The following is a 144,179-nucleotide window of genomic DNA, read 5'->3' as shown; positions in this document are numbered from 1 at the left end:
TGGATATATAGAGAGATCCCATTGACACCAAACGTTTGACTTGAGGAGAATAGGAGAATGGTCAGTAAAAGCTGGGAGCCATTTCATAAAGGACTTTAGGTAATTTCATGCTAAAGAGTTTGCATTGACAATTTGTGATAGTTTTCAGAGAAAAAGAAAATCAACAACACTTTGCCACAGCACAAACTTGGCACAGACAAGTGATGTTTCTGCTGTTGGCTTGTGTTCCAGATGCAAGGCTTGCTCCTCAAACTTAGTGATCCTCAGGAACATAGTATTTTGTGCATTGAAGAGACTGATTGTGAATCAAATTATTCGTCAGGTTTGGAAGGATTTATTGAGGAATCCTGAAGGAAAAATCTCCTGTCACCAAAGCAAGATTTAAAACACTTAAGTGCACATAAGTCAATCAGAAATTATAGTAATTGGACTTAAACCTGCTTCCCTTTCTGCATACTGTAAATAAAAGAAGACAGTTTAAACAAAGGGGCAAAATGTAAATACAAGAGTGAGATCAAAGCAAATATGGAATTTAATTCTGCACAGAGAAAAACAAAAATCCAAGATATGCCATCAACACTTTGTAATGCATTTTATAGCACTAAAAACTGGCAGCCTAAAATATGATTTTTTCAGCATGTCTACACAGAGTTTGCAAAACAATTTACAATTCACTCTTTTTTGTTGTTTCCCAATTATCTTATATTTAATGAAGTCATTTACTATTTCTTCACTGAAATATACACAATGACTGTCATATTTGCATACAAATAGATGACTTCCATTCCTGAACTTTTCTTTATCACTTAAACCACCCATAGTCATGATGTTTATGTGTTATTTTCTTTAGTAATAATGTAATTCTTTTTGAAAGCCAATGAACAAAATAAAATGAATGGACATTTTTAGGTGTGGAGAGACTGGTGAGATAAGATTGCTTATAGAATCACTAAACCTTATCAATTTATTCTAATAAAGAATAACTTGAAGTTAGGTCTTCAAGTAAATAGGCTAAGAATAAAGATTTTTTGAATAAGGAAGTAACGATGATGACAAATTTTAAGGCAATACTGGGGCTAAGAGAGAAATGCAAAATAGAGAAATGGATTCAGAAAACAAATTGGGTAAGGACAGGACACTAACACAAACATTACTGATCTGTCATTTTTAATCAAGACAGTGACGAATGTGTAGAATTAGTATTTGCCAAATCACCTCCTAGATAATACCTGGCCAACTATTCCTAAATAGAAATTTCTCTTTCAATCACAAGTCCATACATGAATAGTGTGCATTCTCAATGCAAGTAGTCTTGCCTCCAGTGGGGTGAAAAGTGGGGCAAACTGTCTTACTTGTTTTATGGATAAAACACAGATATACATGCAGCACCTAAACAGCTATACAGCTTATCTATGGTATTTAAATTTCATAGAGAGAATAATGAAGTAAAAAATGTCTAAAGGGTTCTGTGTATGTCTGTTGTAGAGGGTCATGAAAAAGGAGGTTGACGAATATTGTTTTATACCATACTTTTCTAAGTCTTGTGTAGCGATCCTCTAGAGTTCAAGCTCCTTGAGCTACAGATTTTTAAACATTTCACTGCTGTACCCTCAGCACTTAGAACCATACTTGACACATAGTTGGTATTTATCAAATATTTATCAAATAAATTACTCTTCTTACTTTACAGCAGAGACATCCAGGGTGATGGTAGCTGTACCCAGATTGCTTTTAAGCAGTGTCCATTGCTTTTATGATCGAAAAGGAACAATCTAACACTTGGTCCTGTCCCTGGCTACGTGTCCAGTTCCATCTATGACCAACACCTCCTTTAGGTGGCTTTAGTCCCCCTCCCCACACCGGCCCCTCACCTGGCATTTTTTATATTCTCTGTCCTCCCTCCTTCAACAAGGCCTTTGTCTATAATGCTCTTTCTACTCTAAACCTCCCCACTTGTTGCCTAATCAACTCCAACTCATCCTTCATTCACACCACTGACAGACTCAAAGGTTTTCGTAGCTCCCATTATTTCTTTTTCACAGCATTTAACACTGGGCCAAGGTAGCATGTCCTTGTGTAACATATCAATCATGCCTATTTTCCCACTAAACTGTAAGCTCCATCATGTCTGTTTGAGCTCATTATTTTATCCTCTGCACATAGCACTTTCTCTAGTACGATGCTCAATAAATACTTCCAAATAACAAAACATTATTAATTCTTCGGCAAATCCCAGAATTAAACAGATGCGAGTGTTTCAGGTATGTGATCAGGATAAAACAAGAACCATACTACCTTCAGTTAATATAGGAAGCAGGTATTTTCTACCAGTTAGTCCCTGATGAGCCACTTGGAAATGAGAATGAATGAATCAATGGGTAATAATTGAGAAGTTACCTTTTGCCCAGCACTGTACTAGAACCTATATTTAATCAGCTTCTTAGTGTCTGTAGATGTTAGGCATACATACTGGAATCTGACTGTTTGGCATTTGCTAGAGCATGGAGTTCAGCTTGAGAGAAGGCTGTCTGAGGGCTGAACTCTCTGATAAGGGGTTTCCATTATCCAGAAAAATCAGATGGGAAGGGTTAAAGCAGAACACACTCTTTGCTGAGCACTTTGTGATTGAAACACTGACAAGCACTTCACATGCATTCTTATTTAATCCTCATTAAGTCTATGAGATCAGTATTATTTATTGCTGTCACCATTTTAAAGATGAAGAACCTTTGGTTCTTACTGGTGCTGTGACCTAGTTATCCTCTCATGGAGCAAGGATGGTTTCTTTTAGGTAATGCCCATAGCAAAAAATAAATAAATAAAACAAAATAAAAAAAACAATATGGCATTATTATGCTTCTTTAGAGAACAAATGAGAGACAGTAAACAAAACTTCTAGAGCAAGGATTGGCAAACTGTTTCTGTAAAGGGCCAGATAGTAAATATTTAAGGCTTGATGGGCCACATGTTATCTGTTGCAACTACTCAACTCTGCCATTGCAGCTCAAAAGCAGCCACAGACAATTCTAAACCAACAAATGGGGCTATATTGAAATAAAATTATTTGTGGACACTGAGTTTGAATTTCATATAATTTTTACATGTCACAAAATAGTCTTCTTTTTATTTTTTTCAACCATTCAAAAATGTAGAAATTATTTTTAACTCATAGATTATACCAAAACGAGCAGTTGGACAGTTTTGACTCATGGGTCATAGTTCATGAACCCCTGCTTTGTGTAGAAGGAACAGTATTAGTAGTTATAGCTAATACTTATTGGTTCTGTACTGTGTTGCAAGGACTATGCTAAGCATTTTATGTAAAAGAGTTTATTCAATATTCACATATTTTATCAGGTAGTTAGTAATAATATTAGTCCTACTTGCTCAAGATCACACAGCTATGGATGATAGAAAAATCAGGATACAAACTGAGGTTTTTTATATTCTAAAGTCTAAGGTTATAATATATTTATGAATAAAAACTTATTTATGCAAATCAGAAATATGACTGGGTCTGCATTTATGTAGCACCTAGTATACATAATAGGAGTTTGGGGATGAATAAATCCATAGCAGTGGGAACAGAACATGGAAGAACTGAGTCTTAAATTGGGCCTTGACAGGATTAAGGAGGTTCTTTATTTAAATTTTAAGTAGGAGGTAGTGGGTGGTGTAGGGATAGCATAAACAAAGTGAAAAATAGATTCAATTTAGCTTTCATACAAAGCTTGGTTATTTTACATATAATCTCATGTGCATTCATATAATGTCTGGAGCTTCACAGTGTATTTTTAAAAGCCTTTTTGAAAAAGAATACTATTTTAAAAGCCTTTGAATATATCAGTGTTGTTTCTTAGTTCTAACAAATGTAGCATGGTGACATAAGATGTTAACTTAGGGTGTGAACAAAGAGCATTGCACCACTGAGTCCTACAAGAGTTGTCTTTTTTTAAAAATAATTTAATTTAATTTTTTAAATTAACTTTTTATTGGAGTATAGCTGATTACAATGTTGTATTAGTTTCTGCTGTACAGCCAAGTGAATCAGCCATACATATACATATATCCACTCTCTTCTAGACTCCATTCCCATATAGGTCATTACAGAGCACCAAATATAGTTCCTGGTGCTATACAGTAGGTTATTAGTTAAGGGTTAAGTCTTAATACACTACAGTCTCTGATTGACTGTGCACCTGGAGAGGGAATTTAGAAGATAACAGAATGAGGCACTCTGTGCTTTGGACAAGAAAGACCCTTAGATACTTAGATGCATATCTCAAGAAGAATTTTAATGACCCCAGATTTTTGTACCTTCACATTCATAGAAAAGTACTAAAATTATTAACTTGAGACATCTGTTCTTAGTGATTAGCAGTAGTCTTTACCAAGTTGTATGCTTGACTTCATGTATCCCCTAGCCAAAAGTCATATATAAACTGGCTTTTCCCCCACCTCTTCTGTGCAGTTTCCTCAGAGCTAACTGAGGGAGTGTCTCCCCAGCTGTAGTCCTCAGCAAGACCCAGCATAAAACTTAAACTCACAACACTTATGTTGTGTGCCTTTCTTTAAGTCAACAAGGGGAAACTTAGTGAGGGGTTGCTAGGAACTTTGTATTATCTTTGCAAATTTCTCTGAGCCTAAAATTATTAGAAATAAAAAGTTCATGACAAAATCTCTGATATTTTTCAAATGCAAGTTTGAGAAGCCTACCAGTTCAGACTATCTCCCAACTCAAACAATTCATTCAGTTTTTTCTGTATATGTCCTGGAGTTAATCTGAGGATCTGAGTTTCCCACAGCTAGCCCTGATTTTTTTCCAGAGGAGGAAACCTCAGAATGATTTAGAAATGAACATTCAGGATGTAATACTCCATCTGCTCCTGCTGTCACTCCAAATCTTTTTGACATCAGATCCATGACATGGCAGCTTTTTGTTGTTGGATCGATGATATAAGCAACAATTCTGAGTGACAGCTTAATTAAGTTAAAACTCCAACAACTGTACTTTAGAGGTATAGAAACATCTGCTGGAGATCTACAAAGAATCAAAGGATGAACCTGAAAGAACTTAATGTTATAAAAGAGGCTTCCCAGAGGCCTGCTCTCCAAAGGGTTTCTTTTCCATTAGAGAAGATTGATGACAAGTCAACAAAAGGAAAGCCTTTCTCTTTCAGCCAGGTGAGGTCAATGCCAGTGAGATATTGGAATAAAGCTTTGAAATTATCTCCTTCTACAGTTCCTTTGGCAGCATAAATATAGTCAGTCATTATTTAACCATACCCAGAATCTACTCAAATGCTCTATAGTATTGCAATGCCCATTGTAAAGGAAATCCATTGAGTAGAGATTGTTTAATTCAAGTAAATGAAGTAATAAATTAACCATATTTTCAATGGCTATAATATGCACATATTTTTATATGTTAATTCATTTATCTGAAATTAGGATGTGCCTTAAAATCAACAGTGTCTTACATTGCTGTCTGCCTTCTGTCTGAATTGAAATTGTTTTTCAGAGAGAATTTACATTGGCTTCTGTCAGTTCACTTAGGTTGGTCACTACTTATCTAAGAGATCACTTTAAATTAAATTCAGGTTTTGGAACTGCACTGGTAGTCTTCAGACTTTGAACTTGAATGAATATGTAATTGGTTTAAAAAAATATATTCAGAGGAGATTTTCTTTTCCTCTCCTTCTAATTGGTGCCAAGTTTGAGACATGCAGGTTTCCTTGTGGTCTCTTTCTGCATGGTGGGTGTACTGCTAGTTTACCCTTTCAAGGAGCATAAAGTTCTTTTATATCATGGCTTTAAGCACCATTTTCTTACTAATCTCCTCATTTGGGGCAGTTTTGGTTTTCCTGCTGAGATATATAAAATAGTGGTGCATCTTACAATTAATGTCTACTATTCAGTGAAATATGAAAACCTCTCAAGTTTGAGTGTTGTTTTTACTAGCTGCTGTGGTAAATGTTTACATACATTATATCATCAAATTCTCCCTCTAGGACTGTGAGTAGTACTCTTTGCTTTGTAGTTCATCTTTCCTTGAATGTGACAGTGCAGTATTATGTGTGCATGGCTGTTTCTTAAGCAGCAACTTTGGTTTAGTTGATTTCAACAGGAATTCACACTCTGGGAGTACTGAGCTAACCATCTAATCAGGAAGCACTTACTTCAGAGGCAACTACTCCAAGCATTTTTGTTATTCATATCCTAAGAGGAAACAAATGCTTCACTAATGAACAATTTCAGAAATAAATTTTATTGATGAAATTGCAAACTTGTTAAAGAATATGACAAATGCTAGAAGTGGGCTTTCATTGGTGCCATTAAAGATTTCTATATAAACAATTTCTAAAATATAGAGATTCTCCCTTCTCTTGCACAACTGGGTATGCAGCAACCTGGTGGGTCCTGCTCTATCCCTGGGGCTGGCACCTGACCTTTATCCTTAAGTAGAACTGTGCCATTGGTTTGGAGAATTTCTATCTGCCTGATGCCAATTAATAGGAAAAGAGTATCTTGCCTCTAAATACTGTTTTACCTGTCTTGCATGAACATTTCATGCAAGGTATGGTTGGAACATCTAAAAGAAGAGAGAGATAGACTATTGGTTCTGTTTCTCTGGTGAACCCTGATTAATACATTAGGTTTAGAGGAAGTCGTGAGGGTGGGCCCCTCATAATAGTATTAGTGCCTTTATAAGGAGAGATACCAGAGAACATTCTTTCCCTCCCTCTCTCACTCTTGCTCTCTCTCCAAATGTGAGCACACAATGTAAGCCAGGAAGAGAGTCTCTATCAGGAATCAAATTGGCCAGCACTTTGATCTTGGACTTCCTGACCTACATAACTCTTGTTTAAACAGTCTGAGGAATTTTGTTATGGCAACCTGAGTTGACTAAGAGAGTTGCCTATGCAAAACTAGGTGATGTGGCTTAACCTGTCTCTCAAAGCCTTCTATAAAATGTATACTCGATGCTGGGCACAAAAGCACTTGATAAGTGCTAATTGAAATGAATTCATTCAGCACTCTCAGAGAATCTGATAATTTCATTGTAAATTTCCACCAAAGGCAGAAGTACAGGGTTGTTAAACAACTGGATTCTGGAACCAAACTGCCTGGAATCCAATCCTCATAACACCTGTATAATCGTGAGCTTAAACCTGTTTCCTCATCTGTAAAATTGGCATAAAAATAGCATTAACCTCATAGGCTAGTGAAGATTAAAGACAAAAAATATATCAGTATAAAACACTTAAATGACTGCCATGAAGATAGTATGTACTTAATAATGGTTATTGTCTTTCATCATCATCATCATCATCATCATCATCATCAAAGGAAGCAGATGACACACATTTTGAGGACTAATCTCACTCCTGGCTCCAGTTTACTATACCATTATATAGCTATATGCAAAAAAGGGCCACATTTTCACAACATATTAACGTCACTACCCAAGAAGGAAAGAGCTGAGAACATTTCACAGGCTCACATAGGAAACCTTTATCACTGCTTTGGATCATCATGAGAATAAAGGTCACTTCTACCTTCTACATTTACTAAGAGACCCTCATGAGTTGAAGTTCAACTGTCTCTTTCCTAATATTTATTGCAACTTTTATTAACCTTTAATATGAAATAGGTTATACTCACTCGAGGTATTATAATTATATAAAGAAGACATAATATGTATAGATTTTAGAAGCAGAGGCTGTCTCACAATAGGGTCCTGGAAATATCTAGAACAAATTCAGAGCAGAGAAGGCAGCTAAGCTTCAGAACTTGTGCTTACTAAATACATACATAAAATAAATAAGTAGAAGTCACTTAGGAAGCAAATAAATTGCTCATCCTCCCTCCTCTCACTGTACCATACAGAGAAATATTAATTTACACTCCTCTAAGTGGTGAGTTATCATCATTTGACTTAGCTTGGCCTCCAACTTACCTTAGACTGTCTCTAGGAAGAAAAGTTTTGCTGAGTACCTTAGTGTGAATGACATTGTATAAAGATATGTTTAACCTACTAAAAGGAACCAAATGTTTTTAAGGATTCAAGTTCATTAATTAGTTATGTACAAAGTTCCACTATTTATAACTAGTTATCAAGTAATTAGAATCCACCAGGATTTTACCCAGAAATACTTGTTTATAGTTAGTTACTATAGGTTTTTGAAAGCGATAACTTTGTTTAAAATTTATCTTATAAATATTAGTTAGGTGCAATCACATGAATCTAGAGCAGTGAAGCTGATGTTTAAAGTGACACTTTTTATAAACTAGTAAGTTTCAGCAAATACTTATAACAGGGAGCACTTGAAGGCACCTTGAGTTTTGCATTTAAAAAGTGTGAGAGTTCTCTAAAAATCACCTTATCATTTACATTATGATCTGCATTATTCCTCAAATTTTTCTGTTCATTGCTGATTCTTCAATTTGCTTGTGAAAGCCACATTTTACTTAGAAAAACTGATTGATTTTGATTCAACAGTTATATACTTAGTTTTTACTTTGTCTTAAAAAATAACTTGACCATTACATCTTTATTTGTAACACTGAAAATACATAAAAACATATGTAGCAATAGTCCAATTGGAGAATGGTAAATGGACTAGAATTATGATAAGTTAACCTTTTGGTTGGAATATTATAACCATAATGGAATATTATATAACCATTAAAATAACTATTATAGATTTATAACAGACTAATGTCAGCTAGATGGCAGACTGCGAGGTCCCAGCCATTCCTACTCTCCCCCCCAAAAAAAACACATAGCTACTCACAGATGAAAATAGCTCTGAGAATGCTCCAGACTACAATTAAGGATGGAACACAAAACCTTAGGATGACCATGCAGAAGAGTATGGGAAGCGTTTTACCTGTGTCTTTAAGAGGAGGTGGGAGATATTGTGCATCATACTCATTTTGCTTAAGCCTTGATGGAAATTTTGCCAGTGGAAAGTTCTCTCTGTTCTTCTGTGGTGGGAAAGAGTTCAACACACACACACACACACACACACACACATCCAATTATATGTACTATCACCAAGTGTCTATCTAATCTGACAATCGGACGGACAGAAGATTTTGCCTGCTGTCAGCACACATTTCAAACTCTCCCCAGGGATGCCCTTTACTGAGCAAAGCATGAGGAATGAAGAATGATCAACTGCCTTCCCACCAGTGGGCTGGGGGCAGCAAACGTCTGCCCGAGTACTAAAGTACTAAAAAGCGGGACTGCACTTATGGGTCTCGATTTTAACTAAATATTTCTTTCCTAGATGCCCCCCAAAACTTAATGAACCAAAAGTTTCTAGGAATGGTGTCACAGAATGAATGCTACAAAACGTCCTGACACTATTTCACTGTATTCGTCAATGCGTGTGAAAGAACTCTTTTATTAGCTCTTCATTATTATACCCAGGAGATAACATGATAATCCCAGGGAAATGGGAGAAAGCCAGTTTTGACTTTGAAGAAGGCAAAAAATGTGGGATGTTGTTAAGAAAGACACGTGCAGCTCTTTTGGTAGGTGGAATGATGTGGGTGCAGGTGTGTGTGTGTGCATGCACACGCTTGCATGCCCATTGGGTATGTTGGGTAGCATACATCGCCAGTGAGCATATCTTGCCATGGGAGATAGGGTGGGATGGGTGTATTCATGAAAAACAGGAGGCAACCAAAGATGCTTTCATGAGTTGCCTTCTTCACCTAGTGCTGCCCTACAGACCACTAGCCTCAGATCCTAATTTCTATACTCTCCCCCACCACTGCCATTCCACTGTCTTACAGAATACTCTATGCCTTTCTTCCTGTGATTGTAGAAGGAAGAAAAACCAACTTGTAAGAGTTGCAGCTGTATTTTATGTGCATCTTAAGAGCAGAAGCCATGACTTTTCACATAGAATGAATTCACCCTGACACAATGAAATACTGAAAAAGATGTCATCGAAGCTGTGTCTTTGTTTCTTGTTAGTACCTTTGCCACCGAATAATACATCTGTATCCTTTCTGTAGGGTAAAACTTCCAATAATCCTAACTTAAATACTTAGGGACAAACCAAGGCACTGCTGGTCTCAGGAAAGAAAAATTTTAAAATTAATAATTAAAAGGAGAAAGAAAGGAAGTCTAGATACAGAGATTGTGGTACTTTTAGAACATCCTTCTTGGTTTTTCAGAGGGCTTATTTTCTCCTTGAGATTTTGTCCATTATCCTTCTACGTGACTATAGCTTAGCAAAGGTGTCAATGACTCCATCCAAAAAATGGAAATGTAAGTCTGGAGTTTGAGGAAGTGACTGAAGTTGGGAAAATACCAATTAGAATTATTACTGGTGTTGTCTCCCAATCCACATGCCAGGATTGAAGGGGCTCCTTCCTGGAAGAGAAACAGCCATTGGAAGGTTTTCTCCCCAGAAAACTGTTTAATTTGATGGTAATTATTTGTTTGTCAAAACCCACTGTTTATTCAGATTAATTAAAACCAGTTGTTCCAGCTGCCACATGGTAGCCCTCCTTGTAACGAAAATATCTACAATCTTAAATTCATCAACCTACATCTGATCCCCTCTGAAAGTCTTTACCCTTACTCTGTAAGTCAATATCACTCAACCTGCCTCAGACCTATGTCAGTACATGGGAAAATGGAGCTCTTTAATGCGGGTCTTTTCCTGTTGAAATCTCATGGCATAAAACTGTTAAGGATGGCCTCCAAATTGAGATCAGTAATTTGAAGGCCCCAGATGAGGTCTCAATTAGACAACAGGAAGGGAAACTGAGCTGCTAAATCTGAAACTTGTTTAAAATACCATCTTGTAGAAAATGATATTTTAAAAAATGTTTTGCTGTTTTGATTATCAAGAGTCCTTATGTGTTATGGATTAGCAGATGCTATCATTTCCTAATAAATAAAGATACTTAATAAGAAATAGCTATTTGATGAAAAAAGCCTAATTTATTTTTGCTTGTAAACTTAACGGAGACCAAATACTTTTACCTGCAGTCAAGTTTTGCTTCTCCAAAATAATCTCCATATAATTGAATATCCCCAGATTTAAAAGCTTAACTGATTCACATCTATAATATTAAAAATTGGCTTCCAGCATACACAGACCTGCTGAAGAGAGAGGAGGAAAATAAGGAAGTATTTTCCACCTATATATTAAATTGTAAATGGATCTTAAATTCTCTAAAGCAGTTCATTTTTGCACAAATGAACTCAAAATACTCCAGAGAAAACCATTTGCCTGTAACACTTCCAGATATTCACAGCATTCCACCTTTGAATGTGAGGGAAGTGTGAAATATTTTGCTGATTAAAAGACAAATGACCATAAGCCTTCTCCACTGTGATTGCTATTGGCAACAGTCAGTCCTGTCCTTGGCTGAAATCACAAAGCTATCTGGAAGACATTTCTTAATCAAAGCCAGGCATGTGTTCTAAGGTTGGTTGGTTTAGTGCTTTTTTTTTTTCTTCTTCTTTTTTTAGCTAGCCTGACTAGCTACTTTAACTTGGTATTTGCTTCCATTCTCCTACTTTGGTGTCCAGAATAAATGTACCAGTGACTCTTCTACCTGAAATGGTTCAGAGGTTAAAATAACTAAATTGTGTCTATGCTTGGCCTCTACTAAGGCAAAAATATTGAAAGTAAGATCCCAAGTGTGCCCAGAAGACTGGGGAACAAAAATGAACCCACATAATCCATCAGTTATTTAATTCTTTGCCTTCTTCCAGTCTGTTCTTTCTTGTAAATGCCACTTCTAATATTGCCACAATACTCCTGTCCCTACTTCATCTCCACAGTCTTTACCTCTGATCTTCCCTGTTTAGGGCTTGGTGTCCTTGTCATATTTACAGAATCCATGAGGAAACTAATCTGCAAAATACTGACTTTGGTAGGACATATGTGTCGACTGAAAAAAAAGTGCACAACCTAAGAGTTGAGAATTATGTTTTATTTAGTGAACTTAAGCCCCGGAGGCAGCTTCTCAGATGCTCTGAGGGAAGGCTGTGAAGAGGTCAGGGAGGAGCCAGGATGTATAGGAGTTTCTGCAACAAAACCCACGTAGTTGGAATATCAAAAGATTACCATTAATTAAAGAAAACCATCTCAAGTTAATGAATTTAGCACTTTTCTATGCATGGGAAGATGCAAGAGGCTAAGGTCATTGAAATCATTCCTTTGATAGGCAGGCACCTTAGCTATTTAGGGCAGTATCCTGTTCTTTCCCATCCTGGAAAGCTATTTAGGGCCCCCCATTGGGATGGTTGTAACTGCTGACTGAGGCAACATCTTTCGTTTACTGATGTGGCAGGCAACATTTTTCATTCGCATATGTATATTAAAGAACTTAAAATGAGTCCCAGCATGCTCTGATTATTGTCTTTTCTTCTAAGGAACACTGTGATTAACCATCTTTATCCTTCCATAAGGTGGATTCATTCTGGGGCTTTACTCTTCTCCCCAATCATTCTTCCGGGGCTTTGTGACAGGGGCATCTCTTATGCCTTTCAGTAATACAAGATAAACAAGCAGCACTTGTCACTCTGCTCTCCCAAAACAGAGGCAGGCCTTCCTGTCCTACATATATACTTTCTCATTTCATGTGGGGAGTTCATTATGGGGAATGTTGCTACCCGGCAAAGGATGAGAAGACTGAGGCTCTTTGCAAAACAGCCCTTTAAAATAGAAAGGCAAAAGGAATTATTTTTATTTTTAAGGGGCTCCCTTTTAACCCAAGCTCTTATTTATCTGTCAGGAGTCATGCCACCTCACACAGCAGGGAAGACCAGTAACAAGTATTTGGCCTGTGCAAGAGGCAACTATTTCACACAGGCAGCTTCTCTCTAGAAAACCATCAAAGCACATCAATCCTGACAGCTACACAGATGCCCTGAGAGCTGTGCTGCAGATACCAGGCTTTAATACATCTGCAGGCTTTCCAGGGGACTTTGTGGCTGCTTGTTTCAATGAGGTGAGATTGGAGTTCCAGATAGTGATGGAGAGATCATGGGGCTGGGGGGACAAGAGGGATGGCGTGGGGGGAGGGGAGTGTGGAACAGCAACCTGAAACCTTAAGATGACTTGATGATGGTCTGGAAGTCCTAATCTCAGAAAATGCATACATCTCAATCCAAAATGGCCTCAGTCTTTGTTTCTAGCACCAGGTCAATACTTCCAGGAATTAACCACCATGTTTGCAGAAAATTAGAATGGGTTCTGGTTACCAGCACATCGCTCTACCTGCAACTGTCTTACAGCATTTGGCTTTTTGAGAAATAATGTAGTGTATCATCCATCAGTCTGAGGATCCAGTGGGAAAAAACAATGCTCACGTGATAAAGGCTGGAAGCTGTTGCAAAAAGGGGGACCCCTTCTAGGGCCTGAGAGTGGGTTCTTGTTTCACACTCAGAAATGAATTGTCCAAGGAGACACACATGCTGACAAAGCAAGAGACTTTACTGGAAAGGGGCACCCGGGCAGAGAGCAGCAGGGTAAGGGAACCCAGGAGAACTGCTCTGCCACATGGTTTGCAGTCTCGGGTTTTATGATAATGGGGTTAGTTTCTGGGTTGTCTCTGGCCATTCATTCTGGTTCAGGGTCCTTCCTGGTGGCGCGCATTGTTCAGCGTCTACTCTCTCCTTTTGACCTTTCCCGAATTCTTCTGGTTGGTGGTAGCTTGTTAGTTCCAGTTCCTTACCAGGACCTCCTGTTGTAAGATAATTCATGCAAGTGGTTGCTATAGTGCCTGGCCAGCGTGGGTGGTTTTGGTCAGTGGTTCCCCTAACAAAGCTACTAATGTTAATGACAGATTTTAGGCTGTCCCAAATCTTATTCTTCCTCTCTAAACCCTAACTAGGTATAATCTGTTCAGTCTTTGTGAGATGTCCTGAAACCCAGGAAAACAGCCAGCTGCAATGGTCTAAATGCTTTCTGGTGTTAGAGTAGGAGCTTTGATTAACAGGGAAGGCTTTTCATTGTTGATACAAACTAAGAAAGTGAACACTGCTTACCCTTTATCTGGCAATGGTTTAAAAAAACTCCCAGGAGACAATGGGGCATGGTGGGCCTCCCAGTCCTTTGAGGAACATGGTAGTCCTTGTTGCAGAGTCCTGCCTACTCCTATTTAGAAACTTTCCAGCCAGCTAATGGGTGACAATGGGACCTAAGTGACAAGCACTGGAGATGCCTAAAACATTTAATAATAGCATATTAAATTAATTTTAATAAAAATAATTTAATTTCACAGGTGCACAGGTCTAACTGCCATGCACGTATTGTCTCATCATAACCCTATCATAGCCCTATGAAATAGTCCTGCTTGTTTTTTTTAAACATCTTTATTGGAGTATAATTGCTTGACCATGTTGTGTTAGTTTCTGTTGTATAAGAAAGTGATTCAGCTATATGTATACATATATCCCCATATCCACTCCCTCTTGCGCCTCCCTCCCACCCTCCCTATCCCACCCCTCTAGGAGATCATAAAGCACTGAGCTGATCAGCCCATGCGATGCAGCTGCTTCCTACTAGTGATCTATTTTACATTTGGTAGTGTATATATGTCAATGCTACACTCTCACTTCGTCCCAGCTTACCCTTTCCCCACCCTGTATACTCAAGTCCATTCTCTACATCTGCATCTTTATTCCTGTCCTGCCTCTAGGTTCATCAGAACCTTTTTTTCTTTTTTTTTTTTTAGATTCCATATATATGTGTTAGCGTACGGTATTTGTTTTTCTCTTTCTGACTTACTTCACTCTGTATGACAGATTCTAGGTCCATCCACCTCACTACAAATAACTCAATTTCATTTCTTGTTATGGCTGAGTAATAGTCCATTGTATATATGTGCTACATCTTCTCTATCCACTCATCTGTCGTTGGACACTTAGGTTGCTTCCATGTCCTGGCTAACGTAAATAGTGTTGCAATGAACATTGTGGTACATGATTATTTTTGAATTATGTTTTTCTCAGGTTATATGTCCAGTAGTGGGATTGCTGGGTCATATGGTAGTTCTATTTTTGGCTTTTAAGGAACCTCCATACTGTTCTCCATAGTGGGTATATCAATTTACATTCCTACCAACAGTGCAAGAGGGTTCCCTTTTCTCCACACACTCTCCAGCATTTATTGTTTGTAGGTTTTTTGATGATGACCATTTTGACTGGTATGAGATGATATCTCATTGTAGTTTTGACTTGCATTTCTCTAATGATCAGTGATGTTGAGCATCCTTTCATGTGTTTGTTTGCAATCTGTATATCTTCTTTGGAGAAATGTCTATTTAGATCTGCCCATTTTTGGATTGGGTTTTTGATTTTTGATATTGAGCTGCATGAGCTGCCTGTATATTTTGGAGATTAATCCTTTGTCAGTTGCTTCATTTGCAAATATTTTCTCCCATTCTGAGGGTTGTCCTTTTGTCTTGTTTATGGTTTCCTTTGCTGTGCAAAAGCTGTGAAGTTTCATTAGGTCCCACTTGTTTATTTTTGTTTTTATTTCCATTTCTCTAGGAGGTGGGTCAAAAAGGATCTTGCTGTGATTTCTGTCATAGAGTGTTCTGCCTGTGTTTTCCTCTAAGAGTTTAATAGTGTCTGGCCTTACATTTAGGTCTTTAATCCATTTGGAGTTTATTTTTCATCTGGTGTTAGGAAGTATTCTAATTTCATTCTTTTACATGTAGCTGTCCAGTTTTCCCAGCACCACTTATTAAAGAGGCTGTCTTTCTCCATTGTATATTCTTGCCTGCTTTATCAAAGATAAAGTGACCATATGTGTGTGGGTTTATCTCTGGGCTTTCTATCCTGTTCCATTGATCTATATTTCTGGTTTTGTGCCAGTACCATATTGTCTTGATTACTGTAGCTTTGTAGTATAGTCTGAAGTCAGGGAGCCTGATTCCTCCAGCTCCATTTTTCGTTCTCAAGATTGCTTTGGCTATTCGGGGTCTTTTGTGTTTCCATAGAAATTGTGAAATATTTTGTTCTAGTTCTGTGAAAAATGCCAGTGGTAGTTTGATAGGGATTGCATTGAATCTGTAGATTGCTTTGGGTAGTAGAGTCATTTTCACAATGTTGATTCTTCCAATCCAAGAACATGGTATATCTCTCCATCTATTTGTATCATCTTTAATTTCTTTCATCAGTGTCTTATAATTTTCTGCATACAGGTCTTTTGTCTCCTTAGGTAGGTTTATTCCTAGATATTTTATTCTTTTTGTTGCAGTGGTAAATGGGAGTATTTTCTTAATTTCACTTTGAGATTTTTCATCATTAGTGTATAGGAATGCCAGAGATTTCTGTGCATTAATTTTGTATCCTACTAATTTACCAAATTCTTTGATTAGCTCTAGTAGTTTTCTCGTAGCACCTTTAGGATTCTCTATGTATAGTATCATGTCATCTGCAAACAGTGACAGCTTTACTTCTTCTTTTCTGCTTTGGATTCCTTTTATTTCTTTTTCTTCTCTGATTGCTGTGGCTAAAACTTCCAAAACTATGTTGAATAATAGTGGTGAGAGTGGGCAACCTTGTCTTGTTCCTGATCTTAGTGGAAATGGTGTCAGTTTTTAACCATTGAGAATGATGTTGGCTGTGGGTTTGTCATATATGGTCTTTATTATGTTGAGGTAAGTTCCCTCTATGCCTACTTTCTGGAGAGTTATTATTATTTTTTAACATCTTTATTGGAGTATAATTGCTTTACAGTGGTGTGTTAGTTTCTGCTTTATAACAAAGTGAATCAGCTATACATATACATATATCCCCATATCTCCTCCCCCTTGTATCTCCCTCCCACCCTCCCTATCCCACCTCTCTAGGTGGTCACATAGCATCGAGCTGATCTTCCTGTGCTATGTGGCTGCTTCCCACTAGCTATCTATTTTACATGGTAGTGCATATAAGTCTGTCCATTGCAGCTCTGGGGAGTTTTTATCATAAATGGGTGTTGAATTTTGTGAAAGCTTTTTCTGTCTCTATTGAGATTATCATATGGTTTTTATCCTTCAGTTTGTTAATATGGTGTATCACATTGATTGATTTGCATATATTGAAGAATCCTTGCATTCTGGGATAAACCCCACTTGATCATGGTGTATGATCCTTTTAATGTGCTGTTGGATTCTGTTTCCTAGTATTTTGTCGAGGATTTTTGCATCTATGTTCATCAGTGATATTGGTCTGTAGTTTTCTTTTTTTTGTGCCATCTTTCTCTGGTTTTGCTATCAGGGTGATTGTGGCCTCTTATAATGAGTCTGGGAATAGTCCTCCCTCTGAATAGCCCTACTTTTTGTGCCACTACATAGATTAGGACTTGGTGTCAAAAGGAGGTAAAATAGTTTGTCTGTAGTCAAATAGAGTAGTACGACATAGGGTCATAAATTGTGTCACCATGTTGACTTAACTGTGAATGCTGATTCTCTTTTTTATGAACTGTGTGATATCCTTCAAGTAACTTAACTTCTCTGATCCATATATTGATGGCTCATCGCTTAGTAGGATTATTATGGGGACAAAATAAGGTAACAGATTTAATTTCAGGTAGATCAGGTTATGTGGGTAGCAGAAAGCTTGATATGGAGGAAACACAATGAATTCATCTAGAAATAATGAGCAAATGATATTGTTCTCAATTTAAAAAGTAGTTAAATGATATCCAAAGAATCTGAGTTATTTATCCAAGTCCCCAAACTAGAGGTCACAGAACTGAACTAGAGACTAGAATTTCCAGCTAGTTTGGTATTGTTTCTACATTTTCACAAATTCACTCTACTTTAGAGGACATCAAGATACACGTTGTCAGTGGAATCCTACTCAGTAGAGACGTCAGATAAAGAAAATTCACTTTACAGCTTAAGTCTGTTGAGTCAAGAGTGATTAGACTTATTTTCCATTGTGGGGTAAATAAAAAATGATATACCTTAGCTTTGTAAGATTGAAAGGCAGTAGCCTTAAATTTCATGGAGAATAACCTTTGGGAAGTCCATTGTCAGGCAGATGCATAGAATGACCTCTTAAAAGTCTTCAGTTCTCTATGATCAGGGCTAAGGAGATCTCTAGCCCCAGATTCTTGCTTCTGTTTACATTTCTGTCTCAAGAAAGTCCAGGGTAGGGCAGGTCAAACTACAAGTAGAACATCTTAATTGCCTCCCTCCAAAATAGTTGTCTGACAAAATGAATTTCATTTACTCATAGATACTCATTTATTTTCCCAACTCTAAGAAGTGTAGTGAAGACATTCCCACAATCCTGTGGGAATGAAAATGAAGACATTTTCCACAGGGAAATAAAACAGGAAGAGAAGCACTTAATTTTCTTTTTTTAATGTTCAGGAGGAAGAAAACATAAAGCCTTTTCTCCAGTCTCCATTCCACAGTTTGGTTGAGTTGCATCTGGCTCGAATAGGCTGTAGTAGTGAATATTTTATCAGATTTTTGACAAGACATCCATCTCACTGTGGAATAAAGCTAGATCTTAAATCACCTTGGACAGTTTTGCTCCTTAATTAGACAGTCAGTACACTACCAGTTGGGAGATTGGGGTTATATTTGGCGTCTATGATTATGAGATGGCTGAGATCATTGAGAATTTGGATCTGGTCCAATTAGTTCTCTTGATAGCTTACTGTCTCTTCAGCTCTGCTAGACACTTGGGTACTGACGCAGCACACTGGTATTAATTTTAAGTGACGCTCTAGCAAGGCACAGTGAAATAGCATTGTTTGAAGCCTGAACCAAGAATTATGTTTAAAATGGTATTACATTTGTATATATACACAATGTAAGCTCAACACAATCCATTCCTTCATTAAAAGTGAAGATTTTCTACTGCCATCCAACTTCTTCAAGTTTTAGTTCTGTCAGAATGATTATCGGTCAGTAAGTTCTTGGCTGTGCCTCAGATATCTAATTAAATTTGAGGCTTTTGTCTTGAAACCAATAGAGAATAGTTAACTACTGATTATATGTTAGTTGATACAAAACAGCTAGTTTTATAATGGCTTGCAATTAAAAATTTAATATCTTATCTTCTTCAGCCAGCAATTTGGCTAGAACAAGACATACCCTGTCCTGAAATATTTGGGTCAATAAGAATACGGCAGAGTCTACTCTGTTTTCCAGAAAATGTGCCTTTTTTTTTAAGAAGTGGGAAGAGGAGGTAGAAATGAGCATTGAAAGCAAAATGTGTTAGAACTCAAAATATTAAATGACTCAGCACAGTAAAGTTTATCTTTTCATTAGCCAAAAGTGGAAACATATGAAGGAATTGAGGGTAAAAAGAGGTATCTTATATAAATAAAATATAAGAATAAAATGGCTAAATGCTCTACCATGATTCTGGCTAAAAATGGTGACTTGAAAAACAAAATGCTTTTATATATATTTCATTTGATATCCCCCCAAAATGACAGTTAAAAAATAAAGATATTACCACAGAGGCACAAACAGAATGGGAGAGGAGACAAGGTAACAGATGTCATCAAGGTTTTGCAAGATGAAAAGAAGCAAAGTAACTTATTTTGAGGAGTAGACCATGTATGAAATTGTGAGAAGTGGTTTTCCCATAGAACCCTGAAAAGCCTAGATTCTTAGAGTTTCCAAGAATCACAGCAAATGGGAATGAGGTATAATATGAAAAACATGTGGATTTGTTCAAAATTCATTCCCCAAATCTTCCTTCTCATGCTTTTTAGCCAAACAGGTACCCTATTCCTATCTCTCAGAAGACAGGATATTCATTCTTTTCTGGAGAAACTGAACCAGGCACAGTGGGGAACAGTGAAGTGTGTTTGTCTGGATCACCTTCATGGTTGTACAACCTGTGTGATCATACAGAGTCCCATACTCAAAAGGGTCCCTTACTTGTTTAATACTTTGCTGTTGTTATCTTAAAATTCTTAATCATACTTTTTTTTAATCAATGAGCTGCAAATGTTTTGCACTGGGCCCCACAAATTATATAGTTTGTCCTGGTGTTTATGGTAGTGAGTTGTACTGAGATACCAGACAGAAAATATAGGCATTTAGAAAAGCATGAAAAGTGAATCATAAGTTACCCTAGCCTGTTCTTAGTGTAAGATCAGCAAGATATATTACCCCCCCGTTATACCCTCACACACTCAGGCAAAAGACTAGAGACATTTTCTTAGGAGATATAGAACAACTCTAAAGAATGCAGATATTAGTATTTGAAGGGATTATAGTAAGAATCAGAGTTGCTATCCAATCACTGTCCTATGAAGGCCTCTAGTTAGAAAGAACTTCCCCAGCATGTGGAAATTCTATTAGCTATTTAATGCCTTAATCTACATTACAAGTTGATAGCCAAGGAGTACCAGATACTTGAGGAGAGCCTTCAACAGAAACTGAAAAAAAGAAACTGAAGAAAAATGGATTCAACACAGGGGACAGAATAATATGTCAAAAATTTTATCTATTTTTAATTATTTTAGAGAATTACGAAGAGATGCTGTAGCATATTCTTGAAATTAAACACAGAGTGCTATAAATGGGAGTAGGGATAAGAAACCAAAAATGAAAATAGGCTTAAAAATTAAAAAAAAATAGCCCCCTCCCCACAAAATCAATAAAGGGATTAGAAGATAGAATTTTAAAAAAACCAAGAAAGAGAGAGAATGGATGAAATGAAGCCTAAGGGATTATCAAATGAATCATAAAGGGAAATTTCCCAGGACAGAAGGGTATGTGTCCTCATGACTGAAAGAGGTCACTGAGTGAAAAATAATCCACACCAAGGCTTCTCATCATGCCTCATTGCAACACCAGCAGCTGAATGAAGTTTTCAAAGGTTCAGGAGTAAGAATAACATCAGACTTCCAGCATTGCATGTCAGGAGACTGCAGAGTTACGCCTTTCAAATGTTGACAGGAAGTTATTTCCAAACTTGAATTCTTTACCCCACCAACCACCACTATTGGTTCAGGGTATAACTGATACATTTCTATATTATAAAAAGACTCAGAAAATGTACTTCCAAGCACTCTTTCTTAGAAAGCTACTAGCTAGTGTACTTAGCAAAACCAAGGAAAACGAATGGGACTTAGGATCCAGACAGAGTAAATCTCAACCAAATGAGAGGTGAAAGATTAATCCCACAGCTGCTGAGAAAGCAGCCAGTTTAAATTGAAGCAGGAGGTTGAAGAAAAGCAAGAGGGTTGACTTCAAGGAAAACAATAAAAGGGAACTGAAGGTGTGTTTGAAAATGTTGAGCATTTGGACAAAAACATTTACAGGCATTTGACAACTCTCTCAGAACATTTAAAGAGAAAACAAAGACAACTCAGTAAGAGAACATAGGAAGTTAAGGGAGGAAATGGCCATTATTGAACAAAGGAAAACCAAAAAGAATTATAGGAAGGAAAATGTAATCGTATAGACTCTGACTTTGCAGTACAACTTGCAAATAATTCTAATAAAGCTAAACCCAACATTTGGTTAAGGCTCTCCCAAAAGTGACATAATTATATTGGGAAGATTTCAGCAGTGGTGGTACAAGAAAGATTGTAAAAAGTTTTGGGATGTTTGAATAGAACTAAAAATCCTTAGCTATTTAACTGGAAGAAAACAAATATGTATAAAATTTTTAAAAAGCACTAAAAAATCACAGTAAACTATTACTTATAAAGATGGGAGATTATAATAATAAACAGGATAATTTCTACTATAGATAGATAAATCATCTTGATAAAAAATAAAAATTAACTTAAAACAGTTAAATGATAGAAAAAGTTTTGTTTCATTCATTGAGGGAGTTCCATTAAAGTTAACAAAGAAATAGTTGATTGGAGGATGAGATTTTGTTAGTACTTTTTAAAATGTAGGCTCTGTCTTATTGGTATCATTTTTGTCTGTTGGAGGGTGTTCAAATGACCCTAAAAGAAAATGTCGCATCTATATTCATAATAATCAAATATATGGCCACAATTGTCTATCCTCCCATGGTTGACACCCATCATTATGAAGAGAATGAAACAGAAAAAAATGCTCTTCTCTGCATTTTTTACCCTTTCATTGTCCTCTTGGCTAATGGCTGTTTTGTTCCTTTAGGAGTAAAGTGAAGACTTCCAAAATGCTAAGAATATTCAAAGACTTTCTCAGGGAGGGTCAACTCATGAAACAAGAGTTGCTGCAATGTGAAAATTGAACACATTAAGTCTGATAAGTAAACTTCAAAAAGAAAGATACTCATGTTTCCAAAAGTCCTTAAGGTGGATGTTTGCAGCATTTTGTGTTACAGTAAAAGACTCGGGAAAAGACTGATTAAAATACTGTCCATACAGTTTTACACTCTACAACACTGAAAATAGAGAGTGATAGGGAGGCTGGTATGAAATGATGTTCAAGACTTATTGCTAAGATAAAAACAAAACAAAACAATAACAATAACAACAACAACAACAACAAATTACCAAACAGTTGCAGAAGAGTATGTATGGTACACTCATCCCTACATGAACTTATTAGGAAGGTATAACCTTGCTTGTTTTGGACAGAGTCTCTGAGGCTGGAATCCAAGGATGAATTATCAGATATATATTTTTTTTATGTTTGTCCTCATGTTACTTTCAATTTTTATAATGGGAAATAATTTTTAGAAAGTCCATAATACACAACTAATGCATGGTATTAGTCCATGTGATCAACACCTCATACCTTAATTTTAGAACTTTCACTCCAAGTTCAGTTCAGGAATTAGGGTGAAATTGGAACATTGCCTTAGATAGTTAACATGGTAAGAGCAAAGAACATGGGATTTAAGTCAGGAGCTCTAATCCCATTTTCCCATGTAAAATCTGGGCATGTTTCCTTTTATCTCTTAGTCTCAATTATGTGATATATAAAATAGGGGTAATAATGACCTCTCCTCCTTTGTTGGTGTGAAAGCAAAGTCAAGTAGAGGAATAGGTTTTGTGCACTGGAAAGAACCATGTAAGTATTCATTGTTTTGCAGAAAACTGGTTCTTGCAACTTCATATGCATGATATTTTGCATTGATAATAACAACTAAAAAATCACTAACATCTTTGAGCACTCATTGTTCCACATGCTATTTTAAGGGTTTTACATGTATGAATTCACTACTCACAACAACAAATGTGTAAGTGTGTATTGTTGTTATCCCTTTCATAGATGAAGATGCTCAAGTAAAGAGACGTTAAGTAACTTGATTGAAGTCACACAGTGACTAAGTGATGGTGCTGGGCTCCATAACCACATAGTCAGCCATGCTTTCTGTCATTTGATAAGAGAGTGTCTCTAAGTGAATGCAGCTGAAAAACTGATAGGAACTTTCTGTGCTTTGTAGTAGAAGAAAGTTTTGTTTCTTGAACTAACCCAGTTTTTGCCTTTTTTCTTTGTGAGTTTTCTTCCAAAGTTTCTCCTCTAATTTGTCTTTAAAATTATTTCTCCTTATAGCCACCAATGCACTGTACAACACCTAGGACATAAATCACAAAATTACAAATGTATAAGAAGAGAGTAACTGCCTCTGAAAGTGCCAAGGTGTTTTTGTCCTGGCTCACTGGTTCATCTCCTGCAGATGGAAATGACTCACCTAAATTACCCTGAATCATAGAATCCTAACATTGCAGGGCTAGAAAGCACCAGTGTTCTTTCACAAGTATTCAATCAAAGTTAAAAATGATGACTTGCATCAAAAAGAATATAGAATTAAAAATGGAATTTAAAAATTAAACAGTAGGTGGGATTCCCTAATATGAGTCCTGAGCCTGAAGGCAGTGCCTTAAGGATGTTGAGGTGCTAAAGTGGACAGCAGTAGGGATTGGGTAGCCTTCCTTCTTTCCTTGGATCTGTTTTTCAATCTGGTCTGTGGTCTTGGAAAAGCCGTTTACATTCTCTGGGATACGCTTGTCAAATCTGTAAAGTGAAATGCATGGAGTAGATGCTCTATAAAACCCTTTCTCAGTTTACTTTTCATTGATTTCCTTGGGTAGTGTTATTTTGTGTCCAAAACATAGGATTTCCATCAGTGTTTTGGGGGAGAGAGTGGTTAGAAATGGAAATAAGGAAACATTAGCTGCATTGCTGGGAAGAAATGCTTTAATAATGCCTTCAGCCTGAAGACTTACAAAAAAATACACTTCCTCATGTGCTTCCCAGGTCAAGGGCACCAAGAAAAGAAGAGCAAGCTCACAGCTCATTCTTGAAATGAACTCCACCTCTGAACTCCCCTGCCTGCATTTGTGTGACGTTTCATGTTTTTGCCACTTATAGGCATTTGCACTTAAAAATGATGTTCTGGGATGCTTCAGTTACTTTTAGTAGAAAAATGCAAATAAATGTAGATTTCTGTGATTATCAGCTTTATCAAAACAAACAGACAGAAGCAGGAACATTATTAGAGTTTGATAAGAGTATATATTTGAATGATTTCCCCAGAGGACTGGGGAAAACTCATCTCATTGCATTCCTATTATAGACAAGCATCAATTGCCTCATGTGGAGTTACCTGCATTTACCACTTGTCAGCCCCACCCTCAAGCCCCCACCCTCACTTTTTTTTTTTAGTGTGAGAGCTGCTCTTTTGATTTCTGAAATGTAACTGCAATAAATGGTAGACTTGAATCAAGACTTTTAGGCAGAAGCAGGTGAGAAAAGGCATGAATAACATAACAGAGCATTGGAAGAATAATCATTTCAGAAGGTAACATTTATATCACAGAAAAAATAAAGAAAAACTTAGACTGCTAGTTCTCTGATTAGAACTAAGTGAAAATAAGGAATCTTGGGACCTCCTGTTGGATTTCCAGTCTGGACCATGTCACTTACCTTTGAATATAGTTTGGAATATCTTCTGACATACTTCCCTTAAATGAATCCAAATTTCTTTGAAGGCAGGGGTCTTGTGTTTAGTTAAGTATACTACTAAGCCTGGCACATTCCTGGGCAGATGGAAGGCTCTTAATAAACTAATGCTGATTGAGTGACTCTTAATCCACAACAGGGTCAAAACTGGAAATGGTCATTTGATGGCAGGCCAGTAAATGTGACCAGGTTTGTTCTAAACATCTAATTATTCATTCTAGAAAAATATATCATTTTCTTTGCTGGGATGCAAAATAAAAATCAATTAGATGATTGTCTCCAGAAATGTATAAAAGACTGCATCATTCCTAAGTGCCTATTATTACAGAACAAAATGCCTAAAATGAAATGAAATCTCTAATTGTACTTTTAAATGCAATGGGATTTCAGGAGCAATTCTATAAGAGATGGGATATTTTAGAACGATTCCTCTAATTTTTCCTATGGACAACCTTGGGACGTTTGGAAATAATACCGTTTTCATACTGATTTGCTTAGTTCTGGATTAGACTCATCAAAAGATCACTGGACAGGAAGTAGGGGCCTTGAATTCTGAATTTACTTCTGTAGTTCACTGGCTGGGTTAAGTCATAGATTCTTAGCAGAGAGAGGAAAAGTTCTCTGGGGGCTGAGTTTATTCCCTAAAGCAGTTTTCAAGCTTTCATTTGCATCAGAGTCACTGGGAGGTTTTGTTAAAACTGCTTGCTAGGCTCCACCTCCAGAGTTTCTGATTTAGTCGATCTGGGATCTGGAGTCGGGGTGAAAATGTACATTTCTAATGAGTTCCCAGGTGAAGCTGCTGCTATAGCTGCTGACCCTGAGAACCACTGCCTTAGGGAAAAAGACCAAATAGAACCCTGCTAGCCTCCAAGCTCTTTCTCTGGCTACCTCTTCTACTCCTTAGCATTCATGTGTCTTTTGGGCTGGCTCTATCTGCACAGCTTGGCTCTCTCTCTGAGGGCCTCTTTCCTGCAGGAGCCCCCAGTGGTAACAACAATAACAGCAAGCCACGCTTCTCTCGCATTCTTCCCAATGAAGCCTCAAGTCTCTGGAGCCACCTTAAACTTCTCTCCATTGCTTCACCAGATCAGTGCTCAAAGTAAACTGTCAGACATCACAAACAAAGACTGAGAGTATAGAGCGATCCCACAGCTGATTCTTTGCCTCTGGTGCTTCACACCGTGTTGCAGGCCCCCTCTTTGGCCTCCAGTGGAAGGCTCTTTGCTCAGACCTCGCCTGGGAGGTGGTGTGTAACAGGGCTTCCTAGTTGGGTAACACATACACTCTCGGGGCACTTTCACTGATTTGCTTTTACGGGCTTTTGAAAAGCATTATTTTCTCCAGCTCTCTGGAAGAGAACAAGTTTAATGGTATCAGGCAAAGGAAAGGGTAAATCTTCGTACAGGGGAAAACAGAAAAGAAAGAAAGAATGTTCCTCGTTAGTGATGCAAGAAGAGACCTAACTTGCCTCTTCAATAGTTTAAGCTAATCTTTGAACCCATAAAGTATGGTGGAGAATGGCTTGCCAATGAATGCCTTGTGGATGTGTCCCTTTGGAAGGGAAACAGAATAATTAAAGGATAGATCCGCAGGCCTGGCTCCGTCAACCCCTCCCTCTCACCTTCCCGCCTCCTCCCTACTCTTCCCAGACATCTTCCCTTCTCTAACCACCATCGTAGGTGGTTTTTTTTTACTAGAATCTTCACCACATCAAAACAACTAATAAATGCGATTTATTTGTGACACCAGACCTTACTTTCTCACCTCTCCCCCCTCCATTTTAGAGACTTTCTGTGGCTCAGGAACTTATGTGGCTTCAAGTCTAACCCCAGCTGCCTGACTTCCTGCTAATGCCTACATAAAGTCTCTCCTGTGGACTTGCTGGCTTCTTCCCCAAACCCCAAATGTGCTGCTGTATACTTCTTGACTCAAGCCCTTCATTCATGCTCTGCATCCCTTTCTGAACCTTCTTGGTTTCTTTCTAACCTTCCCTCCCCAAGGTGTCATCTTTTTCGTGAAGTCTTGCTTGACTGCTGCAATCCAGTGATCCAACTTTGTTCTTTGCTATATACAATATATACGATGCCAACAATATTCATTTGTCTCTGATTTTGTTGCATGGATTAGACTTACCTCCTTCTTTTTCTAAGAAACCTAAGGGCTAGGATTTAATCTCATGCATTTGTAGTTTAACAAAGTTTTGTCACATGTTTGTCTTTTGGAAGTGCCCAGTATGCAATTACAATTAATTAACTTCTTTGAATCCATTTTCCTATATCCTTCTGCCAATGTTTTGCGTACATGATGCATAATAAATGCTATAATAATAATAGCTACTCAATCTGTTGCTATACATGTTGCCTCATTAATAGTCATTAGACACCTATTATCATCCTACTCATCAACCTATTTATCTAAAACTTAAAAACAAAAAGTCCCAGAGAAGTTAGGTAAACTGCATAAAGGTACCGAGCTATTAGTTGATGTGGGGGCGGTTACAAACTCAGGTCTACCTGACTTTAAAGAGTGTATCTTCCTACAGACTCCACCCCAGTTCTAAACTGTTGGGGTAGGAGTGAACTTACTAAGGATAAACCGCTTGCCCAAGGTCACATCATAAGCTGTTTTCTGAAGAAATAGGTACAAATGTATAAAACGAATCATTATTCTGTTATCATGACTATGTTATACAGATCATGAAAACTAGAAAATCACTCTCTCCGCCATTTGAGCTGGTGAACTCTAATCCTAAGTTGAGGGCCCAACTCCTCTGTTGGCTCTAGTTCTCTCTCCCCTCTAAGTCTATCAGAGAAGACGTGTGAGGTGATGATAGCTTAGCTCTTCTCAGTGGCTGTAATGAATGTACTTTAAACGAACAGGGGGTTTTATAATGCCTCCTGCCTCTCAGGTCTACATGGGAAAAATTGCCTGAAACATCCTGTCTGATGTCCTCATGGGAGCCAGGGCTTTATATTATGTATAAAAAGTTCCTACAACTGCTTTAACTAATAACATTTTAATTTAACACGTTTCATATTTCCATATTTATTGCACTCCAATCGTGTTTTATGAGGAGACAGAACTGGAAACTGATGTAACTGATGTTTAGTATGTATGCGTAGTGTACTTTCCTCAAGAGGTTCCCTTGCTGAGCATAAATGTAAAATAAATACAAATAAGCTCTTTGATAGGCCTCCAGAGTGCCCCAGCCTAGCTGATCAAATCGTCCCCTGCCTTCCACTTAAATAATTCTCTGCAGAAATGAATAAACTGATTAGAACCAAATCCCCTTGCAAAATAGTGTTTCCTCTTTCAAGTTTATTAATCTGGCTCCACTCAGAGCCATGTTACTCGCCAAACAGAACCTGAAAGATGATTCCAACTCTCCTGCTTTCCAGCTAATGAAAAGTCTTTGCTGGGGAGGATGGAGAGTGTGAAGAAAAAGCCTGGTGTAGTCTCCAATCTGTTCATCTTACAGCTGGCATCAGGAAGAATCTGATTTTCAAAGAAAAGGCTCTGTATCTTATGTCACATCCAGAAAGGGACATTTAGGAAGATGGGAAAGAGAGGATGCTCAAAAGTTCCAAAGACTTTCAATGAAACTGGATGATGCACTCAGGTAGGGTTGCAAATTCTCTGACCAGATTTCGTTTTGTAATTATCTAAGACAATGGTGAGGAATGGATATTTCACTCCAATTAAACTTCAGCACTGTGTTTTGTAGTCATGTCACAGGTAATATATTTATATCCACTCCATTTTCCTCTCCTAAAGAATTAAAATCCATGCTCTTTTTCATTTTCAAAATTTGGATACGGGCTTCCCTGGTGGCGCAGTGGTTGGGAGTCCGCCTGCCGATGTAGGGGACATGGGTTCGTGCCCCGGTCCGGGAGGATCCCACATGCCGCTCAGCGGCTGGACCCGTGAGCCATGGCCGCTGGGCCTGCGCGTCCGGAGCCTGTGCTCTGCAACGGGAGAGGCCACAACAGTGAGAGGCCCGCGTAACACGAAAATAAAAATTTGGATACTTCTCGAAAAGAAAAAAAAATCTCTTTCTTCCCCTTCATTAAGAATCTTTTCTTGCTAAGATCCAAAGAGAAGCGGGTAAGCAGGATTTTTTAAGTTAAAATATATTTGAAATCATTTTTAGACATTGAAATTGAAGCATTTGGGGAGCTGAAGTCTTTCCTTCTATATTAAAGGAAATGTAATTTAGAAGCAAGAACGGATATCAATTGATATTAATACCATTATCTTAAAGATATCTGTCTTAAAGAGTAAACACTTAGAACAAAGTTTTTCCAGTTCATCAGAATCTTTAACATTTGAAACAAACTTAGATGGTTCACATGCAGCAGGTAGGTGTTTAGGGAATAAAGGGGCAGGGGTATTCTGCTTCCAGGTGTCTCCATGATGAGACAAGAATAAGTGTCAGCTTCCGATTCCTTCTGGAGAGTCTTAGATCTGAGTTCACAGCATCATCTTCCTGAAAGCATTGAAGAAAAGGATAGGTGCCCTTCTGTCGTGGTCTGGAATGACCTAGGCCGTTGCTACTTGGGGGCTCAATGACGTTCAAGTTTTCTGTTCATCCAGGGAATCTGTTAATTTACTGTCTTATCATTTTGTTCTTATCAATCTGTATTAACTTGTCAGATCCTGTGGTGGTGTATTCTAAAGTGTCAAACAGGAGAAAAGGAAAGGAAAATGGAAACTAATGTAACTTGTCTGCTGTGTTCTAGGAACTATGCTATTATATCTTGTTTTATTCCCTCCCAAACTGTGTTGTCATGTAAGCCATTTTTCTTTTTTTTTTAACATCTTTATTGGAGTATAGTTGCTTTACAATGGTGTGTTAGTTTCTGCTGAATCACAAAGTGAATCAGCTATACATACACATATGTTCCCATATCTCTTCCCTCTTGCATCTCCCTCCCTCCCACCCTACCTATCCCACCCCTCTAGGTGGTCACAAAACACTGAGCTGATCTCCCTGTGCTATGTGGCCGCTTCCCACTAGCTATCTATTTTACGTTTGGTAGTGTATATATGTCCATGCCACTCTCTCACTTTGTCCCAGCTTACAATTTCCCCTCCCCATGTCCTCAAGTCCATTCTCTATGTCTGCATCTTTATTCCTGTCCTTCCCCTAGGTTCTTCAGAACCAACTTTTTTTTTAGATTCCATATACATGTGTTAGCATATGGTATTTGTTTTTCTCTATCTGACTTCACTCTGTATGACATATTCTAGGTCCATCCACCTCACTACAAATAACTCAATTTCATTTCTTTTTCTGGCTGAGTAATATTCCATTGTATACATGTGCCACATCTTCTTTATCCATTCATCTGTTGATGGACACTTAGGTTGCTTCCATGTCCTGGCTATTGTAAATAGAGCTGCAGTGAACATTGTGGTACATGACTCTTTTTGAATTATAGTTTTCTCAGGTTATATGTCCAGTAGTGGGATTGCTGGGTCATATGGTAGTTCTAATTTTAGTGTTTTAAGGAATCTCCATACTGTTCTCCATAGTGGGTATATCAATTTACATTCCCACCAACAGTGCAAGAGTGTTCCCTTTTCTCCACACCCTCTCCAGCATTTATTGTTTGTAGATTTTTTGGAGATGGCCATTGTGACCAGTGTGAGGTGATACCTCATTGTAGTTTTGATTTGCATTTCTCTAATGATCAGTGATGTTGAGCATCCTTTCATCTGTTTGTTGGCAATCTGTATATCTTTTTTGGAGAAATGTCTATTTAGATCTTCTGCCCATTTTTGGATTGGGTTGTTTGTTTTTATGATATTGAGCTCCATGAGCTGCTTGTATGTTTTGGAGATTAATCCCATGTCAGTTGCTTCATTTGCAAATATTTTCTCCCATTCTTTTCCTCTTGTTTATGGTTTCCTTTGCTGTACAAAAGGTTTTAAGTTTCATTAGGTCCCATTTGTTTGTTTTTGTTTTTATTTCCATTTCTCTAGGAGGTGGGTCAAAAAGGATCTTGCTGTAATTTATGTCATAGAGTGTTCTGCCTAAGTTTTCCTTTAAGAGTTTGATAGTGTCTGGCCTTACATTTAGGTCTTTAATCCATTTTCAGTTTATTTTTTTGTATGGTGTTAAGGAGTGTTCTAATTTCATTCTTTTATATGTACCTGTACAGTTTTCCCAGCACAGCTTATTGAAGAGGCTGTCTTTTCTCCATTGTATATTCTTGCCTCCTTTATCAAAGAAAAGATGACCATATGTGTGTGAGTTTATCTCTGGGCTTTATATCCTGTTCCAATTATCTATATTCCTGCTTTTGTGCCAGTACCATACTGTCTTGATTACTGTAGCTTTGTAGTATAGTCTGAAGTCAGGGAGCCTGATTCTTCCAGCTCCGTTTTTCGTTCTCAAGATTGCTTTGGCTATTTGGGGTCTTTTGTGTTTCCGTAGAAATTGTGAAAATTTTTGTTCTCATTCTGTGAAAAATGCCATTGGTAGTTTGATAGAGATTGCATTGAGTCTATAGATTGCTTTGGGTAGTATAGTCATTTTCACAGTGTTGATTCTTCCAGTCCAAGAACATGGTATATCTCTCTATCTGTTTGTATCTTTTTAAATTTCTTTCATCAGTGTTTTATAGTTTTCTGCATACAGGTCTTTTGTCTCCTTAGGTAGGTTTATTCCTAGGTGTTTTATTCTTTTTGTTGCAATGGTAAATTAGAGTATTTCCTTAATTTCTCTTTCAGATTTTTCATATTTAACGTGTAAGAATGCAAGAGATTTCTGTGCATTAATTTTGTGCCCCACTACTTTACCAAATTCATTGAATAGCTCTAGTAGCTTTCTGGTAGCATCTTTAGGATTCTCTCTATATAGTATCATGTCATCTGTAAACAGTGACAGCTTTACTTCTTCTTTTCGAATTTGGATTCCTTTTATTTCTTTTTCTTCTCTGATTTCTATGGCTAAAACTTCTGAAACTATGTTGAGTAATAGTGGTGGGAGTGGGCATCCTTGTCTTTTTCCTGATCTTAGAGGAAATGATTTCAGTTTTTCACCACTGAGAACGATGTTGCCTGTGGGTTTGTCATATATGGCCTTTATTATGTTGAGGTAAGTTCCCTCTATGCCTACTTTCTGGAGGATTTGTATCATAAATGGGTGTTGAATTTTGTCGAAAGATTTTTCTGCATCTATTAAGATTATAATATGTTTTTTATCCTTCAATTTGTTAATATGGTGTATCACATTGATTGATTTATGTATATTGAGGAATCCTTGCATTCCTGGGATATACCCCACTTGATCATGGTGTAAGATCCTTTTAATGTGCTGTTGGATTCTGTTTGCTAGAATTTTGTTGAGGATTTTTGCATCTATGTTCATCAGTGATATTGGCCTGTAGTTTTCTTTTTTTGTGACATCTTTGTCTGGTGTTGGTATCAGGGTGATGGTGCCCTCGTAGAATGAATTTGGGAGTGTTCCTCCCTCTGCTATATTTTGGAAGAGTTTGGGGATAGGTGTTAGCTCTTCTCTAAATGTTTGATAGAATTTGCCTGTGAAGCCATCTGCTCCTGGGCTTTTGTTTGTTGGAAGATTTTTAATCACTGTTTCAATTTCAGCACTTGTGATTAGACTGTTTATATTCTCTATTTCTTCCTGGTTCAGTCTTGGGAGGTTGTGCTTTTCTAAGAATTTGTCCATTTCTTCCAGGTTGTCCATTTTATTGGCATAGAGTTGCTTGTAGTAATCTCTCATGATCCTTTGTGTTTCTGCAGTGCCAGTTGTTACTTCTTTTTCAATTCTAATTCTATTGATTTGAGTCTTCTCCCATTTTTTCTTCTTTTTTTTTTTTTTTTTTTTTTTTCTGGTACGCAGGCCTCTCACTGTTGTGGCCTCTCTCTTTGCAGAGCACATGGCTCACAGGCCCAGCTGCTTGTGGCATGTGGGATCTTCCCAGAATGGGGCACGAACCCGTGTCCCCTGCATTGGCAGGTGGACTCTCAACCACTGCACCACCAGGGAAGTCCCCCCTTTTTTTCTTGATGAATCTGGCTAATGGTTTATCTATTTTGTTTATCTTCTCAGAGAACCAGCTTTTAGTTTTGTTGATCTTTTTTTATCATTTCCTTCATTTCTTTTTCACTTATTGCTGATCTGATCTTTATGATTTCTTTCCTTCTGCTAACTTTGGTTTATTTTGTTCTTCTTTCTCTAATTGCTTTAGGTGTAAGGTTAAGTTGTTTATTTGAGATGTTTCTTGTTTCTTCAGGTAGAACTGTATTGCTATAAACTTCCCTCTTAGAACTGCTTTTGCTATATCCCATAGGTTTTGGGTCATCGTGTTTTCATTGTCATTTGTTTTTATGTATTTTTTGATTTCCTCTTTGATTTCTTCAGTGATCTCTTGGTTGTTTATTAGTGTATTGTTTAGCTTCCATATTTTTGTATTTTTTACAGATTTTTTTCCTGTAATTGATATCTGGTCTCATAGTGTTTTGGTCAGAAAAGATACTTGATACGGCTTCAATTTTCTTAAATTTACCAAGGCTTGATTTGTGACCCAAGATATGATCTATCCTGGAGAATGTTCCATGAGCACTTGAGAAGAAAGTGTATTCTGTTGTTTTTGGATGGAATGTCCTATAAATATCAATTAAGTCCATCTTGTTTAATGTATCATTTAAAGCTTGTGTTTCCTTATTTATTTTCATTTTGGATGATCTGTGCATTGGTGAAAGTGGGTGTTAAAGTCCCCTACTATTATTGTGTTACTGTTGATTTCCCCTTTTGTGGCTGTTAGCATTTGCCTTATGTAATGTAAGCCATTTTTCATTGATGAGGAACCTAAAGCTCTGAGAAGTTAAGTAACTAAGGTTGTTAGTGGTAGAGGTGGGACTGGAAGCAAGAATGTCTTGCTGCATGCTCTCTCTGCCTCACCACACAGCACCCAGAGTGACAGTGGCTCAGAGGAAGTGGAGGTTAGAGAAGACAGGAAGGATGCTCGAGAATTTCATAAAAGACGTAGAACTTCAGCTGAAGTTGAAGGAAAATGGCATAATGGTAATTGAAAATCCAGGGAAGGCAGTTTAAGGGAAAGGATGTTTGCAAATATTTGTATGTATAATGAGCTGGGAAAGAAGGTAAACTAGTTTGGTTGGAATAGAAACTTTATAGGTAATATAAGGTAAGGAAGACTACAGACCAGATGGTCCTTTTTTCATCCATTTTCATGGGGCTCAGAAATGCCCTACAATGTCACTCCTGTCATTTCTCAAGGTTGGTGTCTCTGGAGGAAGTCAAATCTATGCTTAGCTTGCTCAGCCAACTTAGGAGAAGGTCAGCAGGAAAGGTATCTCTGCAGAGGTCATGTTTAGATAAAACCTAAAAGAAAACCAAGAGTAGCAGTATGTTCAAATGCATTAACAAGGCAGGAAAGGTCGACATATTCAAGAATCTAAGACCACAGCTGCTGGAATCCAGTGAGCTGCATGGAAAAGTAGCATGAGGGCACAGGGGAGAGGTAAGCAGGGGCTCGATCACATTCAGCCTTGTGGGCTGTAGTAAGGAGTTTGATTTTGTATGAAGTTGAAGGGGATGTAACTAAGGGTTTATAAGCAGGGAAATACAGTGATTCCCTTTGGCTGTGGAATGAAGAAAAGGTTGAAGAGGATGTGTGTCCACTCTAGTCAATTGGATTAACCCAGGCCAGAGATCATGGTGTCCTGAACAACAGTGGTAGCAGTGAGGATGGAGAGAAATGTATGGAGCTTGAGACATGTCTTGAGGATAGATTTTTAGGCACTTGCTCATGAACTAGATTATGGCAGCAGGTAGAAGAACCCATTAGGGCAGGATGTCTGGTCTCAGTAACTCAGGAGTTCAGTTTCTGATATATTATGAAGAGTCTGTGAGTCATTTAAGAGATGGCTAGTTGACAGCTAGATATTTTTCCAGCTTGGACTACAACTCCAAGTTTTCATAGCTGGCTTTGCCCTTAGATCAATATTAAGATCAGATAAGAACAGAATTGTCCAATAAAATACAGGATGTCTAGTTACATTTGAATTTTAGGTAAACAGTAACTTTTGGGGGGACTTTATATTGTTTGGGACATACTTTCACTAAAAATTAACTGTTGCTTATCTGAAATTCAAATATGACTGGTTATACTATTTTTGTATGTGCTAAATCTAGCAACCCTATGTATGAGCTCCACTTATCATCCCTGTATCGCCCTATCCCCCTCCCTACCTCTGTTTCCAAATCAGCTCTCTTGTCCTTCCTCCTTTTCAGAGGAAGAGGAGGCCTTCATTCTCCTTGGCAAACCTGATTCTATTATCTGTTTTACCTGCTCCAGGGCTCTGATGTCACAATTATCTTTTTTTTCCCCTTTAAGATTACTTGGAGGCATTTAAAAAGGGGGTGCACATGTTCCCCTTTTTGACTTACATTGGTTGATCTGTGGTTTTAATCACTTCATAATTTTTTTCTCTTAATTTCACTGCCAAAATGATTTAAAAATTATTTTGATTCTCTTTTGTCTTTTTTTCCCTAAAGAAATTTATTGTATTTTATTTTATTGAAGTATAGTTGATTTAAAGTATTATATTAGTTTCAGGAATATAATATAGTATTTCAATATTTTTACAGATTATACTCCATTAAAAGTTATTGTAAAATCTTGGCTATGTTCTCTGTGCTGTACAATATATCCTAGTAGCTTATTTATTTCATACATGGTAGTTTGTACCTCTTAGTCTCCTACCCTTATCCTGCCCCTCACCTTTTCCCTCTCCCCACTGGTAACCACTAATTTGTTCTCTGAATAAATGTGTCTGTTTCTGTTTTATTATATTCATTCATTTGTATTATTTTTTAGATTCCACATATAAGTGATAATATACAATACTTGTCTTTCTCTGTCTGATGTATTTCACTAAGCATAATACCCTGCAAGTCCATCCATATTATTACAAATGGCAAAGTTTTATTCTTTTTTTGGCTGAGTAGTATTCCATTTTGTGTGTGTGTGTGTGTGTGTGTGTGTGCGCGCGCACGCCACATATTAATCCATTCATCTGAAGCAACCCCATTTCTTGTCTATTGTAAAAAACGCTGCTGTGAACATTGTATCTTTTTGAATTAGTAGTTTTGTTTTCTTCGGATATATACCCAGGAGTGAAATTGTTGGATCTTATGGTGGTTGTATTTTTAGTTTTATGAGGAACCTCCATACTGTTTTCCATAGTGGCCGCACCAATTTATATTCCTACCAATAGTGTACTAGGATTCCCTTTTCTTTACGTCCCTGTCAACATTTGTTATTTGTAGACTTTTTGAGGCTAGCCATTCAGATAGGTGTGAGGTGGTATCTCATTGTGGTTTTGATTTGCATTTCTCTGATAATTAGTGATGTTAAGCATCTTTTCATGCGCCTGTTGGCCATCTGTATGTCTTCTTTGAAAAATTGTCTATTCTGCCTCTCAGGCTCAGACAGGCAAATCAGACCCATTAATAAACACTTCTCTCCATTTTCTTCCTGTTCAGTAAGTATCAAGAAGGCTGGGTGCTTAACAGCTAACAATGCCTTCACTTTTTATAGTGTTTATTATTTACGAAGTGTTCTTCCTTTATGAGCTTCTTTTATTCAACATTCAGAATTTGAAACATAAAATTATAGTATAATAGAATAGGAGGAAAACTTAGGACCTAGACACTTAAACATTCATCTCACAGATGAGGAAATTGATCTCTGGAGAGTAAGTGACTTCCCTGAAGTTTACAACAAATTAGCATCCAGATTGGTATTAGAATCTGAAGCTCTTCACCCAGACAATCTAAAACTAGATAAGTATAGGGCTGGGGGAAGAAAAGCCAAAGAGTCGAGCATAGTGAATACTTACAATAGGCTCCCCAGATGTAACTTAGCCCTAAACTGCCACCCATTAAGTCCACGTGGATGAACGTGAGTTCCCATCTCCATTCATTCCACAGAACCTTTCGTTAACTTGCTTTCTCTCCTTGAAGAGGCAAATTTCTACTTGGAGGTCAATGTTTTCCTTGTAATTACATGGTAGGCTCTACTATTGAGGTGGCATTGTCAAACACTGCTTGCTATTTCTGAATACTGAAAAGAGTCCAAATGCTGGACTGGGCATCCTCATCGGATGCCTTCCTTCCCTCCAGCCCCATTTCTCTCCATATCCTTATCTGCCCTGACTAGTCAATCTACAGTGGTTTCCTGAATAGAGATTCTGCTCCACCCCAACACTACACATAGACTATTGTCACCTGTCCATCCCATTCTGGAAACCTAGACAACTGCAGCATTACCTTCCTTGGGAAGTTTCTCTTCATCTCTTGAGAAAGAGTTAATATATCCTCCTTCATCTCTATTCCCTTGTCATCAGGTTTGCAGTTTTTGCAATGACAATTTAAAAACACCTTTAATACATGAATAAAAATGTGGAAAAGTACAAACCGTATACTTTGAAAGCGAGAAAATCTGTGTATCATTACAAAGTTAAAAAGCAAGTGCCATATTTGAAAAAATATTTGCTATAAATGTAATATACATAAATAATCCTACAAGTCAATAGGACAAAAATCAGTGAAACAAAGTTTAAAAATAAAGAAATCTGATATACAATAATGCAGTTCACAAAAGGGCAAATCTGAATGGACAGTAAAGATGAAAGGTGATTAATTTCCCAATAAGAGAAATGTAAATTATACCAACAATTAGATAAGATTTTACCCCGTTATTTGGCAAAAATTAATAAACTTAATATGGAGTGTTGATAAACCTGTGGGAAAACAGGAACTCTCGTACTATACTGGTAAATGTATACGGACATTGTGCAGAGAAATTTGTCATAATCTGTTAATATTTTATATAAGCATGGTCTTTACTCTAATAATCTTAATTCTAGGTATCTGTGTATCCAACAGAAATAAACCATACATAGGCATGCATGCATGCATGCATAAAGATACAGTGCTTTAAAATTTAGAAACAGCTTAATTGGTCATCAGTAGGGAAATAGTAAAATAAACACTAGTGTATTGGGATAAGGAACAGTTAAATTAAACGAGGTAGGTTTATTTCCTAAAAATGGAAAGATCTCCAAGTGAGAGATCTATCTTTCACTACAAGGGTTCAACCAAAAAAAAAAAAAAAAACCAGAAACACGTGGATCAATATGTAAACATCATACTATTTATGTGAAATTAGCCAAACCCAATAAAACAAATGAAACAAAATTGTGTATTTTTATAGATCCATGTATTAGATAAATGTGATTTAAAAATACAAGGTTTAAAAGGATAATACTAAACTCATAGAATGGGTAACTGGGGAAAGACTGGGATAGGCATACGTGATCAAGGAGAAGCTTTATTTCTAATACTATATTTTTGTATTTTTTCACAATAAGAATTGTCCATTTATAACCTGTAAATTTAAAATAAATCATTTTGAAAGTGAAAGTCACTTTCTTCACCCTAGAAGCCCATGTTTCTTTTTTTCCCCAGAGTCATGTAAAAATTAAGCATAATTTTGGGTTTGTTTTTTTCTCCTTAGATTTCTACCACTGTTTGCTTTATATATTTTAAATCCACAGTTAGGTGCATAAAAACTCATTTTTGCATCTTTCTGACAAATTTAATTTTCATCAGATGGAATAGTCTCTCTTTGCTCCATCTAATATTTTTACCTAGAATTCCATTTGGTTGGATGTTAATGTTGCTATACCTCCTTTTTTTTTGGTATGACTTTGCCAGATCTTTATCCATTCTCTGATTATCTGATTTTTAACACCTTTTCTCTCATTTTTTGTGTCATCTGTTACCAGAATGTATCTGAATTTGTTTTGAAATTTTACTCAATCTAAGAGTAAATCCATTTTACTCAATTTAATCAATTTTTCTTTGCCTTTTTACTGTGATCACATTTCTACATTAAACTCTTGCAATCATATTTTCTGTTCACTCTATGTTATTAGTGGGATTTTTCTCCCCCAATCTGTCTTTTATTGGATTGGTTGACACTTTCTGTAGTTCACTTTTTCTTTACTATTATTTTTCAAGTTGTACATTCTCTTTCTATAACTCAAGTGTGGAGATTCTCAAATTTTAGATTTCATCAGAATTATCTGGAGGGCTTGTTAAAGCATTGCCTGCTGAGCCCTGCTTTCAGAGTTTCTGATTCATTAGTTCTGAGGTAGGGCCCAACAATTTTCATTATTAATAAACTTCCAGATGATAGTGATGTAGCTGGCTAGGGCACACCATTTTGAGAATCACTGGTCTAGTGGTCACTCAACTTTTAAAATCCATAATCACTTTGTATTTTCTGTCAACATCTATTTGGAATCAATATTTTTACCTTTCCTGCAAAATGGTAAAGAACCTTAGCACTCCCCCCTCGTGTCTTTTCCAATACATTGTTAACATAAAAGATTTTACTGATAGATGTTAAAATATTTTTATATTATGCAATACAACAAAATCTCTCTTGAATTAATTAGAAGTTTTACTTGCTCACCACCATTCTGAGTATCATAAGATATGATAATACAGAAATATCAATGATTATAATACTACATAAGTCTTTTTTCATTTTTAGATTCATATTTAATTTTGTTGCAGTATCTCCTGGAACATATACATATTTGTTCCGATTGGATTGATGGGTAGCATTCCTTCTGAGACATTTCATGCCCCCTTGCCTTTATTCTCTTACATGCTAAACCTAGTGGTTAAAATTTAGAGTGGTTATAGAATACACCTGGTATCGCATGATATTAATGATGTTGCTATTTTGATTTGTATTGTTTTTGTAGGTAAAAGGTTTTTTGTTTGATTATTAATTTTTCTTCTTTGGAAACGTTCAGACTTTTCTCATTTTTTGGTCTTTTGGAATATCATTATTATGTCTCTATGTATTGGTGTTTTGCACCAATCTTTGGGTGTTAGTTCTTCCACTTGTTGCATGAATTGCCATTCCTTTGAGTTATTGGTTCTCTTCATATGTTTGGTTATAATTGCCATTTGTAATCCCAGCTCTCCTTTATGTGAGTGTCAGTTCTGACTGCAAGAAGCCTGTTTCTGGAATCTTTGGGAGTTTGACAGGATATGCTTCTAAAGAGGTTATGCTTAATTCTTTGTATTTGTGGCAAAGAATCTTTCTATTCCTCCTGGAGTAGCCAGTCACCTGAGACATTGCCCTACTTTTCATTCCCAGTGGTATAATCGCTGGGCAGAAAAGGCATAAAATAGGGTTTCCCTGGTGGTGCAGTGGTTAAGAATCTGCCTGCCAAGGCAGGGGACACAGGTTCGAGCCCTGGTCTGGGAAGATCCCACATGCCGCATGGGCCACAACTACTGAGTCTGTGCTCTAGAGCCCGTGAGCTACAGCTACTGAGCCCGTGTGCCACAACTACTGAAGCCTGCATGCCTAGAGCCCGTGGTCCACAACGAGAAGCCTGCGTGCCTAGAGCCCGTGCTCCACAACGAGAAGCCACCTCAATGAGTAACCCCCACTCACCACAACGAAAGAAAGCCACCACTCACCACAACCAAAGAAAAAGTCTTTGCAGCAACAAAGACCCAATGCAGCCAAAAATAAAATAAATTAATTAATTTTTTAAAAAAGAAAGAAAAAGCATAAAATAGAGAAGATTCTAACCATCCTGCTGCTCTAAGAAAATTTTCTCAGTGAAGCACCTTGCTGATATCCTCAGAGCCCTCTTATTTTCTCTAACTTAATCAAATCTGAGCCTGAACAACTTCTGAAATTACGCCTCCCTTTTGTAACCATCTTTTTTCTATGTATTTTGGTCTGTTCTGTGGTCTTCTCCCTTCATCCAATTTGTACCTGTCTACATTTTAGAAAGCCTTCAACACTTTTAGTTTGCCAATTACTCTCCCTTATTTTCCAGCTTTTTATAAGTTCAAAAATGACATTTATTGCAATTTAGAACCCACACAGATGATCTTTCTTGAACTAGTCTCTCACACCACCAACAAATATTTATCAGAATTATTTCCTAGTTAAACTTCTAACTTCAAGAGAACAAAAATAGACATCATATCTATAGTCCCATCAAGAACCATAACCTTATGGATTAAGGTTAACTAGGATAACCTAGTGGATCTTCATTGCGTTGTACACCAATTAGTAAATGAACAAATGAAATGTACTATAACGTTTATGCTGTGCCCTGTTTAGGGTTACAGCTATTCAGGGATTATATCTACATAACTAATTGGTTTATCTTTAATTTGGCATTAAATGAATTGGAGGTGGAAAAAGAAAAATAAAAGAAAGAAAGAAAAAATTCAGAGAAGCAAAGAGGTTTCTATTCCTGACAACAATTGCACAGAAGAGACTCTTCCCATAATGTTCTCTGACATCTCCATCCCTCTCTCCCATCACACTGTTCTTATGGCACTGGGCTCATTGGCTGTGTGCTGTGGAGATACAGCAAAACATATTTTGTTTTTTGCTGCCTTACCTTATAAAGGACTTCATTTTCTTCCTCTGGGTCAAAGGCAGCTATTTTCAATCTGAATAGGCTGACTGCTCATCTAGCCCCACTCAATCATGAGGCTAGTGCAGAGAAAGCAGTGTGTTTACTGCGTTGTGTGCTGTGTTTGTCTAATTTATTTCCATACTGGGTTTCTATTCAACGATCTGATGGAGTGACCCTCACTATCATACTCTTTTGGTCTGTGGAAAAATAATGGTAAATCTTGTAAGAGCCCAAAGGCTTGTTTCTTTTCTTCCCTTTTCTTTTCCTTTCCCTCCCTCCTGCCCTCCCTCCTTTCCTTCCTTCTTTCTTTCCTTCTTTTCTGATCTATATTTCTATTAATAATATTAGGAAGTATACAACTATTCTTCCTTTCAAACAAAGCCTTCTGATGTAAACAATGAACCTTTGTTTGAATAATCCAAATTATTGAATTACTTTCCTTCCTTTTGCTGATCTTCATAAATTCAAGCAATCCTCACCCAAAGCCTTAAGTACCTTCTCAGAGGCCCAGTGGTATTCTGAATATGTTTTAACCTTAGCCAATTTTCTTTCAAGGCTTTAATGTTTGAAAGCACTTTAAAATATAGTAACCAAAAAATTGGAAACATTACTAATAGTAGTATCCTTGTTTTTGTTTTTTTTTGTTTTTTGTTTTTTTGCGGTATGTAGGCCTCTCACTGTTGTGGCCTCTCCCATTGCAGAGCACAGGCTCCGGACGCGCAGGCTCAGTGGCCATGGCTCACGGGCCCAGCCGCTCTGCGGCATGTGGGATTTTCCCGGACCGGGGCACGAACCCGTGTCCCCTGCATTGGCAGGCGGACTCTCAACCACTGCGCCACCAGGGAAGCCCATATTCTTGCTATGTTTTAATTAAGATAAAACTTACATTAACCTTAAAAAATAGAAAACTTGGAGTCCAGAAATTAAAATGTGCTCCTGGTTCTGCCAGAGCACTTTAGGAAAGTTGACTAACATCTCTGACCCTATTTTCAACCTATAAAATGGTTCCATTAACTGTATATTTTCTAAAGTCTGTATTCGCTCTAAAATTATTTCATCCATTGCATGAACTTATTATGCTCTACATATGTAAGGGATTGAAGGTTTAAGTTAAAATAGATTTATACTGCCAAATATTGGCCATTTATGAGTGTAATGAAATCTGTTATTACACTGGGGGCAGGGAGCAAGAAGGTGGCTATCATACTCAGTGAAGGTAGTCACACTGAGCAATACATCAAGTTTCTGCTATTTTGTTAGTTGGTCAATTCAGGAATCTCTTAACAGCAAATGAAAAGGTCATTGCAACTCCCACACTTTTGCTCTTCTATTAAGACCAATCCACTGAAAATATTTTGAAATGGCCACTTCCCCGTGGCAGGTTCACAAAGTAAACCGGTAATATGTCTTCACTGGCAAAGGTAACCCAGGAATCTGCAACAGACCAATTTATCATTTTGGGGTGTTTTATTTTAGTTAGATGTAGCCCAGGGAGAATTTTTGTAAAAAAGCATGAATAATATTATTGAGAGTGATTGGAATCTGAGCTACCACTGCCGGAATTACCAGAACTTAAAATTCTCTCCTGCAGTACAAGATTGTGGGGACCTTATACAGGCTCTTTGGGAGCCATTAAAATGGTCCAGTTAGAGCTGCTGGGTTGGTCTCCCATTGGGACACCTCCTGGCCTTACCCAGTAATGCAACTTAAGGACCTCTAACATTAACTGTGTCATATCTCCAGTCTCCAAATCCTAGTCAGGCGTGGAGTTCTCCATGCAGCTAGGAGAAGAAAGGAGCATTTCCTCATCATGGGTGTAACTATTAATGACTTTCCTATGAGTTAGTCTTAATGTTGTGTTTTTCTATATCCTTAGTGAACTGGGATTAACCACTCTGTTATTGGGGGTCAGAGGACAGAGAACTGTTATAACCAAGATAATCTGTCCCACTAAAAATCAGCTTTCTGAGCTAACTTCAAGTATCTTGCCAATCACTCTTCTGGATAAGTTCCTTTTGTCCCCTTATTTATTTGGAGTCTTCATCCTTGTACGTTGGAATCTACATCCTAGGTGTTTTGTCACCAACTCTAACATTTTTCCCAGAGGTCCCTTGGGTCATCCACAAAACAACCTGAGCAGCACTTTCCAGTGCCAGGTGTTTGAAAATGGATATGCAGATTAAGCTCCATGCCACTCCATCCCACCCTTGGGACCACATGGCACCATAAGGCAACACTTTTTAAGTACAGTATGAGCTTGCTAACAATCTCACAAGGAACAAGAAAATTGACTCACTCTAATGATGCGTGAGCTTGCTGTAAAACTTCAAACTTTTTCAAGCTTCTGGAAAAGTACTTCAAATAGTTCTTTCCAGTCCCTTCACTTTTCCCTTGTATCAGTTGCTAGAATTAAACGCAACCTTGCCTTTACTTACTCTCCACACCCAAGCCCTGACTCAGAATCTAATATCTATATTATGATGACGACTATAAAAGTATGGATAGGTAGGTGAGTAGATAAATAGATGTAGATATATTGGATATATAGATATATTTGAATTATCTCTTGCCATAGCAAATGTCTCCTAAGGATAAATGGAATCTTAAAATGTGCCTTATTTGCATATCATGGCAGGTAGAACTCTTAGGCCTACAGCTCCCTCTACTGGGTGGATTTTTCCAGATTTATTATGCATACCTTAAACAAGTCTTTGTCATCCTTTTTGGAGTCTCTTGCTCATGGTCTAATTAACTCAAAATCCCATCTCTGTTCTGACATGGAACATGCTACATGGATTCTGTTTCAAACTAAAATCCACCTTTACTCCATTTGGTCATAAGTCCAAAGTCCATGCTATTAAATTAATTAAACAAGGAGGCCATCAGACTCTAGCGGCTCTAAAGCTGTAACACCTACCTAAGCAAACCAAATTCTAACCCTGAAAATGCCTCAAGGTTACAAAATTGAAACCTAAGGACAACGGATCACAAACAACCAACTAAGCTTTAAGCTATAGCCAATGAATAACTTCCTTATTTTCCTTCTGCTTTTTCTCTACAAAAATCTCTCCTGGTGCTCTGATGGGTAGAGGGCTCCTAATCATTTCCAGTTTGGCACTGCCTAGTTCCCTACGATTTTTGCTGAAATAAACTCTTAAAAATTTTAATATGCCTCAGTTCATCTTTTAACACTACTCATAATAAAGCTACTTTTGTTTACCTTTTTTTCTCTTGAACATCTGATATCATTAGTAAATGAGATTCTTTAGGGTCAGAAGCTCATTGATTGATTACTGAACATCAGGTATTGGATGCCTATCATGAACACTGTACTAGGATCTGCAGATACAGAGAAAGCTGAGAGTTATTTAGTTTGATATATTTCTTTAATTGATTTTTGCATATGCTTTTTAAAAAAAAGCAATAAACAAACAAACAACAACACAACAGAACACATAGGGCAGATGGCTTTTTAAATTTGTTTTTGGAAACAACTTCATGGGCCAAAATATTCCCCTTTTCTTTAAACAGAGGACACCAAGTTCCCCAAAACTACTCCCAGACACTTAAGTGAACACAGTCTGACTTAAGCAAAGTCTTGGTAATGAGACTGTTCTCTGAATCTTTGATCTGCCATAGCAATATGGTTTCTGCCAACTCTCCTAGGAAGGAGAAAAAAAATTCGATCAAAGTCCTTATAGATAGGCGTGGTGGTTAAGAATCCACCTGCCAATACAGGGGACACAGGTTCGAGCCCTGGTCCGGGAAGATCCCACATGCCATGGAGCAACTAAGCCCGTGGGCCACAACTACTGAGCCTGCAGTCAAGAGCCTGCGAGCCACAACTACTGAGCTCATGTGTCACAACTACTGAAGCCCGCGCACCTAGAGCCCGTGCTCTGCAACAAGAGAACACACCGCAATGAGAAGTCCGCGCACAGTAAGGAAGAGTACCCCCTGCTCGTCACAACTAGAGAAAGCCCGTGCACAGCAATGAAGATCGAACACAGCCATAAATAAATAAATAAATAAATAAATAAATAAATAAATAAATAAATAAATAAATTTGTGAAACAAAAAGTCCTTATAGATAAACATGAGCTTCCTGAGCATGAGCGCACTGTCATATTGGGAGACCTTTGGTTTTCAGTGGAAGGAGGCTTGGCTGAGTTATGAGATTTTGGGAATACTGACTCTTTAGAGGCAGTATTTACTTCTCTATTGGTGGTAGATGGTTAGAAATGACAAAAAAGGAAATTAAGAAATTATCAACTTTAAGTCTTTTGGGTAATATTAAACTGAAAATATCAAAAGCGTAGACTGTGTGTGCTACACAAACAAAATTGTGCATTGACTTTAATTAGGCAAAAGATACACATGCATATGGAAATTATGTCACGTGATATCAATTATGTCTTTCAAATACTTGTTAGTAAAAATGGTTTTGATCATCATTATCAATCATTGTCATCATCATCGTTGATATTTATTGGTCATTTGTTATGCTTAACTCTTCTCTGATTATTGTTCTTTTGCACTCAATAACCATGTTGGAAATCAGTTTTGGGTGATGGAGGTCTTAAGGAGACAGAACCCAATTGCTTGAGGGAGTAAATTTATGTTATGTCATTAAGTTGATGGCAGTACACAGGAATATAGAAGCTCCCAATAAGAATATGGAACTTGAAGTAACTTTCAGCCCAGCTCCATGGGCTTCGTAGGTAAAATAGTTTGAAGTCTCTGGAAATAGGCAGGAAAAAGTCAAACTTGTCCTTTTTATTTCCTTCCCTCTCGGCCTCCCTCCATTCTGCACCCCCATTCCCCTTTCTTCCCCTCTTTTCTGTCTTTTTGTTTCTAAGACACAGCTATTTAAAACATGTGGACCTTCTCTATGATTTTTGTCTGGTACCTTGTTTATTCTAGGATGGGTGTTCTTTAAACTCCATAGCATGAATCTGTTTGCTCTTGAATTGTTTGTTATAAACCAGGAGCCATATAGGAAGGCAAAAGACACCCCTGATAATAACCCTTAAGAAATAATTGTATACAAAGGGACCAAGAATAAACCATTGTGAAGCAGGCCAAGCAAGCAGCATTAAGCAGATGGCATAAACATCTCTTTAGGGGTTAGAGATTAGTGTTAAAATACACACTAAGTCAGGGTAGAGGTGTTTCAATCTTTATTCTTTTCTAATTATTTTTAGAATTAGATTTTCTTAAATTATCGATGCTTCCCTGGGAACTAGTATGAAAGCAAACATTATACAGTGTCAGGACCAAAGCAGCAAAGGAGCTCCCCACCTCCCTCTCAGCCTGAGGCACTTTATACTGGGTACTAGTTTCCTCTGGCACAATGCTTCTTTTGCTTATCAAAGTCAACTTTCAGGAGGAGAGCCAAAGGTAATTATTATGAATGTGACAGTGACTGAGAGCTGATAATTAATCCTTCTACTCCTACTTATATTTGTATTTTGATGGAAACAACATTTTACAGAAAAAGATTGGAACTTTTATCCTGGAATTTTAAGTTGTCTTAGAGAGTTTGTGAGGAGTGTATGTAGATGGGGCATTCATTGTTTCTGACCCCCTCTTCTTACCTTTCCCTTTTCCCCACTGAATTCGTATTATATAGATATCTGTCAATAAGGCAGACAACTAAATCTGAATCCTGGATCAGTCATTTGCTTGAAAGTTCAGAGATAAGTTAAATAATTTGGCCAAAAGGATATTTCATCTGTAAAATTAGTAAGGATGTAATTAAAGCATATATATGCATTATATATATATATATATATATATATATATATAATATATATATATAATATGTATATATATGTGTGTATATATAATGTGTGTATATATAATATGTATGTGTGTATGTGTGTGTGTGTGTGTATATATATATATATATATATATATATACACACACACATACACATATACATAAAATGTTATATCTGGTCCCTGATATGTTAGTTCTTTATCATGTAGGACAAGCATGTTTTTCCAGAAATGAATTGAGTGAATCTAATCTCTACCCTGCAGCCAAAATAAAGCTGTGCCTACAACCATTAATTCATTCTCCCACCTGCATGTACCAACCATTTGCAAAGTGCCTTGTATTAACTATTGCAAGAAAATCAAAGTGATTAACATCTGGGATATTAGACATGACTTTAAATACTAACACCAGAAAGAGAGGACCCTTAGAAGATTATTATTAAACTATAACCTAAAATACCATTTAGAGGGTTACTGATAAATTTATGTGCTAAGAGTAAAAAAAAATAATAGTTGAGCAGTAAATGATAGATGGAGGAATAGGGAATAAAATAAGAAAAGTACAAAGACAATGGTGGAAAGCCGAGGATCCTAAAAGATGGTAAGCAGCAAGGACAGATCAGAGCTCTGTCCTGAGCTCTACTGATGCATAACATCACGCCAAAAGCATGTCTGAGTTTCCAGGTGGTAGGAAGCAAGGCCTGGGGGGCTCTGCTTGGTATTGAAGATAAGGACTTTTCCAACAGAGGGGACTGTGAAGAAAGTGAAAGGATGGACATTGCTTTTCTGCTTGTTCAGACTGTTCCAAAGAATGGTCTTAGCACTTCTGGCTCAGTTCGTACAAAAGCAAAACAAAGTGACAGCGATGGTTACACGTTTAAGTCTGGGACTATATTTCTGTCATAGAGCACCCAATCTTTTTTTTTTTTTTTTTTTTTTTTTTTGCGGTACACGGGCCTCTCACTGTCGTGGCCTCTCCCGTTGCGGAGCACAGGCTCCGGACGCGCAGGCTCAACGGCCATGACTCACAGGCCCAGCCGCTCCACGGCATGTGGGATCTTCCCGGGGCGGGGCACGAACCCACGTCCCCTGCATCGGCAGGCAGACTCCCAACCACTGCGCCACCAGGGAAGCTCCACACCCAATCATTTTTGATGAAGCATGTTTTTGAGCCGGTATGGTTCTCCTTCTCTCCCTCCCCCTCCTCCTCCCCACTTCGTTTTCCTCCTCCTTCTTCTTCTTTCCCTCCCCCCACTTCTCTTCCTTCTTCTTCAAGAATCCCAGCCTAGTCATCCAAGTCTAGACATCTGATCAGTCCCTTTTCAGAATCATGTTATCTTATTTTTCTCACATTAAACATGTAGATGGTGAGACTTTGTGAGAAGGCGCTATCTTTAGCTTCCGTACTGTTCTCCTTCTTGCATGGGGGGAGGGAGGCACATCAGGAAATCATCTGCAATTTGTATTGTAGATACTTCAGTCCCTTGATCTTGTATTTTCTATTCTTGACATACAGAGGAAAAGATAATGTGAAACCAGTTCTTTTATCATGGCAGGATTTGCTCAGCTTGCAGTATGCAGCGTAATTAATTGCTCGTTCAGTACAGAGATGCTGGGGTATGTTACTACTTGAAAGCTGGGGCAGAGTATAGACAGTAAAGTTGCTGCGTACCTTGCTCTAAGTGGAAATCAGAAAGGGAGATGATTAATTTTCTTAGAGTTGCATTATCTGTTACTGGATTCTGTTTTCCTTTGTAGTTAACAGCCATAGTTTTTGTGCCAAGGGACTATGTGGTATATGTAATGAACAGTATCTAGGAACAAAGTACATCTGGTATCGTACGTAAGGCTCTTCATGGAGATTAGGGCAGAGATCTTCATGGCAAGAGATTTGCATGTTTAGACAGAGGAACTTTGTTCAAGGAGACTGAACCCATCCAATGTATGCTGGGTGAAAGCAATGTTGCTTATCCTGGAAGAAGTGCCCCCAGATTTACACAAAGACATGTGTCTCAGAGATCTAGGTCCAGCTATAGTTAGGACCAGGTCTCTGGCTGGAGCCTTAGCCTCAGTATGGGCTGAATGACAGATTTCACTGGGCTAGGCTGACTCCATACAAAAAATTATCTTGGTGTCAAATTTTGGTATTGGGAATTGAGAAAGATCAATAGCAGCACATTTCTGAGTCTTGTGTCTGCAAGATTTCTTAGCCAACCATTTCCTGGAGTCAGTGGTTAGTCCTAGGATGGTAGAAGCAAAACTATACTGTCTTGACTTTGCATTTTCTCTGAATTTTCTCGTGACCATCTGGGCAATATTCTTTTATGGTACTTAGCCCTGGCTTCTCCCAGTTTCCCCACTAAGATTCTCTGAAGTTTGAGAGTAGGTGCTTGCATCTTCACCATGTCCTGCTCATTATTAATGACCCATTAAATTCTCATGAAATGAATGAATGAACACATGAATGACTTCTAGGTCAAAAAGCACTACTTACTGAATTCCCTCATTGAAAATGCAGAAAAAAGTAAGGTGATTTTCCTAGAGTCAAGGTCTCCTGCCTTGCTGTTTCATTTGTTCATTACCAGACATGTATTAGATACCAGGAAGAATGTTAAGATTGATTAACAGATGGTAAGGTCTTTGCCATATTGAGGGCACATTTGAAAGTTGGTGTGAAGTAAATACAATGAAAAATAAAGTATGCTCTCTGCTTTTAAACAATCATAGTCCAGTAAACTATGCAAGGAGGTAAACACAGCATTCATTTAAAATGTATTAATTATTATAACAGAGGTGCACCTGTGATGCTGTATGAACACAGAGAGATAGAGATACCTCAGGCTCAGAGGTTTGGCGAGATTCTAAGAGGAAGTAAAATAAGAACTTTAGCCTTGGTCTTTGAAGGGAAGCTAACTTGGTAGAGGTGGGGGGTTTGGACAAGGAGACAAAATGGGCCAAAAGAGAGAGGCACAGAGGGTACGATGTTCAGTCCTACACAGTACACCATAGCGACTGACTGAATGAATGAATGAAGAAAGATCTTCTTCTCATGGCCCATTAACTTTCCAACGATTGCCTGCTGCATATGCGTAGCCATTAGAGAATCCTTTTCAGGGTGTTTCTCTATTATAGCCATTTGGAGATGTGAGAAATTACATTCAACAGCCTGGAAAACTATCCTCAGAGCTTTCATTAGCATCTGTGTATAATCTCCTTGTACTGGTAAATATCTAGATTCCTATCTCCAGTCACTGTCCCCTGGTTTTAATGCTGACAAATAAAACCCAAGCACTCATCACAAAATAAAATATTTACCCTGCACCCTACCATAAACAAAGCTATTGGAATGGTGCAAATTTTAATGTGTTGAGATAAATTTCACAGGACTGGGATGAGATAAACAATGTATTTTATCCAGAACATAAAAATGTACTGGTGGTAATCAGAGGAAATGTGAGAGCATCTTCTCCAGCTGGAAGGCTTCACAGTAAGATGGGTGTGATCTGTTGATGATTTTGGTAATTCGTGTTCCTTTCTTGCTATGTATCAGCAGTGCCTGTTTTCAGGAAATCTGGCAACAGCTTTATCACTGTGTGCAGGACCCCAAGGTAGTCATGGGGGTGGGTGTAATCCACTCTCATAATGTTTGTCCTTTACTACCTGCTGCTTCTGAAGCCAGAGTGGACACAGATGACTAGATATTTTTTTAGTTTACTTTGGGCTTTAATCTAGAGCTGAAGAAAAAGCTACAGTAAATTCATACCAAACTATGATTCTGTAGTGCTCTGGCTTTGTAGGAACTCGAGGTCCTCCATGAAAGGAATCTTGGCCACTTCAGCCCTGCTCTTGTCTTTGAACCTCAATTTGCATTTCCCTAAGTAAGTCACATGGTTTCAAAATGTCATGCTTTTGTACATCCTGTTTTCTCCTGGCAAACCCCTATGCATCCTGCAAAACCTGAATCCAAGAGGCACAGATAAAACTGAACTCCTCCCTCCCCCATTCACATGGAGTGTTCTTGCTACAGGTATGCATGGTAAATGAGGGCAGGGGCAGTGCTTGCCTTGTGAACTGCTCTAACTCCTGCATTTAGAAGAGCGCTAGCATAGAATAGATGTTCAAGAAGTGTTTGTTGAAATAATGAATTATCGGTGCTAGATCTTATCCAAAACATGGAGGTTTTAAGCTTGCTTTTGTGAATAAGCTGCCTTGCCCTTTTGGATAGGCTTAGGCCATATTCAGAAGCAGAAGTGTTTGGTGGAGTTCCCCAAACACTCCCTGATTTATTAAGTTTGCACTGGCTCAGGCAGCTGAGAGCTCCCCCTGATATACTGCTGAGGTCCGGGATGACCGCATTACACGTGCCCCTACCTTCTACTCCCCTCCCTCTTCCTGGTTTTGAGGAATATTGGTCAGATGAAATGTTGCTACTATCAAAATGGTGAGAGTGAAGGATCAAAGCCTCTGAATCATGTGCAGAGGTCTTTCCCCAACAACAGAAAAAAGCAAGAACAGAAACAAAAGCAAAAGTTACACTCCCTCAGGAGCAGGCACTCACTGCATGTGTGCTCTGCAAAGGGCGGCAAGGGGACTGGTGCGTGGGACCAGCCACGTGCCCAGGTGTTCAACATCGCAAGTGATGAGACAAAGAGGGGAGAAGGGAGTGAGGCCTGGGGCTGCAGGAAAGACTCCTGAAGAAGGAGATGGGACAGATACAGTCTTGAAAAGAAAGGAAAGCCTCCTCCATAGAGTGATGGGATTGTTCTCCAGGAAGGGGTTAAGTCTGTGAGCAAACGCTGAAGGCAGGCAGGCAGGCCTGGTTTGTCCCTAGCAGAGGGATGGAGCATGCGTCCCTGCCACCAGGCAGGAGACAAAGAGGTAGAGACCTAGGCTTCAGATGCCAAGGTCAACCTTTTCAACTTTACCCAACACAGATCAGACCCAATTCTGTGCTGTCCTAAGCCCCTGTGCCCTCTCTGAGATGGACTCTTCAGTTGTTCTGGGAGATACTTCAGGAATATATTTACAGTTGCTTTTTCTTTGTTCTGAGTCCTTTGTGAATCCCTCCCCAGTGGTCCCAAGAGGTTAGTATCCTCACTTATTCAGGAACAAACACCAGTAGCTGCTGTAGGCTGGACCAACACCAGTAGCTGCTGTAGGCCGGACCTTGTCTGTAACAGCTGAAGCCAATTTATAACTAACGAAGTATCTAGAGAAAACCCATGGGTTTTTTTGTTTGTTTGTTTTTCTGTTAAGCTCAGAGATGACCATGGCAGTTCTGGCCTGGGTCCTGAGAAGGGTGACTGTATCTTAAGCCCTGTTTTGATGAAAGGAGATGAGCATACAGGTTTATTCATTCTGAAGGTATCGATAGGAAAATTTCCCTGGCCCCATGCTGAAATTCTGAGCTGATAGCAGTGTCCACAGAAGCCCTGCATATTCCAATTCATGGTGCAGCCCAAAAGCACACGTTTTGAAATGCATTTTCAAATCTGTGGTGTTGTGTGAAACATTATTAAACACATATTATTACCTCCGTAGTTCTCAGTGACGGTTTAACTATTAGAGAATTTCACAGCATACGTAATATTATCAAAATGAATCAATACCTTCACCTCAAGGCTGATTCCTCAATTACTATAGCTACCAGTTGCTAATTGGAATGCTTTTTACACTCTGCTCTCCCTTCAGACTGTACACACGGTCCATGTGAAGGCAGCCAAGGAGCACAAATAAATTGAGCATGAACAATTAGAGTATTCAGCTTTGGGTGATCTAAAGAGAGATGTGAGATGCCATTATATGGCATCGTGATTCTGAATCTCTGAGCTGATGCATGACTCTGGCTGGCGGAATCTCTTCCTCCTGGCAGGAATGGAAGATGGGCTTTTTAAAGACCTGAAGCGGTTCTAAAGCCTCTGATGTTTTCAAATGGTAATGAAGAGTTTCACCAAGTTGCTTTACATAGCATCTAACAGAGCTATTATCAGCCTAGGAGTTACTCTGTGGGGCTCTCATTTAATGCTGTTCTCTTTAGGCAGGGAAGGATCTGGCTTTGAATGGTGATTGAAGGATGCTAAGCTTCGGTGACTACAGGAAGAGGTCTCCCTTTACACTCTTATGTGGCCAAGTGACTCCAGCTGGAGGATTTCCTGTGATCAGACAAGGCTGCGGGAGCCTGGAGACCTCTCTCCTTTGCTCTGACTTTGCGTTTATGTTGAGACCAGTTTGCTGACCTTTGAGGAGGAGATGCAATTGCACTCGCAAAGTTAACTGAGCTCCAGTGAACACAGAAATAAATGTGACTGTTTTCAGTGATCCTCTGAAGCAAAACAAATCAGGGATCCTTCACTGACTAATAACCAAGTGCGTCAATGGCTTTTACTCACCCACTATTATGAAGTCAACATTTTCTAGCAGCTCACAAAGCAACTGGGTGCTCACAATATAACCCAGCCTGGTGACTGATAAAATTTTGTCTATTATGATGAACATACTGGGAATAAAGATTTATGTTTTTATTTTTGCTTTTCTCACCAGATTCCTAAGCTGATTGAAACCCAGGAAAATACCAGTATTGGCTGGGTTGGGTTAGTGGTACAAACCTAAATGCCAGCCAAGGTTGGGCAGGCAAATGAATGACTATAGTGCAGGATTTTTAAAAACTCTAATATGTGTTGGAATCACCTGGGAATCTTGTTAAAACTCAGATTGCTGGGCCTCACTTCCAGAGATTCTGATTGGACGGTTTGGGTGAGGCCAGTGAATTTGCATTTCTAACAAGTGATGGGGATCTGCTGGTCTGTGGACCACCCTCTGGGTAGAACACACATGTGTATAATGGACAGGGCTAAGAATATATTGCACTGAAGGGTCTGCTTCACTGGAAGTGAAACTAATTAACTCTAGCCAGTATCTGTGCTGGGATAGAGGGCTCCTGTTGTGAAATCATCTGAATTTTGGTGAAATCTTACATTGCAGGCAACTAATTTGCTGTTCTTAAAACTCTTCTCATGAAGTATAAGACCCATCTGTTAGATAGGTGTGGTCAGTAAGAGACACTTGGCCTTGTAACATGTACTGGAGGAATGAGAGCATTATTTACTGCTGTTAAATATTGGTTATAAAAGAATAAAACTGCCAGATTCTAAAAGCATGAAGAAAAATGTTAACTTTTACCATCCGATTCTCATCATTTAGATCTCCAACTGGCTCTTTCAAAACACAAATTGGAGAAAATGCACACTGTTCTTAACAGGGAAAGAACATTCATAGAACATGTGAACAAGGAAACTGTGCTTGGGCATTTCCTGGGTGCATCTCAATTAATTACTCTGAACTGAGACCTGGGCTTATTATGGGCATGAATGGGAGGTTGGCAAATAATATTTTTGTTGTTGTTTCTTTTCTCTCTCTTTATTTTTTTCTGTCGTCAACAGCAAGGCCAATTAGTGCATCTGGGCTGCATCAGGAAACTGTGAGCTGCAAGAGGAGTGACATTCCAAAAAAGATTTCTTTTCAAGCTCTGTGTCTTTAGGAAGCTTCCGTGCAGTGACCTTATACTTGGAATTCAGCTTTCAGATGGCATATCTAGCATTAAAGGTGACAGGGAAAATAAAAGTCTTCCTTCCAAAGATGGTATGTGCCTTTAGCAAGGGTTACAGATGCGACAACTTTGAACATCCTTCTTCATGATGGCTCTGTCGCTGAAAATGGGCAGAGAAGAGAGGAAATCTGCAGTGAGCTAAAGATGTTTTCAGGGTAATGATTGTCAAATCCTGTACCTCTTGAATGCAGAACAACTGTGGGTTTCATATTTACATCTAAATATCTGGTTTACTTACCATCTTGTTCCTTCCCTCTCCTACCCTGTCATATCTGTGTAGACATAGGATAAAAAGGAGAAAATGTGTTAAAAGGAAAAAAAAGTAAAATACCCCAGCCTCATCTAAACTAGGGATTTTTGAGACTAGAAGCAACTCATTAACTCTTTTTCTTTTTTTAAAAAATAAATCTTTATTGGAGTACAATTGCTTCACAATACTGTTAGTTTCTGTAGTATACCACAGTGAATCAGCTATATGCATACATATATCCCCATATCCCCTCCCTCTTGAGCCTCCCTCCCACCCTCCCTATCCCACCCCTCTAGGTCATCACAAAGCACCGAGCTGATCTCCCTGTGCCACGTGGCTGCTTCCCACTAGCTATTTTACATTCAGTAGTGTATATATGTCGATGGTACTCTCACTTTACCCCAGTTTCCCCCTCCCACCCCATGTCCTCAAATCCATTCTCTATGTCTACATCTTTATTTCTGCCCTGCAACTAGGTTCATCAATACCAATTTTTTTTTCTTTTTAGATGTCATATATATGCACTAGCATACAGTATTTGTTTTTCTCTTTCTGACTTACCTCATTCTGTATGACAGACTCTAGGTCCATCCACCTCACTACAAATAATTGTTTTGTTTCTTCTTATGGCTGAGTTATATTCAATTGTATATATGTGCCACATCTTCTTTATCCATTCATCTGTCGATGGACATTTAGGTTGGTTCCATGTCCTGGCTATTGTTAATTGTGCTGCAATGAACATTATGGTACATGACTCTTTTTGAATTATTGTTTTCTCAGGGCATGTGTCCAGTAGTGGGCTTGCTGGGTCGTATGGTAGTTCTATTTTTAGTTTTTTAAGGAACCTCCATACTGTTTTCCATAGTGGTTGTATCAATTTACATTCCCATCAACAGTGCCAGAGGGTTCCCTTTCCCCACACCCTTTCCAGCATTTATTGTTTCTAGACTTTTTGAGAGTGGCTATTCTGACTGGCATGAGGTGATACCTCATTGTAGTTTTATTTGCATTTCTCTAATAATTAGTGATGTTGAGCATCTTTTCATGTTCCTCTTGGCCATCTGTATGTCTTCCTTGGTGAAATGTCTATTTAGGTCTTCTGCCCATTTCTTAATTGGATTGTTTGTTTTTTGATATTGAGCTCCATGAGCTGTTTGTATATTTTGGAGATTAATCCTTAGTCTCTTGTTTCACTTGCAAATATTTTCTCCCATTCTGAGGGTTGTCCTTTTTGCAAATATTTTCTCCCATTCTGAGGGTTGTCGTTTTGTCTTGTTTATGGTTTCGTTTGCTGTGCAAAAGCTTTTAAATTTCATTAGGTCTCATTTGTTTATTTTTATTTTTATTTCTGTTACTCTAGGAGGTGGGTCAAAAAAGATCTCGCTGTAGTTTATGTCAGTATTTTTCCTGTGTTTTCCTCTAAGAGTTTTATTGTGTCTGGTCTTACATTTAGTCCTTTAATCCATTTTGAGTTTATTTTTGTGTATGGTGTTAGGGATTGTTCTAATTTCATTCTTTTACATGTAGCTGTCCAGTTTTCCCAGCACCACTTATTGAAGAGGCTGTCTTTTCCCCATTGTATGATCTTGCCTCCTTTTTCATAAATTAGGTGACCATATATGTGTGGGTTTATCTCTGGGTATTCTATCCTGTACCATTGTTCTATATTTCTGTTTTTGTGCCAGTAGCATACTGTCTTGATTACTGGAGCTTTGTGGTATAGTTTGAAGTTGGGGAGCCTGATTCCTCCAACTCTATTTTCCTTTCTCAAGATTGCTTTGGCTATTGGGTCTTTTGTGTTTCCATATGAATTGTAAATTTTTTCATTCTAATTCTGTGGAAAATGCCATTGGTAGTTTGACAGGGATTGCATTGAACCTGTAGATTACTTTGGGTAGTAGAGTCATTTTCACAATATTGATTCTTCCAATCCAAGAACATGGTATATTTCTTCATCTGTTTATGTCATCTTTGATTTCTTTCATCAGTGTTTTATAGTTTTTTGAGTACAAGTCTTTCGCCTCTTTAAGCAGGTTTATTCCTAGGTATTTTATTCTTTTTGTTGCAATGGTAAATGGGATTGTTTCCTTAATTTCTCTTTCTGATTTTTTGTTGTTAGTGTATAGGAATGCAAGAGGTTTCTGTGCATTAATTTTGTATCCTGCTACTTTACCAAATTCATTGATTAGCTCTAGTAGTTTTCTGATGGCATCTTTAGGATTCTCTATGTATAGTATCATGTCATCTGCAAACAGTGACAGTTTTACTTCTTTTCCAATTTGTATTCCTTTTATTTCTTTTTCATCTCTGAGTGCCATGCTAGGACTTCCAAAACTATGTTGAATAAGAGTGGTGAGAGTGGACATCGTTTGCTTGCTCCTGATCTTAGTGGAAATGCTTTCAGTTTTTCACCATTGAGATTGATGTTTGCTGTGGGTTTGTCATGTATGGCCTTTATTATGTTGAGGTAGGTTCCCTCAATGCCCACTTTCTGGAGAGTTTTTATCATAAATGGGTGTTGAATTTTGTCAAAAGCTTTTTCTGCATCTATTGAGATGATCATATGGGTTTTGTTCCTTAATTTGTTAATGTGCTGAATCACATTGATTGATTTGCATATATTGAAGAATCCTTGCATTCCTGGGATAAACCCCACTTGATCATGGTGTGTGATCCTTTTAATGTGCTGTTGGATTCTGTTTGCTAGTATTTTGTTGAGGATTTTTGCATCTATGTTCATCAGTGACATTAGCCTGTAGTTTTCTTTTTTTGTGACATCTGTGTCTGGTTTTGGTATTAGGCTGATAGTGCCTTCATAGAATGAATCTGGGAGTGTTTCTCCCTCTGCAATTTTTGGGAAGAGTTTGAGAAGTATCAGTGTTAGCTCTTTAAATGTTTGATAGAGTTTGCCTGTGAATCCATCTGGTCCTGGACTTTTGTTTGTTGGAAGATTTTTAATTACGGTTTCAATTTCATTACTTGTGATAGGTCTGTTTATATTTTCTAATTCTTCCTGGTTCGATTTTAGAAAGTTGTACCTTTCCAAGAATTTGTCCATTTCTTCCTGGTTTTCCATTTTATTGGCATATAGTTGTTTGTAGTAGTCTCTTATAATCCTTTGTATTTCTGTGGTGTCTGCTGTGATTTCTCCTTTTTAATTTCTAATTTTACTCATTTGAGTCCTCTCACTTTTTTTCTTGATGAGTCTGGCTAAGTGTTTATCAATTTTGTTTATCTTTTCAAAGAACCAGCTTTTAGTTTTATTGATCTTTGCTATTGTTTTCTTCGTTTCTATTTCATTTATTTCTGCTCTGCTCTTTATGATTTCTTTCCTTCTACTGACTCTGGGTTTTCTTTGTTCTTCTTTCTCTAGTTGTTTTAAGTGTAGGGTTAGATTGTTTATTTGAGATTTTTCTTGTTTCTTGAGGTGAGATTGAAGTGCTATAAACTTCCCTGTTACAACTGTTTTTGCTGTGTCCCATAGGTTTTGGGTCATTGTGTTTTCATTGTCATTTGTCTGTAGGTATTTTTAAATTTCTTCTTTGATTTCTTCAGTGATCTTTTGGTTATTTAGTAGCACACTGTGTAACCTCCATGTATTTGTGTTTTTTACAGTTTTTTTTTCCTGTAATTGATTTCCAATCTCATAACATTGTGGTCAGAAAAGATGCTTGATACAAGTTCAGTTTTCTTAAATTTTCTAAGGCTTGATTTGTGACCTAAGATGTGATCTATCCTGGAGAATGTTCTGTGTTCACTTGAGAAGAAAGTGTATTCTGCCACTTTGGGGTGGAATGTTCTATAAATATCAATTAAATCTATCTGGTCTACTTTGTCATTTGAAGCTTGTGTTTCCTTATTTATTTTCTGTTTGGATGATATGTCCATTGGTGTAAGTGGGGTATTAAAGTCCCCTGTTATTATTATGTTACTGTTGATCTCTCTTTTCATGGTTGTTAGCATTTACCTTATGTATTGAGGTGCTCCTATGTTGGGTGCACAAATGTTTACAATTGTTATATCTTCTTTTTGGATTGATCCATTGATCATTATGTAGTGTCGCTCCTTATGTCTTGTAACAATCTTTATTTTAAAATCTATTTTATCTGATACGAATATTGCTACCCCATCTTTCTTTTGATTTCCATATGCATGGAATATCTTTTTCCATCCCCTCATTTTCAGTCTGTAAGTGTCCCTAGGTCTGAAGTGGGTCTCTTGTAGACAGCATATATAGGGGTCTTGTTTTTGTGTCCATTCAGTCAGTCTGTGTCTTTTGGTTGGGGCATTTAATCCATTTACTTTCAAGGTTATTATCGATATGTATGTTCCTATTACCATTTTCTTAATTTTTGGGGGGTTGTTTTTGTGGGTCTTTTACTTCTCTTGTGTTTCCCGCCTAGAGAAGTTTCTTCAGCACTTCTTCTAAAGCTGGTTTGGTGGTTCTGAGCTCTCTTAGCTTTTGCTTGTCTGAAAAGGTTTTGAGTTTTCCCTCAAATCTGAATGAGATCCTTGCTGGGTAGAGTAACTTTGGTTTTATAGGTTTTTCTCTTTTATCACTTTAAGTATATCCTGCCACTCCCTTCTGGCCTGCAGAGTTTCTGCTAAAAAATCAGCTGGTAACCTTATGGGGATTCCTTTGTATGTTATTTTTGTTTCTCTCTTGCTGCTTTTAATATTTTTTCTTTGAATTTAATTTTTGTTTGTTTGATTAATATGTGTCTTGGTGTGTTTTTCCTAAGGTTTATCCTGTATGACATTCTCTGTGCTTCCAGGATTTGGGTGACTATGTCCTTTTCCATGTTAGGAAAGTTTTTGACTGTAATCTCTTCAAATATTTTCTCAGATCATTTCTTTTTCTCTTCTTCTGGGACCCCCATAATTTGAATGCTGGTGCATTTAGTGTTGTGCCAGACATCTCTGAGATTGTCTTCAATTCTTTTCATTCTTTTTTCTTTATTCTGCTCCTCAGCAGTTATTTCCACCATTTTGTCTTCCAGCTCACTTATTTGTTTTTCTACCTCAGTTATTCTGTTATTGATTCCTTCTAGTGTATTTTTCATTTCAGTTATTATATTGTCCATCTCTGTTTGTTTGTTCTTTAGTTCTTCTAGATCTTTGTTAAACATTTCTTTTATTTTCTCAATCTGTGCCTCCATTCTGTTTCCGAGATTCTGGATCATCTTTATTATCATTACTCTGAATTCTTTTTCAGGTAGATTGCATATTTCCTCTTCATTTTTTTGGTCTTGTAGATTTTTACCTTGCTCCTTCATCTGGGACATACTTTTTTGCCATCTCATTTTTTTTTCTTTTGTTTATAAGTGGCATTGTGTTGCTGTCTTACTAGTTTTTTGGCCTGAGGCTTCTAACACTGGAGTTTGTAGACTGTTGGGTAAAGCTGGGTTTTGGTGTTGAGACGAGGACCTCCATGAGACCTCACTCTGATGAATATTCCATGGGGTCTGAGGTTCTCTGTTAGTCCAGTGGTTTAGACTTGGAGCTCCCACTGCAGGAGCTTCGGCCTGACCCCCAGCTCATGAACCAGGATCCCACAAACTGCTTGGTGTGGCAAAAAAAAAAAAAAACCAAAAAGAGAACAGTAACAAAGTCAGAAATAAAATTAGACTAGAAAACTAACAGATATGTTAGAAAGAATATAAAAATAAAATTATAGATGAATCAACAACCAGAAGGTACAACAGTACCATAATAATAAAAAAGAGGAGGAGAGAAAAGAAAAAAAGTAAAGGGGGGATGGAAGGCTTTGGCTGTGGAGGGCGGAGCCTAAGCAAGGGCGAGGTTTGGGCTGCAGACAGAACCTATGCTTAGGACCCACAGGGCTGGAAAATGGCTGGTGGGTGGGGCTTAGGCTCAACAGAACAGAAGTGGCCCAGGTGTGCCCCCTACCCATGGTCTCAGAGAGCAGGGGACCTCACCTGGGATCCCAGCAGGCTTCCTGGGCTCAAGTGGGTGAGGCAAACACCATCCTCTCCTCTCCTGCTCCTCTGATCCCAGAGGGCCCCTTCCACCTGCCTCTCCTGATTTCCCTGGCTTCAGGGGTGCTGATCCTGTCTGGCCTCCACTTCTCCTCCCTCCACATCCTACCAGTTCACTTGGGGGTTCCTCCCATCTCCTTGGGCATCAGGGTCCCCCACCAGTGACTGGCAGGCACCCTAGTTGTGGGGAGACTCTAACTCAGCATCTTCCCCCACCCAGCTCATTAACTCTTGCTGGTCCCAGACTTTTCCCCAGCTCACCTTGTTTTATTAGCCAAGAATAACAGAAGGCAGAAGGATGACATGTCCTCCTTCCAGTACACTGTCCCTACCTGAAGGGCTTCAGATGTCTTGAAACATGGCTGGTTACAAGTCATTATCATTATTTCAGCAATTATTCATTCACTATCTGGGGTGGGCTGGGAACTGGAGACAGGGGCAAGAAATGCCCAAAAACATGTTTAGATTTATAGTCCTTCAGATAATTTGCTGCTCACCAGCACTCATCTCTTATTACTCAGGCCATTTCTGGAATATTCACAGTGTTCCCATCTACCTGTCAGAAAACCTCACTGATTAATTGTATCTCCTCCTTGAACCTTTCCATGGCTACCTAGGCTAATATTCCTCTGTAGTTAGGTAATTCAGTAGAGCACACATTAGAATGAGACTATCATGGGTTCAATTCCTGACACATCAGCTAATAATGAGTTATATGCCCTTAAGCAAGTTTTTCACACTTAAAAGCATATTTCTGAATTTCCGTGGTCAGCTTGACATCATTACCAGCTCCTTCTACATTGTCCTCTGCATAGCAAGTGAAAGTCTGGAACAACATGAGCTAGAAGCCTTTCCCCTATATGATTCCAAGTTCAATTTTACTACATTTGTAAGATTTGGACATTCAGTATTCTCATTCAGTGCTCTTATTCTCTGGTGGCAGTTACAGGCAGAAACATGGGCAGATGTGAAGGTTGTAGCAGCCTTGTAGGGTGCTGGGAGGAGCCCCCAGGAAGGTGTGAGACAGTGGCTAGCTTCAGCAGCCTTTTCCCTGTGATTGCTGATAGTTTTAGCACCTTTAGAGTGAACATCTTGCTTTGGCACCACAGATGGTGAGATTCTATGCACAAGTTTTCTGATTTGTGGACTTTGCTAGTGGCTTCCTTGTTTTTCATTCCTTTTTCCAGAAAGATATGCCAGTGGTAGTACAAGCCTCTAGTTCCTATATACAGATATTTTTACTTGGACTAGCTGGAGGGTCTTCAGTTTCCTTCACCAAACCTTGAAGGGTACAAATCCTCGATCCCTCATTAGCAAAATAGAGATTAAAAAACATACCAACCAATCTGGCTATTGTGAGAAAGGAATAAAACCATGCATGTGAAGTGCCTAGCATGGCTCCTAGAACTCCACAAACAGCAAAGTCCTTCTTTATTTCATAGCGCAAAGCACTTGGGGCAAAGCTGTAGTGCTAGTCCACAAAGACTATGTTTATTAATACAGTGCTCAGCTCAGTTATAGTCAGACCATAGACACTGAATAAGTAGTAATTGATAAGGTAATTCCTGAATTTGGCTAAGGTAATTTCTAGCACATCTGCTACTGTCTTTCATGTCACAGGGAAGGAGTCCTGGGGGAGTCTTCCAATGACTCATTGTAAATCACATCAATAATTCTTGGATTTGGGAACAAATCACACCAAATTAAGGCTAATAATATCATGTTTCCTAAAGCCAACAGCATAATTACATATTGCTATCTTCTAGCATAATACATGGGTTATGACTGTGGATTTAAGCTGTGTGCAGGATGACAGCAGCTGGTCCCAGGACCATTTTGGAGGTGGAAATGGCCTTTTGGGCACCCACAGGCATCATTCTATCGTTCTAGTCATTAGTTGATAAAGAGAACAGTAGAGATAAATATTGTTACTTCTTATTTCTCTATAGAATTGAAAACAATGACTCCTTTGTGCTTTCCAAAATGTAACAGCTGTGATTTGAACTAACTTCTTTAAAGGATCTGCATTTAGGGATTATTAATGGGGCACACTGTCTCCTCTGTGGTGTGAACTAGGGAAGCCAAGGAGATAAGTGTTGGGGTACCAAGAATGACACCATCGTTGTTGGGAGCAGACTATTTGGCTTGTTTGCCTTCTAAGTTGAGGTCAAGTTCCCCTGGAGTAAGCTCTCTGAAAGAGAACTATTTTTCATTTCCTTATGTGTGTATGTTGCCTGGCCGTGATGCACTGTCCCCAAAGACACATCATCTCTGATCAGCACCATTCTGTGTCTGCTATCCTGCACAGTAATACGATGTCTAAAACATAGACTCTGGAGTCAAACTGACTTGGTTTAAATATTGCCTTTGCCAGTGATAGCTGTGTGACTTTGGGCAAGCAACATAACCTTTCTGTGCTAGAGTTTACTAATCTAGAAGAAAGACAATGTGGGGATAATGATAGTAGCTGTGTCAGAGGGCTACTGAGAGAATATAGAAGATAGAATATAGAAGATATTTATTGAAAGTCTTTAGCAGCATCTTCTACATTTGTTATTATGGTAGACACTGCATATATAAAGTAGCTTGCATTCTTTTATAAATACTTGACATATTCTGGTAACTTTGCTAATCATGTAGGAAGATAAAATGTGAGTAAATATGGTTTACAGTCTCTGGTCTCATGGGCTCACATCTAGTGGGGAGGATGTGGCCTGCATGTAAAAACTCAAAATACAAGGCAGAAAATGTTAAGTACTTTACATTTTAATAGGGAAACAGAAATTTGCGTGCATGTCAAGGAAATATCAGTGGAAGAATGTCTCAAAAGGTGGATACAATTTAGACATGCAGAGATGACCAGTGGTACAGAAACAGAAAAAGGCTTTTGGGCAAAGGGATTGGAACCAGTAAGTGCAGAAACACATAGAAACAGAGGGAGCTTTCAACTGGATGTGGCTGACTACTTCTGAAGGGCAAGATGAATAAAAATATGCCACAGAAAGATCAATTAAGCAGCAATGGATTATAAAGTGTTAACTTTGGAAGTTAAGGAGCAAGGTGCTATTAAAATAACCCAGAAGTTTATTGTTATGAATGTCATTTATCAAAAATACAGTGAGCACAGTGCCTGCCACAAAATGAGTTCTCAATGATGTTTACTTCTTTTTGTCACTGGGTCTAACTACTTTACACTTGACACACATGAGATGGTTGATTTTATGTGTCAACTTGACTGGCCATGGGAAGCCCAGTTTAATTATTTCTGGATGTGTCCTTGAGGGTGTTTCTGGGTGAAATTAGCATTTGAATTGGTGGACTCAGCAAAGTAGATGCCTCTCCCAATGTGGGTGGGCATCATCCAGTCCTTTGAAGGCATGGATGGAACACAAAGAGGAAGGAAGAATTTCCCCTTTTTTTCTTTGCCCACTTCTTGAGCTGGGACATCTCATCTCATCTTCTGACCTGAGACCGGCATTTGCACCATTGGCTACCCTGGTTCTTGGGCCTTTATACTTGGACTGGTTTTCCTGGGCTTCCAGCTTGCAGACAGCAGACTGTAGGACTTCTCAGCCTCTAAAACTGCGTGAGCCAATTCCTCATGATAAGTCTCTAGATAGAAGATAGACGACAGATAGATAGATAGGTAGATAGATGGATAGATAGATAGATAGATAGGTGATTAATAGATCTAGACATAAATATAGATACAGATATAGATATACATAGAAATCCATAGGCATCCTATTGGTTCTCTTTCTCTGGAGAGCCCTGACTAATACAACACAGTATCTCATTAAGTTCTCACACCTACTCTATGAAGTAGGTATTATATCTATCTCCATTCTACAGTTGGGAAAATGAAAGTTAACGAAAGTAAAGAGCTTGCTTACACTACACAGGTAGTAAGTGACAGAGCTGGCATTTGAACCTAGAAAGTCAGAAACCAAAGTTCAGGATGCTGTGTATGGCCTCCTGTGCTCTCTGTGCTTTAGGAACCAGCAGCCCTGGAAAAGATGGACATGCAGAACATGTTCTGTGTATGTGATAAGAGCTACAAGAAAGCTCTGCCGAAGGCTCTGCCAGAGAACATGAGAAGAGAACAGGCGCATTTCTGAATGAGGTGAGAGGGGCTTCCCAGAAGGAGCGTCACAGCAGCTGAATCTTGAGGAATGGTTAGTTCTTGACAGCTGTGAGTGTCAGGGAGCAGGATGATGCCAGAAAAATACAGCAAATATCAAGAAGACATGTTCATGCATCCTTGGTAGCGGGCTCAGTCACCATCTATCAAAACATAAGTGATCCATGCCTCTTCTATCTGTAACTTCACTGACTGCAAAAGGGTGAAAGAAAAATGCACAGAATGCTTATCTGAAATATTGTCTCAAATTAGGAAAAAATAGAAATTATATAAATGTACAGCAACAAGAATATCATGAAAGTAATATAACAAACTAATACCATCAGTCATTAAAAGGGAAGATAGATACACATCTACAGACAATCATTAAGTGACAAAGACAGGTAAAGGTAACCTTGTGTATATAAATTGGACACAGGTATGCTGTTGGTATAGAGAATAACCTGGAAAGATTTCACCAAAATATCAAAAGTGTTCATCTCCAGGTAGTGAAATTTGGGAGGAGTTTTAGTTTCTCCTTTTACTTTTCTAAGTAGTTTGCATTTTTTCAATAGACATGTGTCCCCAAAATTCAGGTATTTAAAAAAAAAGAAATGAAGAAGCTTGAAAGACAAGACAACTTAAGTATTAAGCAAAAGAATTATAGAATAGGTCTGTTGGCATAAGGCAAGAAAGTGGAAAGAGTAAAGACTCAAAAAAAAAAAAACCAAAAAACCCTGATGTGCCCCATGTCTTTCTTTTTATACATATAACTGATGGCTTGGGTGACAGTGTGGTTTAAGGAAATGGTGTGGTTCAAAGCTGTGAAAGATCATCTGTTCGGGAGATTTCAGAGCTGTGCTCCCACAGACTTTTAATTCTTCAAGACAGTGCTACCCTCTTGTGGGCCCAGTCACACTGCTGAATCACAGTGGGTTGTAGGGGTGCAGGTGTATCCATCCTGCAGGCTTTGGGTTGAACATGCATGGCTTGTGAGAGTAGAAACCCCTGGACCAGGAGCCACTGGCAATGGACTGCCTCATCCTTTACCCTAATATGCCATTAAAATACTTTCTTCATTGTAAGCTGGGAGGTGAAAAATAACTGGGAGCCCTGCCTAAAGAGATTATTCTATGTGGTCCATTGTTTTTTGAAAAGAGTAACTGGCACTCAGGGCAGTTTAAAGATTTTCCAAAGTCATATAGCTTATTGGATAAGTAAATCAATCATTTATTAAAGTAGATGTAAAATGGATGGACCAAGAGATTATCATACTAAGTGAAGTAAGTCAGACAGAGAAAGACAACTATCATATGATATCACTTATATGTGGAATCTAAAAAACATGATACAACTGAACTTATTTACAAAACAGAAACAGACTCACAGACTTAGAAAACAAACTTATGGTTACCAAAGGGGAAACGGGGGTGGGGAGGATAAATTAAGAGTGTGGGATTAACAGATACACACTACTATATATGAAATAAACAGCAAGAAAGTGCTGTATAGCACAGGAAACTATACTCAGTATCTTGTAATAACCTATAATGGAAAAGAATCTGAAAAAGAATATATATACATATATACATATATATAACTCAATTACTTTGCTGTACACTTGAAACTTAACACAATATTGTAAATCAACTACACTTCAATAAAAAAATAAATAAATTAGAAATAAGGATATGGGCAAAAAAAGCAAAAAAAAAAAAAAAAAAAAGAACCCAAACATTGAAATACAATCAGAATAGAAGAGCACACAGCAAAGAAACTGAATTCTAGGAATGATCCATTCTGACATAGTAAGTTGCCTCACTGCTTTTCAAGGAAACTTTATCAGCACCTATAAAAAGAATAGTTAGAAATTCAAGCTCTTAGCCTAGTGCATCTGACAGGGTAGTTTTTACCTACATGGTCGTCTAGGTCTTTTTTTTTGGTTTTAATTTTTTAACCATCTCTCTATAAAGAATCTTAATCTTCATGGTGTTGTCTTCTATTGGAAGGTTCAATTCCAGTTATTGATTAGTTATGATATTTATATCCACTTTTGTCTTCAGGACAGCACTGGGATATTACACTCATGATGACCTTACTTGGGGCACAGCTGCCAGTCAGTGACATGGATTAGACCACTCACAGCAGAAGCAATTTGGGAGATAAAGTGCTCACTTGGAGCGGCTGCTAGTGTGTTTTGTGAGGCTCAAGTTCATTTTCCACCTTATGACTTATCCATCTTCCACATTGTAGGCCTCTCCAAGTCTCTATTAAAGTTAAGCTACACATTGGCCTTCTCTCTCTCTCCTCATCCCACAACTGATGTGTCTTCTCATTCCTACATCCCAGGTTGCTGGGCTTCATGTTTGCGCATTGTGTTCCTTTGACTAGAATGATGAAGCAACAGGGAAATGGCTCCTGTGGGAAGCTGACTAATGCTCCTCCCCAAATGTCCACATCCTAATCCCTGGAACCTGTGAATGTTACTTTATACAACAAAAGGGACATGAGATTAAATTAAGGCTCTTGAGATGGGGAGATTATTCTGGATTACCTGGATGGGCCCTAAATGTAATTGCAGCTGTCCTCATAAGAGGAAGCAGGAGATGGAAGCAAGAGACTGGAGTGATACAAAGAAAGGATCATGGCCAAGAGATACAGGTGGCCTCCTGAAGGTGGAAAAGGCAAGGAACCAGATCCTCCCCCAGAGCTTCCAGAAGGAACACGCATGCCAACGCCTTGACTTTATCCCAGTGAACTCGATTTCAGACTTCTGGCCTCCATAACTGTAAAACAAACACTTGTGTTGTTTTAAGCCTCTCAAATTATGATATTTGTTTGCAGCAGCGATGATGGGAAAGCATTCCAGCTCCTTTGTATATAGAACTGTGCTCCCCATACTACCTGCATGCCCTTCCAGACTGTGAGAAAAATGCATTTGTGGTTAATTTCCACCTAATGGTAGCTCATCTTTATTTTTCTCTATTTTACCATCTTCTATTTTACAAATGAGAACATGGAGACTTGGAAAGCAATGCCATTTTCTCAAGGATGCATCATTAGTAAGTGATAGGATATCAGGGGGAATCCTTTTTCACTGCTTCCAAAACTGATGGTCTTTCTCTTAAACTAAGCCCTTTTCTTAAATCTGAGCTTCCCCCTTTGTGAGGAAAGAAAAGCAGGGAGTCCCTGGACACCTTTCTAGTGTGTATTTGACTGCATAAAATGTCAATAGGACCATGACTGTAATAATGATGAGCTGTTGACTTAGAAATGCTGGGAGATGAGGCTGCTTGGAACATTTTGATGCTCTACTCCTTAATGATGGAAGTAGAATCAGAGGGACAGAAATGCCATCTGGAAACATTATTTTACTTTGTGGCCTCTAAGGTCCCTGAGAACTGGATGCATAGAAGAATATTTCAAGTGGTTTGGGTCACTGCCACATTTTTGATAATATTTATGGGTGCACTTTCCTGTTATTTAAATGCACTAGTTTATCTCTTTCTATGCTTTTTATCTCCACTTTAGGTAGAGCTATCCTTTTTAATCTCCCTCCTTCATGATTAACCCCAAAGTAAAGTTGCTATGAATCTACTATTGGTATTGATGATGATAAGGTCTAATATTTATTAAATGCTTACTGTGTGCTAGACTTGCTGTTAAGTAACCTTGCACAAACACTTTATTTTAAGCTTCACAACAACCCTAAGATTTAAGTACTTGTTTTACTGATTAGGATTCCGAAACTCAAGAGAAGTTAGGTAACTTACCCAAGGTAACAATGCTAGTAAGTAGTAGAACCAAGAGTTAATCAAAGTCATCTCATTTTTAAGCTCATGGACTTTCTTTGTGCTTTCTTTGAGAACTACACTTCAATTCAACCACTTCTAGGAAATATTAACTTCTTGCCATTCTGTTTCTGCTTAAAAGTCATATGAATTCTCTGGAGGTCTATAAACTCCCACTGCAGCTCTCTAATCTTGCCCACACTTTTGGGCAGAGCCAGGTACTTCCAAATTAGCCCAACATCTTCCTCCTTTTTTCTTATTGATGTATAGTTGACTTACAATATTTTGTTAGTTTCAAGTATACAGAAAAGTGATTCGGTTACACATATACATGCATATATCTATATTCTTTTTTTCCTATTCTTTTCCACTGTAGTTTATTATAAGATATCAAATATAGTTCCCTGTGCTATAGAGTAAATCCTTGTTGTTTATCTATTTTATATATGGTAGTGTGCATCTGTTAATCCCATACTTCCAATTTATCTCTCCCTCCACTCTTCTCCTTTGGTAACCATAAGTTTGTTTCCTATGTTTGAGAGTCTGTTTCTCTTTTATAAATAAGTTCATTTGTACTATTTTTTGGATTCCACATATAAGTGATATCGTATGGTATTTGTCTTTCTCTGTCTGCCTTATTTCACTTAGTATGATAATCTCTAGGTCCATCCGTGTGGCTTCCTGGCCCCAAGTCCATTGGCACTCCCATTTCTTCAGAACAGCTGGCCTACTGCAGCCTTTCTGAAGAATAAAGAGTGGATCACTTCAACCCCACTAGTGTGTGAAGTTTGCCTGAGGAACTATAAAGTCAGACTTGACAGTCACATGGCAGTGTGGAGGGTTTCATGTGGATAGAATAGTGACTTGTGATAATTACAACTTTGCTTTATTTTTTAATAATCTCTCAAAACCTATCACCCATAATCTAATCTTTGACAGTGTACTTCCCTCCTGTCTCCCTCACCCCTACCCCTCCTCAAAGGTTAGAACTCACTGGATTAAACAGAACATGGTAAAACCAGTGACTTGATGATTGATATTTAGAAACTGCACCCTATTCCTCTTAGAAAATTGGCCCAGTCTCAGGGGTAACCAGAAGTGTGACATGGAAAAATGCAAAAGAGGTTTTTCTGATGAAGGACAAAGTCAAGGCTCAGACTTGCTTGTTCACTTGAGGGGGGGTCTTAAAGACCCCATTGTCCTCTACAACACACCCTCTACAAGGATGTTATTTTAATTGAGCCCCATGTTCACTATCAAGAAGAGTGAGTGAAAGATGAGAAATAAAATGTTTCCTTTCTTTTCCACCAGCTATTACCTCAGTAATGACACTAATAAAAGTGACATTAGAAAGAACTGGGAGAAAAATCATCATTACTCTTCGAACCATAAGAAATGAAGATTCAAAAGGTTATTGCAGGGCTTCCCTGGTGGCGCAGTGGTTGAGAGTCCGCCTGCCGATGCAGGGGATGCGGGTTCATGCCCTGGTCAGGGAAGATCCCTCATGCCGCGGAGCGGCTGGGCCCGTGAGCCATGGCCGCTGGGCCTGCGTGTCCAGAGCCTGTGCTCCGCAACGGGAAAGGCCACAACAGTGAGAGGCCCGCATATCACAAAAAAATAATAATAATAATAAAATAAAAATTTAAAAATTTAAAAAAAAGGTTATTGCAGGTAATAGATTTACATTTTAACACGTGAAATGATTGTGGGCTTAGATTGCATACATTTGGCTTAGTGATGTGTTTCCGATAGGAGTCCCATGCTAGGTGAAGAGAAGTGGAACCTCTGGGTCAGGGAGGGAAACTGGGGGCTTTGTTCCAACCCTGGGCCCTGGAGCAGGGTCTCACTGTAAACAACAATTCCTCCTCAAATCTGTTCTGAAGAGACCAAGTAAGATCAGTTTCTGTGCTTGCAGAATCTCAGAGGACAGGGAAGAAAGACAATGTGAGATGAAGACAAGGTGAACACGCTGTCCAAAAGCTATTTCAGGAATCTGAGCACAACCACTGCCTGGATGCTTCTGTTCACACCCAGGCTCCAGCTGATGCATTATGCTTCCTCTAAAACCTGAGTTTACCAAGCCATGAGTTTAAACAAGCAAAATACTGTCATTCTTATCCCAGGAATGAAAGGATTTAAAATGGCTGCCACCACTTAGCCAAAAACATACATTTCAATGCTCAATTTATATATGAAATTGTTATTGCCTCTCTAAAGCTTTTTGGTTATAATTACCTTTACCCTGAATTTTAAGAGAGGAGAAAAAGAAGGAAAATAGGAAATCTCTCTAATGCTTTTTTTCTTGCTTTATAATTTAAAACAAATGAGTAGTTATTAACCATAAAATTTCACTTCACTATTTTCCTCTTAGATTAAATAATAAGAATCCCTTTATGGCCTCTACCTACCGTTGTGGAGTAATAGAAAAGGCCCTAGGCAGAGAGTTGCAGTGTCTAGAATAGATTTTCTATTCTGTCTCAAATATTCAAAACCTCAGTGTTACTCTTTACTTCTTTTCCTTTAATACTTCTCACCCATTCTTTCAACAAATCTAACCATGTCTCACCATTTCTACCATTATTCTACCAATGTCCATTTTACCATCATCTTTACACTAACTCTTTTTAAAATAAAAGTCAAACCAGATCTCTCCTGTTTCAAACTGTCTGATGGCTTCCCAACCCACTTAGAACACTTTTCAAAGCTCTTACCATGTTCTACAAGACATGGTCCTGGATAACTGTCATTGCATTTTCTAGCACTCTTTCTCTTGCTCACTGGCCTCCAGCCATACTGGCCCCTTGCTTACCCATGGGCATGTCTCAGCCAGGAAGCTCCCCATATTGGTGACTCCACCTGGGTTGTCCTTTTCTGGGCTCTTCAGAAGGCTTGTCTTGGGCGATAGCCTCCTCAGAGTCTTCTCTCACCACCCTGCCTAACGAGGCCACCCTTGACACCCTTCATCCCCTATCATGCTTTACTTTCAGTGATTCATCTCTACCTGCCACTATGTTTTATTTTAGTTGTTATTGTCAGTGTCCCCCATTAGGATGAGAGCTCCAGGAGAGGAGGGATGTGGTTTTTGTTGTTCTGATTGTTCTTGTTTACCATACTTTCTCAGTGCCTGAACAGTCTGGCAGAGAGAAGGCACTGGATGGATAAATTAACTGGGTCATCTCAACTCATTTGGTCTTAGTTGTTTCATCTTTAGTCTTAGATTTTAAGATTTCTAAGGTGCCTTTTTGATCCAATGTTCTGGAGCTCTATAGCCTTCATACTGTTCGCTACTCTATCTGTGATGCACAGACAATTTTAAAAAATGTAGCAGATACAGATAACTAAAAAGAAAAAATAACTTGTAAAATTTTATTTCCAAGAGATAGACATGATTAATGTTTTTGTGCACAACTGTTGTGGGGTGTGTGTGTGTGTGTGTGTGTGTATGTACTGGGATCTAGTGTCGCCCAGAGATGAAGTATGGGCAGAAGAGCTAGAATGCCTGCTTTTGGGTCCCAGCTTTGGCACTTATTATATGTAACTGTGGGTGAACTCTTTACCTCACCTCTGCCTCGGTTTCCTTATCTGGAAAATGGGAGCTAAAAACCACTGAGTTATTTTGAGAAGTAAATTAATACATGTAAAGAACTTAGACCACTGAGTACCATATAGTGAGGACTAAAAATATTAGTGACTATGTTTGTTCACATTTAATTATACATGCTGTCATATTCTCTGGCCACCTTAAACCTTAACTGCTCTCATTTATCATTTTGTCTTTTCTTGTGAACACTCCTTGCCTCCTCACCCCCACAAGCTTTGCTGGTATAATCTGCTTGGAGACTTGCTCCATCTGGCTCATAGTCATGAGTTCAATGTCATGAAACATTCATTGGATTAACCAATCAATCAGAAATATTGATAAAAGTCCTACTCGTGCTATGTACTCTTGGAAGTATCCAAAGAAGTATAAATACTGATTGTTTCCCTCTAGGTACTTACATACTAGCTGGGGACCTGTAACTAACACATACACATACACACACACACACATAAAGATAACAATACTGGTGAGTGAATCAAGTGACAGTACCTTGGCACCATTAGCAAATATTGAAGGAACTCTGAGGAGGAAAAGGAACTTGTGATCAATCTCCTTGAAGAGGCTTCCAGGGCTCTGCATGATCTATATCCTCTTACTTCTCCTGTCTCATCGCTCTCCGTTCTCCTCTCTTATAACCTCCTTGCATGTTATAACCCAGTCATACTAAACTTCTTTTCATCTCTCAAGTATTTCATCCCTCTATTTTGTCTCTAAGGCTTTGTACGTTCTCTTTCTTCTGCACAGAACGCTGTTTCCCCCATTTTCTCTACATCCAGCTAACTCCAATTCAACTTTCAGAGATCAGTACAGACAACACTTTCTCTAGAAAGCCTCCCCTGGTGTCTGGGTGTGAGATCCTTTCTGTCTACACCTGAGTATCATTTCACATTGTAACTACCTGTTCACTTGCTATACTTTCTCACTAAAATCCCATGTGGGAAGCTCATTATCCTTCAGTTCCCTGCTGCATCCCCAACTCATGGCACAATGTGTGTGTTAAATACAAATCTATTGAATAAATGATTCTACATTGGCTACTGTTTTGGAAGTGTTATTTATCCTAGGTTAGGAACATTTGTTAAGGGATATAATCAAAAATAATTCTTCCAGAGAAGTGGGGGCAGCTCTTTCTAACAGCCAGCCAAGCACTGATTAGAAGATAGTCTCAGTGCTCAGGACTGACATAGGGGTCTTCGTTCTCTTACTTGTTGTCTAAATTAATTTCTTTGCCTGTGCCTCTCACAGCTAGTTACATAATATCCCACCATTCTAGGAGTGTCCACTTTCCTACAGAACAGGGTGTGGACTAGTCAGGTCCATCTAGGATGCCATCTTATCATGCCTCTGTGGATAGCATCCTGTCCCCATTATGGCAGAGCTCTTCCTTTACTTTTCCTTTCTTCATCCCAGACATATTTTCCATGAAGGGGAAGACATGTGGAGAGGTAGTATGGGCTGACTCTACCATGTTTGACCTGCCTTTTCCCTGCAGGCTGTAATATCCAGTTCTGGGCCCTGCTGTATTCTTCCTTAGGGTGTCTCTGACACTTCTATAATCTTCATCATATACCTTCTCACTCCACCACATTCTCTGCATCACACTTCTCTGGGCCTGGATACCTGTCTGAGGACTATGCTGGATTTGCACATCACTATTTGGCTTTAACCTCTAATTATGGAGCAATCCCAAAGGCTGTCAGTTCTGCACCATTTTGCCCCATGTTATAGCTAACTTTCTTAAAAATTCCCCACCCTGGATTTCCAGAGTGCTGTGCCTTGCTATGTTGATTTCCAACACTTTCCTTGATATATATGTATATATAATACATATAATATATATAATATATATATATCATATATATATTATATATATATATAGTGGGATCATAACTAGAGAATAGAAAACAGAAAGTATCTTTTATTTCCTCTGTATTACCTGAATCATGGAGGACACATAGAGGTCACTCAACTTCTGTGTGTATGTATACAAGTGTGTGTGTTAAAGTCCCTGGGTAGGGAATGCAGAAAGATAACAAAGGTAAAGTTTCAAGAGCCTGCTCAGTTGAATGTTCTTTGATGTCCAAAGAATTGATAATACTGGGGTAACTTTGTCAACTGATAATAATTCTCCTCTTTCTGAAAATGCTGAAAGGGGCAAAAGATGCTTTCTTCTTTCCAGTTTTTGCAGCCAGGTCTCAATTTTTTTCTGGCAGGTACGTCTTTGACACATGGGTTCTCACTCTTTAGGGCCAGTGCTTCCTCCTCACTTGCCAATTATTGACCACTCTTGTGTGGACATATGTGAGAACCATGCTTGATGCTGATCCACATAGACACCTCACAGAGGCCTCCAGTCCTATAGCTGGAAAATGATTGCCAGGCTGAGATTGACTCCAGAGAGAAAGATGGTTCTGTTTCATTTGAAAGCTCTTTAAGTGGTGCTCAGGGAACAATAAACTGCTAATGGTGTAAGTGAATTTGTTAATTTTTAATTTTCTTAAGCTGTGGCTCCTTATTAAGAACTCCCCTATGTAAAGTATGCTGGTTTTGTTTGGAGATAGCAAAACATCCTTGGACTGATGACCTTTGCACATTAAGTGCTCCTGGTGCTGGGACTTTATTGCACATCAATGATATCCAACTTCAACTGCAGGAAGTCTCTCAAATCATCCACGACACTTATTCTTGAGGCCTTAGATCTGCTGCTTCAACACTGACCTCTTCAAAAGAACTCACCACTGACTTCCTAGTTCCTTAAGGATATATTTAGTAAGTACCCATTATAAGTTAGGCATCATGGTAGATAGAAGGGACCCAGATGAATAGGACACAGTCCCAAGATAGACTTCAAATAATCTGCATATTTTTTGCTTCACTTCTGCTAAAAATATTTCTTGCCAGCCTCCCCTTCAATTAAAAGAAAGAATTTATCTTCCTTTTTTTGGGGCAATTTTTAAAATTACATATACAAATCATGACAGAGTCCTCAATACAAATGTGTCAGACTCTGTCCTAGGTCTTTGGGATACCACAAGGGTTAAGAGAGGCAAAGTCCCAGTTTTTTTAGAGATTAAATTTCAATTGAAAAGAGATATATTTTATTTTAAAAATATAGCTGAATAAGGTGATTCTGGATAATAATAAGTATTATAAAGAATATAAGTTCTATCATAAGAGAGTGAGAGAGAGAGAGAGAGAGAGAGAGAGTGTGTGTGTGTGTGTGTGTGTAGTGTTCCTTCATATATGGTTATCAGGAAAAACACTATCTGAAGAGTTGACACTTGAGCTAAGATGTTAAAGGCCCAGCCACCCAAACATCCTGGAACTGAGTAGAGAGTTAAATCAGTGAGTGCAAAGGTCTTAAGCTTAGCATGTTCTGGTGAACAAAATTAAAGTCCTAAGCATGAGTCACGACATAGGAATTAGTTAGGAAAAGAGATGGGAGAGGAAAAGGGACAGAAAAGGAGGGAAAGGGTCTGGAGACCTTGGAAGTCTGTAGTAAGGAATTTGGATTTGACTGCAAAGCCATGAGAAGGCAATGGAGGGTTTTGTCAAGACAACAAAATTATTGAATTTTAATTTCAAATATTCTTTTTTATCCACTGGAGATATTTCCTTCTCTTTTATTATTATGAAATACTTCAAACTATAGGGAAGTACAGAGAGTAACATTACACCTATGTTTCCACCATACAGATTGCTTCAGAACATTTTTTCAGAGATTTAATAAAATATGGCAAAACATTAAGGAAAAAAAGTATTTCAGATATAGTTGAAGCCTCCCATGCATCTCTCCCAATGCCTTTTCCCTCCTTTGTTCCTCATAGAAGCCAACACTATCTTCAAGTTTGTATTTATTTTTCCCAAGAAATATTTTTAACCACATTTATATGCATCCATTAACAATATGTACTATAGTTTTGCTGTTTAAAATCTCTATAGAAATTATATCAACTGTATGCTATCCATCTGCAACTTGCTTAGATATTATTCTTAATTTATGAAGATGAATGGGTTGTTATCAGGCAAAATGGGGAAAGGGAACCAATTTCCATGAGATCATGGAAATAGTCTATGAAACAAATAATTGTGGTATGATCTGATATATTAGAAATCAAGGTAGAGAGGTTCAAGATGTGTGCTGGGTGTAGAACTGATGAGAATTGCTAATGCATTCCATGGGGGAAATGAAAGATAGAAGGAAAGAATAGTTCCCAGGATTCTAGCTTGTATCCCTCTATATTAATGTATTTTACTGAGATGTGAAAGACTGAAGGACAATCACATTTGAGAGTGATGAAATATATGTTTTTCTCTGCAGGCTATAATTCTGAGATGCTTACTAAATATTTAACAGGAGGTATCAAGTAATCAGTAAGTTGGTGTTTGCAGCTCAGTGAAGGGGTCAGAAATAGAAATTATAAATTTGAGCTTCATTGTTATACAAATGGTACTTGGCTGAATGAGATCAGCCAAAGAGGAACAGGGAGTGTATTGACAAAGAAGTGATATAGGACAAACATATTTAGAGATTGAACAGAGGAGGATGACCCAGCCCAAAAGACAGAGTTGGAATGGCCTGAGGGAAGAGGCTAGTGTGACATCATTAAATTCAATAGAAGAAAATACAGACAGTCCCCGACTTTTGATCTTGTTGTTTTCTCAAACCCCCAACAAGTCTCTCCTTTCATTCTATACCAAGGGTTCTTACCCTCAGCACCATGGACATGTGGGCCACATAATTCGTTGTTGTGTAGGGTTCTCCTATGCTCTGTAAGATGACTGGCAGCATCCTTGGCCGCCCCCCATTGTGACAACCAAATATGTCACCAGATATTGCCAAATGGCCCCTGGGAGCAAAAATGCCTCTTGTTGGAAACTACTGTTCCATACTAATTACTTTTACTACCTCCACCCACTTATTCTTAAATTCTATAATTTGGTTTCCATATCATTAGTCAATAAATTTCTCTTTCTGTGAAGTTGCCTCCAAGCAAATGCAATGACTGTTTGGCTTATCTTTATCATTTTTGTTTCCTATCCAGTTTTGAAAATCTCTCTTGAAACTACCTTACATTGGCTTCCATGATATTCTATCTTCTGTTTTTCATCCTACTTCTAAAATTACTTTCATTTTCAAATCTCTTCTTCTGCACTTTATATGTAAAGCTCTATAAACCTGACCTTAAACACATCTATTTCTATTATCTCCTCTCTTAATCCCCACAACGTCCATTATGACCTCTCTGTAAATGGGAGTCAAATGTTTATAGAACTTCAGCCTCTCTTCCAGGCCAAGAATTGTATTTCTTCCTGCCTTGCTTTTATTTATGTTTATAAATTTATCTGGAACTTGAAAGTTCAAACTCAGAAACTGATCATTTCTCTCAGCCGTACAGTATATTCCAACACAATTATTTATATTAATACCGCTATGTTCCTAATATTTTAGTGTTGAAATGCTAGTATAGTCTTTGATCCTACCTCTGTAATGATCTCAACCACTATCTCATACTGGCCTAATTACTTCATCTACAGAGTCATTGCCCAAATGTAGTCATCCAGTAGTTTGCCTGGAATATTGCTCTGGCTGATTTTTTGATCTCCTGGCCTCCAATTTATTTCTCTTCTTTGAGGACTTCTAATTAGTCCTCGACACTGCTTTTCTACTTGTTTTCCTAAAGAAAATACATGAACATGATGCCATGACATGCCCCTCTCCATCAATTACATCTCAGGTTATGCACACAAGTGTTTTCTAAACTCCCTTTGGCTATTATCAGGTCCTCCCTTATCTGGTCCTAAACTGTCTTCCCCTTTCCCTTTGTACCAATCAAATGTAACAGAGACATGTCCCACCCATGTAACTCACATTTTCTTACCTTTTAGTATTGCTTATGATTCTCACTCTGCCTAAATCCATGGCCCCGCTCTCTTCCTATGGAACAAACATCAGCTTGGACAGATTTTCCTGATCTTTCCAGAATCCTTAACCTGCTATCTCCCCTTTTTCAGTTATTAGAAAGAAAGCATTGTTTACAGAGTTCTTACAGGATGCCATGCACTATGCTAGTTTTAAATATATATACTATATAATATAGATATTTAATAGTATTCTTATATACTATATGAATATATATGTATATATATGATTTTAATAGATATTTCCAATTTATAGGTAAGGAAATGTAGCACAATGAAATTAAATAATTTATTTCGCTTTGTATAAAATTTAGATTGAGGATCTGGGTTGGCTTCCTAGATCTGTGTGGATCTAAAACCAGTGCTTCATCTACTACAAACATGACTTCAAAGGTAACACTACTTTCCTCTAACTGTTCATTACTTTTTATCTAAACTTCTATTTTTTTTAGCATTTTTACTCTCAATATTGTGCAACAGTTATGTAGATAGACGTTTCATTTTTCACTGAGCTCCCAAAAGGTCTTTATTTTAATCTTATGTATATTCTCCAAAGCCCCTAACCCAGTACTTCACACATTCAGCTGAGGTTTGCAGAAAATTTCTCTGACAGAAAGATGCAGTTTTGTTGTTGCACATATCAACACTGAACTGAAATTTGGAAAACAGTTCCAACTGCAGATCCAGCTCTAGTGATTGATGCTTCCAGTCATCACAACTTGAGCTTTAGATGTCCACCATCAATATGAGGCATCAATATGCCTAGTGTTCTATTAAAAGGATTTAGACAGGGTCCCTGCCTCTAAAACTACAGTCCCTAAATTTTCACCAAAATAAATTTATTTATTGGAGGGAAAATCATTATGACCTATAAAATGGAATCATATTTGGTTGGAAAAACACATTCATTCGTAATCACTAATATCATAGCTGGGATTTGTTTCTTCTATTTTATAGCAGATCCTGGGTAGTATCATAGCATGAGTGTTGAGGAGAGTCCAATTTCTAAACCGTTCTCTAGTATTTACTAGTTATGTTGATGTGGTCTAGACTTCTAAACATCTTGAGCCTCAGTTTCCTCTTCTATAAAGTGAGGGGTTTGCTAACACCTACTAGGGTTGTAAGGGCTTTGATTGGATAACACATAAAATATTTATCTGAGTACCCAACACACACTGGAAACCCCATAAGTGATAAATAATAATAATATTAATATGTGAGGGAATATGTGTATAACAAGTATTTGTGGGACTGTATATGTGTGTATGTATATATACTTATTTGTGGAAAAACAATGCCTTTGTAACTCACAGTCATATAACAGTTCCTTAACCTCCACCTCACACCAAGATGAGCATTTGTCTTCAAATAAAATGCAAAATAATGACATCAGAAAATGAGCCTCATATCTGTGGAGTAGCCCAACTCTCACACATCTGGTTTTTCTTTTCTCTCCATTTAGTATCCATTGATGTTGTGAATAACAAGTTCATGGACAACAGTTTGGTTCTAGCTGTTTGAAAGGTCTCAACACTCATGGCAATTATGTATGGATATTTGATCTGACACTAAGTAGAAAGACACTATTTGTGGCTGCTTTCAGCTTTTTAGAGGGGCCTTGTGTTTGTTTCTTGTGGCAGATGGTAAAAACTCTCTACCTGTTAGGAGAGTTTTTATCTCTCAAACTGAGCCATTAGGGCATATAAATTAAATACTGATCACAGGTAACCTAAGGTCTGGGACTAGTAGCTTGTTTGTGAACTGATCATGTCATGTAGATTATAAATTGAGGAAGAGGGCCAAGGTGAGTTGTAACTCTAGATTTTAGGATAAGGTACCAGTAGGCAAAGGCCACAGAGATGTGGGATCATTACAAGAGCAACTAGTTGACCTAGAGTCATGTCTCACTACTTTTCTGAGCCTTGTTTTCTCATCTGTATATTGGGAATGATAATGCAAACCCCATGGTGTTGTTGAACCATGAAAAAATTAGGGTTATAAATGTGCCATCATTTTTATGAGTCTTGACCATAACTGATTTGTGTTATGATTTTCAGAGCCTTGGCTGTCATTCTGTGAGAGCCAATTCTCTGATAGGCTCAGTTTCTGTGCTCTGAAGATTTTTCCCTGTACCAAAGGCATTTGGTAGTTTTATTTGCAGGTGGGACTAATAGCTTCCAAGGATATAATAGGTTGGACAGGAGAGTCCTGGTCCTCACCTTCATTGGGTGATTTGTCCTTTGGGAAACATCTGTTCCTATATTAGGAGAAAGAACATATATCAGAGACCAGAAAGTAGATGCCTATAGTTGTGGTAAGTTTTAGAAAGGCATAACAATAAACTAAAAAGAAAACATCCTTAAATTCTCATTAAGTTTCTTTCAGAATGGAGCTGTATTTTCTAAAGTAAAGCTTCTTTTTCTCCCCTCTATTATTTTTGAAGCCTTGTCCTTTGGATAAAATATTAATCAGCTCAAGGTAACATATGACCATGATAAAAAGACAAAGGTTTTAATCATTTATTTGGCAGATATTTATTTTGTGCCTACTGTAGGCTGGGCTCTGTGGTCCTCACAGTCTGAAGGGAAGGGTGAAGGTGATGGGAAGACAAAGAGGTATGCAGGGAAGTACAATGATACATAGCAGGCAATTAACTCAGACGTGGGGTTCGAAAACTGCTCAAAGGAAGTAATGTCTTTATTGAGACCTGAAAGATGAGAACAAATGAAGATTGTAAAGGAAACGTATTCAACTTGGGAAGAGCAATCTGTGCTAAGACAGTGCATTTGTGCAACTCTCTTCTTGAGTGAAGCATATATTTTAGAAGAAAATGATTACTGAAGAAGCTAAGAAGGCGAGATGGGGACAGATCATGCAAAATCATGCAAATCATGTTAAATTTGAGCTTTACCTTAAGAGCAAGGGGTAGGGTAGCATCAAACTATTGTACCAGGTGTGTGACTAGTTCTGGTAAAGCTGAGGCTTAGAAGAGCTGAGATGTCCAGGCAGGTATCCAGGAGAGATGGTAGTAGCCAGACCTAATGTACTGCTATTTAGTAAGTACATTGTGAATACATATTGTGCCACTAATTTTGTCCTGGATCTTATAGGAGAAATAAATATGTGACAGTACCTGTCCACAAGGGAAATCTGTTTGCTACTTTGAGTGTTATAGTTTCCCCAAACAGCTTAATGACAGAAGGGAGGACATTTATGTCTTAGGATTTTCTTGGAGCTCAAAGCAAAAATCATACTGGACAAAGTTAAACTGGCATGGAAGATTTTTAAACACTATAGGATAGAGAGAGACCAGACTGCAGTCTGAACTCAATGTTGCTGAAACAAGAGGCTGGAGAGTTTTTAAGGGCTGGAGTGGGGAAACTTTAAGGCCATCTGTGTTTGCTAATTGGCCTTGCCCAAAGGAAAAGTAAACTTTCTCCTATCTTCATGACAGCAGGTAATTTTACAACAAAACCCCTAGCAGTTAGACCCCTACCCTCCCAGAGACTTGGAGCTAGGGATGCTGTTTTCCTTGATGATTATATTTCAGATAGAAAGCTCCCAGGTCCTTGAGAAAGACATTCCTGGGTTATAAAACTGGCAAGAGACTGGAAGAAGATTTACATCTCAGAGGAGCAGATAAAGAATTTGTCATTACAAGTTTTCTAAAGTAAGTGCTCTAATAAAAAGGGAAGTCCGGGGCCTAGAGGCAGGAGAAACCTGTCTAAAGTTCGGTCAAGCTGAGGGAAATGTTGAGGCTGACTTGGTCAGAAGCAACCTGCCATCACATAATATATTTTCTAGAAATACAGTTTTATTTTGAAATCCTATAATGTGTATTGTAATTCACAATGTATGTGTTTATCAAATGTAAAGATGTTTGTCTTGGTTTGGATTCTGCCAAGAGCAGAGCTTGAGATAAAGACTTGATTTGGGGTGGTGTCTTTGGGAAATCATTCCAAGAAGCAGCAGTGAGAATGAGGTGAGTGAGACAGGGAAGGTAGAAAATTCAGTAAAGTCATGTTATGAAGGTACACTATTGAGTTGTTGCAGTTGGCTATAAGAGCTGAACTTGGCAAGGAGCTCTGAGAGTACTACCAAAAAAAAGGAATGCAAGGAATTTAATGAAATGTACTACAAACTTTCCTCCTGCAACTGGTTCTGAGAGTGAAATTGATATTCATTCTGTACCTCCCTCACCACCCATCCTAAGATTTTCCTCACCTTCAAAGAGAAATTTAGCTCCTAGGTTGTTTACTCGTTGTGGTGATCTGATCCTTCATCCCAAGGGATAATCCTTTGATTTTCCTTCACTTGTCAGACTGTGTTGGCTTTAATTTCCTACTTACTGTACAGACCAGACATAAAACTCCAAAATGCATCTTAGAAATTTCCATAGTTCCAAATATAATCCTCCTCATGATGTAATGGCAACCCAGCTTCTCAATACCCAGGGCTGATAACCGCAATCGTTTTTGGCTTGTTTGCCTTCCTGTGTGTAGATCCTGAAGTGACCTGGCAGCATTTTTAACTTTGGGTCCAATGGAATTTTCACGGTGTCTCTCAGTGGAAATATTCTTTGCTGGATAAGAGCAATTTTAAGCCAAAAAAGCTTACAATTGTGGTGCCAGAAAGCACAAATTCTGTAACTGGCTTCTGGGCATAATGGAAGAAGGGCCAAACATATATCCATCTCTAGCTTTCCAGTCTGATGTACTCTAGCTATTGACTCTGCTATTACTATAGTGCATATACAGGATTCTTGAGAACAACTTCCTCCCATAGCATGTCATCCACAAGCTGCTGCCTTAACTGAGCCTTTAATAATTTATTAAAATTCTATCAGGACATCTGCTTTGAGATGATGAAGTACATGGTAGGAAGAATTAATACTCTGGTCACGAGTCCGTTGTTATATCTTACTTGCTTCAAAATGAGTCTCTTGGTCCAAAGCAAAATTTTATAGGATTCATGTCACTAAGTCAGGCTAATTTTAATAATTCTGTAAGCCCTTGGATAATGGGGCTGGCAGAATACTGTAAGATGAGATGCCAAACCCGTATCTGATGTAGTTGGTTTTTTTTTTTTTAATAAGGAAGAATAACTGCTTCTTCAGAGTTGAATGAGTCCAGTGGAGTCAACTTGCCACCAAGTGGCTGTGTGGCCTTATTGAGGGATATTTCCATACTGAGCATTCAGTTTTTGTCACTGATGTTGACTGCTTGGACATTTATCAGTAGCAATAGCTAGATCAGCTTTGATGAGAGAGAGCACATGTAGAGCTTCCATCCCTGCCACCATGGCTGCTCCTTTCATAGCCCCATAGTAAGAGCCTTGGAATGACTGAGGACAGAAGCATCCACTGGATGAGCCATTCTATCTACCGGATTCTTTAGTGCCTCATTCACAGTTGAAGTTCTCTGTTGGTCATTAAAATAAGACACAAAAATCTGCCTACTTTGTGCTACATCTTTGGACCTATCTATATGCGTCTTCCCTAGAATTGCATATTTCCAGGTCCCTGACTCCGTTGGGAAATGAAGTCTATGGATCCCTTACTTAAATCCACCTTTTACCCCATATTAAGTTGATGACTAGTATAATGAATCAGGGAAACGTCCACTTGAATCCACATGCCCATTGGAGACACTGTTGGAAGGACTTAGGCCAGGCTTACATTTATCACTTGTCATGATTTTAAAAATAAACTGCCCTCTAGTTGCAGAAAATGGAAATCTTTGTGAATGTTCCGAGAAAGTCTTCTTGCTTTTACAGCGTGCCCGAGGCTATAGTTGTCTGATGGAATCCTGCCATTCTCTTTCTTTAAAGTGCCGAAAGCAGTTAGCAAAAGCCAACCAACTCTACTGTTCTTAAAATCGCTATTGCACCCAAACTGTCCAAATGCTAGAGCTATTACATAAACCAATGTTTGCCCTTACATCTATATTATATCCCAATCTACCACAAGTTCAAATCTTTTTTTTTATTGGAGTATAATTGCTTTACAATTGTGTGTTAGTTTCTGCTTTATAACAAAGTGAATCAGCTATACATATACATATGTTCCTACACCTCTTCCCTCCTGTGTCGCCCCCCCCCCTCCCCATCACACCCCTCTAGGTGGTCACAAAGCACCGAGCTGATCTCCCTGTGTGATGCGGCTGCTTCCCACTAGCTATCCATTTCACGTTTGGTAGTGTATATACGTCCATGCCTCTCTCTCGCTTTGTCTCAAATCTTAATAATTGTGATATTTCAACACATCAGATGTTATCATGACTGCACTATCAGCAATGGAGTTTGTACTGGCACCAGAGTGGTCCAATATCAGAATCCTATTCTAAGGTTCCATTTCCTGGGTTCATTTCTATAGTCCTAGTTTGGTTTCTCCTTGTGATAGGCATTGGGTACAAGTATTTCATATGGATAGTTATCTTTCAAAACAGGAATGAAGGAGTAGAGAAGAGTGAGATAATTAAGTTAGAGAAACCTATAAGTTTTTCATTATCAAGCTTGCTTCTATAGGAAATAGAGGCTCAATTCCAGAGGAACCTCTGGAAGGTTCCTCCCAAAATTACCTGACAAAGAATGAGAGGTTCAGGAATTTATCTATTGGCTCTTGTGCTCCATTATTTGAGAGTTGCCCCCAAGAGTTTTAATAGTCCTGCAATTATGGGTTCTACCTTTACTTGGTATCAGCTGGAGCCCAGAGCCACGAGGCAGAAACGTCCAGAGATTCACAATGGCTTCTTGAAGGGTAGCTCTACCAGCCTGCACAGAGTTGTTCATAACCCTATGACTCAACTTAGAGATAGGCCAAGAGGATGTGATGCTGGACACCAAAAACACATTACAGTATTCTCTTTTAAATCACCCAAAAAGAAAGTAGACAAATAAGAACAAAACCAACAAACCAACCAACCAACAGAGAAAGCTCTAAAATGACGAATCATGAATATCTCATGGATCTTGATGATGCCTGATAATCAGCTGCTTTTCCTTGAGCTTTTGCATAACCAATCTTGACAAATATGACAAGAGGAAAATAACTTTCCCATGTAGTAATTACTCTAATCAATGAATGCAACAATATTTATTGGTTACCAGATTCCAATATAAGTAGCTCAGGAGATGCTGTCACAGAAAGATTTCCAGGAAAAAAAAAAGCTTCTATAAATAGGCAAGGTGAATATCTTTCAGCATAAAAGAAAGAAGAAAGAACATGCTATAGTATTCAGTGGGGAGGGAAAGATTAGCTGAGGAAATCAACATGGCTTTATCAAAAAGCTTATCTGATTTGGACATTGAAGGATAGGACAATAAAATTATTGAAAAAGGATAAATCTATTTGAGATGAGTACTCTAATACAGGGAACAGTAGAAACGAAGAGAGTGTGTGGTCAGTGAATACCAAGTAGTTCTCTCTGGGCTGATTCCAAGATGAGTTAATTCTTTTTCAAAATGAGAAACTCAGGAAATAAATACTGTCATAATTTGACAGAAAATTATTTTGTAAGTTGTCTTAAGTCCTAATGAAGTCACCTTGTGATGCATACCGGGAATATCACCCGTTGAGAATGAACTGCCTGACCAAGAGTTTCTAAAGCCACATGGCACAGATGCCAATCACAGAGGTTTATGTGCCACAGCCACTAGGGAGTGTCCACAGTCTGAATTGCATAATCTTGGAAGGAAAGAATAGACCATGGTTTCCAATAATGTCAAGGTCTTTCCTAGGGGAACACAGAAATGGAAAAAAGCAGCAAGGCAGAACTGTGATTTTCTCTAATTATTCACTGTTGAAACGAGATTTTTCTCAAAGCAGAACAGAACTGCTCTTTTTAATTTATTATTTTTTTCCCAAGGTCTGGGCTGAGGTTTCAACTTTAAAGTGCAGGTGAGCTTTCAAGTTATAGCACGGCAGGTGTCCATGTTACCAACAACAAAATTTCTTTCATCAGCGCTCCAAGTTCAAAGGGAAGAAAAGTTTCAAATGCGTATATTTCCAAAGGGACTAAAAGGACTGATCATCTATAGAGCCAGTCACACATGTGAGCTTACGCCAGCTACAGTCAAGTTTTTCTAAACATGCTTAGAAAAAAAAAGTCATCTCTTAAAAGGCAAGTATTCTGTCCTTTTTGGTGCCTGATGCCTTGCAGGAACTCAGCTCCAAGGTATTGAGAAACAATGTCATAAGACCTTTGTTTTCTGTATCTTTTTCTTTTAAAAATTATTATTTATGTTATCATTATTTGAGGTGACTGGAAAGTGAAGGGGATAGAAAGGAGGAGGATCAAAAGTTTCCCTTCTAATTAGAGCTGGTGCTACTATTGTCAGACTCATTTCTGGATGTGAGCCAGTGAACAGTTAAAACAGTTACATTTTCTCCCAATATACTGAATATACCACATGGCATCTGACACTGGACTCAATCCCAGAACCAAGCACAGGTTCATTAGGAAGCCAATTGGGTTCTGTCCCAGTGGGTAAAAAAGTCTCCTCATTGGGCCTCCCTGGTGGCGCAGTGGTTAAGAGTCCGCCTGCCGATGCAGGGGATACGGGTTCGTGCCCCGGTCTGGGAGGATCCCATATGCCGTGGAGCGGCTGGGCCCGTGAGCCATGGCCGCTGGGCCTGCGCATCCGGAGCCTGTGCTCCGCAACGGGAGAGGCCACAACAGTGAGAGGTCCGCATACTGCAAAAAGAAAAAAAAAAAAAAAAAAAGTCTCCTCATTAAGATTTTTCCATTAGGTATGTTTCTATCTAAATGAGAGAATGGGGTGGGGGTTGGTCTGCTACACTGCATTATCTGAGTTGGTATTGGCCATCTTGCTCCACTGTCCATTTCTTCCTTGTCATTCTGTAACAATGTTATCCTTTGAGACAACATGAAGGGCTCCTTTGAGAACTGCCTTTAAGTATGCATTTCCAGAAGTAAATGATAAAAATGTTCTGATAGAATAGAATGATTGGATTAATAGAATGGAATGATTGGATTAATTCAGCAATTAATCCAACAGACAGCACCCATATCTTTTGCTGCTTGGAGCATCTTCACTTACGGGATTAATGGGGGGCCATGACATGATTAGAGGCTCAAGCAGGAGTTTACAAGTATTTCAACACAGGTTAGCCTTATTTTAAGGGAATATGACACACTAAATATGCAAGTCAATTAATCAGGACCCCATATTTACTATATTTAATTTAAAGCAGGGATTCTTTACATGTTAGTTTTGTAAGAATTCTATAGTATATTACTTGAGTAACAACACAAATTGTATTTATACTCAACTATCCCTTGAGATTGGCACATGTGTATGTCAAGTAGAAATTCATCCTTATATTTGCAAAAGGAAACTATAATTTTTATGCAACTACTATAAAGTCATAATTGATTTTATTATTTTGTTTTTGTGTCTACCTTTCCTCTAAATGAAAAAGTGAGCAGCTTGAGGATGGAAACCAGGATTTTTATATTTTTTATTTAACTATCAATTTTTTAAAATTTTAGCCTAATGTTTGGCCATAGCAATGACAGTAGTAATAGTAGTAGATATGAACCTAAAATTATTTGGTATTTGCTATGTGTCAGATACTATTCTAAGTGTGCTTTACATGCATTATTCTATGTGGTAACCACAACTTAATTTAAAAAAGGGGAAGATTAAATATATTACCCCAAATCACACAGCTACTCTGATGGAGACAAAAACATGAACCCAAGTATGTTGACTCTAGAATCCATATTCTTATCCACCTTAGATATAGTAGTCTTCTGTTTTTGATTTGGGTTCCATAAGAAGGGAGGCCTGAGACAAGTAGTTGATTACAAATAGTTTATTTGGTAAGTGATTCAAGGAGCCTAGGTAGGAGAAATGGGGAATGAGTCAGGAAAGAGAAGGAAGCCAACGACAGGATGCATTAATGAGCAAGTTACAGCTCCCCTTGCTGGGGCTCTCAGGAAGATGGTATAAAACACACCCAGAGTCTTCACCCAATTAGCAAGGAGCCTGATACACCAGCTCCTACTTACTGAGAGCTGCTCATAGAGTGTCAACTCTCCAGCATGTCTGGCCTTCCCTATGTGGGGATGAACACAGTTCCATGGCCCAAAGAAGCTCTCAGCAGATAGTCATGGTGGGTTAGGGATGGTGTTGGCTTCTTCAACACAAGCACGCATTTTTGGACAAAAAGAATGATTAGAGATGTGATGTATTCATCAGTTCTGGGTCCTTTGATGGCCAGCTAAAAAAAAAATTAGTGCAAGTTCCTAATGGGGCTCTCCAGTTGCCATGCCAATTTTGTGGATCCCAGCCCTGTTATGAGGAGATGAAGTTTTTTATTACTGACATCTTAAAGCTGTTCAGACAATTACTATATGGTCATTTTCCCTTACCAGAGATAGTGCAACCAGCCTTCCCTGGCCCCAATTAACTAAAGGGAAAAAAAATGAAGGAAAAAATTTAGTTTCCTGTACCGCTTCATTGCTTTACTTAATTGACCTGTTTGAGTCTGTGCCAGAACTGAATCTTGTTTGAGTGGCAAAGTTTAACAATCAACTTACATTTCAATTTCATGCAGTTTTCAACACAGAAAATTTTATCGTTGTTGTTGGTGGGGGGTAGTGACAATGAGCTGGGATGGAGAATGTATTTAGGAAAAGGAAACAAATTAGTTGCTTCATGTGCTGAAGTCTTTAATAATATGGTAATCTAAAGCTGAGTTGTTATGAATTCTGAATAAGCATTGTCTGCTGTTTAAAATTTCCCATGGCTTACTGTCAAATATATTAAAATGGATTTGGAAAGTCTGTAAGCCTTCTAATCACGGATAAAATATATTATTTTATGGGACTCTAAATTTGTGGTAATTATGTGCCATTTAGTTAATCTCTCTACATTATTTACCAAGCATATTTTGTAGTCAAATACTTGAAGAATTGACAGGGTAACATTCAACAGCAACTATAAGCAGAAATGAGAGAGAGAGAGAGAGGTTAGGGGAAAAAAAGCATCAGAATGTAAAAATGATTTGTTTTCCTGTTCGTTGTTTATGGAGTATTCTATTCAATGAGTAAGATAGTTAACAGAGTCACCTGTGTTCCATTAAACACTCAGGTTTGGGTATGTGTGAACACATGTTAAAAAAAAAAACAGTCTTAGGAACACAGTGACCCCAACACAAAAAGCAGATTTAATGAGACTGAGTATTAAGATTCCAGCTGAAGCACCCACATCACAGATACTGGTAAACAGCTGAGGCATGTGAGGACAGTGCAGCTGCTTAGATATTCTGGAGCCCCTAAGTAATTGTTCACATTAAATAGCTTTTCTGAAGCTGCTTGGAATTGGAAGGGATTTATTTTGCCAAATCATAATTGACAGATATTGAGAATGATGTTGTAATGATGCATTTGGCCACCTAAATATTTCCAGATCATCCATGCTCACACATGGTAGCTGAAAATATCTTGATATTTATAAACTCTCGTGCCAATGAACATTCTGGTGGGAACATTCAGAATGGTCCTGTAGCTTCCTGGGTATCCCAAGGAAAGGGAATTAAGACTTTGCCATTTTTGACTTACAGCTGTAGAACATATAAGAAGATATAACTTGAAAAGGGGGACGTCGGGGCTGTTGGCATATAAAATTCCATTTTTTATTTTGTTTGTGACATGAAGGTCCAATGTAAATCTTGGACAGACACAGTTCTAACCACACATCCTCAGCAGGAAATTTTTATACTAAAATTAATATATTACAACAGTATGATACATAGGTGGTCACAGTAAACTAGAACCTCAGTCACTGGATGTGGTTCTCTTGCATTTTACAGAGCAAAGAATCACAAACATAGGAAAGGAAATAAAATGCTTTCCTTTTCCCATATTTTAAGTTAATAAGTTAAAAGATGAATGCATAATAGCAAGTGTGTCATTCCCAGTGGGACTTCCCTCCACACCTAATGCCAATTTTCGTTGCCTTCATGTTTCCTATATCCCATTCATTGCTTTGAAAAAGGTTTGTTAGAGGCTGATACCTTTCCATCTCTTTAAGGCAAGTACTTGGGATTCTCCTATCATGTGGGCTCACCAAGTCTCAGAAGGTTTTATTTATTTTAAAATATGGCTAATGATGCTGGGTACAATGAATATTACTCTGGAAACTTCCATTTTCTTCTTGACTCCCATGCGAGGACTACTTCATGTTATAGGGCATCTCTCTGAGAAGAAAAATAGCAAGATTAACTGCAATAGACTGGAAACTCTTGGAGGGTGTAGTCTTACTCTACTTTGTATATCTCCAGGACCCAACACAATGATTTTTAAAAAACAGTTCTCATATGAGAAGTAAATTCTGTTGAAATGAACTGAAATACATGCACAGACAGGGAGCTTGCCTTGGTTCTGACCCTTAAATGTCTTAAACTTTAAACCAACCATGGGAGGTCAGGCACTGGTATGGCTGAGTAGATGACTTTAGCTATCTTAACATGCATTTGTAGTTCTATGAAGATACACTTGGAATATAAACTCCCTGATTTTGATCTGGTAACCAAAATGCTAAAAGACATTCTCTAAACAAGTGGAAACAATAAACACAAGATTATTTTGCTAGAAACGTTAACATACAAAGCATTTGAGGGCTGTGTGGGGAGGAGGACACATTTGTCTGTTCTGAGGGAGGAGGTTAGTAGGAAATATCAATACCAGCATTTTGAATTGAGAGTCTTCTTGGCTTCAGAGTTGCCAAAATTCATCTTATTCTGTTTGTGAACCAATTCATCAAAGTATGTAGGGAAATGACAATCACATCTACTATACAGATGGAAAAACTAAGAGATACAGAGTGTGTAGTTTTTGCAAAGTCACTCAGATATTGATGGTGATGAAATAGATATCTACCCTCTACTAACTCTGAGTTCAAGGTCTTTCCTCCCTAACCATATTAACACTGAATTTCCTGTTCTCCCCACTTCTGTTCTAAAGTATGTTGGCACTCGAGGCATACTTGAAACATGCAGTCACATCTGAACTCTTTCACAGGTCAGATGAGCACATCTTGAAGAGGAAATATACAGTGAGTCTAAACATGTGCATCTCATTCAATTTGTATACATGATACCGAAGGAACTTTTCAAAGCTTACTTCTCCTGACTTCTGACAGTACATAAATCAGTCTTGTAAATAATGACTAGCCTGTACAGAGTGCTTTATACAAATGGGAGTGGATCCAGGGGATATGATAACTGTATGTATGTGTATAACTGTGTCTGCTACTTATTATTATTTTTAACAACTCTGCTCACTCTCACCAGGGTAAATACTAGAAATGACTGAATCCACTGGTCTTTTATTTTCTTTAGATATAACATAATTCTCCATAGGTGACAAACAAATGGTATTTTTACTGACAGATGTCAGCTGCTCTAAAAAGAAAAACACAATATTTCCTCTTATATTTATTATGCTTTTAAAAAAAAGACCTTTAGAAATAAGCACTACTTAGAGGGCAGAGTCAACACATTAAAGATAATGTCAAATTATAGCTATGTCCATGGGAGGCCATATACATTAAAAGAGTAAAAATTAGTTTGGTCTAAAATAATCTAACTAGTTTAGTCTGATATATTTTATGAAAAGAGAGAATACACTACATTTTGAGTGCCCTGGGATACTAATAATATTGATCTTATAATAAATAATAATGAATATCTGAATGTATTCCAAAAAGTAGAAATGGTGCAGATGATATTCTTTAGTCAAAATTAATAAACCAGTGTATGAATAAATTAAGAAAACTATAAAACAAAAAGAACAAGGAGAGAATAAAAACTGAAACCACAGAATTTATAGAAAGTAAATTTTAAAAAGGTTTATATTCCAGCATATGAGATATAACTAAAGCAATGAAAAAATATAAAAATTTTATTTAAATAATAGAAAGTAAAAACAAATAAATTAAGCATCAATATCAATAAGTTAGAAAGTGACCAACAATAAAAGCCTATAGAAAGTTGAAGAATTACTTTAATAAGGATGTAACAAAAATAAGTTAGTAAAGAGAAAAATAGTAAAAATAATAAATGTATTCACTTATTTGAATAATTTAAACAAAATAAAAATAGATTATACATTGAATTAAAGATAAATAGGGAAAAAGCACACACATAAATAAGAAATGGGAATGGGGATATAACTATTGATACAAGGGATATTAGTAAATTAAAACATCTCAGCTCAAGTCTGTACAAATAGATTTGATACCCATATAAAATAAATGTATTTCTTAGCAAATATAAATTACTAAATCTACTCAAAGAAGAGAATAAAATGAAAAGTCAAAGAAAGCAATAGTGAAAATTTATTCAAGTGCTTTTCTTAAAAGAGTACAAGCGTCAATGATTTTATAGGTATATATTACTGAAATTTTAGGAATAGATAGGTAAGTGTTATTTAAACTCATTGAAACATAGACGATAAGGAATATTTCAGTATTCTTTTAAAAGATAAAGTTGGTGTAATACTATTCCTAAAACTTGATAAATATGTTAAAAAAACACTAATAGACTAATCCCTCTTGTGAGTCATTGCAAAAATTTCAAATAAATAAAGTCGAGAAACATATTAAAATACTTGATCATTAAAATATATTTCAAAACAAAAATACAATGATCTTTCAAAATCAGATCAATTAATATATTTCACAGTTGTAGTCCAGAAAATAAGAAACCCATTTCCATAAAAGTTGGAAAGGCGTTAAAGATTCAACAAGGCATTAAATTCCAACATTTATTACTAACTTAATGCATGTACTTATAGATTAAATACATTTCTATTCCAAAAATATACGATTTTTGGCATATTTAAAATCTTTTATGTAGATGACATTAAACTGTGCATATCTTTTTGTAACTTTTTTTTAGTTCCATGCTATATTTGTGGAACTAAATATATCAACATATTGAACTATGTTGATACTCATAGCTTTAACTTAATTATTTCAAATGTAACTATGGCAGTGTTGATTTATCCACTTTTTAATTGATAGACATTTAAGTTGATTCAGTAATTTTCTTTATAACAATAGTGCTGAAAACATGCCTTTACACGTCTCGGATGTGCAGGCTTAGCGGCCATGGCTCGTGCACCCAGCCTCTCCACGGCATGAGAGATCTTCCCGGACCGGGGCATGAACCCATGTCCCCTGCATTGGCAGGTGGACTCTCAACCACTGCACCACCAGGGAAGTCCTTTTACACGTCTTTTTACAAACAAATGTAAAACTTTCTCTAAGGTATATTCCCAAGACTTTAATTGATTGCTTGTAGTGTATGTACGTCTTAATATTTACTAGAACTTACTAAATTGCTCTCCAAATTGGTGTTACAAACTTATGTTACTATTAGCAGAGTGCAAGGCTCCACATCTTTCCCAAACCTCAGAATTGACAGATTCTAATTATCGTTTCTCTGTGATATGTGTGAAATGATATGCCATGGTTTTAGTTACATTTCCCTGATTCCCTGTTCCAGAGCATAGAAAAGGAAGAACTTCCTAATTTCTTTGCTGAAACCCAGTATTATAAAGACAATAAAACTCAACAAAGATATTACATAAAACATAGAAACAAAGGTCAACTTTCCATATGAATAGAAGAATAGAATTAATAAATACAAAGTTATCAAAATAATTCAGAACACACTGACAGACAACATTTAAATAACTATGTATAGTTTTTTAAAAAAATTTTTTGACATAGGAAAAGCTATATATATTTACTATATGCAACTTGATAAACTTGAAGATAAGTATGCACCTGTGAAACCTTCCCCACAATCTATGCCATGAACTTATCCATCATCTCCAAAAGTTTCCTCGTGTCCTTGTATTTATTGTTATTATTATTATTATTTTCTTAAGGACATTTAACATAAAATCTAATGTCTTAGAAAAATTTTAACTCTACTATACAATACACCATTGCTAATTGTAGGCAATATGCTCTACAGTAAGTCTAGGACTTATTCATCTTGTATAACCAAAACTTTGTACTCATTGACTAATACCTCCCCTTTGCCTCCTTCACTCCAGCCAGGCCTGGGCAACCACCATTCCATTCTCTGCTTCTATGAGTTTGAATATTTTGGATTCCTAGTAAAAGTGGTATTATGTAGTATTTGTCCTTCTATCTATTTTATTAGCATAATGTTTTCTAGATTTATCCATATTGTTGCAAATAGCAGGATTTCCTTCTTTTTTAAGGGTGAATAATATTCCATTGCACGTATATACAATAGTTTGTTTATCCATTAATAGCCATTGACATGTAAGTTGCTTCCATGCCTTAGAAATTGTGAATAATGTTACAATGAACACGTGGGTGCATATAATCTTTTTGAGATCCTGATTCCAATTATTTTGGATATATGCTGAGAAGCAAGATTGCTAGATCATATGATAGTTCTATTTTTTTTAATCTTTTTGAGGGACATCCATACTGTTTTCCATAGTGGATGCACCGATATGCATTCTTAGCAATGATGTACAAAGTTTCCCTTTTCTCCAAATCCTCACCAACATTTGTTATCTTCTGTTATTTTGATAGGAACCAACCTAAAATGTATGAGGTGATATCTTGTGGTTTTGATTTGTATTTCCCTGATGATTAGAGACGTTGAGCACCTTTTTCTATATCTGTTGGTCATTTGTATATCTTCTTTAGAGAAATGTGTATTCAGTTACTTTGCCCATTTTTTTAAATTGGGTTATTTGTTTTTTACTATTGAGTTGTAGGAATTCCTTAAATATTTTAGATACTAACCCTATATCAGATATATGGTTTGCAAATATTTTCTCCCTTTCCATAGGTTGCATTCTTATAAAGAATGGGAGGTATTAAAACTAGAAAAAAGATGAAAAACTGTCATCTCCTTCAGGTGATATAATTATACACATGGGAAACCAAATGAGGCAATTAAAAATACTAAAAACAGAATGATAATGTAGTTAGTTTCACCCAAAATTAATCTAAACATTCCACAGTTTTCTGATCACAAATAAACCTTATTATATAACATATATAATTTATAATAACAAAAAGTATACTATCTAGAAATAAATTTGTGAAGAAATATACAGTATATGTATATAAATTAGTAAAAGTGGAGTCATGATATCCAGCACCAAATATTAAAACACATTATACAGTGACAGTAATTAAAAGAGTATAGTCACCTATGTACCAAAGACAAAATTTAGAGATTAGAAAGGGAGTCAAGTAAATGTTTCTTATTTATCTGTTAAAACTCTAGATTCAAGAGGATGATTTATTCAAAAGCAATATTGGAGTAACTCCTAAAACTCTTGGCAAAAATTTTATTCTTACAAAATAAATTACATATTCCACTTTTGTCATGAAAAAGTAATTTGGTCTGTATATGTGTTTCTTCCAAATATAACTTTAAAATTGAAATATATAATACATATATATATATTTCAATATATATTTTTATATATACTGGAAACCAAAGAGCAGAAAATATTAAAAGCAACCATGGAGACAAAAAGATATATTACATTCAGGAGAACAGCAATATGAATGACAGTTGACTTCTTAGAAACCATGCGGACCAGAAGAGAAGAGAATGACATCTTTAACTTGCTATAGAAACAGTCAATCCAGAATTCTATATTCAGCAAAAATATTTTTCAAAATTAAGGATAAAGCAATAACCTCACTAATCTCTCTGAATTCTCTGGTATAAACTACACATGATTAAAAAAAAAAAGCCCACTGCATAATAAACTGATGAGGTCTATGCTGCCAGAGGATTCTGCTTGTAAATGTATCAAGAAAACTATATTAACCTTTAAAATTAAGCTAAAACCAAAGCAGTAACTTTTGCCACTCTCTATCAGTCAATGTGCTGGATATGCTATTTTTCTCCAAACCCATTCTCCACCATTTTTCACACTTCTGTCTGCTGTGAGATGTTGATCTTTTTTTTTTTTTTTTTTATGCGGTACGCGGGCCTCTCACTGTTGTGGCCTCTCCCGTTGAGGAACACAGGCTCCAGATGCGCAGGCTCAGTGGCCATGGCTCACAGGCCCAGACGCTCTGCGGCATGTGGAATCTTCCCGGACCGGGGCACGAGCCCGTGTCCCCTGCGTCGGTAGGCGGACTCTCAACCACTGTGCCACCAGGGAAGGGAAGCCCTGAGATGTTGATCTTTACAGATGGCATCAACAGGCTCACTTGCCTTCCAGCCTTCAGTTGAGTTCAACCAGTGGAAGGTACCAGTAAGAGAGTGGGCTATGAGTTACCATGTCTGTATTCCTCCATCAAAGACCAGGCTCCTTGATGTAGCCACCTCCTATAGCTATAGCTCTCTCTCAGAGTTCTGGTGATTTTTCCTATTCTGTCTCCCTCAGAAGAGTAAGAGTATAAACTCCCTGCTAGCAGCAGAGTACTTCACTGTCCTTTGTAGTTTTCTCTTAATACTGCTCATACCTTTGTCAACAGTATTTCTTTAAACTACCCTCAGTTATCCTATTTATTACATCACCTTTTTTTTTTAATAAAAACCTGGAAGGATACTGTCAAGGTTCTTATTTGCAAATAACAGGAAGCAATGATGGAAGTTTGAAGCAAAACAGCAATTACTAAGCTCGCACCATCAGAGTGCTAGAAGGCTGGGGATACTGGCTAGTGTAGTCTTCCATTAAAATTTATCCCTGAGTAAACCAGTATTAATGTCTACAGGGTTCTTCTAAGATCCATCATACTCTTTCTCACTCCCACTGTGTAACAGCAAGCCTAAATCCCTTGATGAAGGGAATCAACCAGCCTGTGTAGTACTGTACATTCTCCCATCATTTTTGTCAGGTTTTCCCTGGTTGAGAGAACCTGGCCAGGGGGCAGTCTCAGCTTCATTTCAGTGGAGTCATTTTTTTTTTCTTATGGTGGAAGAGTTCTTTCTTGAGTATGGATATTTTTAAGCCAACAAAGTCCAGTAAAAAGAAAACAAATATTTTTTTTCTAGCATTATAAGTACATCTTTATCTAGAATAATGAGAACTACATTATCTTCTATGCTTGTATTCTGCCTTTGAGAGAAATAGTACCCAACGTCTTGTGTCTTTCACCGTGATTTCTTTGGTCAGAGACTATGGAGTATCAGATATTATTATGGTAAATTATGAGATTTCATGGAAAATGATGTTGACAGAAGAATGGCAGGCACAAAAGGGATAACCAATTTTAAAAATATGTCTGTTCTGGTGAAGACAAACTGTTCAACTCTCCAAGATGGAAAGGGCATAATACAATACCCTTTCCACTATGGCTCAAGGGTACAATATTGTTTGAGTAATCTGGTGCTGGTTGCTGCAATTACAAAAGCAGGCATTCAAGTAGGCTGGGCCCATCAAAAACAACTAAGATGTTCTGTCCAACTCTTTCTGCTTGAGAGTCATCCAGTGACTAGGTTCTTTAGGATAACAAGAGGCAGTGTTCTAGAACTTTTAGGTTCCTCTGATTCTTGTGAGATAAAGGCAACTTCAGGATTTGAGAATGGGGTTTAGAAAAAGCAATGTCATAAATGCAAAACAAGACAAAATCAACATAGAGAAGAGGTTGAACCTGGCCTTCCTTAGAAGAAATTCACATAGAATTATTTTTTCTTATTCATTTAAGAAAGACTAGAGATTAGGGCACAAGGGCACTAGAGTAGCAGTTAAATATGTTGTTCATGGATATTTATTTTAAAATTCTGTGCCTGTCGTCAGCTGTACGATCTTGGTACTGTAGCCTTTCCCAGTCTCCGTTTTATTATTAGTGAGTGGGCAAAACTGCAATTCCTGCCTTACAAGATGGTTATCAGATACTTAAGATAGTTTCTATAAAGTTCTTAACACAAGGCATGGTACATTCTAAGGGTTCAATAATGGTGACTATTGTTTTTAAGAAACTGTAAGTTCTCTGAAAAATAAATTAAAACTGAAGTTTCCATAACTTAAATTAAAAAAAAATAACACATTGATAGAATAAGGATGGTTGATGTATAATCCAGAAAAAAAAAAAAAAACTCTGAAGGAGTAAATTCTCCAGTTTCAAAGATGAGAAGCATTCTATTTATTTGCTCTAAATTTTCTGGAGATGTATATTTCATCACTGGGCACACCAGTTTTTTCCATAGTTAGGATAAAATTTCTCTAAATATTTAAATGTTTCTCATTATTCCAGACAATATTCCACAGGTCACAACTTTTAATTTGAAAGCCCCCCAAATCTGAAAACTGAACTCTCATTCCCTCTCTCCCTTCTCTTTCTCCCCTTGGTAATTTTTCAGGAAATTCATTTGTTTGTAAAATCTGAACTGTTTATGTGAAACTCTTTTTACTCATCATCCCTCCCCCACTCCACCCCTGCCGCAGAACTCATTGGGGATGTTGAATAAGCTACACAAAAAGTACTAAATCACCATTCAAAAACCCTAAAAATTCTAAATTCCAAAACACATCTGGTACCAGTGGATTGGGACAAAGCTGTGTAGACTCACCTACTTTTTTAGGTGCCATGACACTGGAATTGGATTATCCATAAAAATGGTTAAAATTATTTTAGATACTGGAAAAAGTAAGGATTCTGTTTAAACAGTGGGTCATATTCCCTGATCAACAGATAAATTCTAATTTCTGGTTCTGCCAAGTTGATAGCCCTCACTTCAGGCTTTTCCCCACTCAGGAACTTTCCACACTGGCTATTCCTATTTGACTGAGTTCCACTCTTCATTGAGTCTGTATATCCAGCCTTTACCCCGGAGACATTCTTCTCATGATTCTCCACCTCGCCCAACAGCAAGGTGGTAGCAGCAGTACCAGGGACTTCTGTAACAATTGACTGAATGATTCTCCAGATGAGGTGCTGTCACTGATACCCTAGCACTGCATCTGCAACAAGCTCACTTTGGTTTTCTGTGCCAGGTTTCTTCTTTTCCTCTTTACTTAGAAAGCTAGACTACTTACTTAAGTAGGATTTCTAGAATTCTGAAATGTAGCCCTGTAAAATTAAATCTTCAGATTGGTTCTTCAGTGAAATTGAAAACTCATATGTGCACTTGCATATCCCTTAGCCAAAAATGAAGTTTTATAGTTCCTTTCAGATGGATGGGCAATGAATGAAGAGATAAGTCAATTAAAATCATAACTGTAGTAATGAAAATAATCATGGTGCTCGGAATATCGGCTTCAGTAGTAGTGACAGTAATTACAACTGCTGTGGCTACCTCCACACTGGTTACCATGTTCTCAGCTCATATGTATGTGCCAGATACCGTGTAAGGTGCTTTACAGATATTATCCCTGACCCTGCTACATAAACAATTAAGCCCATTTTACTTATGGGAAAATGACGTTTTCAGAGTACAAGTAAATTTTCCAAGTTCATGTGGCCATTAGATAATGAAGCCATGTTCTGAAGACGGGTGTATGAGAATAAAGCTGGTACTCACCCTGCCATTTTATTTTCTTTTAGCTTGTCTTATGTAACTTTGACTTTGGTTATGGGACTTTATAAATTATTTTTTCATGCTTGTCTCCATTCCCCCACCTGTGGAGTAGGCCTCTTAGTGCTTCTGTTTTCTTCACACTGCTCCTCTGTCCACTGAGCATCTGAACACAGCAGTTGTGAAATAAATATTTCTTAACAAACTGTCCCTTTTTTATTCATGTAAAACATTACCCACAGTGTTCACTACTCTGCCAATTACCTTGTTTAAAGTCTCAAAGTCACTCCATAAATTAGAGCTTGATATTTGGCTGACACAGTCTACCAAAGCTTTGTTCATTTTCCCAACTAAAAATGGTGAAAAGCACCAGTGAAGTTCTTAAGGAGAAAAAAGAAAACAAAGAAAATGATTTGGGGCTAAGTAGGTAAACACAAAACTCAAAGCTTATGGTAGTCTAGCTAAAGAAAGGAAAGAAAAACAAGCAAATAAGTAAAAGGTTTGTAAATGAAAATATGCAATGAGGGATTAAAGCAGTTTGACATTTCTTCAAGTGAAAACACTGCTGGTCTATTATACCAAAGGAAGAAGGTAAATACGTATTTTCTTCATTTCTAGTTTTTAGCTAATGCCAAGAAATGAAATTATATTTGCTGAAGAACTCAGAGACTGCTGGCAATGTTTTCACTTGGGTTATTAAAAAAAAAAAAAAAACTCTTAGAAAAGAAGAGATTTTACCCCAGCCATGGCTCTTTTTAGAAAACTGCAGCTTTTAAAATTAAAGTTCAACAGATGATTTTAAAGTTTGAAATTAATTTTTAAAGTTATGTAATTTTTAGTGGCTTGTTGACTGATATTTCCCACTCAGGATGAGAGATTAAGGAAAGGTGTCACAAGACAAATTATAAATGACACCCTGGAACAGCCAACTTGGATCAAAAAGAAATAAGAGAGAGAAAAATCTGCTTTGGCCTGTCTGTACAGCTTGATCAACACTCCGGTCCCAGGTAGCTGGGGCATGTAAGTCAGACTTGAGGCTGGCAGTTGGCCCATCAGTCCCAGTCTCTTCAAAATTAAGGCCAGCTCTTTAATATGTCCCACTCTAATCCTGTCGTTATTCAACTCTCTTCCAAACAATGTAAGGTAAGATAAAGAGCTAGAAAGTGAAAGAGCTGTACAAGAAAAAATTTTGTATCTAAGCAAGAAATATCCAATGAAAAGAATTCTTTCACACTAAATCCTAGGTCTTTATTTGAACATACAAAAGCACAAATAAAAATCCTTACTCCTCAACACGATTACCTGGTCTCTCTCTCTCACTTGGAGAAGTAGCAAATGGTAATAACGAAGCCAAAAAGCTACTTTTTTTGAAGTTAGGAGAAAGTTGCGCTCTTATGGTATATAAGCCTCTGTGAATTGACTAAAACACAGAATGGACCATTTGAAAACATTATGAAGTTTGAGAGTCATTATGTGTGTGTGAGTGTGTAAGATGTGAACAGTTAATAAAATAAGGCACATACATTTAATAGGATAACCATGAAATAGAGAAGTTTATATGTAGAAATATAAAGAAGCAACAGAACATGAATACTTACATACCAGTTGCCCTGCCAGGTACATTTTTGAACTTTGAGTGTGGTCTAGGTGATGTGTCTTAGACCAGTGATTCACAACAGTGGCAATTTCCCACTGTCTACCCCCTCCTATCCCAGGAACATTTTTTGCTGTCAAAATTGGAAGGAGGGCAGGGATTGTGTGTCACTGGCATCTAATGAGTAGAGACCAGGGATGTTTCTAAGTGTCCTACAATGCATGGGGCAACTCCCCAAATTAAAGAATTATACAGCTCCCAAATACCAAGAGTTATGAGGTTGAAAAACCCTGGTTTAGACAAAATTCCAAATAATTTTGGCTGGGAAAAATAAGAGAAAACCATGGCAATGAGGCTTGCTTCACCTTCTACTCTCCAGCTCCTTTGTAAAATAAATAAGAAAACTGTGTCAAGACATCAGAGGCTAACAGATCCAGAGCCAGAAAAATTCAAGTCCTGTAGGTGCCCCAGATGAATTCAGGGCATGTGTAGTTCAACCTAGATAAATATTTCCTAATCAGTCAGGGAGTTAGGCAGTGTCCAAAATCACCTTTCCTCAGAAGCTCTGCAGTCCTCTTAAACCTCTGACTCCTAAGCTCCTGTAGAAAACAGCATCTCTGAAATCCTTTGAACTACATGATTTATTTTACTTATTTAGTTGACCATCCACATACCCAAGATCAGGGCATTTCTCATCTCATTTGAAAGTATATAAGGAGCATTGTCCAAGCTACCACCAGTGCTGACTGTCTATTTCCATCCCAGACCCACTGCGTGGGGAGGTGAGAAGCAGTGAGTAGCTACAGAGGGGAAAACACCACAGTGAGTGCTGGGGCATGGTTAATTACTCTGTTGTGGCGTGCTCTCTCCAGCTGAGTCCCAGTGCCACAACAAGCCATTATTTTCAGCAGAAATAATGAAATTAATTCATCTGAAATTAATAAGTTCATCTAAAATCCTGACTCAAGCTGCCTCTTCAGTATAGAGGAATTAGCTGATGCCCTTTGCTGTTGACAGGGTATGAATGTATTCTGTTGGGGGGTGGGTGTCATCCTCTGTATATCACACAGCAGTAAGCTCAGTGTCCTTGCCCGACCTCTGTCAGATCCAGCACTGAGCTCAAATAAAATTATCTCTCCAGTGGCAAGAGTAGAGAAGAGGAAGAGAAAGATTTAGGAATAGATCTTTCCTAAGACGGATTTCCATCTTTTTACACTGCCATTGCACAAAACACCATAAGAAAATCGTGTCATGACATCAAGTGGAGTTTTATATTCCACTAAGTTTCTTGCCTAGATCTAAGGAGTTGAGAAATTGATTAGAGCAGGTCCTGGGCAAGCTAAGATCCAAAGTTAAGGAAAGTGTCACGGTCTGTTCCTGGAAATGTAAGGAACAAGGTGAGAACAAGTGCAGCAGTAAGTTGAAGTTATATGACTTTATGGTAGGGCTTCTCAAACTTTGGTGCACTTTAGAATCACCCAAGGAACTTTCATAAACACTGAATGTCCAGGACCAGCCATAGGGATTTTGATTTAATTGATCTGAGATGAGACCCAATTATCTGTGTTGTTCAAATATTTCCCCCCCCAGATGATTTCAATGTGCAACTAGACTTGAGGATCACTGGAACAGTGTGGGCCCTGGCAAGGAGCAAGGGCATCACCTTGGAACTTGTTAGAAAAAGTTATTGGGTTCCACCCCGCACCTGCTGAATCAGAAACTCTATGGGTTGGACTCAGCAATCTGTGTCTTACCAAACTCATCAGGTCATCCTGATGTGCACTTAAAGAACTGCATATTAGAACAATGAGTTGCTTTGTTTCCTTGACTTTCTCTACCCTCCTGTTTAGGTATATTGGTCCTGGGGGTGTCCTAGTCTTGGCACTGTTTTTTTTGTTTTGTTTTGTTTGTCTTTAAAAAAAATTATTGGAGTATAGTTGATTTACAATGTTTTGTTAGTTTTAGGTGTACAGCAAAGTGATTCAGTTATACATATATTCATTCTTTGTCAGATTCTTTTCCCATATAGGTTATTACAGAATATCGAGTAGAGTTTCCTGTGCTATGCAGTAGGTCCTTACTGATTATCTATTTTATATATAGTGTGTGTATATGTTAATCCCAAACTCCTGATTTATCCCTCCCCCCCATATTGCACCTTTGATAACCATATGTTTGTTTTCAAAATCTGTGAGTCTGTTTTGTGAATAAGTTCATTTATATCATTTTTAAAATTAGATTCCACATATGAGTGATATCATATGATATTTGTCTTTGTCTGAATTCCTTCACTCAGTATGATAATCTCTAGGTCCATCCATGTTGCTGCAAATGGCATTATTTTGTGTTTTTTTTATGGCTAAATAATATTCCAATGTATATATGTACCCCATCTTCTTTATCCATTTGTCTGTTGATGGACATTTAGGTTGCTTCCATGTCTTGGCTATTGTAAATAGTGCTGCAATGAACACTGGGGTGCAGATATATTTTCGAATTATAGTTTTCTCCAGGTATATGCCCAGTAGTGGGATTGCTGGATCATATGGTAGTTCTATTTTTAGTTTTTTAAGAAATCTCCATACTGTTCTCCATAGTTGTATTGGCACTGTATTTTAAAGCTCCCCAGAGTTGAAACATATTTCTCTAACCTTTACAACTGGGACCATGTCAACTCTATATGTTAATCCTGGTCTCATATTTGAGCCAATACCATCCCTAGATCCAGCTTAAAATGAATAGTAATGATCACGGATAGTTACTAAATATTAAAATCGCAAGGGCTCCTTGCTTTCAAGTGATAGCTTCCTCCCAACCATATACAAAGATCTCATCAACTTCATCCTCCACTTTTCCTTAAGGAGAGTTTCTTGGAAGGAGAGGCAATTCTTTCAGATAGAAATATGATTATTTAGCTATTCACTAAGGGTCAGGGACCCTTTCTTATTTGAAGGGGCCTGGAAGTTATAGCTACCCTACTCTTCTTGATCCACAGATAAAAAAAAAAAAAAAAAAAAAACAAACAAGATAGATTACCCACAACACCATGTGTTGTGTCTGACTGGAAGGAAAACAGCATAAGATTTGGGTGTTGAGGGAACTTTCCTGAAAAGTAGAACACCATAAAAAGAGAACTGAGTAAAAATGTCTCCTTTTCTACTCAATGAGGATTATTAAAATAATGCCAGAGGCTGTCGGCACTGGACAAAAACTTGAGACTCACCAGGAGAGTTTTAACTGCAAGGATTAAAAGACACGTGTTTCCTGTTGTTGGCTGGGGGTCAGTGAGGTGGTGCTAGGAAGGCATATCCTCCCAGGCTCTAGATTTTAGAAAGCAGGAGCAGGCAGAAATGTTGGTGACTGGCCTGCGTTGAGTAATGAGAACTGCGCTCTTTTAAGAAGAGAATATTTCGCCTCTGGCTTCCTTGTAGAATAGATGTGAAGCTCCAGGAATCAGTGACTTCATCCTAGCAAGGGTCCTAATTATTGCTGTTAGAGTCAGTGCAGTCATGAATGGTTCTGTCGGGAAATGTGGGTAGAAAACATTGTGTGTTTGTTACTACGCACGGGCCATCAGATTACAGAAGTCTCATTTCTGACAACAGATTAAATTAAAACAAAACAATCTATGAGTTTGCTACCTGGTGTTAAACTTTTATGAAAACAGATGGGTGAGCATAATCTCTCAGAGGAACTCATCCAGGCTGAGGCACTTTCTTCAAGCTGCAGGTGTAGACATTTCAAGAGCCCCCTGGGTCTCCTTTTGAAGAACAGAAGCAAAAGCAAAACCTAACGGAGAGAATTGTACTGTATATGGTTCCCTGCACTAGGTATTTGCAACTGTTCTAATGATGAGTGAAGAGAAAGATAATCTGTTTATATATTTCCATATTACATGGGTGGAACATGAAGATTCATGTCTATTTGATTGATTCTTCATATCAATCAATAAAAGTTTTAACTGTGCTTTAAACTTTCTTGTACATGTACAGGCTTACGTGCCACCTATCTGAACAGTCCCCAGATTATAAGGGGCCATCAAAGAAGGAAGGGAATTCTAGTAGATTAGGCATGGTTTTATAGATTATGGACTCCGCAAACAGAAAAGCATCCCTTTGAATCCTGCCTTTATAATTTATTAACTTTGCTACCTTGGGTGATATTCAACTTTCTGTTAGTTTCCTCATCTACCAAGTTGGACTGTTTTAAGAATTAAGTAAGCTAATACCTGTAAAACAATAAGCTCCATGGTTGTTATATATATGTGTAAATGTTGTTGATGGTGATGAAAATTTGGGGGGAAGAGATTAAATGAGAGCTTTCAAATCCTTAAGCACCTACCAGGAATTATGATGATAATCTGTTTTATTTACATTAATATAAATGACACATCTACTGAGAATACAGTAATCTAAGTCAGCACAACTATATTTTAATAGTTGTACTTTCAGGAACTTTGATATGCTGCAGCTCTGGTTAAATTATCTGAAACTTGAACCTATAAATTTGAACGCTGATCTAACAGTTAACCTAGAATATGTACAGAGAACACTTTGTGGAGGAAAAAGACACAAGCTCACTTTTGGAATAACATTTCACTCTCTTCTCTACATAAGTTAAGTTACTTCTGGGAATCTATTTTTAATGTGTCATTCTGATTTTCTTGTTGCTGCTTGTATTAAGCAATGTGTTACTCCCACACGTTCATGACCTTTGAAAAGGAAGTACATATTAACTACTATTCTAAACTGTACCCTTGCAGACACCCTAAAAGTCGCTGTTGTTTCTAATTAATTCAGTCCAAATTTATTGAAGTCTTACAAATTTGCAATGTACTTGGGTGTAAAAAGATGGTAGGACATGGTCCCTTTCCTAAAGAAACTTATTTACTAAGATACATATAATACAAGGCAGAATAGGATCAGAAATATAGGTGTATAGAGAGTACTGGAAACTAAAGGAAGGACAAATGGCTTCAACCTGGTAAGATTAAAAATTACAAAATGAAAGATAAGGAGTTTTAAGGGGCTTTGAAAGAAGAGTGTGGATTATTCTAGGTGATGCAGAGGAGGAATATATAGGAAATTCTCACATCAGGAAGAGCAAAGGTATGGAAATGGGAGAGAACAATCATGAATTCTAATAAAACAGTCTAGTTTGCTGGATATAGAGGTTACATTTCAGACCATCCAAGTCAGGATTAGATTATAAAAAAATATAGTAAAACAGTGTTCACCAAAAGCCAGCAAGTGATGAGAAAACTTAAAGATGTAAGTTGGAGAATGATCAGTTTCACTTTAAGAAGATGATGCTGGAATCTACAGATGGGATGTCTTAGTGTCAAGTGCATAGTATTTCAGGCAAGAGGTGATGGGGTCAAAGCTAAGGGAATAATATGGAAGTAGAGACATACAGAAGGACAAAAAGCCCTATGTTTTGGTGATTGAGAGATGATTCAGAGAAAAGAGAGTGAGTGAGAAAGAAGACAACTTCCAAGTTTCATTAATGACCTTTTCTTCCCCACTCATCCTTTTGGTCAGGAACTGGAGGTTATGTGAAGAAGGGAAGATACATATAAAAGTCCTTCTGGGTACATTCAGGGATGCTTAACAGAAACTGGTTGAAAAGATGTGAATTTCAGGGAAGAGTTGGCAGCACTACAGATCTATTTATACATTTAGGGTTTCTCAACAGACAGAGGAGAGTTGAATCCAGAAAGGATTCATCACCAAAGGGTAGTGTATCAGGCTACCTTTCTTATAGGTTTTGGAAACACAAGGCTCTCAAAGTAAAGGTCTAGTAAATAGTGTTCAATGCTGAAAAGTGAGGGAAGACATTAAGGTAACAGAAAATACATGTAAAAATAATGACACTATAATAGTGCTGCAAATCAAGAAAGGCAGCCAGCAGCAGATCATTTATTTTGAGTAAATATTGGAAGATAGGGAGAAGATGAGGTCAGATTGAAAGGTGAAATGAAGCAGGGGGGAACTCACAGTCACCTGGTGAGTTGCTAAACTTCAAGTCGGGGAACATACAGAGCGGAAGTGGGCCTTGGGCAATGCTCAGGGTAACTGACTGAACTGTTCTCAAAACAGCGGAGCTAGTTTTGTGTACCCTCGTCTCACTACCCATGTGCTCACGCACATGGGAATCTGGCCCCTTGACAGAAATCTTTAGTGTTCCTTGCCAAAGAAAAACGTGTGATCTTTCTGGAAAAGAGTCCAAGTGTGGGTGATAAGGTCTGAGACAGCACATAATCCAGACCTTATATAAGGCCATGGTGAGGGCAAGGGTTGGTAACTCCACCATCCAGAGTGAAGTATTACTTAGTCTAGAAATTGTGGGCATCTGCCTGCCTTTCATTTCCACACCAAGCATCCTGCAGAGAAGACTGGCTGTGGTCCTGTCCAGTTATAAAGAAGCAATTTGACTTCTGATTCATTTAACGAAATCTCAAATCAGCTGAGTCAAAGTAACAGAAAGAATGAGGGAGGGGGCCTCCCTGGTGGCGCAGTGGTTGAGAGTCCGCCTGCCGATGCAGGGGATGCCGGTTCGTGCCCCGGTCCAGTAGGATCCGATATGCCGCGGAGCGGCTGGGCCCGTGGGCCATGGCCGCTGAGCCTGCGCGTCCGGAGCCTGTGCTCCGCGACGGGAGGGGCCACGGCAGTGAGAGGCCCGCATACCGCAAAAAAAAAAAAAAAAAAAAAAAGAATGAGGGAGGGATGAAGAAGATGAAGGGAGACTGAAGATAAGGTGATAGCGCTGTGGAAAAAGGGAGGGAAAGGTAGAGACTGAGGGGAAGGTGGATGGAATTCGAGAAGCGGTCACAGGATGGTTGTGCTCATGCTTTGGCGTGCATCAGAATCACCTGCGCGGGTTGTTGAAACAGCTAACACTGGACTCCAACCCCAAAGTACTTGATTCAGCGGGTCTGAGTTAGGACCTGAGCATGTGCTTTCTTAACAAGTTCTTAGGCAATGCTGACCCAAGGGCAAGTTTTGAGAAACAAGGGTCTCGGAAATTGGGAAGTTTTAGCTTGGGGGAGATCACTGTGATCCAGAAGTAGGGGAGGCTGATTTAATAGGCCTGAATTTAAGGAGCTGGTAAAAAGGTGGTCAGAGGGGCAAAGAGGCTGGTAAAGAGTAAGGACTGGGCAGCCCCTTGAACATTGTATGTGTTTTCTATGGCTGCTGTAACAAATTACCAAAACTTAGTGGATTAAAAATGATACAAATTTATACCCTTATGGTTCTGGAGTTCAGAAATCCAAAATCAGTTTCACTGGGCTAAAATCAAGGTGTCAGCAGGACTGGCTCCTTCTAGAGAGTTTGAAGGGAGAATCCATTTTCTTGCCTTTAGCATCTAGTGACCAGCTAGAAGTATTCCTTGGCTTGTGGCCCCTACTTCCATCTCAAAATGTATCACTTTAATCTCTGCTTCTGTCATTACATACCCTACTCCTCTGAATTTGACTCCTTCTGTTCTGTGATTACTCTGGACTCACCTGGATAATCAAGGATGATCTCCCCATCGCAAGATCCTTAACTCAATCACATCAGCAAAGTTCCTTTTACTCAGTTGGGTAATGTTCACAGGTTCCAAGGATTAGGATGTGGACATATTTGGTGGGGGGCATTATTCAGCCTGCCAAAAAAAAAAGTTCAGTAAAGTGGTCTTTCCTTTGTGCAGCCCTCTGGGCCTACACTGCCACCCTGAACTGAGATGTGAAACAAAATCACATCAATCTCTAAACATCCAGAAGTCATCTAGCTCTCTCCCCACCTTACCTCAAGGCATGTTTGTTCTTAAATTATCAAAGTACCTCTTCTATGTTTCAAAGTAGCAGTATCCATACACTATTCAGGTGATTCCAAATACAATGCAAATTAAATCCAGACCTCATCTAACTGAAACACTCACTTTTAACTTTATTTATGTATTTATTTATTTTTGGCCACATTGGGTCTTCATTGCTGCGCACAGGCTTTCTCTAGTTTCAGCAGCGGGAGCTACTCTTGGTTGTGGTGTGTGGGCTTCTCATTGCGGTGGCTTCTCTTGTTGCAGAGCATGGGCTCTAGGTGTGTGGGCTCAGTTGTTGTGGCGTACGGGCTTAGCTGCTCTGCGGCATGTGGAATCTTCCTGGACCAGGGCTCGATTCTGTGTCCCCTGCATTGGCAGATGGATTCTTAAACACTATGCCACCAGGGAAGTCCCGAAACACTCACCTTAGACAAAAGTTTTCCTTCTCTAAATAAAGAGTAAATGATAAAACAAACAAGTAACCCTTTTTGGTGGACTTTATTAATAACTTTCAGGACCCAGTTCAAAAACAGCTATCTCTGCTATACCTACATTTAATGATAATGAAAAGGACATGCCCAAAACAAGTTACAGAGAGTTGCCATCATTTAAAATGATGTGATGAGTTCACAACATATCTCTGTGTATTTTCAGAATGACAAAATACAGCCTTTGTAAAATAACACAAAATCCTTAATTGCTTCTCCTCACATATAAAAAGCAAGCGTATACTTCAATCTCCTACATGAGAAATATATTTCACCACAACAATATAAAGATACAGAAAATCTAGTAGGGGAAATTAGTATTTAAATAGTAGCTGTCATCCAAAACTATCAGAGCATACCATAATTCCTTGATGTTTTTTTATTATCTTTAAGTTATGACAATATTTTATTGCTTAAAATGAATCTTTTAAAAGACTGGCCTCTCTCAGTAAAATCAAGAGAAGGAAATCATCATATATGATTTTCTCCACTTTCCAAACAAGAAAATTGAAGACATGGTGAAGTTATCCAACCCAGACAGGATCAAAACTTTTCATGGTACAGCAATGCACCCTTAAAACTTGGAAATAGGTATTATCAATGTAAACACAGTGAAAAATGTATTTGAATGATGAATTATATGAATTTCCTTGCTTTTAATTTGTTTGTAGATAAATATAACCTCTTTGTTAAGGCTTATGGCAAGTTTCTCCTATACCCTTCCAGTTTAAGTTCAAGTGATCAGCAAAGGGATTTAGCTAGACTTTCATTGCCTGCAGTTTAAGAGGTGGGGAAAATAAAAGTAGTATTTGATGTTGTTTGAGTCCATTTCTTGATCTCTACTAAATTCCCCAGTGGCCTGACACCTTAAATTACCATAATTCCTAACTTGGTTTTCTAAAATTGAACTAATGTGGAATCAAACGAAAACTGAAGTAAAGTGTTTCCCAATTAAGTAACACCAGAAACCCATGCTATATTTTGGGGAGGAAAACCTTACATTATAAAACTACTGTGCCTGTCTGTCAAGTTTATTGGTAAGTAGTTTTATAATGTGAGTTTTTTCTTCCAAACATGTTACATGGATTCCTGGTGTTAGTTAATTTGGAAACACTTACTGCAGTTTTCTTTGTGATTCCAGATTAGCTCAGTTTCAGAAAATACCAAAACTCAGGGCTTTGTAATCTGACATCACTGTATTGTCTCCACCCTGCTCCCATTTCCCTTATTTCCTTGAATTAGTATTTAAGGGCTCCCATATGAATCTGTGCCCCTCATATTATAGAAGAATGACAGACGCACAAACTAAACATCTTAAATGTAGGTAGCTCAGTGTGTTACCCAACCCAGGGGCATGTGCACTTTATAGACAATCAACAGAACACAGTGCTTATCCTAAAGTTATGAATGAGAGAGGAGAGAATTTAGGCTTCAGGTTCAGGACAAAGTGAAGTAGTAAAAAATTCAGTGGAATCAGATTCAGACCCTAGGTCTATCTAGCCCTAGTTTATCTCCTACTAGCTGTGTGCCTTGGCAAAGTCACTTAATTCTCATGATCTTCAGATTTCAATTCTGAAAAAAAGCCTAATCTTTTGTTCTATCCTATGTCCATAATCATTTTATACAAATATAAATGTAAGTATTTATAGCATTTAATATATGTTTACAAATAACTATTATAGATATAAATGTACTTTTAAGTACTTATGACTATCTAGTGTTATCCCTATGCTAGTCGAGAAATGTACTCAACATCCTATGCTAGTCACCTTATACAAGACAAAAAGATGAGATGAGTATTTCATACTTTCACAGAGCTTACAACCTTGGAGACAAGAGATTGGCAAAGGAGGCTTTGCCAATAAGAAAGGAGGAGATGTATATATGCTAGAAGAAGAATTCAAGGTAAGAGTTGAGGATCAAAATTATCATAGATTAATGGCTGGTAGGAGGGAGTGCATTCTAGGTAGGCAAAGAATGTGCACAAAGGTACAGAGACCGTAGTGAGACTGAAACATTCAGGGAATGATAAGGAGTCAAAACAGATTGGGGAGCAGAGGATGCACACTGAATCATGTAGAAATCAAAATGCTATAGGTGGGATGTAAGGAAAGATCAGAAAATCTTCAAGGCCAGGAAGTCATGCTTGCACTTGATGCTATAGGGAATCAGGTGGTGACTATTACTGTTGGAGCAATGTTGAGATAGCTAGCCCACTTAGGCAACAACCCAGGTATGAAGTGATGTAGACCCACTTGATACTATGATACCACCTGTGGTTCTCCAGGAAGAACCTGTGGTTCTCCAGGAAGCTTTCACACACCAAGTAGACTTTTTCTGGGAGAGAATTGGCCTATTTGTGATTTTAAATAGGATAAGCACAGATTGTGTTTATTATCATTGCTGATTGTCTTCTTGGACAGTAATAGTTGTTTCCAACATTCCTTTTCAATGTCCCACTGGTACTTTCCCCATAACGGGGTTGATTGGCAGATGATTTAGTGCAGGTGGCCCAGAAGCAGATTCTGAGACTATGATTGATAGTGAAGCTATTCATTAAAGAAGTGCTCCCTTGGAAACCCAGTAAATGAGTGGAGAAACAAAGACAAGGAAAGGGAAGAAGCCAAGCAAGGAAGTGACTTCAGGCAAGGCAGCAGCCTCAGTTGGATCTTGTGGAGGAACTCTGGGGTGTGAATTACACCTGAGTTTATCCTGAGTTCATCAAGGCAAGAGAGATGGGTTTTCATTCCCTTGTACTGATTGGTCACTGGCTAGGAAATGCTTGGGGGAGGGAATAAGAAAACAGACTTCCAGGCACTTCTAGCTCTCTGTGCTGTCAGGTGAAGCAGCCCTCCTCTGAAAAGGAACCAGAAACAGAACTCAAAGCAACACAGAAGCCAGGGGATGGATGCCCAGGAAAGGTATGAGGGGATCTGGAATGAGAACCGGCAGTAAATGCTTCCCCCCGGGGCAGGGGGTGCGGGGTGGGCATTACTGGTTGTACAGTAATATTATTTTTTGCCCTCCTTCCATATTGTCCTGAACTTGCAATTTCATCACCATTATTTCCTCTCACCTGAGAATCTGAAACATAGAATTTGGAGGCTCCAGATTTCCGAGATACAAACTATCCCTTTCATCTCTCCAGCAAGAAGTGTTCAGATTTAATCCTGCATCACAGAAAATAATTAGGTGTTTAAAGCATATAAATTACATTTGTCAGCAGCAGAGGAAACAAATGGAGTTTCTGGTTCTCTGGTGGCAATGATGAATGGCAACATTGAGCTTTTGCCATAAGAAACTCACGTGGACCTAGCAGCTTTTTTACTGACTCTTAACGAAAAACTATTAATCCAAACTGTTTTAGATGGTGGTGGCCAAGCTCTATGTACAATGAGGATGTATGTGTGGGGTATCCTACTGGATTGGGAAGTTTTATATCACTGACATCCCTCTGATGACAAGAGAAAATGCTGCCCGGGCACCAATTTAGAGTAGAATATGTGGCAAAAGTATACGGATTAGACAACCCATTAACTAAGATTTATACGATGCTAGCAGGTGTTAATAGGGTTGACAGTATCTAGACAGGACATCGATTTCTGGCTAACATTCATGATGTAAACCCCTCAGATTCTGACTCCACAGGGTGGTTTAGTGGCAACATTTCAAAGTTTAAGGTAAAATGTAATTGATTAAAAATGATTCTAGAGGTACAGAATGTGTAGGCTGAGAAGAAAAGCTGACTTTGCCCTAACAACTGCCAATAGGTTGCTAAAACCAACCTGAGTTCTATTTGCAGTTTTCGAGGAATGTGGTGCATGGAGTGGCCCTGCGTGCTCTGGGAGGTGGGCAGGTTCAAGGCCTAGGGACATGGGAAAGCAGGTCATTATGCTGTGAATTTTGAAGTTGCTGAAAATAGAACTCCCCCTCACCCCAGTTCTGCTCCCACAGCAGTCATTAACTTGCTGTTAAATCAGGAAGATACTAGGGTTGGGATTAACCAAGAATACATTCCTCCCTTCTCTCCCATCTGAGGAAGGAATTTACAGCAAATGAGTGTATTTAGGCAAACGTGTGTCAGCAAGAGTTTTCAATCAAAGCTGATTTGCATCCAGTAATATCGTTAGTAGGAATCACATTGCTAAATAGAATAAACAGAAAGGCAAAACAGAACAAAAGAAACACAGCTAAAAGAAACACTCAGCCAACGTCTCAGGCTGCTTCCTAGCAATACACACAAGCTATCAGCAGAATAAACTAATGGAAGATATTCTCTTGGCTTAATGCTCACAGAAAAGGGGAAATCTATTCAAGGTCCCTGTTCAATACAGTTCAGGGAAAAAAGCCATGTTGAATTCAAGTTTTTGCACAATTCAGCTACTGTGTCACCATCCAGAAACCTACATTTGTATTCATAAGTTAGAAATATTACTGTAAAATACAGGAAATGTCTCCAGACTCTGTGGACTCAATGAAGAAAAAATAATTCATATGCCTTTGAATCAATAAAAGGGCATGGTAAGGGTATCTACAAAGCACTTTAAGCTTCCACATAATTTCTCATCACTCTGTTCACTCCCTGGAGAGAAAACTATGCATGTGTCACACATTCATTTAGCCCTCCTGTGGAAAGAACAGGGCTACATCCTATGGAGGTTGCAGACATGCATGAGGTTTGTCTCCATTTCTCTAGTGGATACTCCTTGAGCTCAGGAATCCAGACAGATACAGAAATAATTGCTATAACAGGCATCCTGATAATCACCAGATACACAATTGGAAGCAATACCATGTATTTAGGAATAGGGGGACTGGGAAAGACAGCACCACTTAAAATGGGCAAAATGTTGAATGTTGCAGCAATGCACCCTGTATAAACAAAGTGGGCCAAAAATACACAGCCCCAGACAAGCTGATAAATGAGCCCCTTGCCAAATGAATATTTCTTAAATATTTATTCAGTGTTTGTCAGTGAGGTTGGGAAAGTGATTTGTTTTTTAAGTAAATGTTATACCAAAAAAATACTGTAAATAGAAATAGATTCCCTCTCAGTGCTTCACAGCCATTGGACAAAGAAGTTTCTAAAATCTATGAGCAAATTAATTTCTGCTTTCATGCAACTTAAAAATTTTTGTTTTATATTGGAGCATAGTTGATTAACAATGTTGTGTTAGTTTCAGGTGTACAGCAAAGTTACAATATTCTCTAATAACCTAATTGGGAAAAGAATTTGAAAAAGAATAGATACATGTATATGTATAACTGAATTACTTTGCATGCACCTTTCATTTATTTTAATTAGATTATCTATTTATTTAGATTTTTAATTTCTCAGGAAGTGTTGTAATTTTTAGTGTAACATGTTACATTTCTTTTGATAAATTTATTTTTATCTATATTATCCTCTTTTTTTGTTCTCTTTTTAAAATTAAGGTATAGTTTATTTACAATATTTTATTAGTTTCAGGTGTACAGCACAGTGATTCAATATTTTTATAAGTTATACTCCATTTAAGGTTATTGCAAAATAATGGGCTATATTTCCCTGTGCTGTACAATGTATCTTTGTTACTTATTTTATACATAGTAGTTTATATCTCTTAATCCCATACCCCTATTTTGCCCCACCCCCTTTCTCCCCACTGGTAACCACTAGTGTATTCTCTGTGTCTGTGAGTGTGTTTCTGTTTTGTTATATATAATTTATTTTATTTTTCAGATTACACATTTAAGTGATAACATAGAGTATTTGTCTTTCTTGGTCTGACTTCTTTCACTAAGCATAATACTTTGTAGGTCCATCCATTTTGTTTCAGATAACAGAATTTCATTCTTTTCTAGAGCTGAGTAATAAATATTCCATCACATATACCACATCTTCTTTATCCATTCATCTGTTGATGGGAACTTAGGTTTCTTCCATATCTTGGCTATAATAAATAATGCTGCTATGAACATTAGGGTGCAATGATTTCTACAAATTAATGTTTTTACTTTCTTTGGATATATACCCAGCAGTGGAATTACTGGATCATATGGTAGTTCCAATTTTATTTTTCTGAAGAACCACCATACTGTTTTTAATAGGGCTGCACCAATTTACAGTTGCACCAACAGTGTAGTAGGGTTCCCTGTTCTTGACATCCTCTCCAACATTTGTTATTTGTAGACTTTTTGATGATAACTATTTGACATGTGAGAGGTAACATCACATTGTGGTTTTGATTTTCATTTCTCTAAAAGTTAGCCAGTTGACCATCTGTGTATCTTCTTTGGAAAAAATATCTATTCAGATCTGCCCATTTTAGGATTGGGTTGTTTATTTTTTTGATATTGAGTTGTATGAGCTGTTGATAAATTTTGGATGTTAACCACTATTTGTCATATCATTTGCAAATATTTTCTCCCATTTAGTAGGTTGTCTTTTTGGTTTGTTGATGGTTTCCTTTGCAGTGCAAATGTTTTTAAGTTTAATTAGGTCCCATTTGTTTATTTTTGTTTTTTAATCCCTTTGCTTTAGGAGACAGATCCAAAAATAATATTGCTGTGATTTATGTCAAAGAGTAACCTGCCTGTGATTTCTGGTCTTACATTTATGTCGTGAATCCACTTTGAGTTTATTTTTTCTATGGTGTGAGAAACAATGAGGCTCTAATCTCATTGTTTTACATGTAGCTGTCCAGTTTCCCCAATACCACGTTATTTTAAAATTTTTATTGGAGTACAGTTGACTTACAATGTTGCATTAGTTTCAGGTATACAGCAAAATGAATCAGTTATATGTCTGCTCATTTTTTAGATTCTTTTCCCATATAGGCCATTACAGAGTAATGAGTAGAGTTCCCTGTGCTATACAGTAGGTTCTTATTAGCTATCTATTTTATATATAGTACATATACACATATATGTCAATCCCAATCTCCCAATTTATCCCCCACCCCGAACCCCTGGTAACCATAAGTTTGTCTTCTATATCTGTAGCTCTATTTTGGTTTTGTAAATAAGTTCATTTGTACCCATTTTTTAGATTCCACATATAAGCAATATCATATGATATTTGTCTTTCTGTGTCTGACTTCACTCAGTATGAAAATCTCTAGGTTCATCCATGTTGCTGCAAATGGCATTATTTTGTTCCTTTCTTATGGCTGAGTAATATTCCATTGTATATATGTACCACATCTTCTTTATCCATTCCTCTGTCGATGGACATTTATGTTGCTTCCATGTCTTGGCTATAGTAAATAGTGCTGTAGTGAACATTGGGGTGCATGTATCTTTTTGAATTATGGTTTTCTCCAGATATATGCCTAGGAGTGGGTTTGCTGGGTCATATGCTAGTTCTATATTTAGTTTTTTAAGGAACCTCCATACTGTTGTCCATAGTGGCTGTACCAACTTATGTTCCCACCAACAGTGTAGGAGGGTTCCCTTTTCTCCACACCCACTCCAGCATTTATTGTTTGTATATTTTTTGATGATGGCCATTCTGACTGGTGTGAGGTGATACCTCACTGTAGTTTTGATTTGCATTTCTCTAAAAATTAGTGATGTTGAGCATCTTTTCATGTGCTTTTTGCCCCTCTGTATGTCTTCTTTGGACAAATGTCTATTTATATATTCCACCCATTTATTTATTTATTTTATTTATGTTTTTTGGCTATGTTGGGTCTTACTTGTAGCATGCGGGATCCTTCATTGCGATGTGTGGGCTTCTCTCTAGCTGTGGCACATGGGCTTCTCTCTAGTTGTGGCACACGGGCTCCAGAGTATGTGGGCTCTGTAGTTGTGGCATGTAGACTCCAGAGTATGTGGGCTCTGTAGTTTGCAGCATGTGGGCTTTCTAGTTGAGGTGCATGAACTCAGTAGTTGTGGCACGCTGGCTCAGTTGCCCTGTGGCCTGTGGGATCTTAGTTCCCCAACCAGGGATCAAACCCACATCCTCTACATTGGAAGGCAGACTCTCTTCCACTGGACCACCAGGGAAGGCCCTTCCACCCATTTTTTTTTTATTGTTTTTTTTTTAATATTGAACTTCATTAGCTGTTTGTATATTTTGGAGATTAATCCCTTGCCAATTGCTTCATTTGCAAATATTTTCTCCCGTTTTAACGGTTGTCTTTTTCTTTTGTTTATGGTTTCCTTTCCTTTGCTTTGTGTAAAAGCTTTTAAGTTTAATTAGATCCCATTTGTTTATTTTTTTTATTTTCATTACTAGGAGGTAGATCAAAAAAGATCTTGCCGCAATTTATGTCAAAGAGTGTTCTGCCTATGTTTTCCTCTAAGAGTTTTATAGTGTCTGGCCTTACATTTTGGTCTTTAATCCATTTTGAGTTTATTTTTGTCTATGGTGTGAGGAAATACAGAAACAATGAGGCTCTAATCTCCTTTTTTTACATGTAGCTGTCCAGTTTCCCCAGCACCACTTATTGAAGAGACTGTCTTTATCCATTGTATATTCTTGACTCCTTTGTTGTAAATTAATTGACTGTAAGTGAATGGGTTCATTTTGGGGCACTCTATCCTGTTCCATTGATCTGTGTGTCTGTTTTTATGCCAGTACCATGCTGTTTTGATTACTGTCGCTTTGTAGTATAGTCTGAAGTCAGGGAGTGTGATTCCTCCAGCTCTGTCCTTCTTTCTCAAGATTGTTTTGGCTATTCTGGGTCTTTTGTGTTTCCATACAAATTAAAAAAAAATTTTGCTCTAGTTCTGTGAAAAATTCCATTGGTAATGTGATAGGGATTGTACTGAATCTGTAGATTGCCTTGGGTAATATGGTCATTTTAACAATATTGATTCTTTCAATCCAAGAACTCTGTGTATCTTTCCATCTGTTTGTGTCATCTTCAGTTTCTTTCATCAGTGTCTTATAATGTTTGGAGTACAGGTCTTTTGCCTCCTTAAGTAGGTTTATTCCTAGGTATTTTATTCTTTTTGATGCAGTGGTAAATGGGATTGTTTCCTTACATTTCTCTTTCTGATAGTTTGTTAGTATATAGAAATTCAACAGATTTCTGCATATTTATTTTGTATCCTGCAACTTTACTGAAATCATTGATGAGATCTAGTAGTTTTCTGGCAGCATCTTTGGGATTTTCTATGTATAGTGTCATGTCATCTGCAAACAGTGAAAGTTTTACTTCTTCCTTTTCAGTTTGGTTCCTTTTACTTGTTTTTCTTCTCTGATGGCTGTGGCTAGGACTTCCAAAACTATGCCAAATAAAAGTAGCAATAGTGGGCAGCCTTGTCCTGTTCCTGATCTTAGAGGGAATGCTTTCAGCTTTTCACCATTGAGTATGATTTTAGTTGTGGGTTTCTCACATATGGCCTTTATTATGTTGAGGTATGTTCCATCTATGCCCAGTTTCTGGAGATTTTTTAATTATAAATTGGTGTTGAATCTTATCAAAAGTTTTTTCTGCATCTATTGAGATGATTGTATGGTTTTTATTCTTTGATTTGTTAATGTGGTGTATCACGTTGTTTGATTTATGGATATTGAAAAACTTTTGCATCCCTGGGATAAATCCCACTTGATCATGGTGTATGATCCTCTTACTGTATTGTTGGAGTTGGTTTGTTAGTATTTTGTTGAAGATTTTTGCATCTATGTTCATCAGTGATATTGCCCTGTAATTTTCTTTTTTTTGTGCTATCTTTGTCTGATTTTGTTATCATGGTGATGGTGGCCTCATAGAATGATTTTGGAAGTGTTCCTTTTTCTAAATGTTTTGGAAAGTTTGAGAAGGATAGGTGTTAACTCTTCTCTAAATGCTTGGTAAAATTCACTTGTGAAGCTCTCCATTCCTGGACTTTTGTATACTGAGAGTTTATTTTTATATTACAAATTCAAGTTGACTTCTAGTGATCGGAGCATTTATTCCATTGACATTTAAACTAATTATTGATAGTTATGTACTTTTTGCCATTTAATTACTTGTTTTCCAGTTGTTTTTGTAGGTCTTCCTGTTCTTTTCTTTTTAGTTTCTTCCCTTGTAGTTTGATGACTTTCTTTAGTGGTTTACTTGAGTTCCTTTCTCCCTTATTTTGTGCATTTATTGTAGGTTTTTGATTGTGGTTATCATGACATTCATAAATGTTGATCTATAACTGTATCTACTTGTTTTAAACTGGTAGTCCTTTAAGTTCAAACATATTCTAAGACATCTGCATTTTTTAATTCCTTCCCCCATACTATGTGTTTTTGATGTCATACTTAACTCTTCATGTTTATCCTTTTACTGATTATTGCATTTATACTTGATTTTACAATTTTCTTTTGTCTTTTTTTTTTTTTTTTTTTTGCGGTACATGGCCCTCTCACTGCTGTGGCCTCTCCCATTGTGGAGCACAGGCTCAGGATGCGCAGGCTCAGCAGTCATGGCTCACGGGCCCAGCTGCTCTGCAGCATGTGGTATCTTCCTGGACCAGGGCACGAACCCGTGTCCCCTGCATCGGCAGGCAGACTCTCAACCACTGCACCACAAGGGAAGCCCTCTTTTGTCTTTTACTCTTTGTGCAAGCTTATTTAAGTGATTGATCCTAAGCCTTTACAATATTTTTGTCTTGACTTGTGGAATTGTTCCCTTATTATAGATACTTACTTCTTGTTATAGCCTTTTATTTTCCACTTAGAGAATACCCTTTGGCATTTCTTTTAGGGTTTTAGTGTTGATGAACTTTTAGTTTTTGCTTGTCTGAGATGTTCTTTATTTCTCCTTCATTAGTTGGGTTTTTTTCCAGAGTTTTTCTCTTACTGTTTCAACTGAGACAAATTCCTCTGTCTTTTCATTTTGCTTATCTTTCTCTAGCTCTATGAAATTAGGTGAAATAGTTACTTATGGTGGTCTTGGAGGGGTGTCCTTATATTGGAGCATCCCTATACACTCTGTCTATGTCCAGTGGCTTTGTTGGGAGAGCTGGATTTGCAAGGAACACAATTCACATTTTTCCTTAGGATGTGCTGGCAGCTATCATCTTGGTAGGAGGTAGGGCTGGAGAAGGAGGTGCTAGGGCCAGAGCCAGGTGTGAGGTGAGGCTTCCTCTCTATTCAGTGGTCGTCATTGCCCTTGGGGTTGGGTCAGATCCCAAGTGGCTGGAACAGAAACCCTGAAGGTTGGGTCCCAGCTGGCCCAGTTCCCTTTAAGAGTGTGTGCTCTTCTCTGTCCCAGGACCAGCACCCTCAGCTCCAGATGTGGGTATTTGGTGAGGGTCAGGCCTGGCCACCATTAGAGATCTAGACTGCCTCTGATGGGCCACCTGTGCAATTGCCAGTAATGGCTCCGACCTCTCTCTTCAGTTGCCACTTAGGGTTTTAGCTGCCACATCATCTCACAGCCTAGACTCTTCCTCAGTTGTGGCCACTCACATTCCAGTATGGAGCTGTGATGTGAGGCCAACAGTGCTGGAGCATTCACTCAGCTCAGTCTGGGGTGTCCATCAGGGCAGTTGCAGGTAACCAGTCAGCCGGTCACATAGTGGTTTCAATCGACCCTTTCTGCCCTGCTTTGGAAGCTGGCAAACATTCATGCACTCCTCAGGAGCAGTGTCCAGCTTCCCACAGCCCTCCTGTAGTCTCACCAGCCCTTCAAGCAGCCAAGGGGGCTCATCTTCCCACTGTCAGACCCCAGGGCTCGGGCACCCAATAAGTTACTCAAACCACTCACTCTCCAGAGAGGGTCTCCACCCCTGTAATCTCTCTTTTCCTCTTTTCCTGTGCCCAGAGGCACAGGTCCTGACCTGATTCCTTCTATTCCTCTCCTACCCAATTCTGCATGTATCCTTCTTATAGCTGTGTTTACATGGGAGTCTTTTTGCTTGTTTGCAGTTTTCACTGAGAATTTTTCCATGTGTAGATGTATTTTTGAGGTGCTTATTGGGGGGGTGAGTTCTGTATCCTCCTACTCTGCCATCTTGATTCGAGTCTCATGCAACTTTTAACTTCAATTTCATTTTATGATTTTATGAACTAAACTTCTGGGGAGGCATAATAATGATAATTATATCTAAGATTTATTGAGTGCATATTGTATTCCAGGTCCTATGCTAAGTGAATTAAATTATCTTTTTAAAACTTTAAAACAACCTTGTAAATTGAGTCCTATAACTAGCATCCTTTAATTAATGAATCTAAAATATATAAATTAAAATAAATTACTGGTCCACCACAAAGAACATTAAAAACAGTAAGCCATGTATAAACTGTTTTTAGAAACTCAGCAGATTATGGACACATGAAAGTTGAAAAAAATACTCAGTGTGTAGACATTTGTGCAGTAAAGGTGAATTTCATTTCTTCACATTTCCTTGGGAGCATGCTGTCTACTGTGCTGGAAGCTTGATGAATTTAGTTTATTATTCTTTAGATGTAGGTAACCTCACCTTTAATCTGATTTAGGGTCTATAAAATTTCCCCCAAGCAAGATTGTTATTATTCACAAATATTTTGTATGACTGATAGATATTTTAGTGTCAGTCTTCATTTGGCTTCTTTTTTTTTTTCAATTGTAGCTTCAGATGACAATTATAATAATCTTCAGTTCTTAAAGACAGAATTATGTTTATGTCATAATTTGACCCTAAGGTTGTTAAAAGAAGGAGGGAGTTTACAAATTTCCCACAAATGAAGTTATCAACTAACATTCCAACATATCAGGGGGTAACATTGGACTTTTAATACCTGCCTTGTTTCTTAGGAAAATTTCATTGACTTTCAGATCATGGGTAATAGAAAATATGCTTTGCAGATTACAACCTTCTGCTTTCTACCCTACAAGATTTCACTTATTAAACCAATCCTGCAATATTGTTCTAGGTAGTATTTAACAAGAATAAAATCTTTTTTTCAACCCCCTTCAAAAACCTATGATCTATGGCTTATTATTAATAGGTAGGGAAACTGAGATTTAGAGAGTTCCAATTTCACACAGACAGGAAGTGGAGAAACCAGAATTCAAACTTGGCTACATCTAATGCTAGAGTCTTCAATCGTTTCTTGATAAATTGCAGCCCTGAGTTTCACTGGTAATGTCATGCTGACCCCATAAGGCTGTGGACCTCAGAGTGTATACATGTCTGCTCATGTGCATGTGTAAAAATTAAGATACCTCTAAAAGGCAGAATGAGCGGAGGTTTGGAGTAGGAGCCAATCCCTGATTCAGAGATCCCTGGACAGTTGATCTTGCCTAAGTCAGGATATGTTGTGAACATTGTACTAGGAGGACTCCCAGTGACTCAAGATGTTTCACAGGCTTGTGATAAAGGATCAACTCATACTAGCCTATTTAGTTTCATCACTGCAATTATCATTCTGATATTTTCTTATGTGTTCATTCATGTATTGCCTCCAACTCTCTAACCTCTTCTATCTAGAATTTAAGCTTCCAGAGAACATTTACCTAGTTCAAAGTGTTTACCACCACTGCACCCCAGAACTTAAGATCGTGTCTGGAACAAAAGAGGCAATTCATTGGTTGATTGAGTGAAAGAGAAAAGGAATGGATTTTGAAGTCTCTGCAGAATATCAAGGGCTCTTTTATTGTTCGGATTGTTGTGATTATCCTCTTCATAATACTTTGAGGTGGTTAATTATTGTTCCCTCTCTCTATGAAAAATTTGGGCTTTGGCTTGAATTGGTATATTTTCCTTCATTTCAGCTCATGGTATTTGGCAGTTTTAGATGAAAGACTTTCTTTTCCATCAAACAGATTCATACACAGACACACAGATACTTGAGACAAAAGACTAAATGTTGAAATTCATCATTATCAAGGAAGGGTAAGCTGTGACAAAGCGAAAGAGAGGCATGGACATATATACACTACCAAACGTAGGGTAGATAGATAGTGGGAAGCAGCCGCAGAGCACAGGGAGATCAGCTCGGTGCTTTGTGACTGCCTGGAGGGGAAGGATGGGGAGGGTGGGAGGGAGGGAGATGCATGAGGGAGGGGATGTGGAAACAGATGTATATGTATGACTGATTCACTTTGTTATAAAGCAGAAACTAATAAAAAAAATGGAAAAAAAAAAAGAAGAATCTATTAGAAGAACCAGACATGCTGTTTGGGGCACACTTGTTATCTTGGAGATACTAAGACAAAAAATGTAGCAAAGTTTGGGTGGATTTTGTTACATATTTTGTTTCTGGAAATTGACTACTTCTCCTCCTTAGATGGAAGTGTAATTTCATTGTGACACTGAGCCTCCAGGCAGCCTATGGGCAGAGAGCTTAACAGTGAGAAAGAGAGGGACAAAGAAAGTCCTGCTTTTCCCTTTGATGGCTCATCTGTTTCCATTGCCTCCTGAAACTGTGTTAAAGCACAGTTTATATACTGTGTATAAAGCAATTAGTTTGCTGGGCTGTTAGAGACATCCTAGGTTCATCCTTTTCATCAGGCAATTCCTGCTAGGGACCAAACAGTCTGGAACGTGTTTACTAGAACACTATTAAGAATAATCACTATTTGTGTTCCTTACTTTCTGGAAACCTCAAAGCATAAACATACAGGTTTTATTTAGATAAGGGTCCTGTCATCACTAGAATCTTATTATTGCACAGTCCATGGTAGGTAGCTGGAAGACTTTTGTCTCTGTTTTCACATACTCTGGAAACAGTTAACCTGGGACAGACTCCAACTTTTTATTTGCTTTTCATAAAGATTTACTACAAAGTTCTTTTGGGAATGGAGTGACTGAATCCCTGAAACACACCCTGATCATCCTGTATGTGTGGTCGGGGATGGGAAGAGGTTCTATCTAAGCCAACTTAATTCTTGCCAAAATGTTCCTCCCCCATGTAAACTCCAAGTTCAGTTTAAATTCAGAGCTAGAGGAAGAAAACAGTTAATATTGCTTCCATATCTATCAATAGCATAGTAGTATTTACTTAAAAATATCTTCCCATCCATTAGCCCATTCCATTGTATCAAAATTCTATAGAGTCAATTGTTCTGGCATCATTTCCCCTGTGTTTTCAAGTTGAGGAAACTGGTTCTCAGTGTTTAGGTCTTGAATTTTTTGCTCCAAGTTTTACTTCAGTGATACCATTTCAAGTTCAGAGAAGGCTGAAATAATTAGGTTAAATCATATGATTATGTCAAAATTCAAACTGTTCTTAACCTATAAAACAGTGATTCAACTAAATAGAAAGCAGTCCCAATCTAAGACAATGTGTGAGATGCAAGTTAAATGTCTTTTAGAAACTGAAGTGGCTAATGACTTTACAGTTTACAAGGTGCTATCACATACTTTAACTCATCTAAAGTTTCCTATAGCCTTTTGGGAAAGGACGAGAAAAGAGTCTCATCTAGAATGCAGAGTCCTTATGTGTTTCAGTGGGTTGAAATGACTTGCTCCAGGTCCCACAGTTGGAAGATGGTTAAGCTGAGACAATACCAAAAATCCCTTACTTGCTTTTCATAAGGATTTATCACAAAATTCTTTTAAATAATGAACCCCTTTGTGCATTTCAAGTGGAGTTTGGTATGCAGAGATTGATTTACATACCACCCTTCCTAGCCCTTCTTTTGCTTAATGCTGAAGAGATTTTCTAGGAGGCACTTGTGATTATTCTGTTTATGCCCAGTCTCAAAGGATCAGCAAGGTACTTCTGCAAAGAAGCCACGTCTGATGAAGATGTTGAGGTCCACGATTCATCAAATCCTGAGTTTCTCCATGGAGCCATTTGGGGGCCTGCATGATTCTGTCTACTCAGTCTAAAATAATCTAAGAATCAGCAGTGAGGCTAACATTCTTAACCTGCAGCCTGCTCAGGCACTTCCTTTTCTCTCCCTTTCTGACATTCCATTTCAGCATTTCTTACTGCACAATTTCCTGTCACTTTCTTTGTAGTCATTTGGTTTATTACCTTTGTGCTTTTCTGAGACCTTTATGGATGAGAAAAATGGAGGGTCAAAGTGTCTCTCTCCCTTGCACTCTGATTTCTCTCACTACTGTTTCTTTGGAGGTATTCCTCTTACCCTGCAAGAATCCTCCTCTCTTTTGAACCTCTTAGCTATTTATTGGCTTTGCTCATTTTCCCTGGTTTCTCTTCCCTGGCTTTGCTCATTGTCTTAAGGTCTATCTCCCCAAGATTATTAAAAGTCTCTGCCCAGATGAAGGTAGAGAGTGTTAACCATATTATTTTATATTTAGGACCCTAATCTGCGTAGTGCCTCCAGATGAGAAATGCTAGAAAAATATCTACAAAATGCTTGATTTTTTTTTCTGACATAACCATTATCAATGAAGATACAATTATATTTCCCGAAGGTAGGAAATGAACAATTGGTAATATAAGTATTTGTAAGGATGCCCAGGGGTATAATTCTAGAGAATATTTATTCCTCAAAAGAATCTATTTAGAAAACCATCTATGGTTATTGCATTTTTATTATTAATACCTAATATTTAGTATATATTGAGTGCTTACTATGTGCCAGGTAACTGTTGTAAATATTTTATGTCCATTCATTCATGTAATCTTCACAAGAGACAGGATAGTGAAAGGGTTAAAGAGGTGTGCTATTCTAGACAGCCCTAGTATGTTGCCCTATATGCTTCCAGAATGAGTTCCTTCAACATAGGAATTTTTTTTTTTTTTTTTTTTTTTTTTTTTTTTTTGCGGTATGCGGGCCTCTCACTGTTGTGGCCTCCCCCGTTGCGGAGCACAGGCTCCGGACGCGCAGGCTCCGGACGCGCAGGCTCAGCGGCCATGGCTCACGGGCCCAGCCGCTCCGCGGCATATGGGATCCTCCCAGACCGGGGCACGAACCCGTATCCCCTGCATCGGCAGGCGGACTCTCAACCACTTGCGCCACCAGGGAGGCCCCAACATAGGAATTTTGTTTTGCTACTTCACTCCTAGCACATACTAAATGCTTAGTAAGTATTTAATGAATGGAGGATTTAATAAATGAATGTCAATATTGATTGAAACCTTTGTTTTGGGTGCCATGTTGGAAATTGTTGTGTAAGACAATCAGTCTCATTACTCTATGATCACCCCTTGTTTCAGTCCAGGAATGGTATTTTCCAGCTTGATGAACCACCTAAATCATCAGACTTAGCTTCAGTGACCTTTAGATAGTTCTCCAAAATCAGCCAAATTTTCCACTGAAGAAAATCAGTATAAATCAAAGTTTAACCTTGGCACTATTGATATTTTGGATTGGTTATTTCTTTTATTTTTTACATCGTTATTGGAGTATAATTGCTTTACAATGGTGTGTTAGTTTCTGCTTTATAACAAAGTGAATCAGTTATACATATACGTATTTCCCCATATCTCTTCCCTCTTGCGTCTCCCTCCCTCCCACCCTCCCTATCCCACCCCTCCAGGCGGTCACAAAGCACCGAGCTGATCTCCCTGTGCTATGCGGCTGCTTCCCACTAGCTATCTACCTTACGTTTGGTAGTGTATATATGTTCTTTATTGTAGGAAGTTGTCTTGTGCATTGTAGGATGTTTAGTAGCATCTCTGATCTCTACTCAGAGATGTCAATAGCATCTCTCCTGTCCCCACTCCCGTTGGGACAACCACTGGTCCCTCGGTTCTGGGGGGTGAAGGGTGAGGGCTAGAACAAAAGTGCCCCTGGTTAAGAACCACTGTTGTAAATCATTAAGAAAAAAAATTTTTTTAATAAGCTGCATTTGTTTTTCTAGCAGTTCTCCAAGAAGATGTCTGGACAGGACTCGAGAAATAACAGCATCTTTAGAATAAGTAACATGCCTTCATAAGAGGACTATTTTGAAAGGAACAACAGACATTTTGTTGTTTTTTAAGTTCTTGTGAGTCTGTATACATTAAAAAAAAATGGACTCCTTATTTCATTGTCATTTAGTGCATCTTCCTTTGTCAAGTTCAGCAGTGTTGCTTAATGAATCCTCTCATTTATAGATAGGAAAAGGAGCCTAGGAACATACAGTGACTTGGCTGAATTAATAGAACACCACCCTAGGCATCCTGCCTGTAAGAGGCCTGAACTCTTCCCCTGACTGGTGTCCCTTCTTCGGTGGCTTCTACTTTTGCTCTAGCCTGTGTACCTTCCCTCCAACTATGTGGCCTCCAAGAATTCACATTGCTTCTCCAGAACCACATCAGCCTCACAGTTCACCTCAGATGCCTCACTACTTGTCACAAAGGATAAATACATCTCCCTAAGAGTGGCAGCCTTTTGCCTTTCCAGGGCCACAGCCTGGTAACAGCCCCACAATTACAACCATGACAGCCCTGAGAATGTGTCATGACAGATTGACTGAAATGCCAAGGTAAACCACTCCTTTTCCTTGGCCTGAAGAACCTAGGGGCAGGACAGGAATAAAGACGCAGACATAGAGAATGGACTTAAGGACATGGGGAAGGGTAAGGGGAAGCTGTGACAAAGTGAGAGAGTGGCATGGACATATATACACTACCAAATGTAAAATAGATAGCTAGTGCAAAGCAGCCACATAGCACAGGGAGATCAGCTCGGTCCTTTGTGACCACCTAGAGGGGTGGGATATGGAGGGTGGGAGGGAGACGCAAGAGGGAGGGTATATGGGGATATATGTATACGTATAGCTGGTTCACTTTGTTAGACAGCAGAAACTAACAGAAAAATGTAAAGCAATTATATGCCAATAAAGATGTAAAAATATAAATAAAAAAACTAAGAGCTAAAAAAAATACATACATATATATATATATACCATCTGATAGTGCCCTTATTTCATGTGCCTGATATTTTCCATATGCTTATTTAACAAACTTTATTTTGGCCATACTATGCAAGGAGATGGGTGTTCAGCTGTGAGGAAGACAGGGCTGCTGCCCCCATGGAATATGTGGTCTAGTTGAGGTGTTAGAGATTAAATAATTGGAAATGAGATCTTCTAGCATAGTGGAGATTATAGAGCAGGAATTCTAGAACCAGTTATCATCCAAAGTTCATACTTTACATGCTGGTTCAATCTTGATATGGTGCATTCTATGGATTTTGACAAAAGTGTAATGATACGTATCTACCGTTGTACTATATTTTTAAATTTAATTTACTTATTTATTTATTTATTTATGGCTGCATTGGGTCTTTGTTGCTGCATGCAGGCTTTCTCTAGTTGCGGCAAGCAGGGGCTACTCTTTGTTATGATGCACAGGCTTCTTATTGCAGTGGCTTCTCTTGTTGCAGAGCATGGACTCCAGTAGTTGTGGCTTGCTGGCTCAGTAGTTATGGCTCTCGGATTCTAGAGCGCAAGCTCAGTAGTCGTGGCACACGGATTTAGTTGCTCCGCAGCATGTGGAATCTTCCTGGACCAGGGATTGAACCCGTGCCCCTTTCATTGGCAGGTGGATTCTTAACCACTGCGCCACCAGGGAAGCCCCCATTGTACTATTGTACAGAAGAGTTTCACTGCCCTAAAAATCCTCTGTGCACTCACTGTCTTTTCATCTCTCCCTCCTAACGACTGCCAAACTCTAATCATTTTACTATTGTCATAATTTTGTGCTTTTCAGAATGTCTTCTAGTTTGAACCATACAGTATGTAGCATTTTTAGACCAGGTGGGTTGTTTCACTTTGTAATATTCACTTAAGGTTCCTCCGTGTCTTTTCATGGCTTGATAGCTCCTTTCTTTTTTTTTTTGTTTTTTTGTTTTTTTGTTTTTTGAAGATAGGATGTAGATTTCCTATCTTCTTCTTCTTCTTTTTTTTTTAAGATGTTGGGGGTAGGAGTTTATTAACTTATTTATTTATTTTTGCTGTGTTGGGTCTTCGTTTCTGTGTGAGGGCTTTCTCTAGTTGCGGCGAGCGGGGGCCACTCTTCATCGTGGTGCGTGGGCCTCTCACTATCACGGCCTCTCTTGTTGCAGAGCACAGGCTCACAACTACAACTACTGACATGCAGGCTCAGTAGTTGTGGCTCATGGGCCTAGTTGCTCCGCGGCATGTGGGATCCTCCCAGACCAGGGCTTGAACCCATGTCCCCCGCATTAGCAGGCAGATTCTCAACCACTGCACCACCAGGGAGGCCCCTGATAGCTCATTTCATTTTAGCACTAAAGAATGTTCCACTGTCTTAGTGTACCATAGTTTATTTATCCACTTATCTACTAAACGATATCTTGATTGCTTCCAAATGTTGCCAATTATTAATAAAGATATTAGAAACATACTTGTGCAGGTTTTTGTGTGGACATAAGTTTTCAAATCATTTAGGTAAATACCAGGAAGTGTGATTGCTGGATTGTATGACAGTAATATGTTTAGTTTTGTTAGGAACTCTTAGAGTGTCTTCCAAAGTGGTTGTACCATTTTGTAGTCCTACCAACAATGGATGAGAGTTCCTCTTGCTCTACATCATCACCAGCGTTTAGTATATTGTCAGTGCTTAAGTCTTTGGCTATTCTAATAGGTGTATAGTGCTAACTCATTACTTTAATTTTCAATCCTCTAATTATATATGATGTTGAACATCTTTTAACATGTTTACTTATCAACTTTATATCTTCTTTGTTGAAATTTCTGTTAAGGCCTTTGGCCTATTTTTTAATCTGGTTGTTTTCTTATTGTTGAGTTTGAAGAGTTCTTTCTATATTTTGGATAACAGTCCTTTATTAGACGTGTCTTTTGCAAATATTTTGTCCCAATCTGTGGCTTATCTTCTCATTCTCTTGACACTGTCTTTTACAAAGCAGAAGTTTTTAATTTTAATGAAATGCGGCTTATCAATTACTTCTTTCATGGATCTTGCCTTGGTGTTGTATCTAAAAAAATTGTCACCATACCCAAGGTCATTGTGGTTTTCTCCTGTATTATTTTCTAGGAGTTTTATAGTTTTTCATTTTAGATTTAGATCTATGAGTGGTTTTGAGTACATTTTGTAAAGGATGTAAGGTCTGTGTCTAAATTCGTATTTTACATGTGGATGTCCAGTGTTTTGTTTCAGGAGTGAAAATTATCCTTAGAGACTGTGGTTGTCTTTACCAATATTTTATTTAACAGATGTTCACTGCGGGAATTTAACAACCTGATAGCATGCAGGGTAATGTCTCTTAATAAGCCAATAAAGAAATAACATACTCCAAACAAATGATATATTAATTACACTATTGTTCTAGGCAAGGGGAGATAACAGAAACAAAGTCCAAATTAAGTTGGTGTACCTTTTATACAAGGTTGGTTTCTCAGATGAACTGGCTTAACCAACCCAGAGCTGACTTTCAGCCACCAGAGCAAAAGGAAAGTTCCTTGTTGCTAGGGAACCAAGTTACTGGTATTGACAGGCAGGCTTGGCTGCTCTGAGTGTTATCATTCCAGGTACTGTTGCATGGCTCGTGTCACTGCCTATGAGGAATGCCTCACCAGGGCAGAAACATATGGCCCTTCTCTTCTTAGACCGCTGCATGAGTTAACACTATTGCCAACCAATAGTAATGTGGCCAGGCAGGAGCAAGTGCCTCAGGATCTTAGAAGAGCCAAACCAGCAAAGGGGAGCTTTTGCCCAGACCAAAACTCTCGGATATTCTTCACAAACTCTCAGTATTTACATTCTAAATGTCTCCTTGCCATAGTTTCTTCTCCATGTATTCTTATTTATACACCCCCAGTGGGGTACCTTAGTAGCTGAACTGCAAAGAACTTATCAACAGCAAGAGATGAGATGATGACATCCTGACAGAGCTTACTTTATTCTTGATCAAAACAACTTCACTTCTAAAAACAACATTTTTTTTGTCTTTGTCATAAACAAGTAGATTTGAAGTCATATCAAATCAGTACATAACAGTCCAGTTGTTTCAGTACCATTTGTTGAAGACTATATTTGCTCCACTCTATTGCCTTTGTTCCTTTGTCCAAGATCAGTTGATGATGTTGGTCTATTTCTGAGCTCTCTATCTGTTCCATTGATCTAACTGTCTATTCTTTCACCAGTAACACACTGTCTTGATTATTGTAGCTTTGTAACATGTCTTGAAGTTGAATAGTATCAGTCCTCCAGCTTTGTTCTCACTCAGTAATGAGTTGGTTATTCTGGGTCTTTCTCTTCTGCAAATAAATTTTAGAATCAATTTGTCAATATCCATGGATAACTTACTTAGATTTTGATTGGAATTGCATTGAATCTATAGGTCAAATTGTGAAGAACTGACATCTTGACAATATTGAGTCTTCCTGTCAATGAACATGCAATATCTCTCAATTTTTTTTTTTTTTTTTTTTTTTTTGTGGTATGCGGGCCTCTCACTGTTGTGGCCTCTCCCGTTGCGGAGCACAGGCTCCGGATGCGCAGGCTCCGGATGCGCAGGCCCAGCGGCCATGGCTCACGGGCCCAGCCACTCCGCGGCATATGGGATCCTCCCAGACCGGGGCACGAACCCGTATCCCCTGCATCGGCAGGCGGACTCTCAACCACTGCGCCACCAGGGAGGCCCAATATCTCTCAATTTATTTAATTTTTCTTTGGTATCTTTTGTCAAAGTTTTGTAGTTTTCCTCATATAGATCTTGTGCATATTTTGTTAGATTAATACCAAAGTATTCCATTTTGGGGGATGCTAGTGTAAATAGAATTTTGTTTTCAATTTCAAACTTCACTTGTTCATTGCTGGTAAATAGGAAAGTAATTGACTTTTGTATATTAACATTGTATTTTGCAAACTTGTTATGTTCACTTACTAGTTCCAATAGTTTTTTGGTCAATTCTTTCAGATTTTCTGCATAGATGATTATATCATCTCTACAAACAAAGCCAGTTTTATTTCTTCCTTCCAAATTGGTATACTTTTAATTTCTTCTTCCTGTCTTATTGTATTATTTAGGACTTTCTGTACAATGTTGAAAAGCAGTGGTGAGAGGGGACATCCTTGCTTCATTCCTGATCTTAGCAAGAGAGCTTCTAGTTTCTTACAATTAGGTATGATGTTAGCTGTAGGTTTTCTGTAGATATTCCTTATCAGGTGGAGGAAGTTCCCCTCTATTCCTAACTTACTGACCATTTTTATCATAAATGGATATTGGATTTTGTCAAATGCTCTTTCTACATCTATTTAAATGACAATGTCATTTTCTTCTTTAGGATAGGATTAATTAATGGATTACATTAATTCATTTTTGAATGTTGAACCAGCCCTGCATATCTGGGATAAATTCCACTTGGTTGTAGTGCATGATTCTTTGTATACATTGTTGGATTCAATTTGATAATATTTTGATGAGACTTTTTGCATCAATGTTTGTGTGAGATATTGATCTGTAGTTTTCTTTTCTTATAAATGCCACTGTTCATTTTGATATGAGGGTGATGTTAGCTTCATAAAATGAGCTAAGTATTTCCTCTGATTTTATCTTCGGGAAGGAATTGTAGAGATTTGGCCTAATTTCTTCCTTAAATGCTTCATAGAATTCACAGTGAACCCATGTAGGCCTGTTGCTTTCTGTTTTGGAAGGTTATTAATTATTGATTCTTTAATAGCTATAGGCCTATTCAAATTGGCCATTTCTTGTGTGTGTTGAGAGATATGTCTCTCAAAGCATTGGTCCATTTCATCTAGGTTATCAATATTTTAGGCACAGAGTTTTGCATAATTTTCCTTTATTTTCCTTATAATATCCATGGGGTTTGTAGTAATCCCTTCTTTCATTTCTGATATTAATAATTTGTGTCATCTCTTTTGTCTTTGCCTGGCTAGAGGCTTACTGATTATACAGATCTTTAAAAAAAAAAACAGTTTTTGCTTTTGTTTATTTTCTGTTTTGAGAAAAGCCACGTCCAGCTACTAATGAACCCATCAAAGGCATTATTCACTTCTATTAGCATTTTTGATCTCCAGCATTTGTTTTTGATTCTTTCTTAGAGTTTCCCTCTCTCTGCTTACGTTATCTGTTTGTTCTTTCATGCTGTCCACTTACTCCTTTAAATCCTTTAGTGTACTAATCATAGTTTAAAAAAAAATTCCTGGTCTGATTATTCAAATATTCCTGCCATTTGACTCTGGTTCTAATGCTTGTTCAGTCTCTGCAAACTGTGGTTTTTATCTTTTAGCCTGTCTCGTATTTTTTGTTGAAAGGTGAGTGTGATGAACTGGGTAAAAGGAACTGCGGTACATAGGCTTTTGGTAATATAATGAAAAGGTATAGGGGGAGAGGAAGTCTTCTACTATAGTCCTATGATTTGGTATCAGTTTTTGGCACCCATGGACTGTTAACTCCATCTGTGCTTCTCAGTACCTGCACCAACACTTAGGTGGAACGGGATGACTGAAGGGGGCTGGAATTTTGTTTCCCTTTCCCCACATGGAAGGCTAGAGTGGACTGGAGTTGGATATTTCCCTTCTCTCAGGTAGTTTAGGCTCTAAAATAACTCTTGCAGGTTCGCTCTGGTAAAACCGTTTTTTCTGAGGGCAGACCTTTTTACGAACAGAATGTTGTTGTGTATTTCAGAATTGTTCTTTTTCCCCTCCCCCTTCTGGAAACATGAGGTGGTGTTTCTCTGTAATTTACTGTGAGGAACTGGTAAACCTTCTGGATGTAAAATTCCCCCAAAAAAGTGTAAGCCCACCCATGACTGGGTCCCCTGGAATTTTTCCCTCTCGGGTTTGTGAACGTTGAGCCTTCAGCAATTTGTTAATATGAATTCAGGTTTTCCTACTCTCATACTGGTTTCCAAGGAGGTTTCTGCTCTGGTAAATTGTGAATCTCTATATCTGCCCATCTGTCTCTCTAATCTTGGGGGCAGTGATTTGCCCTGTGACCTCCTTTATCTGACAAAACTAAGGAGAGTTGTTTGTTTTTCAGTTTGTTTAACTTGTTACTTGTTGTTTGGATGAATGAAGACTTCTAAGCTCTTTACATGCCAGACCAGAAACCAGAAGCCCAATATTATTACATTGATTTCACAGATTATGAAGCTTAGCTCAGAGAAGTAAACTACATTGTTCTTCCAGGACAGTTACTCATGGAATGAGTGAATAATGGCAGAGACTCAACCCCCACTCTATTTACTCCAAAACCCATTGCTTTTAGCCACTGGAGTATAAGGAAATTCATTCTTGTACATTCCCATTTTTAGTCCAGTGACTTGAATTAGGTGCTTTTAAAATATATTTTGATCAACCTCAAAATAAAACACAGTCTGATTGAATAGACGGATCCATTATGATTTTCTTTGGAGACACCAGTGAAGTTTTTGTCTGGCTTTTATTCATTTCCATGAATAAATGATTTATTCACAATGGAAAAAAGCTAGAACACTATTAATATTAATATTATGAGAGTCTAACACAGCTGCAATCTGGAAGAGCTGAAAGACCATCCATTGGGAACAGCTTCTTTAGAGTTCAGTTGTTGAGATTCAGTGTGCCAAAGTTCAGTGTGCCAAAGTTAAATGTTTCCTCTTGTGAGAGTTCAGAAATGTGTTATCTTAATCTACCCCTTCAAGCCCAGGGCTGAGAAAGAGAGAACTAAGCAGTCCGACTACCTAAAGGAACAGAGGGTGAACATCTTTAGTTTTTGGTACATCTCTTCAACATGGTAGGAAAAGAATAGACTTAGAATAACAGACATGGGTTCCAATGCTATTTACTATCTGTGACAACTAACAACATCTCTCAAACCTTTTGGACCTATTTCCACATGAGGGAGTTTTAAAGTCCAGCTCTAATATTTTATAAGTTTAATAAAGTAAAATTCCGTTGCTACTCCTGTCTAAAGCAAAGGGAACTCTCACCTAGAATCTCCTACCTCTCGAGAAATTCTTAGCAATGGGGGAAGAGTGATTACTCATGTTGTCCTTTCATTGTATTGATTGTCCTTTTCCTAGATTGATTTTCTGCATAATTAGGGAGTTGATAGCATTCTCTGAAGGAACAAGCTCTAGTGAGGTTTTCCATCTGCCACAATATGTATAGTCAGAAAATAAAAACTTGTTACAGACATAAGTGATGGAATCAAAAATGTTACATCATTTATAGTGTGGGGTCTTGTAAAAAGCCTCAAATGGCCTAGGAGACACACTACTATCCTGGAAGAGTTTTAAATCTACTTAGAGAAGCAAAACCAACACATGTGAAACTGAAGACTAAACAAAATGACACATGGGCAGAGGGCAGTGAACTAGGACGTGGAATATCTCTGATGCTGATTATATGCTCTCTGGCAACTTGGACTGCCTCCTTGGGCCTATTTCACCTACAAGATGGAGAAAATGAAGATGAACTCACATGGGGTTGCCTGATGGTGCCGATCACTTACATTTAATACACGTGACTCTACTCATGTTGGCCCTCAGTGCTGCCTAGAAATCCTACTGCATTCCCCTTGTCCTTTGACACTGCCATTCTCTTAGAGGACTTACATCTTCTCTTTTTGCCCCTCCAATGCCTCCTTCCTCATCCTCAATCTCGTCTGATGACCTCAATTTCTTTTTCATGGAGAAAATAGAAGCAGTAGAAGAAAACTTCTGTAGGTCTTCCCACCATATATGCATTGTCAATATCCATGTGCTCACTTTTCCTTCCCGGTTCTGTGAGTTCTCTGTGCTCCAAAGGCCAGCACCTGCCCTGTCATTCAGATCCCATTTCCTGTCACCTCTTAAGTATACCATGTCAGTAATTCTTTCTTCTTCTTCTCCTCTCTTTATCTCCTGCATTTTTAGTTTTTTCTCTCTCAACTGGATTATTTTCTGAGCTCACAAGCATACTATATATCTATTTTTAAAGATGAGAGATATGTGTATCTTGTTCCCACTTACTTGTTCAGCTAGTTCAACCACTCCACTATTTCTCTACTCCTTTATGTCAATTCTCCTTGAGAGAGTTATTTATACTTTTTGTCTTCAAGTTATCTCCTCCAATTCTCTGTTCAACCCATTTCTATGAGGATTTACATACTCACGGAATTCACCCTTGTTAAAATATAATGAATTCTATTCTCCTAAATTTAATTATGAATTCTCAGCCCTCATCTTATTGATCTATAAGAGCATTTAATGTTGTTGATAACATACTCCTTGTTAAAATGCTCTTTTCACTTAGCATCTGGGACACCAGTTCCTACTGTTTCTCCTTGTCTATACTTGGACATTTCTTTTCCATCTCCTGTAATGGTTTCTCTGCATCTTTTTGACAGCCATATACTGGGGATACTCCAGAGCTCATTCCTTAGGCATCATTCCTTCTCTTCGTATAACTATCCCATGTCATGTCTATATACACCATCTATAAATTTACAAATCCAAGATATATCTTTAATCTGAACATATCTCATGAACTCCACACTTTTGTATACACTGCCTTCTGGGTATTGCCACTTAGATGTCTAAAAGGCATCTCACACTTAGCCTGTTCACAAAGACTTCCCAGACTCTCCTCCAGTCTACTGCCCCAGCAGTATTAGTAAACAGCAACCCACCTTTCATGTCACTCAGACCAAGCACCTTCGAGTTATCCTAGACTATCCTCTTTTTCTTACATCTCACAATTTAACAAATCTTGGCATTGCCACATTCAGAATGTATTCATAATTCTATTCTTCTTTAGCCCCTTTAATCCTACCACCCTGGTGCAATTTACCATCATTGTTTACTTGGTTTATTATAACAGCCTCTCTTGATTACTCCTTTATTCCCCTTTAGTCTACTCTCAACATAGTAGCAAGAGCAGATCAATGAAAATACAAAATAGATCATGTGTGCCTCAGTTCAAACCCTCCATTTCATTTTTAAGTGGCTCAGAGTAAATGCAAAAGTTCTTACAATGGCCCACAAGGCCCTTTGTGTTCTAATACCTGGGTATTTTTTCTGATCTCACCCACAACAACTTCCTTGGCATTCATCAGACACACTAAGAAGGCTTCCACCTTCAGGGCCTTTTCAATTCCTCCTTTTATCTGCCTGAACTTCTCTTCTTTAGATAGCTAGGTAGCTCACTCTAGTACCCCTTTTAAATCTGTTAAAATATTACCTTTATTGAGAACTTCCTTTATTACAATTTGTTAATAGTGCATACTTTCCCCTCACATCTTACCCTGCTTAACTATCAGTTGCTTTATATATATATATATATATATATATATATATATATATATATATATATATATAAAACCTATTATATATATATATATATATAAAACCTATAGGGCCTCCCTGGTGGCGCAGTGGTTGAGAGTCCGCCTGCCGATGCAGGGGATACGGGTTCGTGCCCCGGTCTGGGAGGATCCCATATGCCGCGGAGCGGCTGGGCCCGTGAGCCATGGCCACTGGGCCTGCGCATCCGGAGCCTGTGCTCCGCAACGGGAGAGGCCACAACAGTGAGAGGCCCACATACCGCAAAAAGAAAAAAAAAAAAAAAAAAAAAAAACCTATATATATATATATAGGTTTACTGTCTGTATAATCCCCTTAGAATGCCAAGTTCCTTGAGGATAGGGACTTTGATCACTAGTGGCTGTGTTCTCAGTACCTACAGAAGTTCCCGAGACACAGTAGAAACTTAAAAATACATGTTGAATGAATGAATATAATTGAAAGAGTTCTTTGAACTCTGGTATCAATATTCATCTATACAGGACTTCCTTTGGGTCCAAGAGGAGGGACTAGAGCATAAGGGCTATAAACTGAAGTTTGCCTTCAGCTTCCCCAGGCTCCTTTCTTTAGTTTACCCCCTTCTTTCCTGCCTTTACTGATACATTTCTGCAGCTTTTTGTTCAGTCATACCTCAAGGTGCTGTTCTCCTATTTGCAGAGTAAGAAAGCACGAGGAGAAAGGAGACCCATCTCTTTCCAAATATACCCAGGAGACCACAGAGAACCAACGTTCTAAAAAGGTGGTAGAGCCAAAGGATGCTCTCTGTAACAGAGAAATAGCACAGAGCACAATTTTGTGGAGGAGAATTAACAGTCCATCAATCAGCCTGAAGGAAGCTCTGATGCCTTACCAACATGGCTATTACTCACACACCCACCTACCACCAAAACAGTTTCCAGGGAATACTAATCTGAAGTTGTTATTCAATTTGAAGATCACTGATAGGTTCTGGAATGCAGGGGAAATTAGCATTAAATTCTGCAGTGTGGGGATGGATGAGCCGTGGGGGCCGCTAAGGAGACTGATGGTCATGGAGGTTCTTGTTGCTGGGTAATAGGAAGGTGTATCAACCAGGAAAGCAAAACCCTTTGATGGAGGGCCTTATGTGTCAGGTGAAGGTACTCATGCTTGATTCAGTAGGCAGTAAGCGAGGAGCCATTGTATTTTCTTAGCTGGGATAGAGGTGGTGACATTGTGAAAGCATTGTTTAGAGTGATTGAGAAACCTGGCTGTAAACAATATTAGAATGTAGGCCTTGAACAACCTGCATCAGAACCACATAAAAATGCATGTTTTAGTTGGTCTGGAATAGGGCCCAACAATCTACATTTTAATCTGAATCTCTGTGGGAGAGGCCTGAAAATTTGCTTTTTTCAAAAAAAAAAAAATGTCCTAAGCCAAATGAATGCACACTAGTTTATAGCATGCATTACAACATTTTTTTTTTTCCAAACTGTAGGTTGCAAGCCATTAGTGAGCTGTAAAATGAATCTAGTGGAATGCATTGGGTAACACAAATGAGTACATACATATGCTTCCATTTATATAGCGTTCATGAACAGGCATGACTATTGTGAAAGAAATCAGAATAGTAGTTTCCTTGGTGGGAGAGAAGGCTGACCAAAAGGATGCACAAGGCCAGTGTTGGAAATGTTCTATATCTTGATTTGGGTGATGACTACCTATGACTGATCCAACTGTACACTGAAAATCTATGGTTTTTTGCTGTGTATAAATTATTCCTCAAAAATAACAAAAGTCAGAAAAGAATGTATTACCTGAAGTAGGGTTAAGGGGTGTGTGTGTGTGTGTATGTATATGTTGGGTAATGATTATTCAACATGTATCTATGTGTGTGTTGGAAGCACTGCAGTGGAGGATACAAGCTGGCAGCTAAGGGACAATTTATGTTTACTCTGTCTCCTTTTTGTTTTCTGTAGATTGATACTTTGATTCCTTGCAAATATCTTGCTATTAATATTTCTAGTATGTTTTTATCCTTATTAGGCCACTTGAGATTTTTGGTAACTTTTCTTCCAAACGACTCAATCTGATTCTAATTTCTTGTAAAGTTTCAGTGCAGCACAGTATTTTGTGTTTCTGATGCATGTGTAGGGGTAAGGCCTGGCTACAAAAGAATTTGGTCATATTTGTTCAGTAAGACAATTGACTGCTTCTAAAAGCTTTGTTTAAATGAGTTGTAGATTTATAGCAGATCCATGGTTATCACCAATAAACATTGCATTTTAAAGCAGGTAATACGCTGCCTGTTCAAAGGGAGATGTTTGGAAGCTGTTCATTTCCTGTTTATAGAGTTGGAAAAGGGAATACATGAAAGTACTGGTAATCCGAAGATGCATGCAAATAACTTAAGCTTATGTTTACTTTCTGTTTAACCTTTTATTGCCATAAAACATCATCAAACTTATGATCAAGTTCATTTTCTTGGGGTATTATGTACTCAGTGCACAAAACAGTTTTTCTCTGACAACTGTGGATATTGTTGATTTTCAGAATGAAATTGTCTTTGTATAATGAGAACTAAATATGTATCACTCTGAATCGAAATATGGACTATTTTAATGAGGTAAAAGAAAGAGAGGTAAATTGTATTGAAATGAGCCATGCTGAGTATCCATGTTGTAGGACTAAGGATTGTTAGCTGGTTAAAACCTGCTTTTCTCCTGGCTTGAAATCCCTCTTGGGGTAAGACACATCCTCTAACCACCTACATTTCCAGGATGATTTTTGGATCTTTTTTTTTTTACTTGAAATATAGTTATAATTCTATGCATTATTTGTATTTTGTTTTCTATGGAAGGCTTATATAACACTGGTCCAGTCTTGTTTTCGTGTGGAAATACTTAGAACTACTGTTGATTTAGGGAAGGCAACTTTCTCCAAGCTAATATGAGTGTCCAGAAGAATCCAAACAGTTTAAAAGTTCTGGTGCATTCAAGAAAGTTAGAAATATTGGAGGCATATAATGGGAGAAAGCTAGACAAAATTTCCCTTTTCTGTCTTTTCTACTAATGTCCTTCCCTGTGAGATATGGGATGCTGTGGTGATAAGGGTCAGTAGGATGTTGGTGAAGGTGGCTGGTTAGATAACTGGAATGTTAAAGAAGGTCCCTTCATGGAGGGGAATAATAAGACAGTTCCTACCTTTTGAGTTTGACTAAGGCCACCACATTGCCTATTCCCATGATGCTAGGAAGCACCATAAGATCGACACATTTTCATGACATACTAGGAGAAAGGCTAACATTTTTGTCTTTTCATTACTTTAAATCCCAAGGAGCTCATGGTTAAAGTGAGAAGTCCATAAAGGAAATATATAATCCACTCACAGAGGTCTCGGCTTATTATTTTTAACACAGTCCTCAGAATGATCCATTTTTATTGCCTGTGCCTCAACAGCATCATCCCCCCCCCAATTAATTAAATTATCTAGGCAATTGTCTTCTAGTTTTTCAATTTCTATAGATGGGGTTTTATCCCTCTTAGAAGTGTTAATACAGAGACACTAAGGGTTTGAAGAAGTAATGTGAACGTTTTAAGAAGAATTTCAGCTTATACTGAAGGAATATTGAATTTCAGAATAAGGTAACACCAGGTCTGATGAGAATATATAAGAAGGAAGTGTATACCAGTGACAAAATATAATAGATAGGGGTCCATTAAGATTCTGGGTTGCAAGTAAGGGAAGCCAATTTTGATTGTGTAAAGGAAGAGATTACTGGGATGTCATAGGATGTTGAGAGTTTGCAGGAACAGGATTGGAAAGGGGTGGAATTAAGGAAGGACTGAAGCATGGGATAAAGTAATCTGGTCAGGACATGGTCCACAGTATGCTAGATGCCCTGCACACAACCACATCTGCTAGACATCACCTCTGCCTCACGACATTACTTTTGGACATGATCCCCTGGCCACTATAAGTCACCGCCTCCCTCATTCTAGATTCACATTCCTGAGCAGAAATATACAACCATCCTCTCTTAGTTCATATGCTTAGATCCTAGCTGTAAAGGAACTGAGAGAGGAAAGATCTTTCAAATTTCCATTTCTATATTGAGAAGTAATGTTCTATGCCTCCTACCCCCTTTCTCCAAATTAAGCACATGGGGAAATCCCTACCCAAAGAAGAAGTGTTCTTTATTATTATGCAGGAAGAAAAAAAAACAAATGTTCACTACAGTGTGTCTAGTAACTGGGAATTTTTAGGTAGAAGTTGGATGGATAACTAGAAATAATACTGTCCACTGTGTTGCTGTATGAGAGAACAGTTCGAAGATAGTTTCCTGCAAGTCCCTGGTCTAATTCTAATTCTATGAAATGTGGGAATTTTTGAGTTACTCTGGGGTGATTGCTGAGTTGTAAGAGATAAAGCAGGGCAGCTGTGTGTGCCCTTTGCCTGGAAGCTTCGCGTTTCTGAATACGTTTCCGCCCCCACTAATTCAGAGCTGTCTTAATTAACTACTGTAGATTTGGCCTATTACCACTAGGGGTCATTCTTTTACATGTGTCATTCAAAATCATCTTAGAGGAGTTGCCTGGTTCTGAGACAACCTTAGAGGTTTGTTTTCTTTCCGACAGTTTTAACTCCAGCTACAAATTGCATTTGGTGAATATATGGTTTCAGTGGCTAGGTACAGAGTTAATTGCTATGGGGCTTGTGCTGCCATTCAAAAATAAACAACATCCTGTTGAATAAAACTGGCAATTCTTAACATTCTATGCAATTTACTTTTCAACCTAGGATTCCTTTCACTTTAAGACTTTCCCGCTCTGTTTAACACACACACAGGGCATTTCAAACATCGAGTTAGGTTTGGGCTCGTTACAATGTTAAGTTTTTATTAAAACATGAGGGAGTAAAGACACAGAATTAAGGCATTAAAAGTGTTAAACATAGTAAATATTCCATAAATTAACATTAAAACAAGATGATTCCATATGTAACGTTCTTTGGGTATAATGGTACGTGTCTAAATTTAAGTTTCTTTGTTAATACCAGATTAGACACTTGCACCCCTGCACCCTACTGCCCCCCACCCGGGATGGGCCCTGTGTGCTGGCACACCAGTGTACATATGCTCCACCACGTACATCTGCTCCAGCATACAGGGCTTTATCTCAAACCATGAAGGGCTTGGTTTTGGCTGATTGCTTTGTGAGGATCAATGAAAGTTAACACCTAGTCTCCATTTTATAATGAAAGTCACCTTTCTGCTTTTAATGAACATTATTGATACTCACCATAATTAAATAAGAGGTGGGGTTAGTTTTGTGCATCATGGCATGGCGGCACACCCCCTGAACTCTACCGCTGCTTCCCTACGTGCTGATATTTTGTTTTTGTTGTGTTGCCTGTTTAGATTCAGTTTTCAAATGTGATTATTGAATGGTTCACTTAGTTCAATCACAAAGGTAGGAAGAGCCTTCCTGATGTTGGCACTCCAGAACACAAGACCTCAGAGTCCTGTGTCTGAGGAATAAAACCTGATCTGAGCACGTGGATTCATTTGGGCTGCCATGCTGCACCACCACTGTGACGCCTCCCCTTCGTCTGTTCCCTGATACTCAGCATTAATCCTCTATTCTTCCACTCCCGTCCCCTTCAACATCCTTCCTCTTCCCCTTTCACTAGTCCTTGTGCCAAGGGAGAAGGGTGTCCTACTCCTGTCCCTATCTCCTTCTTATCAGGGCCTCTGTGGGGGACAATGGCAGAGCAGTAATGAACAAGGACACTTGATTTAATGCTTAAGTATACAACACGAAGAGATTCTTCTGAGCATTTTAATGAGCTCTGTTTTCCTGGAATTGCAGAGGAAAGAAATAAAGGACATTATGCAGAGCTCCTGTTTTTTTCTTATTGCTGCCATGAGGATAAAGATCAAAGTCTTTATCTGTGATTATCCATCAGACAAATGCAATAAAATGCCCAATTTGCAGTCAAGGCTAACTATGTTCTCTCTTTCAGAACACATTCACCTCCTAATCTTCTTGAAAAATCTTTCCTCCCTGAGGCCCCACGGGGCCCATGAGGAAGCATCCCTACCAGCAGCACCAAAATCTATAGACTATTATTAAAAAATATGTTCCTTTGGGACAGGGATCTGGCCATGCCCTAGGCACATATAGGGTCTCAATAAAGGCGCCAGGAGCATGGGCATTTATGGAATCCCTAGGGTGTGATGACCTGGATCCTTACGGTAAAGAAGATTCAGCAATCAACCAGTATTATGT

Source organism: Mesoplodon densirostris, chromosome 1 (assembly GCF_025265405.1).
Source record: "Mesoplodon densirostris isolate mMesDen1 chromosome 1, mMesDen1 primary haplotype, whole genome shotgun sequence".
Taxonomy (NCBI): domain Eukaryota; kingdom Metazoa; phylum Chordata; class Mammalia; order Artiodactyla; family Ziphiidae; genus Mesoplodon; species Mesoplodon densirostris.
This window is presented reverse-complemented; position numbering follows the sequence as displayed.